The sequence below is a fragment of the Triticum aestivum genome, chromosome 2A (assembly GCF_018294505.1).
Source record: "Triticum aestivum cultivar Chinese Spring chromosome 2A, IWGSC CS RefSeq v2.1, whole genome shotgun sequence".
Taxonomy (NCBI): domain Eukaryota; kingdom Viridiplantae; phylum Streptophyta; class Magnoliopsida; order Poales; family Poaceae; genus Triticum; species Triticum aestivum.
In genome coordinates, this window is record NC_057797.1 from 501780366 (window position 1) to 501924544 (window position 144179).

A 144179-nucleotide genomic window follows, 5' to 3' on the forward strand; every position below is an offset into this window, starting at 1 on the left:
AAATCTAAGACAAGAATTTGGGACGGAGAGAGTACATGTTCTCTGTCTAATACTTTTTACTTGCTCAGTTTGTACATTTTTTCCCTGTAACGTGTTAATTGTTATAGTGCTTTGTAGTTCTGTTTACTGTGTGCTCATGCTGTTTTGTTGGAAATATATTGCTGTTTATATGTGTGCATTGTCTGCCTTCTATAGGAGAAATACCTCCAAAAGCTTAGGAGGTGCTCAAAAATAGCAATCGAGCACAGATGTCACTAGAAGTTGAGAAACCACTGTGCAACGAGATGACCAAACGGCTTGAGCGCCAAGACTCACTTATTGGTGATGCAGAGAAGGTCTCTAATATCAAAGGCCATGGCTCCGAGGTCTGCTTCACACACAACTTGGTTATGATGCAGCAACCATGTTCCTCCAGGTTATAGTTTGACAGTAATGTGCCTTTTGGCTGACACAGGGAAACTGGACACAAGTACTGCATCTTGCATTTCAGAGCATCGGCATCATTTATGGGGATGTTGGGACATCGCCGCTCTATTGTTACTCGAGCACCTTCCCTAACGGCGTCAAAGACAAGGATGATATCTTGGGTGTCCTCTCGCTCATCCTATACACCCTCATCCTTTTACCGATGATCAAGTATGTCTTCATCGTGCTCTATGCAGATGACAACGGAGATGGTAAGCTGATATTTTTGGAATATTGACATGTCAAGCTGGAGTACTTACTATGTCTTCTCTGCACATTGCTATTACAGGTGGCACATTTGCGCTCTACTCACTTATATCGCGGTATTCAAAGATAAGGCTGATCCCAAACCAGCAGGCAGAGGATTCAATGGTGTCGAATTACAACATAGAATCACCAAGCTTATCGCTGAAGAGGGCACAATGGTTGAAGGAGAAGCTTGAGTCCAGCAAGGCAGCCAAGATTGGCCTCTTCACCATCACAATCCTTGGCACATCCATGGTGATGGGTGATGGGACCTTGACACCAGCGATTTCTGGTAGCAAAAGTAACAGAGTCATCCGTAGGTCATATTGTGATTGCTTTTCGGAATACTAATGCATTCCTTTTCACGTGCTTCTGCAGTGCTCTCTGCAGTGAGCGGGATCAAAGAGAAAGTGCCAAGTTTAACTGAAAGTGTGTGAAAACATAGTTTCTATCATCACTAATTAGTCAGTACCCAGATTTGATCACATCTAAAGTGTATGTTGCATTTCTTGTACAGCACAGATAGTCTGGATCTCGGTGCCTATTCTGTTCATGCTCTTTTCAGTCCAGCGTTTTGGGACAGATAAGGTCGGGTACTCCTTTGCTCCGATCATCTCGGTGTGGTTCGTTCTTATTGCTGGCATTTGAATATATAACATCATAGTGTATGAGATCACTATTCTCCGAGCCTTCAATCCTATGCACATACTATATTACTTCGGAAGAAATGGGAAGGAAGCATGGATTTCACTAGGAGGTGCTATCTTGTGTGTTACAGGTAAACCTTTTGATGAAAAATGCATTTTAAAAGAGAACCTGTAGCCTGCAATCTGAATGCACTGCCTTATGGTACAGGTACAGAGGGTATGTATGCGGACCTAGGGCATTTCAATATCACGGCCATTCAGGTAATTGCCGCATTGCTTCTTGCTTCAACATGTTTTTTACTCTAGATCTGTTTTCAACGGTATTGGCAATTTTCGTCGCACAGGTCTCAGAACATAGATATCTTACAACGGTTTCTGTACTTACCTAGATAAGCTTTAGTGGTGTCTTGTTCCCTTCGGTGGCACTATGTTACATGGGGCAAGCAGCATATCTGAGGAAATTCCCAGAGAATGTTGCAGACACCTTCTACAGATCTCTCCCAGGTATAAACAACTTACACTACAGTTTTGCTCCTTATAAGGGATTTAGTTTGTGATTCTCAAAAGAAACGATTGCCTCTCTGTAACAACAATGCAGCACCAATGTTCTGGCCAACCTTCACCGTTGCCATTCTTTCGGCTATAATTGCAAGCCAAGCTATGCTCTCTGGCGCATTCGCTATCCTGTCCAAGGCCCTATCTCTTGGTTGCTTCCCGAGGGTTCGGGTTATCCATACCTCCAAGCATCACCAGGGGCAGGTGTACATTCCTGAAGTGAATTTTCTGATGGGACTGGCTAGTGTTATAATCACGATCACCTTCAGAACTACCACCGAAATCGGGAATGCTTATGGTAAGTTTACGAGGCTTTTAGTAGAACATTAGGCACGTTTACTGATTTGATTATGTTGATGCACAGGGATCTGTGTCGTGACCGTCTTCTCAATCACCACCCATTTGATGACTATCGTGATGTTGCTCGTGTGGAAGAAAAACATCATCTTCATCTTGTTGTTTTACGTTGTGTTTAGTTCCATAGAGTGGATCTACCTGTCTTCAATACTGTCAAAGTTCATCCAGGGCGGGTACCTGCCATTCTGCTTCGCGCTTGTCCTGATGGCCCTAATGGTAACATGGCACTATGTGCATGTCATGAAGTACTGGTACGAGCTTGACCACATCGTCCCCATTGATGAGGTGACGGCACTGCTTGAGAAGCATAATGTGCAGCGGATCCCTGGGGTGGGCATCTTGTACTCGGAGCTGGTGCAAGGTATTCCCCCGGTGTTCCTGCGGTTGGTGGAGAAAATTCCATCTGTGCACTCTATCTTTTTGTTCATGTCGATCAAGCACCTACCCATCCCTCATGTGGCACCTGCGGAGCGGTTCGTCTTCCGGCAGGTTGGTCCAAGGGAGCATCGGATGTTCCGGTGTGTCGCACGGTATGGTTACAGTGATGGGGTAGAGGATTCAGGACAGTTCGCCAGGTTCCTAGCGGAGAGGTTGAAGATGTTCATCGAAGATGAGAATGCATTTGCAGTGGAGAAACCGGAAAAAGAGGATACTGACTCTCCAAGCGGGGTTTCGGAAGGTCAGACGAAGCCTAGGAAGTCCGCACGATCTGTACACAGCGAGGAGGTGATAGAGCCGCCAATGAGCAACCATGTAGGGAGGATTAGTTCCTATTCTCTTCAGAAGATTGAGGAGGAGAAGCAGCTGATTGACGCAGAGATGAAGCGAGGGGTGGTTTATCTGATGGGGTCAGCCAATGTGATAGCAGGACCTGAATCACCCACCTTGAAGGTGGTCGTGGTAGACTATGTGTATTCATTCTTGAGAAGGAACTTGGCAGAGGGTCACAAAGTGTTGTCCATTCCTAAAGATCAGCTGCTCAAAGTTGGGATCACATATGAGATATAGAGATGTTAACAAAAGCATGAGGTGATCAAACTAGTCTAACCTTTTCTGTAGCATTATGTTGATCTTAAAGGGTACAGTGTCGTTGCTCATTTGACCAAATAGCATTGGGGCTTAGAGTTTTGGCAGGTAGAGTATGTTAGTTTTGAACTCAAGGAAGTGTTGTCAGAATATGGGTCATATATTAAGTAGAATGGAAATAGGATTTCGACTAGTGTGTTTATTCATGTTCTTCAAGTTGTCCATGAGCACGCGAAGTCATAATTTCATGTTATCAAGGTGAGCAAAAGAAAAATTGTCCTACTATATGGATTTTAATGATGCAGAGATGATCATTTCCAGAGGATTATTCAAAACTAAAATCCTAGTCCAATCATGTAAACGGATTGTTTTTTTAGCATCATATTGGCATTAAAATTCAAAGTTATTGGTAAAATTACTGCTTGAATCAAAGCTAGCCCTAAAATGGGATAATAATACTCCTGTCTCTAAGTTGATGCCCTGCAAGGGAAATGTCCTCAGGGCATCTCCAAAGCTGAGCTGCAAATTTGCTCCACATCCATCAGCATATAGGGGCCAATCCGCATACATGGGGCCAAACGGCCATCCAACGCTGCCTGCATATATTTTGACAACTATTTGAATTAATCGGATGAAATTTGTGCAAGCACGGCGGATTTCATATAAACTAAATTACATTTTTATATAAACCGGATTAAAACCTACTCTAAACCTAATCTAAATGATCGTCGGCACCCGCCCCCCATGTTCGGCCATGAGCCCCGGGAAGTGAAGATGTCAGCCTCCGTGTCGCCGCCAAGCGGCTAATCGCCCGTCGATGTTCAGCCCACTAAGCTTGGCTTTAATGGGAGGGGAAGAGAGGTGGCCTTCCTGGGACCCGAGCGACGGCAACCTACCATGCACTACTCTTCCTCGCTGCCAGCGGCGTCCCCGAACGTGTCGGCTTGATGATTGTGGAGGCGGGATGGAGCCAGCAATGTCCTCCTCCTCGCCGCTCTTGCCCCACACCTTGTTTGATGCCTCGTCGAACTCCTTGTAGGCGGCCTTGAGTTTCGCCTGATATTGGTGGTAGCGCCAATGGTCGCTGCAGATCTCACGGGCGGAGCGGTATGAGTCGAGCAGTGTCGCCTGCTCCGCCACGTCTATGTCCGGCGTGATCGCCCTGCCGGCGGCTAGCTGCTCCTCCGCCTACTGGTGCTCCTCGATGAGCTAGAGGTTGTAGGCCGCATTGGCTTGCGCCGCCCGGAACTGCTCCTCCCGCACCATGTCCATGTAATGGACACGGACTTCACTGATTTGTCATGCTGCAATGCACCGGCGAGGGTGCCACCGGCGAGGAGGGTGGCGTAGGCTTGTCCTCCATGGTGACATTGTCGGGCTCCGGTGGCCAGCCTGCAGCAATGGCAGCCATCTCCTTCTTCTGCTCCGGCGACAGTCCGTCCCAGAGAGCTTTGGAGCGCGAGGACGCCATGGTGGGGGTGGTGCGGGGAGGAGAAAGGGACCAGAGGAGGATGACTATGGCTGGCCGGGGTTGAAGTTTATATAGTGGGCGAATGGCAATAGTGGGCGGCAGACGGATGAACAGATGGCACCGGAGTATGTTCCTCGATAACTGCATGTCATTAATGTGGGCGGAAGACGGTCGGCCGGCCGTGGTGTCGTTTGAACGCGAAGCAGTCGCGTGCACTGGGAAGCGGCGCTCTCTCAGCCGGCACGCCGCTTCAATGCCAGTGTCAGTGAGAAGTCGCGCCCGCCTCTGGGCAGGCATGAATGCGACATAGAAGCTCTGAAGATCCGCTCACCGTTTCAGGCGGGAAGTGTGCGCGAGCGAGTGAGGGGGTTTGGGTGGGCCAGGGCGGTCAGACGCGGGCGTGGCAACGATCCGTACGCCCGCAAAGCCCCTCCCCCAACCACTTTTTTTCAGAAACCTTCTAGATTCTGCTAAAGGTGGCACGTTCATGAGGATAACGCTTGAAGAAGCCACCAAGCTTCTTGATAATATGACCGCTAATTATTCCCAATGGCACACCGAGCGCGCGTCAAGTGGTGCAAATATCGACACGAAGGAAGGTAATATACATACGATTCCAATTTCCCTTAAAGAATGGTATGTAACATTTTCATAGAAATATGATTAAATCTCCTTACGAAACTATCATGAGAGCTACATATGATTTATCCATAAAAGATGATAAAACTTGATAGATTGCATTATGCCTAGCTAGAGGACATTAAACAATAGCGCTTGTTGAAAGGTAATCCAATATATATCCTTTGCTCTTATTTTTATTGAGTGTGTCAACATGATTATTACTACTGTAGTAATGGTGTATGTATCTTTTACTTTATTTTTGAGCCAAGTTAGACCTTTAGGATGTTGCAAATGCTTGTGTATTAGGTTCTGTGCAAAAATAGTAACTTTTGCGCCAAGTATTTAAATTTTGATTTTTTTACTGGAACGTGATAAAATCCTGAAATGTTTACAAAATACTGAATTACAAATTTTTTGTGACTTCCTAATTTTGTAGAATTTTTGGATTTGTAGAAGTATGATAATTAATCATATATTTACGTACTATTTTTTTTGACAGATTCTGTTTTATTTTCTTTGGTTGCTTGCTTTAAAGTTTCCATCAAATATATTGGGAGATATAAATTATGGAAATGGTAGAATACAGTAGGCATTATTTGAGAATAATTATGAATCTTGTCTTGACAGTACACGAGTGAATGATTTATTTTTATGAATCTTGCTTTGAACCATCTGAGGTTGATGTATGAGGATATTGAACAATCGGTCGCTGACCCAAAATCATCTCCATCGTAGCAGCAAAGACCACTAATAAAAGCTAAATACTAGGGTGGTTCAATCAAATGGCAAATTCCTACAGAGCAGGAGCAAACACATGAAGGAAAAATTCAGAAAAATACATAAGGCGCAAAAGGCACTCTCTAGTGGCTTAGGAAGCCATGTGGCCCTAAGATGCTAGATGGACTTGCTTTTTCTGGTCTAAAGCTGATGAATTTGGCCTTACCTCACGCTAGTGTCTGCTTCAAGGGGGTTGAACCGGGGAGGCCTTGGGATGAATTCAAGATCCATGTGCCACATTAATCTAGGGCAAATTTTGATGGTGTGTCTACATCGGCATTCCACAACGACGAATCTACTCTATTCTAGTTGGGGTATGGAATGCCCATCTAAGCAATATTTGCATGGCCGCCAGTCCAAGATTGATATTGGATGCTTGATGACCGGCTTCAATGACAATGGATTCAACTATGTTGTCAAGGACCAAATACCATCTCCTACTCGACGACATGGTGAAACGGGTATGGAGTGAAATTTTAAACTCTTGGAATAGGCAGGAATGGACGCTTCATCAGAATATAGAGATCAAATTTGGTGCCTTGATGTTGGTGGCCTTCTTTTCACGCCCCTGTCAACCAACGGCGTGACCTAGTTATAATGATAAATCTATCATTTGCACGTAGTGCCATAGGAATATGTGGTGTTCAACAACAAGCCTCCAGGTGCAAACACCATCTGTAATATGATTCATTCTGAAGGGAAACACTGGATAAGAGGAAGGATATGTATGTTAGCCCAAACTTTCCCTAACAAATACATTGCTAATCAAAATTGACTAACTATTTTCTTGCCCATGAGTTGGTCAACATTGATAAAAAAACATAAACAAAAATGACCATTCAGCCATTGGCATGCCAAAAAATAGCAAGCAACCAAAGATAGATCAATTTCGAGCATAATTGGTTTGGTGCCAAAAATTGGCAATGTCAATGTTTGGCACTGTATCAAATATTGGCTACTAATTGATTGGTTAACAGGTTATCTTGCCTATCTCACATAAAGTTATCAATATTTGACAAGTATTGGTATTGCTAATATTTGGCAATGCCAACATTTGGCTACCCAAATATTGGTGGCAAACCAATCATGCTAGGTCACAAAGTTGGTAGGACAAGTTTTGGCTAAACGCACCCCAAACATGTTTAGAGGCCGAGCGGTTGCATGGATGAACACCAGCTAACTAAACTTGTAATAATCGAATTGCTAGGCTAGCGAGGGTGTTATAGCTGATGTGCGGCCTTCTTCTTTTTATGTATAATACATCAACCATGAGGTGTTCAAGAAAAAAACTATTAAAGACCAGAGTATTGTTGTTTATTGTTCAACGAATTAGGGTGTCTCCAATGTGTGAAATATATAGGTCTTAAGCAATGAAATAACCTTAAGACCCTGTTACAAATATTGCAGAGGAAGGTCTTAAGCTAAACTTCAAAAATCAGGTAATAGCACTAAGACCAAGCCATAAGGAATAGAAAAATAATTTTCTTCTCTCTCTCCATCCCCTAGAAAAGAAAGAGTGTGAACATGAGTAAGTAACATGCACATGAGTCTGTCTAAAGACCCAAAACCAATCTTACACACCGTCTGGATGGGGTGCTGGTCCTTCACGAAGTCCTCCATGAGGTCCGTTCCAAACACCTCAAGGCAGTCTTCCTAAAGATAGATTTCCATAAGGCCTATGACACTGTTAGCTGGCCCTTCCTTCGCGAAGTTCTCCTGCGAAAAGGCTTTGATGACCGTTGGGTGACACGGGTTATGCAAATGGTCTCGTGTGGGCACACCACTGTCAACATCAATGGGGAGATCGGTCCCTACTTCCCCACTTTCTGTGGGGTGAGGCAGGGCGACCCATTCTCCCTATTCCTGTTTAATATGGTGGTCGATGCTCTTGCGGCCATTCTGGATAAGGCCAAGGCCGCGGGCCATATTAGGGGTATCACCCCCTAATACCTCTCCGTCGTATCTACTTTTCCAAACACTTTTACCCTTGTTTTGGACTATCTTGTATGATTTGAATGGAACTAACCCGGACTGACGCTATTTTCAGCAAATTACCATGATGTTGTTTTATGTGCAGAAAACAAATATTCTCGGAATGACCTGAAACTCCACGGGAGGTCTTAGAAAAAACAATAAAAAATCACCGCCAAATATGAAAACCAGGGGGCCCACACCCTTTCCACGAGGGTGGGGGGCGCCCCCCCCCCTAGGGCACGCCCCCCTACCTCGTGGGCCCCCTGTTGACCCTCCAATGCCAACTCCAACTCTATATATTTGCTTTCGGAGAGAAAAAAATCAGAGAGAAGAAATCATCACGTTTTATGATACGGAGCCGCCACCAAGCCCTAAAACCTCTCGGGAGGGCTGATCTGGAGTCCGTTCGGGGCTCCGGAGAGGGGGATTCGTCGCTGTCATCATCATCAACCATCCTCCATCACCAATTTCATGATGCTCACCACCATGCGTGAGTAATTGCATCGTAGGCTTGCTGGACGGTGATGGGTTGGATGAGATTTATCATGTAATCGAGTTAGTTTTGTTAGGGTTTGATCCCTAGTGTCCATTATGTTCTGAGATTGATGTTGATATGACTTTGCTATGCTTAATGCTTGTCACTAGGGCCCGAGTGCCATGATTTCAGATCTGAGCCTATTATGTTTTCATCAATATATGAGAGTTCTAGATCCTATCTTGCAAGTCTATAGTCACCTACTATGTGTTATGATCTGGCAACCCCGAAGTGACAATAATCGGGACCACTCCCGGTGATGACCATAGTTTAAGGAGTTCATGTATTCACTATGTGCTAATGCTTTGTTTCGGTTCTCTATTAAAAGGAGGCCTTAATATCCCTTAGTTTCCAATAGGACCCTGCTGCCACGGGAGGGTAGGACAAAAGATGTCATGCAAGTTCTTTTCCATAAGCACGTATGACTATATACGGAATACATGCCTACATTAGATTGACGAACAGGAGCTAGTTCTGTGTCACCCTATGTTATGACTGTTACATGATGAACCACATCCGGCATAATTATCCATCACTGATCCAGTGCCTACGAGTTTTCCATATACTGGTTTACACTTATTTACTTTTCCGTTGCTACTGTTACAATCACTACAAAATACCAAAAACATTACTTTTGCTGTCTTTACTTTTGTTTCCGCTACCACCACTATCATATTACTTTGCTACTAAACACTTTGCTGCAGATACTAAGTTTCCAGGTGTGGTTGAATTGACAACTCAGCTGCTAATACTTGAGAATATTCTTTGGCTCCCCTTGTGTCGAATCAATAAATTTGGGTTGAATACTCTACCCTCGAAAGTTGTTGCGATCCCCTATACTTGTGGGTTATCAAGACTAATTTATGGCGCCCTTGCCGGGGAGCATAGCTCTATTCTTTGAGTCACTTGGGATTTATATTTGCTGGACACTATGAAGAACTTGAGAGATCCAAAAACCAAGATTTATCCCTCAACTACGAGGGGAGGTAAGGAACTGTCGTCTAGCTCTGCACTTGATTCATCTTCTGTTATGAGTAAGTTTGCGACACCTACATCTGCTTCTGTTATTCGTTCTGATATGTCGCATGTTATTGATGATGCCACTTCTGCTATGCATGATACTTATGATGAAACTGCTTCTATGCCTGATATTACTGTGCCACTTAGTGATTTTCTAGAAGAACAAATTGCTAGGGCTAGAGAAAAAGAAATTATTGAATCTGAATACGATGATGATAGTGATGATGAAAATATGCATGTTATTCCTGAGGGTTATTTATTTGATCAAGATGCTTCTTTAGCTATTTTAGCTTGCAGAGATAGATATGAGCTTAAGAGGTTATTAATTAAATGGAACAAACAATCACTTAGAGATAAAATGAAACCCGATCCTGCTTTTGCTACTTCACCTATGTGTTCCTGATAAAGATTATGAATTCTCTGTTGATCCTGATATAATTACTTTGGTTGAATCTGATTTGTTTTATGGCTATGAATCTGAAACTGTTGTGACACATCTTACTAAGTTAAATGATATAGCTGCCATGTTCACTAATAATGAGAGATCACGTTACCTCTATTTACTCAAAATATTTCCGTTCTCATTAAAGGGTGATGCTAAGATATGGTTTAATTCTCTTGATCCTGGTTACGTGTGTAGTCCCCAGGATATGATTTATTACTTCTCTGCTAAATATTTCCCTGCTCATAAGAAACAAGCTGCTTTAAAGGAAATATACAACTTTGTGCAAATTAAAGAAGAGAGTCTCCCACAAGCTTGGGGAGGCTTCTCAAGTTACTTAATGCTTTGCCTGATCATCCTCTTAAGAAACCTGAAATACTTGATATCTTTTATAATGGACTAACCGATGCTTCCAAAGATTACCTGGATAGTTGTGTTGGTTCTCTTTTCAGGGAAAGAACACCGGATGAAGCTGAAATTCTATTGAATAATATGTTGACAAATGAAAATAATTGGGCACCTCCTGAGCCACCTCCTGCTCCAATTACTGAGCCTATTCCTAAACCAACTCCGAAGAAGAGAGGTGTTCTATTTCTCAGTCCTGAAGATATGCAAGAGGCAAAGAAATCTATGAAAGAAAAATGTATTAAAGCTAAAGACGTTAAGAATTTACCTCCTATTGAAGAAATACATGGTCTTAATTCATCGCCTGTTGAAGAAACTTATGATCTCAATCATTTATTTACTGAAGAACCTCCTGATCCCGATATCCCGATACAGGTAATAAAGGTAAATTCTCTCTATAGATATGATAAAGCTGAAGTCCCTCCTACTAAAAATTGCTAGTCAGTGCTTGGATGAGTTTGATAACTTTATGTATAAGCAAGATGTCTTCAATGCTTATTTTGGTAGACAATTAAAAGAAAATGCTTATATGATTAGATGCTTGGGTGATTATATGGCTGATATTAAAGGTGAACTTAAACTTATTAGCAAACATGCTTCTATGGTCACCTCCCAAGTAGAACAAGTACTTAAAGCTCAAAAAGAAGTGCTTAATGAAATGAATAGTAAGAAAAATGATTATGCTGTTAGAGTGGCTACTAGAACTGGTAGAATGACTCAGGAACCTTTGTATCCTAAAGGCCACCCTAAGAGAATCGAGCAAGATTCTCAAAGAAATAATATTGATGTTCCTAGTTCTTCTAAAAAGAAGAAGAAGAAGAAAAATGATAGAACTGTGCAAACTTCTAGTGAACCTATTGCTGAACCACCTGATAATCCAAATGATATTTCTATGTCTGATGCTGAAACACAATCTGCTAATGAACATGAACCTAGTGAAAATATTAATAATGATGTTCATGATGATGCTCAACCTAGTAATGATAATGATGTAGAAATTGAACCTGTTGTTAATCTTGATAACCCACAATCAAAGAATCAACGTTATGATAAAAGAGACTTTGTTGCTAGGAAACATGGTAAAGAAAGGGAACCTTGGGTTCAGAAACCCATGCCTTTTCCTCCGAAACCATCCAAGAAAAAGGATGATGAGGATTTTCAGCGCTTAGCTGAAATGATTAGGCCTATCTTTTTGCGTATGAGATTAACTGATGTGCTCAAAACGAATCCTTATGCTAAATATATGAAAGATATCATTACTAATAAAAGAAAGATACCGGAAGCTGAGTTTTCCACCATGCTTGCTAATTATACTTTAAGGGTGGAATACCAAAGAAACTTGGAAACCCTGGAGTACCTACTATACCTTGCTCCATTAAAAGAAATTATATTAAAACTGATTTATGTGATCTTGGAGCCGGTGCTAGTGTTATGCCTCTCTCTTTATATCGTAGACTTGACTTGAATAAGTTGACACCTACTGAAATATCTTTGCAAATGGCTGATAAATCAACTGCTATACTTGTCGGTATTTGTGAGGATGTGCCTGTTGTGGTTGCAAACATTACTATTTTAACGGACTTTGTTATACTTGATATTCCCGAGGATGATAGTATGTCTATTATTCTTGGAAGACCTTTTCTTAATACCGCAGGGGCTGTTATTGATTGCAACAAAGGCAATGTCACTTTTCATGTTAATGGTAATGAGCATATGGTACACTTTCCGAGGAAACAACCTCAAGTTCATAGTATCAACTCTATTGGAAAAATTCCATCGATTATATTTGGAGGTTTTGAATTTCCTCTTCCTACTATCAAAAAGAAATATGATATTCTTATTATTGGGGATGTGCATATCCCCGTTGAGGTAACTTAGTGTTATTCGAAATTTCTCCAGTTTCATGATTATCGGAATGAGTTTGTTAACAAGACTTGATCAACCTTGTTAGCGGATTCTTTTTGATGAGCATGAGATGGATGAAACTAGAAGCACAAACTTCTATACCCTCTTTATATTTTCTGTTATTTATATTAAATAAAGTAAACATAGTATTTTTCTGTCTGTTTCCTGACTTATCCATGCAATATAAAAATATCCCAAAAATAAAAATCCTTAGAATGTCATGCCAATTTAATATGATTTTTTCGGGAATATTTGAGGATTTACTGTGCAAAAATTACCATGGGAGGAGCTGCCACCTGGTCATAAGGGTGGTGCCCCCCCATAGGGCACGCCCCCCTGCCTCGTGGGCCCACGGTGGCCCTCCTCCACTTATTCCAGCACCCATCTTCTTCCTCTATCTCACACAAGCCCGAAAAACCAACTCAAGCACGAGTTCCAGCCACTTTTGTTATGATTTTCGATCTCCTTGCTCAAAGCGCCTCTCACAAAACTGCTTGGGGAGATTGTTCCTTGGTATGTGAGTCCTCCATTGGTCCAATTAGTTTTTGTTCTAGTGCTTTATTCTTTGCAAATTTGTGCTGCATAGGTGACCATGTTCTTGAGCTTGCATGTCAAATTTATATGGTTCCTAGTAGTTCTAATGCTTGATATAGGCTCTAGGTGTTGGAAATATGCCCTAGAGGCAATAATAAATTAGTTATTATTATATCATATTTCATTGTTCATGATAATCGTTTATTATCCATGCTAGAATTGTATTGATAGGAAACTCAGATACATGTGTGGATACATAGACAACACCACGTCCCTAGTAAGCCTCTAGTTGACTAGCTCGTTGATCAATAGATGGTTACGGTTTCCTAACCATGGACATTGGATGTCGTTGATAACGGGATCACATCATTAGGAGAATGATGTGATGGACAAGACCCAATCCTAAGCCTAGCACAAAGATCGTGTAGTTCGTATGCTAAAGCTTTTCTAATGTCAAGTATCATTTCCCTAGACCATGAGATTGTGCAACTCCCGGATACCGTAGGAGTGCTTTGGGTGTGCCAAACGTCACAACGTAACTGCGTGGCTATAAAGGTACACTACGGGTATCTCCAAAAGTGTCTGTTGGGTTGGCATGAATCGAGACTCGGATATGTCACTCCGTGTAACGGATAGGTATCTCTGGGCCCACTCGGTAGGACATCATGATAATGTGCACAATGTGACCAAGGAGTTGATCACGGGATGATGTGTTACGGAACGAGTAAAGAGACTTGCCGGTAACGAGATTGAACAAAACAAGGTATCGGGATACCGACGATCGAATCTCGAGCAAGTATCATACCGATAGACAAAGGGAATTGTATACGGGATTGATTGAATCCTTGACATCATGGTTCATCCGATGAGATCATCGTGGAGCATGTGGGAGCCAACATGGGTATCCAGATCCCGCTATTGGCTATTGACCAGAGAGTTGTCTCGGCCATGTCTGCATGACTCCCGAACCCGTAGGATCTACACACTTAAGGTTCGATGACGCTAGGGTTATAGGAAAAGTATGTACGCGGTTACTGAATGTTGTTTGGAGTCCCGGATGAGATCCCCGACGTCACGAGGAGTTCCGGAATGGTCCGGAGGTAAAGATTGATATATAGGAAGTATGGTTTTGGCCACCGGAAGTGTTCCGAGCATCACCGGAAAAGTTTCGGCTGCTATCGGTAACGTACCGGGACCACCGGGAGGGTCCGGGGGTCAATCATGTGGGGCCACCAGCCCCGGAGGCCTACATGGGCCAATAGTGGGAAGGGACCAGCCCCTAGGTGGGCTGGGGCGCCTCCCACCAAGGCCCAAGGCGCCTCCAAGAGAGGAAGGGGCAAACCCTAGGGCAGATGGGCCCTAAGGCCCACCCCAGGTGCGCCTCCCCCTCTCCCCCTTGTGGCCGCCACCCTAGATGGGATCTAGGTCTGCCGCACCCCTTGGAGTGGGAACCCTAGAGGGGGTGCAGCCCCCTCCCCTCCCCCTATATATACTTGAGGTATGGGGGCTGCCCAATATACGATTTGATCTCTCTCTTGGCGCAGCCCTACCTCTCTCCCTCCTCGTCTCTCGTAGTGCTTGGTGAAGCCCTGCTGGAGTCCCGCGCTCCTCCACCACCACCATGCCGCCGTGCTGCTGCTGGATGGAGTCTTCCCAACCTCTCCTTCTCCCCTTGCTGGATCAAGGCGTGGGAGACGTCACTGGGCTGCATGTGTGTTGAACGCGGAGGCGCCGTGGTTCGGCGCTTAGATCGGAATCAACCGCGATCTGAATCGCTACGAGTACGACTCCTTCATCCGTGTTCTTGCAACGCTTCCGCTTAGCGATCTACAAGGGTATGTAGATGCACTCTCCTTCCCCTCGTTGCTAGATTACTCCATAGATTAATCTTGGTGATGCGTAGAAAATTTTAAATTTCTGCTACGATCCCCAACAGTGGCATCATGAGCTAGGTCTATGTGTAGTTTCTATGCACGAGTAGAACACAAGTTGTTGTGGGCGTCGATTTTGTCAATTTACTTGCCGTTACTAGTCTTATCTTGATTCGGCAGCATCGTGGGATGAAGCGGCCCGGACCGACCTTACACGTACTCTTACGTGAGACTGGTTCCACCGACTGACATGCACTAGTTGCATAAGGTGGCTAGCGGGTGTCTGTCTCTCCCACTTTAGTCGGATTGGATTCGATGAAAAGGGTCCTTATGAAGGGTAAATAGAAATTGGCATATCACGTTGTGGTTTTGGCGTAGGTAAGAAACGTTCTTGCTAGAAACCTATAGCAGCCACGTAAAAATTTGCAACAACAATTAGAGGACGTCTAACTTGTTTTTGCAACATATGCCTTGTGATGTGATATGGCCAAAAGGATGTGATGAATGATATATGTGATGTATGAGATTGATCATGTTCTTGTAATAGGAATCACGACTTGCATGTCGATGAGTATGACAACCGGCAGGAGCCATAGGAGTTGTCTTAATTTATTTATGACCTGCGTGTCAACATAAACATCATGTAATTACTTTACTTTATTGCTAAAGCATTAGCCATAGTAGTAGAAGTAATAGATGACGAGACAACTTCAAGAAGACACGATGATGGAGATCATGATGATGGAGATCATGGTGTCATGCCTGTGACAACGATGATCATGGAGCCCCAAAGATGGAGATCATAAGCAGCAAAATGATATTGGCCATATCATGTCACTATTTGATTGCATGTGATGTTTATCATGTTTTACATCTTATTTGCTTAGAACGACGGTAGCTTAAATAAGATGATCCCTCGCAATAATTTCAAGAAAGTGTTCCCCCTAACTGTGCACTATTGCGAAGGTTCGTTGTTTCGAAGCACCACGTGATGATCGGGTGTGATAGATTCTAACGTCCGAATACAACGGGTGTAAGCCAGATTTACACACGCAATACACTTAGGTTGACTTGATGAGCCTAGCATGTACAGACATGGCCTCGGAACACGGAAGACCGAAAGGTCGAGCATGAGTCATATAGAAGATACGATCAACATGAAGATATTCACCAATGTTGACTAGTCCGTCTCACGTGATGATCGGACACGGCCTAGTTGACTCGGATCATGTTTCACTTAGATGACTAGAGGGATGTCTATCTGAGTGGGAGTTCATTAAATAATTTGATTAGATGAACTTAATTATCATGAACATAGTCTAAATTGTCTTTGCAAATATGTTGTAGATAAATAGCTCACGTTGTAGCTCCCTGTTTCAATACGTTCCTAGAGAAAGACCAAATTGAAAGATATTGTAAGCAATGATGCGAACTGGGTCCGTAGTCCGAGGAGTGTCCTCACTGCTACACAGAAGGCTTACGTCTTTGATGCACCGCTCGATGTGCAAACCCCTACAACGACGTCTATGGATGTTGTGAACACCTGACAGACACATCCTGATGACTACTTGATAGTTTAGTGCACCATACTTTACGGCTTAGAATCGGGATTCCAATGACGTTTTGAACGCCATAAGACATATGAGATGTTCCAAGAGCTGAAATTGGGATTTCAGGCTCATGCCCATGTTGAGAGGTATGAGACCTCTGACAAGTTCTTTTGCGAACAAGATGGAGGAGAATAGCTCAGCTAGTGAGCATGTGCTCAGAATGTCTAGGTGCTACAATCACTTAAATCAAGTGGGAGTTAAACTTCCAGATAAGATAGTGATTGATAGAGTTCTCTAGCCACTATCACTAAGCTACTAGATCTTCGTGATGAACTATGACATGCAAGGGATGGAGTTGATCCCGGAGCTCTCTGCGGTGCTTAAGACCGCAAAAGGTAGAAATCAAGAAAGGAGCATCAAGTGCTGATGGTTTAACAAGACCACTGGTTTCAAGAAGGGCAAGGGCTAGAAGGGAAACTTCATGGATGGCAAACCAGTTGCCGCTCCAGTGAAGGAACCCAAGGTTGAACTCAAACCCGAGACTAAGTGCTTCTATTGTAAGGGGAACGGTCACTGGTAGCGGAATTACCCCAAATGCATGGTAGATAAGAAGGCTGACAACTTCAACAAAGTATATACGTGTTATTAATGTGTACCTCACTAGTACTCCTGGTAGCACATGGTTATTGGATACCGGTTCAGTTACTATTATTGGTGACTTGAAGCAAAAAGCTACGGACTAAACGGAGACTGGCTAAGGGCGAGGTGACGATGTGTGTTGGAAGTGTTTCCAAAGTTGATGAGATCACCATCGCACGCTCCATCTGCCCTCGGGATTGGTATTGAACCTAGATAAATGTTATCAGGTGTCTACGTTGAGCATGAATATGATTAGATCATGTTCATTGCAATACGGTTATTCATTTAAGTTAGAGAATAATGGTTATTCTGTTTACATGAATAATACCTTTCATGGTCAGGCACCCTATGTGAATGGTTCAGTGAATCTCGGTCGTGGTAATACACATGTTCACGCCAAAAGATGTAGATAGTACCACTTTCTTGTGGCACTGCCGCTTAGGTCATATTGACGTAAGATGCATGAAGAAACTCCGTGTCGATGGATGTTTGGAGTCACTTGATTTTGAATCACTTGACACATGCGAGCTATGCCTCATGGGTAGGATGACTAAGACCCCATTTTCAGGTACAATGAAACGGGCAAGTGACTTGTTGGAAATCATACATGCTGATGCGTGTGATCCAATGAGAGTTGAAGCGTGCGGTGGATATCGCTATTTTCTCATCTTCACTGACGATTTGAGTAGATATAGGTATATTTACTTAATGAAGCACAAGTCTGAAACATTTGAAAAGTTCAAGCGATTTCAGAATCATAACAAGAAGATCAAATTCCTACGATCTGATCGATGAGAATTTCTGAGTTATGAGTTTGGCGATCACTTAAGACATTGTGGAATTGTTTCGCAGTTGAAGCCACCTGGAACACCACAGCGTAATGGTGTGTCTGGACGTCATAATCGAACCTTATGAGATATGGTGCGATCTATGATGTATCTCACCGATCTACCGTTTTCATTTTGAGGTTATGCGTTAGAGACAGCTGCATTCACTTTAGATAGGACACCATCTAAGTCCGTTGAGACGATGTCATATGAACATTGGTTTGGCAAGAAACCAAAGTTGTCGTTTCTTAATGTTTGGGGCTGCGATGCTTAAGGCTTTAGCCGGAGAGACTCGAACCCAAAAGCGGACAAACACATCTTCATAGGATACCCAAAGGTGATAGTTGGGTATACCTTCTATCTCAGATCTGAGGGCAAATTGTTTATCGCTAAGAACAGGTCCTTTCTCGAGAAGGAGTTTCTCTCGAAAGAATTGAGTGGGAGGAAGATAGAACCTGATGAGGTTGTCAAACCTTTACTTCAACCAGAGAGTGATGCAACACAGAAAGATGTTTTATGTGGAGCCTGTGTCTGTTGAATAGGAAGTTAATGATAGTGATCATGAAGCTTCGGGTCAAGTTGCTATCGAACCTCGTAGGTCGACAAGGATATGTACTACTCCTGAGTGGTACGGTAATCCTGTCTTAGATATCATGTTGTTAGACAACAATGAACCTACGAGCTATGGAGAAGCGATGGTGGACTCGTATTCCGACAAATGGTTAGAAGCCATGAAATCCGAGATAGGATCCATGTATCAGAACAAAGTATGGACTTTGGTGGACTTGCCCGATGATCGGCGAGCCATTGAGATAAATGGATCTTTAAGAAGAAGACGGACGTGGGCGGTAATGTTACCGTCTATGAAGCTCGGCTTGTGGTAAAGAGTCTTTTCACAAGTTCAAGGAGTTGACTACGATGAGAATTTCTCACCCGTAGCGATGCTTAAGTCCGTCGGAATCATGTTAGCATTAGTTGTATTTTTCGATTATGAAATCTGACAAATGGATGTCAAAACAAGTTTTCTTACCAGTTTTCTTAAGAAAGAGTTGTATGTGATACAATCAAAGTTTTGTCGATCCTAAGGATGCTAAAAGGTATGCTGGCTCCAGCAATCCTTCTATGGACTAGAGCAAGCATCTCGGAGTCAGAATATATATGCTTTGATGGAGTGATCAAAGCTTTTAGGATTATACAATGTTTGCTAGAAACTTGTATTTACAAGAAAGTGACTGGGAGCACTACAACATTTCTGATAAGTATATGTGGATGACATATTGTTGATCCGAAATAATGTAGAATTTCTGGAAAGCATAAACGGTTGTTTGAAGAGTGATCTTCAAAGGAAGACCTGGATAAAGCTGCTTACATATTGGGCATCAAGATCTATAGAGATAGATCAAGACGCCTGATGATACTTTCAAAGAATGCACACCTTGACATGTTTTTGAAGGAGTTCAAAATAGATCAGTCAAAGAAGGGGTTCTTACCTGAGTTGTAAGGTGTGAAGTTGAGTCAGACTCGAAGATTGACCACGGCAGAAGAAAGAGGAAAGACGAAGGTCGTCCCCTATGCTTTTGTCATAGGCTCTATACGGTATGCCATGCTGAGTACCGCACCATATGTGTGCCTTGCCACATGTCTGGCAAGAGGGTACAAAGGTGATCTAGGAGTGGATCACCAGACAGAGGTCAAAATTATCCTTAGAGGAATAAGGAAATGTTTCTCGGTTATGGAGGTGATAAAGAGTTCGACGTAAAGAGTTACATCGATGCAAGCAATTTGGAATAGCTCCAAGTATAGCTCTGAGTAAAGATACCGGATACGTACAATGGAGCAACAATTTGGAATAGCTCCAAGTGGAACGTGGTAGCAGCATCTACGATATGACATAAAGTTTTGCGAAATACATAGGGATCTGAATATGGTAAGACTCGTTGACTACAACCTCTCTCACAAGCATAACATGATCAAACCCAGAACTCTTTGAGTGTTTATCACATAGTGATGTGAACTAGATTATTGAGTCTAGTAAACTCTTTGGATGTTGGTCACATGGCGATGTGACCTGTGAGTGTTAATCACATGGTGATGTGAACTAGATTATTGACTCTAGTGCAAGTGGGAGACTGTTGGAAATATGCCCTAGAGGCAATAATAAATTAGTTATTATTATATCATATTTCATTGTTCATGATAATCATTTATTATCCATGCTAGAATTGTATTGATAGGAAACCCACATACATGTGTGGATACATAGACAACACCATGTCCCTAGTAAGCCTCTAGTTGACTAGCTCGTTGATCAATAGATGGTTATGGTTTCCTAACCATGGACATTGGATGTCGTTGATAACGGGATCACATCATTAGGAGAATGATGTGATGGACAAGACCCAATCCTAAGCCTAGCACAAAGATCGTGTAGTTCGTATGCTAAAGCTTTTCTAATGTCAAGTATCATTTCCTTAGACCATGAGATTGTGCAACTCCCAGATACCGTAGGAGTGCTTTGGGTGTGCCCAACGTCACAATGTAACTGGGTGGCTATAAAGGTACACTACGGGTATCTCCGAAAGTGTCTGTTGGGTTGGCATGAATCGAGATTGGGATTTGTCACTCCGTGTAACGGAGAGGTATCTCTGGGCCCACTCGGTAGGACATCATCATAATGTGCACAATGTGACCAAGGAGTTGATCACGGGATGATGTGTTACGGAACGAGTAAAGAGACTTGCCGGTAACGAGATTGAACAAGGTATCGGGATACCGACGATCGAATCTCGGGCAAGTATCGTACCGATAGACAAAGGGAATTGTATACGGGATTGATTGAATCCTTGACATCGTGGTTCATCTGATGAGATCATCGTGGAGCATGTGGGAGATAACATGGGTATCCAGATCCTGCTGTTGGTTATTGACCGGAGAGTTGTCTCGGCCATGTCTGCATGACTCCCGAACCCGTAGGATCTACACAATTAAGGTTCAATGACGCTAGGGTTATAGGGAAAGTATGTACGCGGTTACCGAATGTTGTTCGGAGTCCCAGATGAGATCCCGGACGTCATGAGGAGTTCCGGAGTGGTCCGGAGGTAAAGATTGATATATAGGAAGTATGGTTTTGGCCACCGGAAGTGTTCCGGGCATCACCGGAAAAGTTTCGGCTGCTATCGGTAACGTACCGGGACCACCGGGAGTGTAGCGACCCGACCCGAATGGATCAAGTCTCTGTGCTTATGTGTCATCCCTGGATCAGTATGCTGACACACACAGTACTCGAAGGATTTATAACAGAGGTAAATCACATGTATAAAGTAACGTAAATACTATTACCTCAATCCAAATAGCGGAAGCAACAAGGTTGTGGATTCCCATCAACACCAACGGCAAAGTTGAGTGTAGAAATCATAACCCTAACGTATCAGTTACTCGTCGTAAGAAACCTGCAACATAAGACGTTGCAGCCCGAAACGGGTCAGTACATTGAATGTACTGGCAAATTCACACCATGGAGAATGATGAACAATGGCTATCACTATATGCATATTTGGCTGGTGGAAAAGCTCTATGGTTATAAGGTTTTTGCGTAAAGCCAGTTTTTCCCTACTGCAAAGGAATAAATTTATTTAACTATCAAGGTGGTTGTCTAACATTGAGAATGGTTGACAGCATTCTCAATCCTAATTAAAAAAATAATTAAAACCCAACAACATTAATTAGAAGTAACATGTTGAGATTCACATGATATTCAAGTGCTAGATACTCAAGTTGTCCATAACCGGGGACACGGCTAATCATGATTAGTTTGTACACTCTGCAGAGGTTTGCGCACTTTTCCCCACAAGACTCGATCGCCTCTGTTTGGTTTCTCGCACTGCAGGGTGTTTGAGAAACGGATGACCGAGACACAGTCTTTCAGAAGCGCTAGCACCTTACATGTGGGTAGACCGGTACACCTACTTCCCCTACATCTGCTAGTCTACCCGTAAGAGTTCGCACGACTTAATCAACTATGCCAGAGCCCATAATGGCTTGTGGCTGCACACGTAAGTTTCTAGTTTGAAAGATCTTATGATCCCTTTGAGCCTGGGTGGCGGTCCCAAAAAAAACAGGCAAGTCCTGATAGACATCAGGTGCCTCAATCCACCCAGATGTGTGTTTAAGTTGCCACCTTAGATAAACCATTAAAATTATCAACTCACATCTGTCATGGATATCACTCACCCAATCCACGTCTACTAGCATAGCATGGCATATTAAGCAAACGTAGAAGTAACTCCCAAAGGTTTCATAATAATACAGGTAATAGGTACTACCTCATCTACTTCCCATCCCACAATTTAATTAGATCCTAATCATGCAATGTGTGAGGATTGATCTAATGCAATAAAACATGGGTTGTAGAAAAGGTATGATCAAAGTGTGAACTTGCCTGCAATGTAGATGAAGATGATTCGCACTTAAAACTCTTGATAGATCTACTCGTCACACTCCGGTCAATCTATCGTAAGCAAACAATAGTAACCACACAATAAGTACTCATCTAATGCACAAGTAAAACTCGAACAAGCGAACGAACCAGATAGTTCAACTTAAGAACTCCGGTTGCAAAGAAAGAACGAACCGAACAAACGACGGAAAACAAACGGCAGAAGAAAACAACTCGGTTCTAGCAAGTTGAAACTAGGTCAAATTTTACCATAGCAAAAACTTGTTCAAGTTGATTAGACGGAACGGCGGTTTCGAGACGAAACTCCAGGCGCTTGAATCACCTGATTCCGATAAACGGGCGAGAAGATAAACTAGAACGAAGATCGGATCCTGAGATCGCGATCGCGGAATAAATCCGACGAAAAGAAGGAGACGAACGGTTAAATGAACGGGCGTCGTTAACCGGGAATAATCGGTGATCACGTTCGTTGAGACGAACGGTCCGAAAGAAGAACGAAAACCGATCTAGGGTTTTCGGAAAAGAAATCGAAAAAGAAAATGGAAAACTGATCTAGGGTTTTCGGAGAAAACCGAAAAGAAAAACCAATCTAGAAAACCGGAACGGTTTAGAGAAGAACCGGAAAGAAAACGAATCGGAAGAGAAGAAAAGAATCGGAACGGTTTATAAGAAAAACCGAACCAAGGGAAAAGAAAAAGAGAGGCGCGGCTACCTCGACGAGGTTCCGGCGAGACGGCTCCGGCGAACGGCGGCGTTGGGCGGCGGCGGCGATGCACAAGGGCGGCGGCATGGGTGAGGGGCGGCGGCGGCGATGGTGAGGGGTGAGGCGCGGCTTTGGGGAGGAGAGGTGCTTGGGGTTTGATTTGATGTGTTGGAGGGGGGTGTGGGGGTATTTATATTGGGGAGGGGAGGAGAAAACTTGGGGTAGGGGACAAGAAATAGACTAGAAATAGGAAAAAGGAAACGAAGCAGAGGAAAGGGCCGGCCTAGAGTCCAAACCGGACTCGGCCAAGAGGCGAGGCGGCGGCGGCCTGGCACTCCTGCGCCTGGCGCGCAGCGCACGCACGCGCGCAGGGAGCTGGGGAGGCGGTGGCCGGCTAGCTGGGCCTTAGGCCCGGCTGGCCTGGCGGGATTCCTTCTTTTTTTTTAAACTGGTTCCGTGCACAGAAAAAGAACAAAAGGAGAACTAAACGAACTCCGAAAAATCTAAAGTAAATTTTCCCCGACTCCTAAAAATGAGCTGAACAAAATGAACTTTTCTCCGGGCCTAAAATGCAATTTTTTAAAACGCGCATTTTTCCCTATCCAAAAAAAATGCAAATAAACTCCGGCAAACAAAAAATTTGATCTATTTATTAAATCTTCATTTTTCCTCAATTTTGGGAAAGTCATATTATTCCTCTCTTATATTTTTGATATCAGAAAAATTATTGAAGATGAAATAAATAAATCAAATGATCCTCTTTTCAATTCGAGAAAACTCTCAAATATGAAAATAACGAAATCTCCAACTCTCTCCGAAGGTCCTTGAGTTGCGTGAAATTTCTAGGATCGACCAAAATGCAAGAAAATAGCCACAACGTAACTGGGTGGCTATAAAGGTACACTACGAGTATCTCCAAAAGTGTCTGTTGGGTTGGCATGAATCGAGACTGGGATTTGTCACTCCGTGTAACGGATAGGTATCTCTGGGCCCACTCGGTAGGACATCATGATAATGTGCACAATGTGACCAAGGAGTTGATCACGGGATGATGTGTTACGGAACGAGTAAAGAGACTTGCCGGTAACGAGATTGAACAAAACAAGGTATCGGGATACCGACGATCGAATCTCGAGCAAGTATCATACCGATAGACAAAGGGAATTGTATACGGGATTGATTGAATCCATGACATCATGGTTCATCTGATGAGATCATCATGGAGCATGTGGGAGCCAACATGGGTATCCAGATCCCGCTATTGGTTATTGACCAGAGAGTTGTCTCGGCCATGTCTGCATGACTCCCGAACCCGTAGGATCTACACACTTAAGGTTCGATGACGCTAGGGTTATAGGAAAAGTATGTACGCGGTTACTGAATGTTGTTCGGAGTCCCGGATGAGATCCCCAACGTCACGAGGAGTTCCAGAATGGTCCGAAGGTAAAGATTGATATATAGGAAGTATGGTTTTGGCCACCGGAAGTGTTCCGAGCATCACCGGAAAAGTATCGGCTGCTATCGGTAACGTACCGGGACCACCGGGAGGGTCCGGGGGTCCATCATGTGGGGCCACCAGCCCTGGAGGCCTACATGGGCCAATAGTGGGAAGGGACCAGCCCCTAGGTGGGCTGGGGCGCCTCCCACCAAGGCCCAAGGCGCCTCCAAGAGGGGAAGGGGCAAACCCTAGGGCAGATGGGCCCTAAGGCCCACCCCAGGTGCGCCCCCCCCCCTCTCCCCCTTGTGGCCGCCACCCTAGATGGGATCTAGGGCTGCCGCACCCCTTGGGGTGGGAACCCTAGAGGGGGTGCAGCCCCCTCCCCTCCCCCTATATATACTTGAGGTATGGGGGCTGCCCAATATACGATTTGATCTCTCTCTTGGCGCAGCCCTACCTCTCTCCCTCCTCGTCTCTCGTAGTGCTTGGTGAAGCCCTGCTGGAGTCCCGCGCTCCTCCACCACCACCACGCCGTCGTGCTGCTGCTGGATGGAGTCTTCCCAACCTCTCCTTCTCCCCTTGCTGGATCAAGGCGTGGGAGACGTCACTGGGCTGCATGTGTGTTGAACGCGGAGGCGCCGTGGTTCAGCGCTTAGATCGGAATCAACCGCGATCTGAATCGCTACGAGTACGACTCCTTCATCCGTGTTCTTGCAACGCTTCCGCTTAGCGATCTACAAGGGTATGTAGATGCACTCTCCTTCCCCTCGTTGCTAGATTACTCCATAGATTGATCTTGGTGATGCGTAGAAAATTTTAAATTTCTGCTACGATCCCCAACAGTGGCATCATGAGCTAGGTCTATGCGTAGTTTCTATGCACGAGTAGAACACAAGTTGTTGTGGGCGTCGATTTTGTCAATTTACTTGCCGTTACTAGTCTTATATTGATTCGGCAGCATCGTGGGATGAAGCGGCCCGGACCGACCTTACACGTACTCTTACGTGAGACTGGTTCCACCGACTGACATGCACTAGTTGCATAAGGTGGCTAGCGGGTGTCTGTCTCTCCCACTTTAGTCGGATTGGATTCGATGAAAAGGGTCCTTATGAAGGGTAAATAGAAATTGGCATATCACGTTGTGGTTTTGGCGTAGGTAAGAAATGTTCTTGCTAGAAACCTATAGCAGCCACGTAAAAATTTGCAACAACAATTAGAGGACGTCTAACTTGTTTTTGCAGCATATGCCTTGTGATGTGATATGGACAAAAGGATGTGATGAATGATATATGTGATGATGTATGAGATTGATCATGTTCTTGTAATAGGAATCACGACTTGCATGTCGATGAGTATGACAACCGGCAGGAGCCATAGGAGTTGTCTTAATTTATTTATGACCTGCGTGTCAACATAAACATCATGTAATTACTTTACTTTATTGCTAAAGCATTAGCCATAGTAGTAGAAGTAATAGATGACGAGACAACTTCAAGAAGACATGATGATGGAGATCATGGTGTCATGCCTGTGACAACGATGATCATGGAGCCCCAAAGATGGAGATCATAAGCAGCAAAATGATATTGGCCATATCATGTCACTATTTGATTGCATGTGATGTTTATCATGTTTTACATCTTATTTGCTTAGAACGACGGTAGCTTAAATAAGATGATCCCTCGCAATAATTTCAAGAAAGTGTTCCCCCTAACTGTGCACTATTGCGAAGGTTCGTTGTTTCGAAGCACCACGTGATGATCGGGTGTGATAGATTCTAACGTCCGAATACAACGGGTGTAAGCCAGATTTACACACGCAATACACTTAGGTTGACTTGACGATCCTAGCATGTACAGACATGGCCTCGGAACACGGAAGACCGAAAGGTCGAGCATGAGTCGTATAGAAGATACGATCAACATGAAGATGTTCACCGATGTTGACTAGTCCATCTCACGTGATGATCGGACACGGCCTAGTTGACTCGGATCATGTTTCACTTAGATGACTAGAGGGATGTCTATCTGAGTGGGAGTTCATTAAATAATTTGATTAGATGAACTTAATTATCATGAACATAGTCTAAATTGTCTTTGCAAATATGTTGTAGATAAATAGCTCACGTTGTAGCTCCCTGTTTCAATACGTTCCTAGAGAAAGACCAAGTTGAAAGATATTGTAAGCAATGATGCGAACTGGGTCCGTAGTCCGAGGAGTGTCCTCACTGCTACATAGAAGGCTTACGTCTTTGATGCACCGCTCAATGTGCAAACCCCTACAACGACGTCTGTGGATGTTGTGAACACCTGACAGACACATCCTGATGACTACTTGATAGTTTAGTGCACCATACTTTACGGCTTAGAATCGGGATTCCAATGACGTTTTGAATGCCATAAGACATATGAGATGTTCCAAGAGCTGAAATTGGGATTTCAGGCTCATGCCCATGTTGAGAGGTATGAGACCTCTGACAAGTTCTTTTGCCAACAAGATGGAGGAGAATAGCTCAGCTAGTGAGCATGTGCTCAGAATGTCTAGGTGCTACAATCACTTAAATCAAGTGGGAGTTAAACTTCCAGATAAGATAGTGATTGATAGAGTTCTCTAGCCACTATCACTAAGCTACTAGATCTTCGTGATGAACTATGACATGCAAGGGATGGAGTTGATCCCGGAGCTGTCCGCGGTGCTTAAGACCGCAAAAGGTAGAAATCAAGAAAGGAGCATCAAGTGCTGATGGTTTAACAAGACCACTGGTTTCAAGAAGGGCAAGGGCTAGAAGGGAAACTTCATGGATGGCAAACCAGTCGCCGCTCCAGTGAAGGAACCCAAGGTTGAACCCAAACCCGAGACTAAGTGCTTCTATTGTAAGGGGAACGGTCACTGGTAGCGGAATTACCCCAAATGCATGGTAGATAAGAAGGCTGACAACTTCAACAAAGTATATACGTGTTATTAATGTGTACCTCACTAGTACTCCTGGTAGCACATGGTTATTGGATACCGGTTCAGTTACTATTACTGGTGACTTGAAGCAAAAAGCTACGGACTAAACGGAGACTGGCTAAGGGCGAGGTGACGATGTGTGTTGGAAGTGTTTCCAAAGTTGATGAGATCACCATCGCACGCTCCATCTGCCCTCGGGATTGGTATTGAACCTAGATAAATGTTATCAGGTGTCTATGTTGAGCATGAATATGATTAGATCATGTTCATTGCAATACAGTTATTCATTTAAGTTAGAGAACAATGGTTATTCTGTTTACATGAATAATACCTTTCATGGTCAGGCACCCTATGTGAATGGTTCAGTGAATCTCGGTCGTGGTAATACACATGTTCACGCCAAAAGATGTAGATAGTACCACTTTCTTATGGCACTGCCGTTTAGGTCATATTGGCGTAAGATGCATGAAGAAACTCCGTGTCGATGGATGTTTGGAGTCACTTGATTTTGAATCACTTGACACATGCGAGCTATGACTCATGGGCAGGATGACTAAGACCCCATTTTCAGGTACAATGAAACGGGCAAGTGACTTGTTGGAAATCATACATGCTGATGCGTGTGATCCAATGAGAGTTGAAGCGTGCGGTGGATATCGCTATTTTCTCATCTTCACTGACGATTTGAGTAGATATAGGTATATTTACTTAATGAAGCACAAGTCTGAAACATTTGAAAAGTTCAAGCGATTTCAGAATCATAACAAGAAGATCAAATTCCTACGATCTGATCGATGAGAATTTCTGAGTTATGAGTTTGACGATCACTTAAGACATTGTGGAATTGTTTCGCAGTTGAAGCCACCTGGAACACCACAGTGTAATGGTGTGTCTGGACGTCATAATCGAACCTTATGAGATATGGTGCGATCTATGATGTCTCTTACCGATCTACCGTTTTCATTTTGAGTTTATGCGTTAGAGACAGTGCATTCACTTTAGATAGGACACCATCTAAGTCCGTTGAGACGATGTCGTATGAACATTGGTTTCGCAAGAAACCAAAGTTGTCGTTTCTTAATGTTTGGGGCTGCGATGCTTAAGGCTTTAGCCGGAGAGACTCGAACCCAAAAGCGGACAAACACGTCTTCATAGGATACCCAAAGGTGATAGTTGGGTATACCTTCTATCTCAGATCTGAGGGCAAATTGTTTGTCGCTAAGAACGGGTCCTTTCTCGAGAAGGAGTTTCTCTCGAAAGAATTGAGTGGGAGGAAGATAGAACCTGATGAGGTTGTCAAACCTTTACTTCAACCAGAGAGTGATGCAACACAGAAAGATGTTTTATGTGGAGCCTGCGTCTGTTGAATAGGAAGTTAATGATAGTGATCATGAAGCTTCGGGTCAAGTTGCTATCGAACCTCGTAGGTCGACAAGGATATGTACTACTCCTGAGTGGTACGGTGATCCTGTCTTAGATATCATGTTGTTAGACAACAATGAACCTACGAGCTATGGAGAAGCGATGGTGGACCCGTATTCCGACAAATGGTTAGAAGCCATGAAATCCGAGATAGGATCCATGTATCAGAACAAAGTATGGACTTTGGTGGACTTGCCCGATGATCGGCGAGCCATTGAGATAAATGGATCTTTAAGAAGAAGACGGACGTGGGCGGTAATGTTACCGTCTATGAAGCTCGGCTTGTGGGAAAGAGTCTTTTCACAAGTTCAAGGAGTTGACTACGATGAGAATTTCTCACCCGTAGCGATGCTTAAGTCCGTCGGAATCATGTTAGCATTAGCTGTATTTTTCGATTATGAAATCTGACAAATGGATGTCAGAACAAGTTTTCTTACCAGTTTTCGTAAGAAAGAGTTGTATGTGATACAATCAAAGTTTTGTCGATCCTAAGGATGCTAAAAGGTATGCTGGCTCCAGCAATCCTTCTATGGACTAGAGCAAGCATCTCGGAGTCAGAATATATATGCTTTGATGGAGTGATCAAAGCTTTTAGGATTATACAATGTTTGCTAGAAACTTGTATTTACAAGAAAGTGACTGGGAGCACTACAACATTTCTGATAAGTATATGTGGATGACATATTGCTGATCCGAAATAATGTAGAATTTCTGGAAAGCATAAACGGTTATTTGAAGAGTGATCTTCAAAGGAAGACCTGGATAAAGCTGCTTACATATTGGGCATCAAGATCTATAGAGATGGATCAAGACGCCTGATGATACTTTCAAAGAATGCACACCTTGACATCTTTTTGAAGGAGTTCAAAATAGATCAAGAAGGGGTTCTTACCTGAGTTGTAAGGTGTGAAGTTGAGTAAGACTCGAAGATTGACCACGGCAGAAGAAAGAGGAAAGACGAAGGTCGTCCCCTATGCTTTTGTCATAGGCTCTATACGGTATGCCATGCTGAGTACCGCACCAGATGTGTGCCTTGCCACATGTCTGGCAAGAGGGTACAAAGGTGATCTAGGAGTGGATCACCAGATAGAGGTCAAAATTATCCTTAGAGGAATAAGGAAATGTTTCTCGGTTATGGAGGTGATAAAGAGTTCGACGTAAAGAGTTACATCAATGCAAGCAATTTGGAATAGCTCCAAGTATAGCTCTGAGTAGAGATACCGGATACGTATAATGGAGCAACAATTTGGAATAGCTCCAAGTGGAACATGGTAGCAGCATCTACGATATGACATAAAGTTTTGCGAAATACATAGGGATCTGAATATGGCAAGACTCGTTGACTACAACCTCTCTCACAAGCATAACATGATCAAACCCAGAACTCTTTGAGTGTTTATCACATAGTGATGTGAACTAGATTATTGAGTCTAGTAAACTCTTTGGATGTTGGTCACATGGCGATGTGACCTGTGAGTGTTAATCACATGGCGATGTGAACTAGATTATTGACTCTAGTGCAAGTGGGAGACTGTTGGAAATATGCCCTAGAGGCAATAATAAATTAGTTATTATTATATCATATTTCATTGTTCATGATAATCGTTTATTATCCATGCTAGAATTGTATTGATAGGAAACTCAGATACATGTGTGGATACATAGACAACACCATGTCCCTAGTAAGCCTCTAGTTGACTAGCTCATTGATCAACTGATGGTTACGGTTTCCTAACCATGGACATTGGATGTCGTTGATAACGGGATCACATCATTAGGAGAATGATGTGATGGACAAGACCCAATCCTAAGCCTAGCACAAAGATCGTGTAGTTCGTATGCTAAAGCTTTTCTAATGTCAAGTATCATTTCCTTAGACCATGAGATTGTGCAACTCCCAGATACCATAGGAGTGCTTTGGGTGTGCCCAACGTCACAACGTAACTGGGTGGCTATAAAGGTACACTACGGGTATCTCCGAAAGTGTCTGTTGGGTTGGCATGAATCGAGATTGGGATTTGTCACTCCGTGTAACGGAGAGGTATCTCTGGGCCCACTCGGTAGGACATCATCATAATGTGCACAATGTGACCAAGGAGTTGATCACGGGATGATGTGTTGCGGAACGAGTAAAGAGACTTTCCGGTAACGAGATTGAACAAGGTATCGGGATACCGACGAATGAATCTCGGGCAAGTATCGTACCGATAGACAAAGGGAATTGTATACGGGATTGATTGAATCCTTGACATCGTGGTTCATCCGATGAGATCATCGTGGAGCATGTGGGAGCCAACATGGGTATCCAGATCCCGCTGTTGGTTATTGACCGGAGAGTTGTCTCGGCCATGTCTGCATGACTCCCGAACCCGTAGGGTCTACACACTTAAGGTTCGATGACGCTAGGGTTATAGGGAAAGTATGTACACGGTTACCGAATGTTGTTCGGAGTCCCGGATGAGATCCCAGATGTCACGAGGAATTCCGAAATGGTCCGGAGGTAAAGATTGATATATAGGAAGTATGATTTTGGCCACCGGAAGTGTTCCGGGCATCACCAGAAAAGTTTCGGCTGCTATCGGTAACGTACCGGGACCACCGGGAGGGTCCAGGGGTCCATCAGGTGGGGCCACCAGCCCCGGAGGCCTACATGGGCCAATAGTGGGAAGGGACCAGCCCCTAGGTGGGCTGGGGCGCCTCCCACCAAGGCCCAAGGCGCCTCCAAGAGGGGAAGGGGGCAAACCCTAGGGCAGATGGGCCCTAAGGCCCACCCCAGGTGCGCCTCCCCTCTCCCCCTTGTGGCCGCCACCCTAGATGGGATCTAGGGATGCCGCACCCCTTGGTATGGGAACCCTAGAGGGGGCGCAGCCCCCTCCCCTCCCCCTATATATACTTGAGGTATGGGGGCTGCCCAATATACGATTTGATCTCTCTCTTGGCGCAGCCCTACCTCTCTCCCTCCTCGTCTCTCGTAGTGCTTGGCGAAGCCCTGCTGGAGTCCCGCGCTCCTCCACCACCACCACGCCGTCGTGCTACTGCTGGACGAAGTCTTCCCAACCTCTCCTTCTCCCATTGCTGGATCAAGGCATGGGAGACGTCACTGGGCTGCACGTGTGTTGAACGCGGAGGCGCCGTGGTTCGGCGCTTAGATCGGAATCAACCGCGATCTGAATCGCTACGAGTACGAATCCTTCATCCGCGTTCTTGCAACACTTCCTCTTAGCAATCTACAAGGGTATGTAGATGCACTCTCCTTCCCCTCGTTGCTAGATTACTCCATAGATTGATCTTGGTGATGCATAGAAAATTTTAAATTTCTGCTACGATCCCCAACACTAGGCACTTGTAGGAGTAGTTGCTATCAGTTTAATTGAGTTTGGTTTACTTTTATTCTGAAGTTACTAAAAATTTCAGATTGTTTCAGAAAAATGATGAGGAGATTATTGAGGGGCTCATCAAGCCAAAGCTCAAAGGAAAAGGCACCTAAGCCTAAGTATAATTTGCCACGCACCACGAAGATTCGGGCGTGTGAATGGCCTTCTGAAGATTTCTTGAGAGCAGCCGGTATCTATGAAGATTTTCATGAATTGGCCCACAATGCAGGCCTCACCGCTTTCCTCCACGACCAATGCGATCAGTATCTCTTACTCACAAATACCTTTGTGCAAAACTTTTATTTTCATCCTAGGAACTCACCACCTACGGTGAAATTTCATTTATATGATGAGCCTAAGGAGATGTCGCTTTATGATTTCTGTCGGATTTGTTTAGTTCCTTTTGAGGGCAAGACAGAAGAACCACATCATGATGATGTGGCTGGATTTATTGATAATATCATTGTAGGAGAAACCAGGAAGGTTTCCGATGCACGAATCACTAGCATACATTTTCCTGTTTTGCGTTACTTTGCATTATTTGCTAGTCGTTGTTTAATTGGACGCGAAAATTCTGGAAACCTTAGTATCCCTGATTTAATTATTCTACTCCAAGGTTTATATAGTGATAACACTTTTAGTTTGGGCGGTATTATTGCTAAACGGTTAAATATGAACCGTACTAAGGGCCCCATCTTTGGAGGCATCTATGCCACACGCCTAGCCGCACATTTTAACATACCTATTAGGCATGCTGAGAAGGAAGAAAAAGTGCTACCCGTGTTTATCTAGATCATAAAAGTATGGTGGCACATGATTTTATTGTTAAGAATAGGGCAGGGGAGCTTAGATATCAATTGTTCTTTAATAAACATTACCCTGAGACTATTACCCTGCCTGCTCCTTCTTTGTTTGATTTGACTGTAGGCACGTACCTTGTTCCGTTGACATCTATTCACGCCTACCGAAACCCTGCACCAGTCGAGGAGCCAGAACAGGAACCACAAGATGAGCCTCCGCGACAATCTGTTTATTCTTGGGATCCAGAGATGACTGTCAGCCAGTGGCAGTCAGAGTCTTCTTCTTCATCACAGTATGATCCCAACTATTCTTCGTCGCAGTACGACCCCAACAACTATTATTATGGATATCCGCCAGGCCAGCCGTGGGCATAGACCAACTTAGGCCAAAAGCCTAAGCTTGGGGGGGTACGTATTTCTCACCGACATTACATTTATGTTCACACACACTCATTGCTAGATGTCGGTGCTCATGCTTTTTCACTGTAATATCCACGCTAGTTTATTTTCTTTTTCCTGCTTTCTTCTTGTGTGTTTGCTTAACCTTAAGAAAAACTAAAAAAAATTAGTAGTAGTTTATTTTTCTGCTGTAGTAGTAATAATTAAAAAGAAAACCCAAAAATATTTCCCGTTCTTCTTTCGCTTGTTGGGAGATTTCCCGTGTAAATAGTTTTATTTATTTTCCTTTCTTGGGGGTCAGTAGGAGAAGACCATAATTAAATTGTTGAAGTGACTCTTATATGCATTATTGATTGATTTAACCAAGAGCCCATATTGCCTTGTCTTCTCCTGTTTATTGAATGCTCGCAGATTCCAGCTTAGTCCAATGCACGTGCACTCTTATTATTATTCACACCGTTCGGTCGTGCAAGCGAAAGGCAATTATGATGATATATGATGGACTGACTGAGATGAGAAAAGCTTGTATGAACTCGACCTCTTTTGTTTTTGTAAATATGATGAGTTTGTCGTTATTGATTCAGCTTATTATGAATGAACATGTTTGCAATGACAATTAGAGATCATAGTTGCTTGTGCCATGCTTGATTAGCTATGAGTTATAATGATTTACCTTGTATGCCAACATACTATTGAGATGAGTATGATGTGGTATGATGGGGTGGTATCCTCCTTTGAATGATTTAAGTGACTTGACTTGGCACATGTTCACGCATGTAGTTGAAACAAAATCAACATAGCCTTCACAATATTTATGTTCATGGTGGATTATATCCTACTCATGCTTGCATCCAATGTTTATTAATTTTAATGCATGTACATGGCTGTTGTCGCTCTCTAGTTGGTCACTTCCCAGTCTTTTGCTAGCCTTCACCTGTACTAAGTGGGAATACTGCTTGTGCATCCAATCCCTTATACCCCAAAGTTATTCCAGATGAGTCCACCATACCTTCCTATATGCGGTATCTACCTGCCGTTCCAAGTAAATTTGTATGTGCCAAACTCTAAACCTTCAAATGAACATTCTGTTTTGTATGATCGAATAGCTCATGTATCAACAAAGGTTGTCCTTATCTTCCATGTTAGGCAGGTTATTCTCAAGAGGAGTGGACTCCGCTCCTCACTCACGAGAAAATGGCTGGTCACCGGGATGCCCAGTCCCATGCTTTATGCAAACTAAATCAAAATTAATTGCAAACAAAACTCCCCCTGGGACCTGATGTAAGTTGGAGGCACTCGTTGTTTCGAGCAAGCCATGGATTGATGCTTGTTGGTGGAGGGGGGGTATAAACTTTACCATTATGTTTGGGAACCACCTATAATGTGTTTAGCATGGAAGATATCGCCATCTCTTAGTTGTTATGTTGACAATGAAAGTATACCGCTCAAAATACAATTTATCTCTATTTCAAAACCGAGCTTTGGCACCTCTACAAATCCCTGCTTCCCTCTGCGAAGGGCCTATCCATTTACTTTTATGCTGAGTCATCACCCTCTTATTAAAAAGCACTAGTTGGAGAGCACAGCCGTCATTTGCATTCATCACTATTAATTTATGTTGGGTATGACTATGATTTGATCTCTTTTACCATGAATTACAATGTCTAGTCAGTCCTTGATCTTTAAAGGTGCTCTGCATTTATGTTTTGCGGTCTCAAAAAGGGCTAGCGAGTTACCATCTTGTTATATCATATTATGATTGTTTTGAGAAAGTGTTGTCATCCGAGATTTATTATTATTACTTGCTAGTTGATTATGCTATTGATATGAGTAATGATGAGACCTGAGAATTATTGCAAATGTGGTTAGTTATGATTTATGCTGAAAACTTGAATGCTAGCTTGACATAGTTACAACAACAAGAGCAAACAGAGTTTGTAAAAGTTTTTCTTTCTTTCTTTCAGTTTGTCAACTGAATTGCTTGAGGACAAGCAAGGGTTTAAGCTTGGGGGAGTTGATACGTCTCCATCGTATCTACTTTTCCAAACACTTTTGCCCTTGTTTTGGACTCTATCTTGTATGATTTGAATGGAACTAACCCGGACTGATGCTGTTTTCAGCAGAATTACCATGATGTTGTTTTATGTGCAGAAAACAAATATTCTCGGAATGACCTGAAACTCCACGGGAGGTCTTAGAAAAAACAATAAAAAATCCTCGCCAAATATGAAGACCAGGGGGCCCACACCCTTTCCACGAGGATGGGGGGCGCCCCCCCCCCCCTAGGGTGCGCCCCCCTACCTCGTGGGCCCCCTGTTGACCCTCCGACGCCAACTCCAACTCTATATATTTGCTTTTGGAGAGAAAAAAATCAGAGAGAAGAAATCATCACATTTTACGATACAGAGCCGTCGCCAAGCCCTAAAACCTCTCGGGAGGGCTGATCTGGAGTCCGTTCGGGGCTCCGGAGAGGGGGATTCGTCGCCGTCGTCATCATCAACCATCCTCCATCACCAATTTCATGATGCTCACCGCCGTGCGTGGGTAATTGCACCGTAGGCTTGCTGGACGGTGATGGGTTGGATGAGATTTATCATGTAATCGAGTTAGTTTTGTTAGGATTTGATCCCTAGTATCCATTATGTTCTGAGATTGGCGTTGCTATGACTTTGCTATGCTTAATGCTTGTCACTAGGGCCCGAGTGCCATGATTTCAGATCTGAACCTATTATGTTTTCATCAATAAATGAGAGTTCTAGATCCTATCTTGCAAGTCTATAGTCACCTACTATGTGTTATGATCCGGCAACCCCGAAGTGACAATAATCGGGACCACTCCCGGTGATGACCATAGTTTGAGGAGTTCATGTATTCACTATGTGCTAATGCTTTGTTCCGGTTCTCTATTAAAAGGAGGCCTTAATATCCCTTAGTTTTCAATAGGACCCCGCTGCCACGGGGGGGTAGGACAAAAGATGTCATGCAAGTTCTTTTCCATAAGCACGTATGACTATATACGGAATACATGCCTAAATTACATTGACGAACTGGAGCTAGTTCTGTGTCACCCTATGTTATGACTGTTACATGATGAACCGCATCCAACATAATTATCCATCACTGATCCGGTGCCTACGAGTTTTCCATATACTGGTTTACACTTATTTACTTTTCCGTTGCTACTGTTACAATCACTACAAAATACCAAAAACATTACTTTTGTTGTCTTTACTTTTGTTGCCGCTACCACCACTATCATATTACTTTGCTACTAAACACTTTGCTGCAGATACTAAGTTTCTAGGTGTGGTTGAATTGACAACTCGGCTGCTAATACTTGAGAATATTCTTTGGCTCCCCTTGTGCCGAATCAATAAATTTGGGTTGAATACTCTACCCTCGAAAGCTGTTGCGATCCCCTATACTTGTGGGTTATCACCCCCCCCCCACTTGACTAGGGGTGTTGGCATCTCCCTGCTCCAGTACGCTGACGACACCATCATCATGGTCGAAGGCTCGGATACGGACATCGCTAGCCTTAAATTCCTCCTCCTCTGCTTCCAACAAATGTCTGGCCTTAAGATCAACTTCGACAAGAGTGATGTGATGGTGATGGGCTACTCTCCGGCTGAGGCACTTGACATTGCCAACCGCCTCAACTGCCGCCTGGGCTCCTTCCCAACGACCTACCTGGGAATGCCCATTAGTGACTCTCGGCTTACTGTGGCGGACCTTCGTCCTGCGGTGACTAAGTTGCAAACGCGCATTGAGCCTTGGCAAGGTCGGTGGCTCTCGAAGGCAGCCCGGATGATTCTCATCAACTCCTCGCTCTCTAGTCTCCTCCTATACCTTATGAGCTTCTACATCCTCCACGAGACCCCACATCACGAGACGCCAGAATCCAGTCGCGCTTCTATTGGGCTGGGGACATGTAACGCCCCGAGACCGATGTGCCAGGTGTCCTCCAGTTATTCGCTGTTGTTGCCTTGTCATTGCTTGCGTGTGATGCATTGCATATCATGTCATCATGTGCATCGCATTTGCATACATGTTCGTCTCTTGCATCCGAGCTTTTTCCCCGTTGTCCGTTTTGCAATCTGACGCTCCTATGTCACCCAATGTCCCTTTCTACCTCTTTTCGTGTGCGGGTGTTAAATGTTTTCGGATTGGAACGAGACTTGTCATGCGGCCTTGGTTTACTACTGGTAGACCGCCTGTCAAGTTTCGTACCATTTGGACTTCGTTTGATACTCCAATGGTTAACCGAGGGACCGAAAAGGCCTCGTGTGTGTTGCAGCCCAACACCCCTCCAAAGTGGCCCAAAAACCCACCTAAACCCTCTCCATCGTCTCGGTCGTTCGATCACGATCGTGTGGCCAAAAACCGCACCTCATTTGGACTCTCCTAACTCCCTCTACATATATATATATATATATATATATATATATATATATATATATATATATATATGATCCTCTCCAAAAATTCGCGGTACAACCCTACCCTAACCTTCCCCGCCGCCGCCGGACATTTCGTCTCGCGCCGCCGGACATGTCCGCGCCGCCGGCCACCTCACCTCCACTAATCCGGACTCGCCACGTCGCCCTCGCCCGCCGCCGCAGCCAACAGGCACCCGCCATCTGGCGCGCATCGCCTCCCACCACCGCACTGCACTGCGTCCGGCCCGCCGGGGCCCGAATCTGGCCCTCCGGGCCTGTGCCGCCCATCCCGTCGTCGTCGGCTGCCCGCGGCCGCCTCCTGTGCGCAGCGCCCCGCGCCTGGGAGCGCCCCGCGCCTGGGAGCGCCTCGCCGCCCACTCCTTCCTCAACTCCGGTCGGTACCGGCCGGCGCCGCCGCTCCGCCGCCCGACGGCGTCGCTCCGCCTCGCCGCCGCTAGGTCCGGTCGCCGGGGCCCGACCGCGCCTCCACTCCGGCTTCCTCCCCTTCCTCCGGCAAGTCCCGCCTCTCCGGTGAACAGTTTGTCTGGCGAGACCCGGCTGCTACAGTGAACTCCGTCGATCCTCGTAATCCGTGCCGATCTGGATTCAGATCTGAAAATATCTCGGTTGACTTTTATCCCCGAAACCCTAGCATTTTTGCATACTTTGTCGCATCATAACTTTGCAGCCGTAGCTCCGATTCGTGCGTGTAGCATATCAAAATGTTCGTCTCGACGAGTACATCATTTTATTTTATTGCATCATTTTCATTTGAGCTCATCTTGATGCCCGAAATGCTGTTGGAAGAGGGCTATGTGATGAATTTGTCAGATCTGTTTCAGCAAATGGCATTTTGTCATTTTTGCCATGATTAATGTGTGCATGCTATGATCTTGAGCTCTACATATGTTTTGTAGAATGCCATGCCATCTTTACAGGGGTGTATGCCATGTATTTTTGTGATCTATGTGGTGATTAGTATAGGCATGCAAAGTAGCTTACTCAATGATGCTGATTTCAGGGACTTAGAATCTCACTAAGTCCTTGCCCTGTCATTATTTTTATGCCATATGTTCATGTTGTTTCCTAGTGATCCGTGCCTCTTTTGAGGATGATCAATAGAGATGTTCTGTTAATATTATTGTGCTCTATCCATCCATGTCTTTGTTTGCATTTATGGAGCATCCTAACTTGAGTCAATCGAGCTCTACTTTTGCTATAAAATGTTCCTGGCAGATTGTTAACATGTTTAGCGATTTTGCCGAGGTTGTTGCTATTGATCCGTGCATGCTATGTTGTTATTCTTGCCATGTCTAGCTTCTATGCCATGTCTTCTTGATGGGTGTATGCTTAGTTTGTCATGCCAAGTTTTGTAGTGAGTGCATCGAGCTCGTAAACATGCCTACTTGTTAAACTATTTTGCATGTTCCAGTTTTTCACTAAGTCTGAATCTATTTATGTTTTTGATATGTTCACATGCTTGCAATTGTATTTTCTGATCCCTTTTGGTTCATGGTCACTAAGGGACTTTTGTTATGTGCTTTGAGTAGCTTCATGCCATGCCTTGCTTTGCCATGATATGTTCCTGTAGCATGTAGTTTTCATGCTCTAAAGATTGCTTCCTGATGATAAATTCCTGACTTGTGTTATTTTTACTAAGTCTGAAACCTGTTATCATTTGCACTTTTGCCATGCTTGTTTGAACCTGTTAATGAGTGAATTACCGTAGCTCAGTGTTCATCGTTTGTCAAGCATCATGAGTGGATCCCTGCCATGTATTTTGTTGTCATGTTTGAGTGCTGTAGCATATTTATCTTGTTGCATTTAGATGGCTACTTGTTATTTATCGCAGACCGGTGCCATGTTTGTTTTGCTTGCCATTTCCAAACCGTGCATCCGATTCCGGTGATCTTTATATCGATTTCAACCGAAATTAACTCACCGTTCCAATGGCACTCTTGGATTTCCAAGTTGAGGCCAAGTTCAATCATTCCTTTTCAAATCTTGCATATGCATCACATACCGCATCCCGCATATCATGCCATGTTCATGTGTTGGTTGTTTACTATGTTGTGTGTTTCTTTTTGGTGTTGCTTCTTCGGGTTGGTTCCGATAACGTCGTGTCTGTGAGGACCCGCTCGACTACGTCTGTTTGTCTTCTTCATGGACTCGTTCTTCTTCCTTGCGGGATTTCAGGCAAGATGACCATACCCTCGAAATCACTTCTATCTTTGTTTGCTAGTTGCTCGCTCTTTTGTTATGCCTATGCTGCGATACCTACCACTTGCTTATCATGCCTCCCATATTGTTGAGCCAAGCCTCTAACCCACATTGTCCTAGCAAACCGTTATTTGGCTATGTTACCGCTTTGCTCAGCCCCTCTTATAGCGTTGTAGTTGCAGGTGAAGATTGGAGTTTGTTCCTTGTTGGGACATGGATATTTTGTTGGGATATCACAATATCTCTTATTTAATTAATGCATCTATATACTTGGTAAAGGGTGGAAGGCTCGGCCTTATGCCTGGTGTTTTGTTCCACTTGTGCCGCCCTAGTTTCCATCATATCGGTGTTATGTTCCCGGGTTTTGCGTTCCTTACACGGTTGGGTTATAATGGGAACCCTTGACAGTTCGCCTTGAATAAAACTCCTCCAGCAAGGCCTAACATTGGTTTTACCATTCGCCACCTAGCCTTTTCTTTCCCTTGGGTTCTGCAGACTCAAGGGTCATCTTTATTTTAACCCCCCCCCCCCCGGGCCAGTGCTCCTCTGAGTGTTGGTCCAACTGAGCGATGTTCGGGGCTACCAGGGGCAACTCTGGGCTGGCCTACCCGGCGTCTTGCTCATCCGGTGTGCCCTGAGAACGAGATATGTGCAGCTCCTATCGGGATTTGTCGGCACATCTCGGTGGCTTTGCTGGTCTTGTTTTACCATTGTCGAGATGTCTTGTAACCGGGATTCCGAGCCTGATCAGGTCTTCCTGGGAGAAGGAATATCCTTCGTTGACCGTGAGAGCTTGTGATGGGCTAAGTTGGGACACCCCTGCAGGGATTTGAACTTTCGAAAGCCGTGCCCGCGGTTATGGGCAGATGGGAATTTGTTAATGTCCGGTTGTAGAAAACCTGAAGTTGATCTTAATTAAAATACATCCATCGCGTGTGTAACCATGATGGTCTCTTCTCGGCGGAGTCCGGGAAGTGAACACGGTGTTGGAGTTATGTTTGACGTAGGTTGTTCTAGGATCACTTCTTGATCATAGATTCTCGAACGTGCTTTTGCCTTCTCTTCTCGCTCTCATTTGCTTATGTTAGCCACCAAATATGCTAGTCGCTTGCTGCAGCTCCACCTCATACCTTTTACCCTACCTATAAACTTAGTCTTGATCGCGGGGGTGTGAGATTGCTGAGTCCCCGTGACTCACAGATACCTCCAAAACCAGTTTGCAGGTGCCGATGTTACCGAGCAGGTGACGCAACCAAGCTCAAGGAGGAGCTCGATGAAGATCTTGTCCTTTGTGTTGTTCCGTTTCCAGTTGATCGGTAGTGGAGCCCAGTCGGGACGATCGGGGATCTGTGTAGCATTTGGGGTAGTCTTCTTTTATTTTGGTTCCGTAGTCGGACCTTGATTGTATCTGGATGATGTAATGCTTTATTCATGTATTGTGTGAAGTGGCGATTGTAAGCCAACTGTGTATCTCTTTCCCTTATGTATTACATGGGTTGTGTGAAGATTACCTCGCTTGCGACTTTGCTTTCAATGCGGTTATGCCTCTAAGTTGTGCTTCGACACGTGGGCGATATAGCCGCATCGAGGGCGTTACAGGACAATAACAAACAGAAGTATCATATGGTTAGCTGGCCCGACATCTGCAAGCCCCGGAAGCAGGGAGGCCTTGGCATCATGTGCTCTAAGCGCATGAACATTGCCCTCCTCTCCCGCTGGCTCTGGCACATTTCACAAGGGTAGGGAGGTCTGTGGTTAGATATCATCCGGAATAAATACCTGCGTGGCTAGCCTCTGGCCTTCTGCCAACGTTCGGGTGGATCCCAGTTCTGGCAATCAGTCATCCAACTGCTCCCCGTCCTCCGCATTGGGACCTCTATCTCGGTCGGCTCGGGCTCTGCGACCTTGTTCTGGTTTGACCGATGGGCGGGTGACGCTCCCTTCGCAGCCCGCTTCCCTGACCTCTTCTCCATCGCCGTCGTCCCTACAATCTCAGTTCAACAGGCCCTTATTGACTTAGGGCGCCTCGTGTTCCGGAGGCCATTTGGGCATCCGGAAGTGGCCGTGTGGCACGAACTTCTTGATTGTATTGCTCTCCATGAACCGTCGGTTGATGCGGGCCCGGATGAGGTTCGTTGGCGCCTCGAGGCCTCGGGACAATTCTCCACCAAGTCCCTTTACGCGGCTATTGCCCCATCCTCTGCCCCGCCTCCCCTCCAGGCGGTATGGTCCATTCGCCTGCCCCTCAAAATCCGCATCTTCATGTGGCAATGGATCCGTGGCAGGGTGCCGTCTGGAGTTGAGATCCGCAAGCGCAATGGCCCGGGCTCCGGCCTCTGCCCCCTCTGTGTTACCCCCGAAGACTCGAACCACATTTTCTTCTCCTGCGTGTCTGCTCAGTTTGTTTGGAGCTGCTTTAGAGAGGCGGTTGGTGCGGATTGGTGCCACTCCAACTTCCCCGACCTCTTCGCCGAGCTTCAGGCCTCGTCGTCGCCATCTCGCCACATTAGGTGGCTTGAGATTGGGGCCCTCACGTGGACGCTCTGGACTATTCGCAATAAGCTTGTGATTCAGCGCTCCCCTCTTCGACGCTCTACTGACACTCTCTTCAAACTGTCTGGTTACTTGCAGCTCTGGCGGCCGCTTAGGCGCCCTTGGGACCGGGACGCCATCTCCGCCTTCATCGCCGATCTTCGCTCGATGGCCGTCCGCCTGTCGCCGCCCCCTCCGCCGCCTCCGCCTGAGCCTGATTAGTCGTCTGTTTGCTCTCCGGCCTTAGCCCCGGCTGAGCCTATCTTTTATGTCGTGTGTGTTTTGGGCTTGTTGAGTTGTGCCCTCAGCAGTACCTCTGGACTTCTCTGTTGTGCGTCTTGGGTGTGTGTGTCTGAACTAGTCCTTGTATGTGCTCTTGGCGGTTTGCTTTATTTATAAAGCGGGGCGAAAGCCTTTTTCGGTAAGCTAGCTATAGCAAATGTGATAGTGCAACACTGTTCGGTTACATGAGGTTTCAGGGGTGCAGCACAAGCTGTGCTAGCTGATTTTAACCTTTTCTTTCTTCTGAGTAATAAAATCTAGTTCTTTCATTCCTTAAAAAAAGGATAGTTCTTTCATAAACGGGAAAGAACTTAAGTCATGGAGCTTGAAAATTGATATGGTCTCTTGTTTTCGATGAGTGAAAGACGTTATTAATCTTTCTGATCGGACACAATTTTGAGAGAGAGACCATGATTTTGGCCTACTAAGTGCATCTTCAACACGGCTCATCAAATCTTCCCTATATGTCAGGACCAAGTAGTCTATACACTTTTAGGTCTCCAACGCCATTCCTTAATTATCCGAAATTCCCCTAGACTATCCTCAAATCAAGCACAGCTCTAGAGACCAAAGGGGTCTGGACTGTCCACGGACAGCGCTAACGCAGCCTCAAACCCTACTACAAATCCATTCTTTTGCCTCTATCTCTTCTCTCTTCATTGGACAAGGGGCGAATAAATATGAAATTTTGGGTATAAGGTTGGACGGCCGGTGTCCGCTGTCCATGGACACATCCGGACATTTGAGCATGGCCGTTTGGTGAATACTGTTGGAAGACCTGTTGCCTGTTCTTGCCTCAGCCCTGGCTGCAGGCTCGCACACACAAGGAGCCAAAGAGAGCGGGGTGTCACTCGCCGTGCTCTCTCGGGGAAACCGCCCATCAGAAAGCTCCACCACGCAACCAAAATGCTCCCAGCTTTCGGTTCTCTGGAATCATCGCATGCCAAGTTTAAGCATACATTTCCATTCCAACAAGCGCCGAGTTTAAACATACGTTTCCATTCCAACAAGCGCCGGGACAGCACGAATTCCAGAGCTTCTTAACATAGCCACAAAGTAGGAAAAGGAAAGAAAGATACATCTAAAATAGGAAAAGGAAAGGAAAGGAAAGATTTCAAGCACGTTTTTTTAATGAAAATGATATTCTTTTTTCTAACTCAGTTAACACAAATGCAAGTAATTGGCCTTGTAAAACCAACGAAATGTGACTCTGTGGTTTGTGGCCAATCCTAGATGAGCCACACAGCAATACCCCACCCCATAACCATCAATTTTCTTCCTTATTACTGAAACATTGCGCCAGGTAGTTAAGTAAAACCAATCGTATCAGTACACAGGGTTCATACGAAGGACAACGACTAAAAAATGTGGCCAGCGTTTGTCACATCTAGCGGATCTCTCCATTGTCATTACCCTTCCGCCGTCTCATGCCTGCACTTTTAAGCATAATCTACTCTTGATCCTCCATCAGTTCCTTCGTTCGATTGTGACATTGTCTCCAAGATATAATATACATACACGTCACAGAATTCACGTCGACAATGACAGGCTAGTAAGTTTATACCCTCCCAGAGTAAGATGCCTGATGCGCTTGATCCTCTCTTGTCGGTATTTATAATGTGTACAGCTTCTAACCTGTAAAAAAGTCACATGAAAGTTAATATCTTCCTAATGTTAATATGACCCTCCAGTTGTTCCAGTGGCCTCAAAAACTATTAGATCAATCAACGAGATAATAATAATATAAAATAATTGAGGAAACAAAATATGGTTTTGGCTGTTTAATGGCAAATAATGGTGAAGCTTTTCCCGCAAAAGAAAAATGGTGAAGCAACAGTTACCGATGTTGACAGAAAAGAAATTGACCTCTCCTATTCCATTCCCTCATGCTTAAATCAGCGCTCTCCTCTCTTCGAGTACATTCCCAACACCAGAAACTGAGCTACCAAACAATGTCTCAGACATCTGAGGAAGAGTCTCTATTCAACTTCCAGCAGCAACAGAAGCTGGCACTCTGTGAAGCAGCACTGAGCAAAGGCGACCCCATCATCCATGCAGGGAAAAAGAGACGAGGTCATCCTGGCCAACCAGGTAAGGTAACAGTTGTAGCATATATTGTTTCAGTATTTATGAGTTCAACCCATACTTTCAACTACCACAAAGGCAAAAACATGCTGGCACGAAAGATGGATCCAGGCATAATCCAAGTATAAACTTTAACTGTGCCAACATGGAGTGGTTCTCATATAAAGATGATAGAATGCTGTCATGATATCAAGTTGATTAGAAACGTACGTATAAAGACAGATTATGGTATTAGTGAGTCTGAACGATCACTTGTAAACAACCTACTTTCACTGCTGAACTATTGTTTTTACAGTCCAATCCTGTCATGATTCACCCCAGGTCTAGTTAATTTATTTCATGGGTAATAAATAGCTCTAAGCCATGCAGCAATTAATCAAACACATAGCATTCAAACAGTTTGTTGTTGAGTGAAATGACGGATGAAAGTAGGATGCGGACAGGAGCAACAATCTGTTAACATCACCCGTCTGTTCATCTTGTTCATTGTGCAGATCCAGATGCAGAAGTAGTTGCATTCTCACCCAAGACATTATTGGCAACAAACAGATATATATGTGAAGTCTGCCATAAGGGTTTCCAGAGAGACCAAAACCTTCAACTCCACAGGAGGTGTCACAACTTACCATGGAAGCTCAAGCAGACAAGCGGCACCGACGCTAAGAAGAAGGTGTATATTTGCCCTGAAGCCACCTGCCCTCACCATGATGCAACCCGTGCTTTGGGTGATCTAACAGGGATAAAGAAGCACTACTCACGGAAGCATGGCGAGAAGAAATGGAAGTGTGAAAGATGCTCTAAGAAATATGCAGTCCAATCGGACTGGAGAGCACACACGAAGATATGTGGCACCAAGGAGTACCGCTGTGATTGCGGAACAATATTCTCAAGGTATTTTTCTCATCAATCAAGAACTATAATGCACAACAGGCTCTTAAATCCTGGAGTTGTCTGGTATTTCAACAAGTAGATATTTCAGCTAGATTAATTGTTGATTATGACTGCTCCAAATGTGATATTCAATACCCCTGAGGGCCTCTTTGGTTTGCAGTATTCAAAAAGCACCGGAATAGGAAAATCATAGGAATAGGATGTCATGGCATTTCAAATCCTACAGAAATCAAAAGTACAAGGGATTTAGTATTAAGGTTATTTGGTTTCACCATTTGGAAAACACTAATTTTCTAGAGATTTGAGTGGATATCGTAGTTGTCATAGACTCGAAGGAATTTTCCATGCAATCTAACCTCTTGCGAGGAATCCTATGGAATTGTAGTGTACAAAAGCAATCCATAGGAATTTGGGAGGATCCATTCCTTTGAATCAGATGAACCTAAAGGAAAATTTCATCTGGATTAGAATCCTACGAAATTCTTTAAATAATCCTTTGACCTAAAAGAACCGTGTATTCACCGGCTAGAAATTCAATTACAAAAACAAAACAAGCCAGCATCAGTTTCCCACACTTGGTGCAAACATAGGATTGAATCATATAAAGTTTATTTTCTGCCATGCATGCTACCTAGCGTGCATAGATCCACCATCCATTTCACCTGAATATCCTTGCCACATTTTTTTAGTTTTGTCAAAGAATATCTTTGTTTCTAAGTGTTACATGATGTTTTGCCAAGTTGCTCTTGTTTCAGAGTGAATCTCAAACACAATAAGCTGGGAATCCTAGTAGAAAAACATTTCCCTACCTTCTCCAGGCAATCTACAGTCTACACCACATGAGTGAACAATCACAAGTGTAACCATCTGAAGTGCCGATATTTACAAACTGACATTTCTTCCCGTTACAATATTGTTACAGAAAGGACAGCTTCATCACACATCGAGCCTTCTGTGATGCATTAACTGAAGATAACTCCAGAATCAACCAAAGCCTCGCTGCCATGGTGGGAAGTTTGCATGGCCAACAGCAGAACATCTTTCCGCACACGATACCTGGTCCAGACTCTTCCCCAAATGATGCAGCCGGAAACTTCTCTGGTAATGACCATAGTTCAGACGACCATCTGGGGTCTTTATCACCTTATACTTTCATCCGAAGGTCCACTTCATTGTTCTCCAACCAGATGATATTACCACACGATTCTGGCACTCTAGCAGATGGGAGTGAACCAAGCTCTCCTTACATGTCCATGAGCTCTCCATACATGTCAGCCACAGCCCTGCTACAGAAAGCAGCAGAGATGGGAGCAAAGACCAGTGAAGATCCTACGACGCCATTGCTTCTGAAAGGTTTCCCGAACTATTTCACCACCAAAGATCACATTGGGATATCTTCTGGCATCCTAGGGACCCCGATAGCTAATAGTGATAGAAAGAAGACTGCTGAAGACAACAGCTCCTACATGAACTCACCATGGACTGGTAGCTGCATGAGACTTCCTAATGCAGTGCCTTGGATCGGACTACCGCCATTTTCCATGGGGGCAGAAAATAGAAGCTCTAGCATGGTTGATGAGGATCATATGCAGCAAAATGCGCATGAGACCATTTTTGGGGTTAGAGATGTGGGACTAACGCAAGACTTTCTAGGTTTAGGAGGCCATGGTAATGCCGAGATGCACGATGACACCTACAATGGGGAAATGGCATTAAGCTATTCCAATGAGCAGCAGAAATCTGAGCAAGATATCTACTCCTACCATCAGTAGTCTCATGAATCTATAGACCCATTTGGGATTCATAAGCACAATAGTTTACTTACAACAAATAGTTTCAGCTTGAAGTTCCTTCAATAACATGTACTACAATATAAAACCTTTATTATTTAAGTCAAAATATGGCTAGAAGATGATTTCATGAAATTCTGAAAACTGAGCTGACACAAAACTGACACGGACAGTGTGGCTTTACAGAAATCTGGTATTGCATTCAATAAGAATAAAGCTCAGTGCAAAATTATAATTATGGATGCTGGAATAGAGAGTGCAGAACATGTATTTGATTGAACAATAATTAATAACCAGAGTCTGGAATGTTATGACTTCAATGACAAGCAACATGTGAGCAACAAAAAACAGAGTTGCCTCTCAAATGAGAAAGCAACAGAATACATTTTTATCTGCTTCAGTAAAATACATGCCTCAAATGACAATGCTCACAGCATACTGGATCCGGAAGCAACAAAACGCTGCCATCTTCAACAGAGAGGCTCAATGTCACTCACCAAGCTGTTGCGACACAATACAGGCAGACGACAGTTTGTGGGCCAGTACAAGGACTTCAGGCGTCACTACTGGCAGAGCTTAGTGCTCAGGGGTGTCAGGTGTAGCATCATCTGCTGGGGTTGTGATCCCTATTCTTAGGCTTGTACAAAAAAACTTCTATTTCTATCGATGCATCAAGACAAAAGCTTTAGTGTTTCCTTGCAAAAAAATGCATGCCTTTACAAAATGTGGGGAGAAATGGCACCTCTTCAAACATATCTTTTCAGCACAGAAAAGAATAAAGGGCAGCCCCAGTGCATGTAGCTCCCGCTTGCGCAGGGTCTGGGGAAGGGTCCGACCACTTTGGGTCTATTGTACGCAGCCTTTCCCTACATTTCTGCAAGAGGCTGTTTCCAGGACTTGAACCCGTGACCTCATGGTCACAAGGCAGCAGCTTTACCACTGCGCCAAGGCTCCCCTTCTCAGCACAGAAAAGAATAAAAAGGCATAATCCTCTAAAGGTTTTGGTTGATCTTCATGTACCATCACGATGCCGCTGGGACATAAATAAGGCATCTGTTAAAGTATATACTCCCTCTGTCCAAAATAAGTGTCTCAACTTTGTACTAACGTTAGTACAAAGTTATACTAAACTTGAGACACTTATTTTAGGACGGAGGGAGTAGAAAATATTCTCCACAGAAAAATTCACGAAGATACAAAGCATTATTAGACTGTTAAATGTAGGAAGGCGTACAACAGATACCACACTGAAAATTCCACATATGAGGCTTACATAACTGATCATGCTTCATGCCTCCATCCATCACGTGCCCTTGAGCCATTCCCGGAAATAAGCTTGCATTTTATCTCGGTTTGCCGCATTACCAACATTAACAGTGGGAATTACCTTTTGAGGTCTCAGAAACTAACCAGAAAAATATTATCCTATGGTTAGAAAACATCGCAGCAAAGACTAGCAATGTAACAACAGTTTGGGGATTTACCTTCAAAAAGTCCCTAAGCTCGCTGAAACTTGAGTGCTCGCTATAAGGTACACCTACAAGGAGAAGAAATTACTTCAGAACTCATAAAGGGGCGGAAAATGTATGCAAGTTTGGAATTGCTGAACATGACACCTGACACAGATTGGATAAGAATGAGGTTAATCATCATATTACAGTTAAAAATCTGAATTTGAACCACGTATGCTTTTTATACGGTTCAGCTTCTGGTTTAAAAGGATAGTTCATTTTAAAGTTCAACAAAACACATAATCCATGTAGGACGGCCTAATATAGGGCGCATAAGATGTGGTTTAATTTCTGAGAATGAATTTGGTGGTTACCTACCTTCGCATTAATAAAGCAAACACGGACGGAAAATACATGATCAGCTCTAACAAATCCTACCATAGATTGTAACTCTGCCTCTAGAGCTAGGTTTAATTAAGTCAAGCTCCTTTCCAGCTGCCTCAGAAAAAGTCCAACCTGATAAAAGATTAGGAAAGAGAACTAAGAATTATGCAATCACAAATTATGGAATACAGAATTTATCTCCTAGAGATCATTAACCTGTAGGTCGAAAAGCCAGCACAGCTAGAAATCTTTGATCAAGAGTCTCCAAGTACTTCTTCAAGTTCTATTAAAAGCTACTTTCTGGTGAGAGATGTTACTAGATAAAGCCACAAAATTTAATTTAATCAGATATTCATTTCCGACCTCATGTTGCAGTGATGCAAGGGGCAGAACATGAAGTGGTGAACTTTGATTGCATGAACTTATCCTTTTGGACAAGTCCGGCCAGCCAAATGAGTGAAGAATCCGCCTTCGTGATGCATCAGTGTATATAGGGACCTTTAAAGAATATACAAAAATGTCTTACTCCCTCCATTTTTATATACAAGGCCACAATCTCATATTACAGGTACCAGGATAAAATTTAATACATACTTTGCAAGCTAGCTTTTCTTTTCGTTTACTAGGATCATTAATACGCCACATGCATGCAAGAAAACTGAGACTAGCCACAATGGAGAGTAACATACACTAGTAACATACACATATCCCTAGACTATGTTACTACCTTCATAGTGGGTAGTAACATAGGTGTGGTGTCATGCAAAGCTCCATTTATTAGGTTATAGACTCATACTGCATTGGGACATGTGATGTTACAGTAACTAGCTAAGTTACTAGAACTACCTCTCTCTTCATTAACTCATTGCCAGTTTGCCACATAGACAAATTTGCTTAGTTGGACTTGAAGTTACTGCTGAAGTTACTCCCACTGTGGCTAGTCTGAGTGGAGGAAATAGCTGAGTGTCATTACGACTGCATGCAAGTTTTAAACAGGTTACTAGTCCAAGAAAATATCATAAATTTTTGCCTCGATTACTGTTGGTGGCCTTGTATAGATGCAAAATGTATATTGCGTAGTGGCCTTGTATAAGTAAATGGAGGGAGTATCTGAAAACTAAAAGACGCTCATGGCCATTTCAGACAGCACAGCATTAGGAAATACTACTTGGCAAGAAAGACAGCAATAAATAGTGAAATCCCAGCTATATAGTACCTCTAAAGCTTGAGAAATTGCTAGATAGACATTCTCTTTCCCGATGCTATATGCCCCAACAACAATAAGTGTCTTTGGTTGCTTCTTTAGATACCTTTGAGCTGTCCTGACAACAAAATCAATAACATCCTCCTGTGGTGGAAATCTGAAACAGCTATCAGGTTAGCAAAGTAAACATTATAGAGGAAATGCTTAATTTCAAGGTTGTGAGCTGACTTGTATTTTGGATTGCAATATGTTGTATCCAGATAAAGCAAACTTATGCGGCCAGTTTGGAGGAGTGGGTGCAATTGCATGGATTTTGATGCTCTAAAATCCCCAGTGTGGAGATAGGTCTTGCCATCACTAAGACGAAAGTGAATTAGAGCTGCACCAGGGCAATGATTGGCCTCCAAGAAGGTAACCTTCACTCCGTCAATGACATACTCAGTATCAAGCTCCAAGGGACAAACATACCTGCAAACATCAATTTGCCACTCAGTAGTTGGTATCACTGCTGCTGCTGTTGGTGGTAGAGAATTGGAGAGGTCATCATCAAACACTCCGAAAAATGAAGCCTTACGCAGAGTCAATTGATAGTAACATCTTCACCAGGCGTGCAGTGAGTGCAGTACAATAGATAGGACCATGACACCACTTCTTGGTTAACCCACCGTAATGATCATAATGGAAATGGCTGAGAAAATAAGCAGAGCACCCCTCAACTGCTCCATACCGAAATGCGTCCACCGTGAACGGCGTACCTAGATCCAATTTAAAGATACATGAAAAGAACAAATCAGTGACATCAAACATAGCTAGCGTTCAATATGCTACCGTTCTCAGTTAGCGCGGAGCCACATACACAGAGACACGCGGTAGTGAACTAATTAAATCACTACAGCAATTCTTCAATAGACCCTAGTAACGCAATACGCGGCCATAATTCCAACCGTGAGTGCAGGAACAGCCTTTACCGGGAATCTGCTTGTAGAAGGGGCAAGCGACGGGCTTCCTGGACGCCCCGTTCTCGTCCGAGCCTCCCCAGCGCCGCTTCCTACCGGACCCAGCAACAGAAGGAGAAGGGGAAGAGGAGGAAGCCCCAGCCCCAACGGGGACCCCCTGCGCCGCCTCTTCCCGCGGCGGCTTCTGGATTCCCCACGCCTGGAAGAGGTTCTTCTGAACCGGCGGGCCGCAAACTTTCTCCGTCATTCCAGAGGCTGGCTTCTCGATCCCCCACGCCTGGAAGAGGTTCTTCTGAACCAACGGGCCGCAAAATTTCTCCGTTGTTCCATCGGCTGGCCTTCTCCGATGAGAAGGAGGGGCTTGCAGGGAGGACCAGTCGATGCCGCTGCGGTAGAAGTCGTCGGCGAAGCTGCTGGTGGCGGGTGCGGTGGGGGGTGACGCGGGGAAACCGTTGTCGTCGAGGTCGTCCGAAATGGGCAGGGTCAGGTCGGTTTCGGCGTCGCCGGCGATGGCGGCGACCATCGCGGCTGGGGTCGCAAGGAGGGTTTGAAACGAGCGGCGGGAGTGGGGAGGGAAGAAGAGGAACGGGGAGGAGTGGCGTGGCGTGGGAAACGAATAGGGTGTGGTGTGAACGCGCTGCGGGGACTGCCGATCGTCCGATCAGTTTGATCGACGATCCAACGTCGCGTCCTTGGTTCGGTCTTTCGTATAAAAAAAAAGATAACCATCGCATCCTTAGACCAAATGCGGATGCGAACGTTAAATGTTAATTTGGGCGCGGCACTTTCTTTGTTTCCATTTTATTTTGCGTGCTGGTTTAAGAGCAACTCCAGCTGACCCAAACGGTGATTTCGTTTATTTTTTGTTCGTTTGGATCGGCCGTCTGTCCAGCGTCCGCCCTGTTTTTCGTATGGGTCGATAGCGCGCCCAACACGCCGATGTGCAGGCGTGGCCGGTTGGCCGTCCAATTTTACATTGATTTGCATTCAAACATATTGTGAAATGAAATAACAAACAAAATAGTTTAGCCGCCCAAATAAATAGTACTCCCTCCGTTGCTAAATATAGGGTGTATAGTTTTTGGCACAGAAATTAAAGAACGCATGTGGAGGGAAAATTTCACAAGTTTTGGGCGAGACTACACCTGAACAATTGACATGAGAAAATAGAGGAGCTTGCCCTATGTAAGGAAATGTAATCAAATCCCTTTAAAAGTTATCCAAACGAGTGGTGCAAGGTAATACACCTTATATTTCGAAAAATTTCTCAAAAATCTATACACCTTATATCAAGAAACGGAGGGAGTATAGTTTTACAAGCCAAATACAAAAAAAATGTTTCACATAGTTTTGCAAACGAATAAAAGAAGATACATCCATTGGTTGCCAACATGAGTCCACATATGCTTAACCAAATCATTTTGCAGTTGCACGTGAGTTTCCCAATCACGCATGTCTTCATGAAACTGAGTGAACTGCTCAAATGTTGCCGCTACTCCATGCTCAGGCACAACATTCTCACCCTTAAACTGAAAGCCTTGATCATACAGACGTTCCGGACGCTCGTCTTCTACTATCATATTGTGCATGATCACATAAGCAGTCATCACCTCCCATAGTTTCTGCGTGCTCCAAGTATTACCAGGATACCGAACAATGCCCCATCGAGATTGCAAAACACCAAAGGCACGCTCGACATCCTTTCTAGCACTCTCTTGCTCTTGGGCAAATCTTTTCCTTTTCTCTCCGACAGGGTTGGATATTGTCTTGACAATAGTGGTCCACTGAGGATAGATACCGTCACCCAAATAGTACCCTTTGTCGTAGTTGTGGCCGTTGACAGTAAAGTTCACCGGTGGGTTGTTGCCTTCGGCAAGCCTAGCAAACACCGGCGAGCGCTGAAGCACGTTGATATCATTGTGTGATCCAGCCATGCCAAAGAAAGAGTGCCAGATCCAGAGATCTTGAGACGCCACGGCCTCTAGTATGACAGTGCAAGCCCTGACATGTCCCTTATACTACCCTTGCCAAGCAGAAGGGCAGTGCTTCCACTCCCAGTGCATGCAGTCTATGCTGTCAAGCATCCACGGGAAGCCCCTGCTGGCATTCATTGCCAACAAACGGGTTGTATCTTCAACTGTCAGCTCTCAAGTACTCAGGGCCAAACACAGCAATCACAGCCTTGCAGAAACTTATACAGGGACTCTAGGCATGTAGACTCGCTCATACGGACGTACTCGTCAATGAGATCACCGGGCACTCCGTATGCAAGCATTCGGATGGCGGCAGTGCATTTCTGATAAGAGGAGAAACCAATCTTGCCGACGGCATCCTCTTTGCACTCGAAGTAGTCATCATAGCTGACCACTCCCTCTCTAATACGGTTGAAAACATGCCTACCATACGGAACCGGCGGCGGAATTTGTGATGTTTGAACAACGGGTTTGTTGTATCAAAGTAGTCCTTCCAGAGAAGAAAATGCCTGCTCTCTTGGTTACGATTCAACGCCGGAAGGTGGACCAGAATGGAGCCACGGAACAACGGTCGTTGGTTGTTGAGGTGGTGATGAACCAACACGGCAACCAATATCTCCTCCTCCTCGTCGGACGACGAATCGTCGGAGTCGCAAAGGAAATTGTGGAAAAAGAACTCGTCGGCGGAGTCCATTTTCGTACCTTGGCAAACTGTCGAACAACTTGCGGGCGTCGAAGAAGGAGACGACCGACGAGGGGAGACGCGGCGCCCACAGACTAGTTAGCTGCCCTGCCGGCGTCCGACGAGTGTGACGGCGTCCGACGAGCGTGCCGGTCGGATGTGGCGGGGGCGGCGAGGCGTCTTCTTGGTCGCGGGCGGCTGTGCGGTGGGGGAAGCGGCAGCGGGAACCAGTTTGCTCCCCGACGGCAAAACGGCGGCGGCGGGCGACTGGGGGCAGGGCGGCGTGTTGGGCGGATATGGAGGCGGCGGTAGCTGGAAGAGTCGCTGGCAAAAATGGACGGCGGCGTCGATGACGAAGGAGGCGGGGCGAGGGTTGCTCGTCGGCCGGGGGGTGAGAGGGGAGGCCAATGTGCCACAGACCAACGGGCCCAGGGACAGGAGTAGGCGAGCGCGCGCGCGTCCGTCGCGTGTCCGCACTAATGCAAATCAGGCTAAAAAATGGGCCGGGAATGGGTCGCCCGCGGACGTAAAACGGACGCACGTCTGCTGGGTCGGCGCGTTGGGTCGCCTTTACTGTCCGACCGACCCAAACGAACAGTCGCGGACAAAATGGGTTGCCCCATTAGAGTTTCTCTAAGGGTATGTATGTCAGTGTTATTTTAAATTTCTTTTGAGAAACAAACATGTACGCACACCATATCCATATAAACATCTTTGAGAAATTGTCGCAGATCTTTTAATATTAACGAAGTCGCCTTGTACACCTCATATTTAAGGGGCACACTATATTTTTGAAGGAGTAGTGATGGAAAGCGTGCAATAAATCCAGGAAAATACGATCACCTACGCAAGTCTAGGACTTGAATTCGTATGGGCAGATTCAATTACAAGGAAGTTGGTGTTTTGTGTGAAACGTTTCAGAAAGTTAATAAAGTTTGTCATTCTTGTGGTAGGCTAGTTTTAGGAGGTTTAGAGAAGCAAAATTTTACGAGAGTTTTCTCAAAGGCAACCTAACTCTCTCAAATATACTTGACCGACATCACTTCTTAGGATAATTTTTGGCTTGTCCCTGTCCCGTCTAAGGCGCCATCTCTCCTCGCCACCCCCGCCAAACCTTGTCGTCAGCACCATTGTTGCCTTGTATGCCAGGCGGAATGAAACCGGAAGCCGACTTCACGACCCCATTGGCTCAACGTCCCCGGAAACAACACTTCCACCGCTGCGCGTGCCAAGGAAGAGGTTGGGGGACAAACAAACTTACTCCAGACCGTCGCGCCAGCATCAAAGGCCGGTGGCAAGGCCCCAACGGCTGCGGCGATGCACTGGCGCCCTCCCACTGCTCCGATCGATGGCAAGCGAGCGAGGTAGCTGATGGAGGTGATCACCGAGGCAGCATGAAGAAGAAGGTTGCGCCGACGCCCACACCACCTTCTTCTCATTCGGAGGATCGTAGCCCCACTCCGGCCACCCCTACACCTCCTCCGACAATTGGCCGCCGCACCCGCACTCCAGTGCTCGGTGAAATGCCATAGGTAAATAAATTCCTTTTCTTTTTCGGCCGAAACATTGATGATGGTTTGCAGCCATTGGGTTTGAGCTTGTTGTTGTTCATTGTAGTGTGGAGGGAGGGGGTGCAAGTTTCATGTCTCAATTGCATTCGTCACATCCAAGGCCTCGACGATCTCAGTCATGATAGTGCTAGGTATGCTCAAGGAGAACAATAATACTGATGTGGAGGAGGTCGGAGATCCCATGGATACTCGAACAATAATTTTAAATGTGCTCCCTCCGTTCCAAAATAGATGACTCAACTTTGTACTAACTTTAGTACAAAGTTAGTATAAAATTAGGTCATCTGTTTTGGAACGGAGGGAGTATGTGATACAAGGGTTCAACTAGGTCCAAACACCGTTTAACTCATCGGCTAGAGATGCCCCAAGGGTTTTGCAATTATCTACGTGTGGTCAACCAGCACATTATTTCTTGCTTACATGCAATTTGCAGATGGAAAGGATGAAACTACAACATATATCAAAGATGCAGGTTTTATTTTAATTTCAAAGGAGAAAATTTATTTGATTTGCAGATTACCTTATAGCAGGATTACAAAGGTATTCATGCAGAAAAAAAATGGAATAACAGATTGAAGATTGATGATACTCAACTAGGCAAGGCACATCATGCACAGTAAAGTACTCCACCCGTTCCTAAATATAAGTCTTTTTAGAGATTCCACTATGGACTAGATACGGAGCAAAACGAGTGAATCTATATGTCTATATACGTGTAGTTTGTAGTGGAATCTCTAAAAAGACCTATATTTAGGAACAGAGGAAGTAAAACATTTCGTTCCAATGTTTCTTCACATCAGAAATAGTTGCCTTCCAGGCTCTGTTGATAAGTGTACAAATGATAATTATCAATACACCAATAAATGACAAGATACACCACACAATACAAGCTAAAAAAAGCAATTGAATCATCTACAATCCTTTAATAAGAAATAATCCTGGTGATTCAGGCGGCTGTTCATGTGATTTATGCCTGTAACTTCATATGAGAATCAATGACGATAATTTTCTCTTGTTAAGAATGATGAATTCACTGTGATATGAGAACCAGCGTCCTCAAGGAACTTTTGGAATCTGTCTGTCAACTGTCATGTTTAGATCTAATGTACTCTCCTTGGACGCTCTTATCCAATGAATATCTGGTCTGTACTTTCTGAAAAACTGCAGAGCCAGCCTCCAATTTCAGGAATCTTTTCCCTGGCTCTGAGAAGAATCCACCTGCCCCCATAGAGTCTCTGCGTAGATCTTTTCCTCTTCTTTCTCTTCAGGACAACAGTCAGATAGCTCAACCACATGCTCATCATCTTCATCTGGTATATCCTCGTCAGTCTCTTCCGACAAGTCGCTCTGCGGAATACAAGCTTCGGCCATGGCTTGTCGTATAGCCAGCGGTGTCGCGGGCCTATCACTGTACTTGTATTGTGGTGCAGGGATGACAAATGGAAGGGATATGCCATCAATCCCATGCCTCCTTCCATTGCCCTCCTTTGACATGCCTGGCAGCGGGGCAATGAGAATGATGCCCAGCTCATAGTTGCAAATGTGCAGCCTTGACCCAGAAGGAGCTCCTCTGGTGGCATCAGTAGGATTCGCTTTGGACGGAGGGCGCAACGGTTGTCCCCAGGCAGCTGGGCTGAAATTGTGAGATCCACAGTAAGTCCAGCCAAATGAATGGCCACCTAACCGAGACCGGAATCGCCTCTGAGCAACCTGGTATAGAGTATGATGTCAATATTGTAACCATAGTTTTTAAGGCGGTAAGGCGACCTAAGGCGCTGGGGGGGCGCCTTATCGCCTAGGCGACGCCTAAGCGCCTAAGGCGGGCATATTTGTAAGGCGCTGGGGGGGCGCCTTATCGCCTAAGCGTCCAAGGCGGGACGCCTTAAAAACAATGATTGTAACTGGGGTTCATTAGTTAGCAACATCCATATTGGGGATGATGATTAAAGTTAGCCTCTAGTTCTGCTAAGCTGACCACTCCATTGACCTGTTGAGGGTGAGAGAATTTTTTTCATCATTGTGAATTCCTTTCCCTCGTTATCCATTAAATCGCATTGTTATATACTCCCTCCGTCCCATAATATAAGAGCGTTTTTTACACTACACTAGTGTCAAAAACGCTCTTATATTATGGGACGGAGGGAGTAATAATTTTCCTTGAATCATCATCCTCCCTAATATAGATGTCGCCTAAGACCTACATATGCTATCCACCTCAGCATTAACAAGAGAAGGCAATGAATATTTACCCTATGATATTGAGCATACCTTAACATGCATAGGATGCCCTATCCTATCATGTGGATGTGGGATTGCATCATGAAATATGCCGGTAGATCTCAATCTTTGCCACGTTTTCTGTAAAAATGGAGTATATGAGATGGGTAGAAGTAGAACCATAAAATATAACTTATGCCTTCTTTCTTCAACCACCAGACTACAATATTCTGGACAGGATATTATAATGGAAGAAAAACTATTCCCACCGCAATGTATCTGCTATACAAGGAACACCTCTAAGTCATTAATATCCTTATCACTTGCTTCTCTAACTAGAGAAATGTGTGTCGCCTATTTCATTGTGCACAGCTACATAATTCATTGAACTAAAGCATCCCAGATTAATAAGAAACTTCATCCTGAAGGAAGTAGCTAGGCCATGGGAACTTCAAATATGATGTGAATGTGTCATGAGCTCTTTAACAGATAAAATAAGCACATAATCAAGATTTTGGAAAGAGAAATCAACCTCAGGTAGAGAAAGCAAATATCTGGACAACTGAATTCCACAAGCCGCGCTTTTCACCCTCTCAATTGTTGGAAATAACAAACTGATTGATGGCTTCTTTAGCTCATGGCCTGCTGTCCAGCCACCCCACTAGGAAGATTGGGGAACATGGGAAATGAATGTCCATGCATAATGAGTAAAAAGCCAGGAAGTTACTGAGATGGTGTAGTTCATGGGGCAATTAAATATTACCTCTGGATCAGATTCTTCGGAGTCAACATCGTGATTGGATCGTTTACCTGTCGCTGAAGCGAAGTGTGCAATGAACTGTGGATTAATAGAAGTCCCAATGGATGAAGCACCTATAATATAATTCGTAAATAAACGTGTTTAGTTAAAAAATCCCATATTAAGATGATTGGCTTCCAGTAACAAAAGAAAGATGGTTTTACTCACTGTACATAAAATCAGTCTCCAGTGTTTCAGGCCACTTAAAGTGTGATAATACCTGTTGCAGAACAATGCAGATCATAGTTTTAAGACAATGGGTTACTAAACATAGCAGGGGACAAGGGATTAACTTAGACAGTCACTAAGTAACTTAGGAAACTTTAAACACAAGCTGATAAAAAGAGGCATGAAATCCCCGTGAAAAAATACGAGAGGCAAGAAGAATAAACGCTGAATTTACTAGTCAGGCTATTTAAGAACTAACAGAATCATATTGCATAGAGTGCGCGCGCGGAACAGTGGGGACTGGGGAGAAATTGCACTATCGCATCTATCCTGTACTATTTGTAATTCTCACAGGATTCTTCACGGAGTAATTTATCATATATATTGGCAAGTCATATACAAACGATAATTCAACTTACGCCAACGATACTTGAACGAAATAAAATATGTAAGGTCGTATGAAACCGAAGAATGGAAGACTGTTCCCTTTAAATGGTGGCAAAAAATTAATGTGAGCTACGTCAATCACCTGATAGTGCTATGGAGCTACAAATTTCAAGTATCCCAGAGTAAGTATTACCACTAATTTAACAAAAAATATGGAATAGTAAATTATGCTATCAAACTTTAGTTTGGTTTATTACCTCTTCTAACCGCCAAAGCCCAGGGCTTCTTTTCAAGCACGCTACAAGTGAGCACAATGAAGGGAGATGTTCATCCTGAATCAGCCCTGAAATTTGAGAAAACTCTGGACCCTGAATTTCATAGAAAGAGTTTAAGATCAGCATGGGTTTCTCAAAACTACTGCAAAGATATCAAAAGGCATCTTGAGATCTTCCTACAATACCTTTGATACATACATAAGCAACTGCACTTTTGTGTTAGTTGCTCCAAATGCAGCTTCCAGGGCTTCTCTAGGGTAGATAAATCCAGAAAATTTGAAGAAGCCTGTGTCACTAAGGGGAGATACCCATTTCGCAACCTCTCTAGGCAAGAAACCAAGTTGGACAGAATCTGCTTCGGGGCATTGGACATGGTTATTGATTAAAATAACAGAAAGGGAAGCAAATATGTTGATTTGCACATGAATCATGAAACACAAAGCACATCAGGATGCGAGTTAACGTGCAGTAAAAGTTACACATTTTGAGGTTTGCAAGTACCTTCCTCACAAAATTTATCCAGATCAGCAACAAGGACACTCACAGCATTAGCATCTGCAGGTATATTTGTATTTCTTTTCAAGATCACTTCTGTAGTTCCATGCATGTTTTCACGGCATTTTCCAAGAAATACAGACAAGGCTTTCAGTTGTGAACCGGCATCAGATGGTAAGTGAAACCGATGGGATAAACCAACTACAGATGTTTGCACAGAACCAAGGAATATTCTATATGAAGATTTTGTATGTATAATCTGTTTTTCCTGCATAAATAATCGATAGTGTCTGGTCAGGAAATAGGTCAAAACTATTTTAATGAAGAACTAGAAGTTAGGACAAGTGTTTGTACTTGAGAATGTACGCAAATAATAGATAGCATGTTGTTTAGTTGAATATAGTTTATATGTTTAGTTATTCTTCCTAAGGGCTTCACTAAACAAGAAAATATACATCACATATTATATCAGTAATAAGAGTAGACTTACTGAAAGGCAATAATTGGACTCCAAATAACAAGGACTTGGCATATACAACCCTGGTACTGAAGCAACAAGGTACCCACCAGCTCCTTCAAAATCATACTTCGCTATCTCATTTATCCAATATGCTTGGCTAGGGACTTCATTGATAAGGGATCCTATGAATGAAACTAACTGAGCAGCGAAATCAGATTTTGGTCCCTCGAATGCACTAAAAAGATCTGAATAATCGGGGGATGTCCTACGGGGAAAGTCTTGCCACCACACTGTGTTTGTTATGAGATGCCACTGCACAAAGTATAGTTTGCTTTCAGTAAGAGCATAGCAACAGAAATCACCAGGAAAAAAAAAAGAATTCAAGACAAGACATTATGGCATGAATTGTAACACTGACCTGTCTAGGTACCAAGTTAGCTGAAGAAATAATAACACGCATGCTGTCCTCTCTCTGTAACACTATGAGCTTTGGATGGTGGCATGCAACTCCTTGATTCTTCCTATCCTTTCCAAATGCTATCACTTCTGGAAATCGGGGGTATCTTAAAGGCAAAATACACATCAACAAATCAGTATTAATCCTCCAGGAAAGTTATGCTTAACTTGTTTTGGTCTACCATAAAGCTCAGCAAATACTGCAAACTAAGATGCTGTGTCTGACTTGCCTACACCCTATGGATTCAAAATATGAAAGCATGAGATATTAGCTTGCAAGGATTTTTTGGGTAGCCACTTACACTAGAAGTAAATTAGGATGGTTTTCGAAAGGGACTGCAGTTCTATTTTCACTATTCGCACTCCAGCATCTGTCCTTGTTGTGGCATGCTATTGTTACTGGCAGGTACTGGGGAATCTTACAGTAGTCCAGGAACCTGAGAGACGTACATCAATTACGACTTCCATGGGGAATTTAATCATGGATCTCAACATGACAAAGGGGGAAATTCAACAGTGGAGAGAGCACGCACCAGGAAATGTCAGAGGTAAACGTTGCAATAAACACTCGCAACAAGCTGCCAATAGGGTGGAGAAGCTGTGGTAGGGTCACTCCACTGTGTTGCTCCGCTCGCATTTCAGGTCTTACGCCAGTGAGGCGGTTCAGGAAGAATGTGCTCCCGTCTGAGTAGCAACCCTCCGTGTGATGCTGCTCTACATTCCCATTACTGCACCCTTTGAGCTCTACATTGCTGCATCGTTTGCTTCTTTGAGGCACCTGAACAGTATCTTCGTTTGTAACATCAGGTTGGTGTCCCGGTCTGTTTTGATCAGAATTGCATTCTTGTTGCCGCAAATTCTCCTGAGGAAAAGAGTTAATTGGATTGCCCTGACACAATAAATCACCCTCTCCTCTCGCTTTTTTCACTCCGGCATGTGCACGGTGTGGATCCCTCAAGAAAGAAATAGGGTCCTGGCTCTCTGAGATCGCTCTTAGCCGCTTCCGGAGCGACTCTGCCCTCAGCACAAGAACCTCCTCGCAGGACCCCGCTACCTCGTCACCCCTTTCGCAAGCGACAAATTTCTCCGCCACAAATCCGTACCTGGAGCCGAGGAGGAGCAGCGAGACCTCGTCGCCCACGGCCAGATTGACCGGGCCGCCGCCGTCGTCGAGGGGCAGCCCATTGACGCGCACGGCGTCGGGACTGGAAAAGCAGTGGGTGAGGCGGAGGACGCAGCCGGCAGTGCTGAGCAGAAGATCGCGGCGGCGGCAGCGCCTGCGGCGACGCGCAGGGGACGCGATGAGGCGGAGGCGGTAGCCCCGGCGGCGGGAAAAGGAGAGAGAATAGAGGCGGTCGGAGCGGAGCAGGAAGAGCGACGCGGCGGGGCCGAGGAGGCGGAGATGGAAGTAGCCCAGGCCGCCAGAAGTAGATGGGGCGCCGTGGTGGTTGCTTGGTGGCGGCTCCACCGCCATGAGGTGGGAGGAACGGAACTGGAAGGGGTGAAGAGCCGGCGGCGGGAAGGTGAGCCAGGGATTTATATTTTGTACCTGTTCCCGCCATTTATTTTGCACGAGTATGTATACATGAGATTTTTGTTCCGAAATACTCATAAGATGATTATTACAGAACATGCCCTCTCTCCAACACCTAGCGAAGAGAGGGAAAACGGACTTAATTGTAATGAAGATTAAAAACTGCATTACAGTAACTAAGGGAGTCGTGTGCAAGAATGCCAGGCGACTCCTTGGCTCCTTGCAAGGGAAGGAATCCCTCCTTCCGCTGGAAGATTGCCAACAGGTTAAGTCAACATTGCCACGATGCAAACAGGCAAAATGCTGTGAGAGCAGACGACCTTTGAAAATTGCCTCAACCTGCCCAGATACACTTTCCACGAATACATAACATGGGGGAAACTAAAACATGAAACTTCTTTTCTACTCCCTCGGTCCCACAATATAAGACGTTTTTGCAAGCTATGTTAGCTTACAAAAACGAACATAGCTTACAAAAACGTCTTATATTGTAGGGCGGAGGGAGTACTATATAATCAAGCAGCTGTTGTAGTTGTCACATTATAAATGTACATTCTGCATTTCATACATAAAGAGATAGGATGATGCCCTCTATTATTGGCTAGCCAAATGAATGCAGTGACATGGTGCACTCATAACAATTTATTCTATTTTCGAAGTTTAGCACTTGAATAAAGTAAGGTGGCCGTCAGGTTTGTCCCAGAACTCGAACCTAGGCAGGCAGGAGAAGCGCGGCATTAGCGCCTCTTCAGGAATACCCGGTTCCACTCACACATATCGTTATTCATAATAGATAGGTGTAGGTATGCTGCGGTAATCTGGTGTGGTGTACTTCAGTTACCAGGCTAATCTTCTCTTCAGCAGAAATATGGCACGCTGATGCGGCTTGTCGCTGCCTACATGTGCCACACGGCATATCTGTCTCCACATGCCGCCAGCTTCCACTCTGGGTCGCTTGGGCACCAGGGGCCCTCTCCGATCTTCATGCACAACTTATCATCGATTACTGCCGAGTACAGATTTGAGCTTGCCTCCAAAATTTTGACAGCTGAACGACTATGTATGTCTTGGGATTTCCTAATCTCCATCTGGGTACAAAAAATAATATTCAAAGTTTAGGGCAAACAGCTGTCATGGATGTATGCTAGAATAGATTGGTATGAACAGAATACCAGTTTTGCTATTTCATCGTGGAAAGAATCTCCCCAATCAAAGAAATGATCGTAGAACACTGTGGGGATTCCAGGGTGCGTGAGTATATAAGCATATCCCTGAAAGACAATTAGTTTGTGCATGTGTTTAGTAAATGACTAACAGTTATATCTCCGAAGAGAACAGCTCACTTGTTCTAAAGCAAATGATGCGGAAGCGGCTGTTAATACACAATTCACTTCTATACTAGTTCCAGCTGCAGCAGCATGGTCAGTGGTCACATCTTGAAACAGACTAACAGTATATCTAGATCAAGTCAGATACAATATGGGTGAAATCTTTGTCTATTCAAATACAGTATAAACATGTGATCCTTATTGACGATACCTGTCTTGAAATTCTTAATGTGACGAACGACTTTTTGATGCCTACGATCATTATTTAACTGCGTCAGGGTTTTATAAAATCATCATCGTTGTATAAATTGATTGCGTAGAACATGCAATTCACTTCTAACTAAAACCAGTCTATGGATAAGTAATGCAAACAACTGATGCCATACCTCCATGACATGGTCAGATGGAAATGGCCAATGGCCCTGAAATAATATAACTTCCAATTAGATATGCTTAATAGAACCCAATGAACAATTCCAAGCAAATATTAACTTGGAAAAGTTAGCCTTGAGCAAAGAAGGGGGGAAACATGGACCTGAGTTGACCCTGTGTCATGATTTTCAATAAATGTAACTGATCTTGAAGGCCACCACCCCATCACACCAGGCGGCTTTTCTTCAGGGTCGCGCAAACGCCACAACTCTCCTTTCACAGCCTCCTGCTCCAGCAACACCAAACTGCTCAAACAAATCACCAAAGATACTTACTTGCTCCGTAGAACCATGATCATTTCTAACCTGAAGAATACCCTTCGTTGTGAAATCAAACGCAGCGCAAAGTCCTCCAGTGCTATCTATCCAATTGATAATTCTCTGCCTGTGTTTATCTGAAAAAAATGAAAGATGTTGCTTGTATGTCTTTATTTGGTTTCATCAATACGACAAATGCGTGGAGACAATCTGATATAGTTACAGAACTGCCTTGCATTCGTAGTAGTAAATTAAACCTTCCATGTCAAGAACGGTTCAGAGAGATGGGCAGACAAATGAAGAGGAAACCAAGACAGTGGTAACAATCTAACATTGATAAATTTCGATAACATGGGCATAATATGTATATTACCATAATATTCATGGTAGTCAGTCAAGGGATTGGTTAAGAGCGCTTTGGCCAGAAATTACATCATTGTGGCATAGTAATCAGTACAGATGCCATTATGTATCTCTTACCCTGATTGTAGCTCAGACGGTTGTCAGGGGGGGCATATTCACAGCTGTCCCAGTATTCCCCCACTGCAAAAAGAGGCTTTGATTCCTCAATGTATTCTTTCACAAACTTCGAAGCATAACTGCACTAAACAGAAAATGTGGCCAATCAGCACATTAACAATGCAAAAATATGGCAACAGTAGTTAATTTGTTTGTTTAATAATAGTATGTTTCTAGCCAATTGACTATTTACCCTTTTGTGAAATCAAAGCGGAAATCTTGAAAACCAATGGTTTCCCGAAGCCAGATCAGCCATTCAATAATATCCTTCCTTACAAATGGCTGGGTATGATCTATGTTGGGAACCCCATCAAAGTTATCGCCAGTACTTTTGTTCCCCTGATAAACAAGTTGCACCAAAGTTGAGTAATGCTTAATAATAGTGCTTAGCAATCAAGATATGGTGATAAGAAAAAGGCTGCACAAAATAGGAATATCTTGTACAAACCAAGTCATACTTATGCATCACTATAAGAAGTAAAACTCCAGGTCGCTAGTACCCTGGTCATTGTTTTATACGGGGGTTTCTTTTTGTTCTTTGTTTTCTTTATTCTTAGTCTTTGTAAAATGGCTACCTTCCCACCAGAACAAGATGTAACCGCATGTTCGTCCCATGATATTGGGATACCATCATAACGATTATACATCCCATTTGATCCTTTAGTAGTCCCAACTCGATGGTTAATAACTACATCAGCCATAGCCCTTATATTGTGGTCATTCATGTTCTGAATCAACGAATTTAGCTGCTGAAGAGAACCATAACAAGAGTCAAGGCTGTACAGGTTCTGTGGCAGATAGCCTGTGGAGAAACGCATCAGTCAGACTTTCTGCAACTATTCTTTTGATAAGAAAGAGTAATGGTGAACTCATGACTAGCTTACCTTCTGGAGATAACGATTGTGTCGGTGGAGGCAACCATACTGATGTAAACCCAGATTTAGCAATGTCGGCAACTCTGCCCTCTAAATTACTCCACCAATTGTGTTTATGGGATTCCCAGTTAAAAGCCTGACACACAATTGATATCAAGAGATATGTGAGAGACTCGTACTTGTTCATTAAATGAGCTTTTCTGTATTCATGAAAGGCACTAGTCCTGTTGCCATTGTCATACGGGAAATATTCATAGCTTATCTTAAATTGGTGAGTGGGCCATGTCAAGCTAAATGCAAATTACGATGATGCACAAATGCACGCTCACCAAGACATGGGCAACCTTAAGACCACAAGACCAACTACTATAAGCAATAGCTTCTTTCCTATTTGTACTTTGCACAAGGAGCAAAATAACTCAAACTGAACAGAAACTAGATGCTAGATTACCCTGATACGTCATTGAGTTTCCACCCCGATGCCGGTCAGATACATCCGAATAATTATCGGTAAAAAATGAAATTATATCTGGTTTATAGTAATTGAAAGAAAAAAAGTATGTGCTAGCAGATTACAGAACACGCTTATTGGCTGTGTTTTCACAGCAAGTGAGCACATATCCTGATGTCTATCGATTGGAATGAACAATCTCTAAGTCCAGTAGCATTTCTAAGATCCATGTCTCTAGATTTGATACACAGCATGACACTATTGAATTCATGCTCCAGCCAACTCATCCGTAAGTCCGAACTGATGGAGAGAGGCGGGCAATATATTTCAACAAACACGAAATACATGCTTAGACATATTCTCACCTGCAATAGGATTTCCCTCCCGTTCTTAATGATCCCGCCTGGCAAAGAAAATGCAACAAAGCAACCGCATACCAATTACCAATCAGGTGCTCAACCAAATAACCAAAACAACATGCTGCAAGAAGATGTAAGTTTACATCGTGATTACCATTGCGAGCTGCCTGTTCTTGGATGACACCATCGGAAACCTGCACAATTTCGCCATTTCAGGGGCATCGGAACAGGCTCAGTCGTCAGACAAGACGAGCACCCAGCCTTAATAAAATGTTAAAGCATAACAGTGGCGCACTCACCATCTGGCCCATTAGAAGTCTCAGCCTCACAGCAGTGAAGGGCTCTACGATGCCGTCACAATATCATAAACGTAGCGGAGCTCGGCAGGGGGGCGGATCTAACGTAGGGTTTGGGGGTTCTGTTGAACTGTTGAACCCCCAAAATTACTGGAAACCCAACTGCAGTTAGAACTCCACCATGACCATGCTGCAAACGAGACCGCGGCGAAAGGAATGCGTCGATATCAGTCCCGGAAAGAGATATGTGGATTGGACTGCTCACAGCAAATAAAAAAAAATGAACAATCCAAGCAGGTTAGGGGTTCGTCGCCAACAGAAGAAATCGACCAGACCAGGTGGATCTCCTCTCCTCGGCAGTTCGGTAGAGCGGGTTATGTGGATGGCGACGACTATGAGAGAGAAATCCTTCGAGTTGGCGTGCTTCGCCCGCTGGACGGAGGCCTGGAGGCTTGTTCGTGCGGAGGAGTGAGGTTGGGGGAAGAAGAGGAACAGCGCTCCGTCGCTCCCCAATGACGATTGGCGAGAGGTCAATCGGTACTTTTTCTAATTCTCAAAAAACAAAATCAGTATTTTTACAACAACAAAAAAACTCTGTATGGCTTCACAAAAGACGTGCATTAGAACTTTGGTAATTTTATTACAATTGATATGTACAAAATGTTAAGATATGTGACTGGAAACTGTATCACTTTCTCGTGACAAAAAAACACATTTTTTTTCAAACATGTTTTTTTTTGCGGGGAGAAAGGATGTTTTATTCCACAATGAGAGGGTTACAATCACGAGACACCAATTCCTCACACCACGGAGGAATCGAGTTCAACCATACCGCAGTACAAGCTTCAGTACGGCTATAGTGTGCCAATTGATGTGCTACCCTATTTTGATATCTGCTAACTTTTAGAGGAACAAACTTCCTAACTACCAAATGAGCTTTAATTTCAGCAGCTAGATGACCATAGGCCGACCTGAAAAGATTGTCGCTCGAGAGAATGGCCAGAGCATTTGAAGAGTCTGATTGAACAATCACTGGGCATTCCGAATGTTGAATGGCCGGTGCCATACCCTGCATAATAGCATGAATTTCCGCTTCCAGGGCATCATTACAGCGGAAAATGTATCTGTATGCCGCAAAAATTGTAGATCCGTTCTCCCTGCGAAGCACCATGCCAATCGAAGCGCGTCCATACTGGCCTAAGAATAAACCGTCTACCGACAACGCAACCCAGCCCATAGGCGGAGGAGGCCAAGGCGTGGGGGATTATGTAATTTTTACACACTTTGGCCGTTTGTCCTCATACAACGGCATCTTCCCTTTGACGATTTCCTCCATGCTATAGTTCCTTACCAAATTCAGTGACTTATAATAACTGTCAAGATAATCCACAGTTATCTCTACTGGGGTCTCATTCTTCCCGTGTGTTATATCATTTCGGAGTTGCCAAATACGCCAGATCGTCATGATTACCAAGTCCCTGGTCTTGTCCGAACATTTTGAAAGTAGCTGCACTATCCAGTCCTTAACAGAGTCCACTAATAGTGAGTCATCAGGCAAGGGCCAGATTGCACGTAAGCCCTCCCAAACACGTCGGGCGTGCATGCATGAAATCAATGCATGAAAACTGCTTTTAATCTCCGCTCCACAAATAGGACATGATCTCTGTATATGAATACGACGATGCGCTTTGCCTAGATTAGTTGCCAATGCACCTGTCGCCGTCTTCCATGCCATAATACGCATCTTGAGTGGAACATTAGATTTAAATGATGAAATTGTATCAATATTTAAAATGACATATATAATTGCGAATTGAGGGAGATTTTGGTGCTATGATCCTTATGTTGCCTGGAAAACTTAGGACCTATGCGGCAATATTCTAAAATGATGATATGAAAAATGGCTGAAATGGTACGATTTCTTAAATCTCATACAAAACCATGTACGGATTTGCAGGCAATGCTTCACAAAAGTATAGATTCTTTTTAAGATAAATAAGATTCATCGTCCAAGGAGCCAGAGATTCCTTTTTAGTGGTAAATTCATTTCTTTGGTCCAAAAGCTCTCAACTCTCGTAATAAGAAGACAACAATGGGATAAACCTACCCACCTTCATTGGTTGAGTGAGGGGCATTTACCGTCCTTCAAAAATACATACTTCAACCCAGGCGCGACATTAAACATTTCTCATTGTTGCATAGTATAAGTAATTGTTAATGATTTTAACAGTTGCTCTTATGTATACATACATGCTTGGGCACGAAAGGTACGGGTGATTCTCGATCTAACTCCTCCGCTTCCTGGCCGCTAGCTCGCTCCCTCCCCGCTGTCGGATGACGCCGCCGGGCAAAGCCCATATGGCTGACGGTGGCGGCGGGGGTCCAGACGGTTCTATACTTAGTGGTGGCGGTGACATACGACAACGGATTTGAAGTGATGTACATGCAACGGCAACAACACATGGTGCAGCAGCCACGGTCCACACCGGCGACGAGGCATTGTAGCAACAGGGCGGCGATCTAGGCGTGGTGATGACCTCTTGCCCTTTGTTCTGCAGTGTGCCAAGCCTCCATAGTGGAGTGTGTGGGCTGGACATGGAGTTGGTCGTCCGTCAGCAATTCCCGTGGATTCGACGACTTGGTACGAGCACGATGGCGGTTATGCGTGTGGCAGCCGGTTGCATCGCTCGCGCCATTGCATCCTATAAAATTGTTAAGCAGCGATGGCGCAAGCGCTAGATTTGTGTAACACCCCTATGTAATGACGCTACAGTAACCCTTGGGGTTAAGTTCATAATTTTGCTAAACAAGTTTCTGATCATTATTGTCTCATGTTTCTTTCAATTTTCCCTTTGAATGCAAATTCAAATGCTAGGTGAAATTCTAAATTGTTCATCATGTGGCAAATAATCCTTTGTTAATATTGGTGGTGGTCCAACATTTTTTTTCAAAGTGTCTAAATGGCCTAAAATAGCTAAAACAAAAAGGTTAAAAAAGGAAAAGGAAAGAAGAAGGGGTGGGAGAGCCCTCGCCTCCCCTTGGGCCTCGACCCACCTCGGCCAGCCGGACAGCCTAGCTCCCCGCACCGCGCCTCCCTCCTGTTCCACCGACCTGGTGCGCGCCCCTAGCGCGCCCCACTGCACCCGCTCGCCGGCGACGAGGAGGATAAGGCCTCCACGTCCCTGGCGCCTCGGGCCCTTCTCCCACTACCCCCCTCGTCCTCTCTGACTCTCCCTCTCCCTCCCAGATCCACTCCCCTCTCCCCTTTGCTCGCGCTCGCCTTTTTCTCCCCACTGCCCAAGCGCACCCGCTGCCGTCGCTGCGTCGATCGCGCGGCCACCGTCATCGCCCCGCATCTCTGTCATGCCATAGGCGCCCGCCGTCCTCCTCCACGTCGACCGATGCCCGCCGTTGGAGCCGGAAGGCACCACAGCGCCGGATCCACCCCGTCTTCCTCCTCGGGACGCTCGAGCTCGCCACCGTCGATTCGCTCCGCCGAGCCTCCCCGAGCCCATGATTGCACACCTGCAGGCTCCTGGTGAGCATTTGCTTCCTTCCTCCCCTTCCCGCGACACCCCCATTCGCCCGTAGCCATGCTTGCCGCCCTGGGCCGAGCTTAGCTCCGCGGTACGTCTCGCCGTCGTGGCCACGGCCCCTGCCGTGCTCGCCTGAGCACGACATCGAGCTCCTGGTGCTCACAGGAGCCCAACGCGCACGCGCACGTGCCTTCCTGTGCCCCCTAGCACCTAGCTCGACGAGCGCCCGAGAACGTCGTTGCCTCCGCTCGTCGCCAGCATCGATTCCGGCCGTTTCCGACAAAACCACCACCACCAGCTGATGCGCCGCTCACTCCCCGTTCGAACGCGCCTAACCCCAGCCCCGGAGACACCCTGTAGGCAAATTCCGACAAGGGCAAGTGCCCTCCGCCGCATTTTCGTGCTCGCCGGCGTTCGGCCGCCGGCCGGCCAATGTGGCAAGGCCAGGCCCCACCTATGGGTGGCTGACCATGGGCCCTACGGGTCCCAGTTGATTGGGTTGACCTAGTCAACTGTTGACTGGGCTGCCCAGTGAGACTGATGTGCGGGTCCCATCGCTTAATCCTCTAATTAAAAAAATTTAATAATTAAAAGTAATTAGTTTAGTTAATTAGACACTGACAGGTGGGCCCAATAGTTTTACTAACTAAATTTAGATTAGTTTGAACTCTGTTTAACCCACTGTCTATGACAGGTGGGTCCCCCGTGTTAGTTTTGACCAGTCAACCGGACTGTTGACTGCAGACGTCACACATATGACACGCTGATGTCATTTTCCTTTTCTGTTAATTTAAGTAATTCCAGAAAAATGTTTTAAAACTTTGAAAATTAATATAAAATAAACCGTAGCTCGGATCAAAAAACTTTATACATGAAAGTTGCTCAGAACGACGAGACGAACCCGAATACGCTACCCACATACTTGTCAGATGCCTCTAACTATCCGAACATGGAACTTTCCCCCTCTGGTCATCTGTCTGGCACAGGTTTGGAACCGGGAAAACATTCCCGGTTGAATTCCCCCTTCGCCTTTATCGTGTAGCCATACGTTAGGTCACACCCGGCACATCATATTGCCATATTATGCTTAGTGATGCATCTGTTTGCTCTGTTTTACTGTTTCTTCCCCCTCTTCTCTCCAGTAGACCCCGAGCCTGATGCTGCCCCTATGATCGACTACGTCGACGACGACACTTCTTCCTTTTCAGCAGATCTTCCAGGCAAGCCCCCCCCCCTTTGATCATCCTGATATCGCCCATTCCATTCTCTCATGTTTGCATTAGATTTTGCTACTGTTATTGTTTGCTCCTATTCCGATGCATAGCCTGTTTTATTGTAACCTGCTGTTGTTACCTATCTGCTTATCCTAAACTGTTTAGTATAGGCTGGGTAGAGACCCATCAGAGACCCCACTTTGTCCCGACCGCCCCGCTGGATTATTAGAAGACCCGATCAACGGGATCGAAGACCAGGCCCTGGCACCGCACATCACTTTCCCCTTGATGTTAGACTCACGATTACTATGGTTACTATGACTTTGCAACTAGACCATGTTACTAAAGACGGGTCAGCCCCGAGGGGTACCCGCGCGAGCTTAATTGCGAGTGATGTGGAGACGGGTTGACCTAGAGGGTGCCCGTGAGATAATTACGAGGCGTGGCCGGGCATTCTTAGCCCTTGCTGCAAGTCCTCAAGACGGGGCGACGGGGTCACATCTTTCGTGAGTCTCTGCTTGTTACCGCGCTTTCCTAATCCACTACGATTTGGATATTTGATCTGAGGGGCCTCTGGCCCAATAGCACTAACCATCACGTTGACATAGTATAGGCGTTCTATGTCGTATACATCAACCGAAACTTAATAGACGTCAGCGATTGAGCGGCGCACGCCGGGTTGGACTGCATAAGCACCTGCCTTTTTGAAGGAGGTAGCTAGGTCTGCTCACCGGCCGCCCACGCAACATGCAGGGGTTCCCGGGGCAATGGCCCATGACCCCTGGGGGCATAGGTTTAGTCCGGCGTGCTTGACCTCTCTATTAAGCCTAGGTCGGGTTGCGGCGTATTGTTTGGCCGAGGCCGGGCATGACCTAGGAAAGTGTGTCCGGCCGGAGTTAATCGAGTGTGGTGGGTAAGTTGGTGCACCCCTGCAGGGAAGAAAACATCTATCGATAGCCTGTCCTACTGTAACGGACACTTGGAGTTGTATCTCGATCGATACAACTAGGATTGGATACTTGAGATGAGAAATGGTTATGAGAAATGGATAGTATGGCTCTAGGATTGCTTTCTCGCAAGGAGTCGAGAAAGGATCTCTGGCCGAGGTTGATAACACTACTACTACTTTACATTATGTTGATCTGTACTCTTCTATATGCTGCAAGATGCTTGAAGATACTTGAAGATACTTGAAGATGCTAGTCTTCGATAGGCTAGGCTTTCCCCTCTATTCTGGCATTTATGCAGCCCAGTCCACATATACAGCCTTCCTTTGATAATGTTGCATATGTAGTGTAGATCCTTGCCTGCGAGTACTTTGGATGAGTACTCATGGTTGCTTTGCTCCTCCTTTCCCCCTTTCTTTCTTCTTGCTGGTTGCTGCAACCAGATGGTGGAGCCTGGGATCCATACGCCACCTTCGACGACGACTGCTACTACACCGAGGGTGCCTACTACTACGTGAAGAAGCCGACGACCAGGAGTAGTTAGGAGGTTCCCAGGCAGGAGGCCTTGCCTTTTCAATCGTTGTTGCTTTTGTGCTGGCCTTCTTAAGGCAAACTTGTTTTAACTCATGTCGGTACTCAGATATTGTTGCTTCCACTGACTCTTGTGTATTCGAGCTGATGTATTCGATCCCTCGAGGCCCCTGGCTTGTAACATAAAGCTTGTATTATTTTAGTTTGTGTCTAGAGTTGTGTTGTGATATCTTCCCGTGAGTCCTTGATCTTGATCGTACATTTGCGTGTATGATTAGTGTACAATCGAATCGAGGGCGTCAAAAGTTGGTATTAGAGTCGACTGCCTATAGGAACCCCCCTTTCCAACTCCTTGGCTGAAGTTGAGTCTAGTCACTAAAAGAACTTTTACTAACATGGTTGTGTGTCTTACGGGCCCACGTCGCCATTGGGTGGTATTAGGATCTTTTACTCCTCATCTATACTCTGGGACTGTGATCTCTCTTCCATTCGGGTTAAACGAAATTACTAACTCTAACATTAGGATCCCGTGACCACATTCACCCCAAAGTTGGATAAGCCATAGATATTCTAGAATAGTATCCTGAATAGTACACACACTGTCGTGTTGACTACGAAGTGGTATCCATCGTACCTCTTTCGTTATGCATGTTTCATCATGAATGATCCTTGTCTTTGCAAATGCTCAATGCTGAACTACCCCCTGTTACATGTTAGCAGGATGGTTAGACCTGTTGGTCGTGGCCGTGGTGGCAACACTCCACCACTGCCCGAATTCTTTTCCGGAATGATGCAACAATTTGAGCTGAACCGCTAGTTCATGGAAGGAATGATGGCTCAGTTTCCTCGTCCGAACATGAATCAACAGCCAACCCCAATAACTCTGCAGGACTTCTTGCGCCTCAACCCAACTATCTATCGCAGCTCAACTCAACCCCTTGATGCTGATGACTGGCTCTGCGACATCAAGTATGAAATGGAGTCTGCTAGTGTGGCCCTGCTAACTATGTCACCTTTGCATCATTCTTTCTGAAGGGTCTTGCTGCTCAATGGTGGGACAGCCACAGGCGTACCCTACCTGCTGGGACGGTCATCTCTTGGTCGGATTTCCAAGCTGCCTTTCGTGCCCGCTTCATTCCTCAGGGAATCATGGACAGGAAGAAGCGAGATTTCCGCAACCTCACCCAAGGCAACAAGTCTGTAGATGCTTATCAACGGGAATTTCTGGACTTGTCATGTTATGTTGAAGAAGACATTGCAATTGATGCTCATAAGCAAGAGAAGTTTCATGATGGACTTCACCCTGATATCAAGCTAGCACTACTCGTTCATGACTTTGCCGACTTTGCCACATTAGTGAACAAGGCTATTCAGGTTGAGACTGGTCTTCAAGAACACCAGGGATCCCTCAGGCGCAGCCGTGACGCTGGCTCATCTTCGGGCCCATTAGCGCAGAAGCGTCGGATATGGATCCCCCACAGCATGTACCGCCCAACTGCACCTGCACCAAGACAGTCTTATGCTGCACCTCGTCTTCCCCTCCACCGCAGAGGCAGCCCCTTCGGGTTGTACCACCCCAAGCTTCTGCTCCCAATCCCAATGATGGTCTATGCTTCAAGTGTGGCCTTCTAGGTCACTGTTCTAGGAACTGTCCTCAGAATCAGAATCAACTAGCTCTGCCTTCTACTGGCCGTAACAATCAACCCTGCAAGAACAATGCCCGACCTTATGGTCGTGGGCAGGCTAACAACATTGATCTGAATGAAGCTCAAGACCAGCATGCTGCTGTGATGGGTACTCTCCTTGTTAATTCAGTACCAACTTCAGTTTTATTCGATTCAGGGGCATCACATTCATTCATGTCAGAAAATTTTGCATACACACACGACATTCGGTGTGAGCCCATGAACACTCCGATAGTGGTACGCACCCCTGCGGGTCAGTGTCGAACTACCATGATTGGTCGCGACGTCCCCGTTGAAATTGAGGGGTTGGAATTTCATGTTTCTCCCATTATTCTGGAGTCTTCCAACATTGACCTCATTCTGGGAATGGAATGGTTGAAAGCACATACCGCCTCTATCGTTTGCGGCACCAAAGTCGTTCATCTTCTACATCCTTCCGATGAGATAGTAAGCTACCATGCTCAGATTGTTCAAAACGCTGAAGCACGAATTTATGCCTTGAATGCGTTGAACACAACCCCTCTTGAGGGAATTGAAAAGATTCCAGTTGTTCGCGACTTCCTCGATGTCTTTTCAGAAGAACTTCGAGGAATACCCCCTGCCCGGGCTGTCGAGTTCGTCATCAACTTGAAACCAGGCACCGTTCCTATTACGAAATGACCCTACAAGATGCCGCCTCATGAGCTCCTTGAACTTAAGGAGGAAATCGACAAATCTCTTCGCAAGGGTTTCATTCGTCCAAGTTCCTCTGCTTGGGGAGCACCTTCTCTCTTCATCAAGAAGAAGGACAGAATGAACCGTTTGGTCCAAGACTATCGTCAAACTACAATTTAGAACAAATATCCCCTTCCTCGGATCAATGATCTGTATGATCAACTGGCTGGTTCATCGATATTCTCTAAACCCGACTTGAGGTTGGGTTACCACCAGATCCGTGTTCATGAAGAGGATATTCCAAAGACCGCATTCGTCACTCGTTATGGTTCTTACGAGTACACCTTTATGTCTTTCGGCTTAACCAATGCTCCAGCTACATTCTCTCGTCTGATGAACTACATATTCATGGATTACCTCGACAAGTTCGTCGTAGTCTATCTGGATGATCTACTGGTATATTCAAAGAATAAAGAAGAACATGATGAACATCTTCGTCTTGTTCTGGAGAAGCTTTGAGAACATCAACTTTATGCTAAGTATTCCAAGTGTGAATTCTGGTTACCCGAAGTCACCTACCTTGGTCATGTCATCTCCAAGGATGGTATTGCCGTCAACCCAGAGCGTGTTCAGGCTATTCTTGACTGGACCCCTCCAAAGACTGTCAAGCAAGTCAGAAGCTTTCTCGGATTAGCCAGCTATTGTCGCTGATGTCTACTACACAACCTTCTTCTTGTAGACGTTGTTGGGCCTCCAAGTGTAGAGGTTAGTAGGACAGTAGCAAATTTCCCTCAAGTGGATGACCTAAGGTTTATCAATCCGTAGGAGGCGTAGGATGAAGATGGTCTCTCTCAAGCAACCCTGCAACCAAATAACAAAGAGTCTATTGTGTCCCCAACACACCTAATACAATGGTAAATTGTATAGGTGCACTAGTTCGGCGAAGAGATGGTGATACAAGCGGTATATGGATGGTAGATAAAGGTATTTGTAATCTGAAATTATAAAAACAGCAAGGTAGCAAGTGATAAAAGTGAGCATAAACGGTATTGCAATGCTAGGAAATAAGGCCTAGGGTTCATACTTTCGCTAGTGTAAGTTCCCTCAACAATACTAACATAATTGGATCACATAACTATCCCTCAACATGCAACAAAGAGTCACTCCAAAGTCACTAATAGCGGAGAACAAATGAAGAGATTATGGTAGGGTACGGAACCACCTCAAAGTTATTCTTTCCAATCAATCCGTTGGGCTATTCCTATAAGTGTCACAAACAGCCCTAGGGTTCGTACTAGAATAACACCTTAAGACACAAATCAACCAAAACCCTAATGTCACCTAGATACTCCAATGTCACCTCAAGTATCCGTGGGCATGATTATACGATATGCGTCACACAATCTCAGATTCATCTATTCAACCAACACAAAGGACCTCAAAGAGTGCCCCAAAGTTCTACTGGAGAATCACGACGAAAACGTGGGCCAACCCCTATGCATATGTTCCCAATGTCACGAAACCCGCAAGTTGGTCACCAAAACATACATCAAGTGGCACGTGGTATCCCATTGTCACCACAGATATCCACGGCAAGACATACATCAAGTGTTCTCAAGTCTTTAAAGACTCAATCCGATAAGATTACTTCAAAGGGGAAACCCGATTCATTACAAGAGAGTAGAGGGGGGAAGAAACATCATAGGATCCAAATATAATATCAAAGCTTGCGATACATCAAGATCGTATCATCTCAAGAACATGAGAGAGAGAGATCAAACACATAGCTACTGGTACATACCCTCAGCCCCGAGGGAGAACTACTCCCCCCTCATCATGGAGAGCACCGGGATGATGAAGATGGCCACCAGAGAAGGATTTCCCCCTCCGGCAGGGCGCCGGAACGGGTCTAGATTGGTTTTCGGTGGCTACGGAGGCTTCTGGCGGCGGAACTCCCGATCTATTGTGCGTTCTGGAAGTTTTAGGGTATATGGAGTTATATAGGCAGAAGAAGCACGTCAGGGGAGCCACGGGGGCCCCACGAGGCAGGGGGCGCGCCCCCTACCCTCGTGAGCTCCTCCTTCCTTCCTTGACGTGGGGTCCAAGTCTATCGGGTGGCTTTCGTTCCAAAAATAACTTCTCTAGTTGATTTCGTTCCGTTTCGACTCCGTTTGATATTCCTTTTCTTTGAAACACTGAAATAGGCATAAAACAGCAAATCTGGGCTGGGCCTCCGGTTAATAGGTTAGTCCCAAAAATAATATAAAAGTGGATAATAAAGCCCAATATTGCCCAAAACAATAGATAATATAGCATGGAGCAATCAAAAATTATAGATATGTTGGAGACATATCAAGCATCCCCAAGCTTAATTCATGCTCGTCCTCGAGTAGGTAAATGATAAAAAAGATAATTTTTGATGTGGAATGCTAGTTGGCATAATTTCAATGTAATTCTTCTTAATTGTGGCATGAATATTCAGATCCATAAGATTCAAGACAAAAGTTTAATATTGACATAGAAACAATAATACTTCAAACATACTAACTAAGCAATTATGTCTTCTCAAAATAACATGGCCAAAGAGAGCTATCCCTACAAAATCATATAGTCTGGCTATGCTCCATCTTCACCACACAAAATATTTAAATCATGCACAACCCCGATGACAAGCCAAGCAATTGTTTCATACTCTTGATGTTCTCAAACTTTTTCAATCTTCACGCAATACATGAGCATGAGCCATGGACATAGCACTATAGGTGTAATAGAATGGTGGTTGTGGAGAAGACAAAAAGGGAGAATATAGTCTCACATAAACTAGGCGTATCAACGGGCTATGGAGATGCCCATCAATAAATATCAATGTGAGTGAGTAGGGATTGCCATGCAACGGATGCACTAGAGCTATAAGTATATGAAAGGTCAACAAAAGAAACTAGTGGGTGTGCATCCAACTCGCTTGCTCACGAAGACCTAGGGCATTTTGAGGAAGCCCATCATTGGAATATACAAGCCAAGTTCTATAATGAAAGATTCCCACTAGTATATGAAAGTGACAACATAGGAGACTCTCCATCATGAAGATCATGGTGCTACTTTGAAGCACAAGTGTGGTAAAAGGATAGTAGTATTGTCCCTTTTATTTTATTTTTATTTTTTATTTGGCCTTTCTTTTTTTGGGCTTTCTTTTTTTTCTTTTTTCTTTTTTTGGGACAATGCTCTATTGAATGATGATCATCACACTTCTATTTATTTACAACTCAATGATACAACTCGATACTAGAACAAAGATGACTCTATATGAATGCCTCCGGCGGTGTATCGGGATATGCAATGAATCAAGAGTAACAAGTATGAAAGAATCATGAACAGTGGCTTTGCCACAAATACTATGTCAACTACATGATCATGCTAAGCAATATGACAATGATGAATGTGTCATGATGAACTAGATGGTGGAAAGTTGCATGGCAATATATCTCGGAATGGTTACGGAAATGCCATAATAGGTAGGTATGGTGGCTGTTTTTAGGAAGGTATATGGTGGGTTTATGGTACCGGCGAAAGTTGCGCGGTACTAGAGAGGCTAGCAATGGTGGAAGGGTGAGAGTGCGTATGATCCATGGACTCAACATTAGTCATAAAAAACTCACATACTTATTGCAAAAATCTATTAGTTACCGAAACAAAGTACTACGCGCATGCTCCTAGGGGGATAGATTGGTAGGAAAAGACCATCGCTCATCCCCGACCGCCACTCATAAGGAAGACAATCAATAAATAAATCATGCTCTGACTTCATCACATAACGGTTCACCATACGTGCATGCTACGGGAATCACAAACTTCAACACAAGTATTTCTCAAATTCACAACTACTCAACTAGCATGACTCTAATATTACCATCCTCATATCTCAAAACAATCATCAAGTATCAAACTTCTCTTAGTATTCAACACACTCATAAGAGAATTTTATTATTCTTGAATACCTAGCATATTAGGATTTTAAGCAAATTACCATGCTATTTAAGACTCTCAAAATAATCTAAGTGAAGCATGAGAGTTCATCTATTTCTTCAAAATAAAACTACGACCATGCTCTAAAAGATATAAGCGAAGCACTAGAGCAACTGACAAACTACTCCGAAAGATATAAGTGAAGATCAATGAGTAGTCAAATAATTATGCAACTATGTGAAGACTCTCTCTCATTTAATAATTTTAGATCTTGGTATTTTATTCAAACAGCAAGAAAAGCAAAAGAAAATGACATTCTAAGAATAGCAAACATCATGTGAAGAAGCAAAAACTTAGGATCAACCGATACTAACCGATAATTGTTGACGAAGAAAGGTGGGATGCCAACCGGGGCATCCCCAAGCTTAGATGCTTGAGACTTCTTGAAATATTATCTTGGGATGCCTTGGGCATCCCCAAGCTTGAGCTTTTGTGTCTCCTTAATTCCTCTCATATCACGGTCTCCCTAAATCTCAAAAGCTTCATCCACACAAAACTCAACAAGGACTCGTGAGATAAGTTAGTATAAACCATTGCAAAAACCTTATCATACTCTACTGTAGCAAGTCACTAAAATTATTATTCAACATTGCATACTAAATGCCTCTGCATATTTAATGGTCCTATCCTCAAATAGAATCATTAAAGAAGCAAACACATGCAAACAATGCAAACATAACAGCAATCTGCCTAAACAGGAAAGTCTGTAAAGAATGCTGCAACATCCATACTTCCCTAGCTCAAAAAATTATGAAAGAAAATTCCCACTGTAGTAAATTCATCAGAGCTTAATATGCAAAAGGTTTCAACATTTTATCACATTCTGACTTTTCTACGGAATTATTGCAACAGCGGTAAACTTTCTGTTTTCAAACAGCAACATGTATACTTGTAACATAGGCATAGTAAAGGCTATCAATGCCACTTTTATTGAAATAAAAGATGCAAAACATTGTTATAAATAACAGAAAGCAAATCCTAACAAAATAAATTGACGCTCTAAGCAAAACACATATCATGTGGTGAATAAAAATATAGCTCCAAGTAAAGTTACCGATGAACGAAGACGAAAGAGGGGATGCCTTCCGGGGCATCCCCAAGCTTAGGCTCTTGGATATCCTTGAATATTACCTTGGGGTGCCTTGGGCATCCCCAAGCTTAGGCTCTTACCACTCCTTGTTCCATAGTCCATCGAGTCCTTACCCAAAACTTGAAAACTTCACAACACAAAACTTAACAGAAAACTCGTAAGCTCCGTTAGTATAAGAAAATAAATCACCACTTCAAGGTACTGTAATGAACTCATTCTAAATTCATATTGGTGTAATATCTACTGTATTCAAACTTCTCTATGGTTCATACCCTCCGACACTACTCATAGATTCATCAAAATATGCAAACAACACATAGAAAACAGAATCTGTCAAAAACAGAATAGTCTGTAGTAATCTGGATTAAACGTATACTTCTGCAACTCATAAAATTCTCAAATAAATTTCTGGACCTGAGGAATTTATCTATTAATCATCTTCAAAAAGAATTAACTAAATATCACTCTCCAAATAAAAATGGCAGCAATTCTCTTGAGCGCTAAAGTTTCTGTTTTTTACAGCATGATCAACAAGACTTTCCCCAAGTCTTCCCAAAGGTTCTACTTGGCACAAAAACTAATTAAAAGCATAAAACCACATCTAAGCAGAGGCTAGATGAATTATTTATTACTAAACAGGAACAAAAAGCAAGGAACTAAAATAAAATTGGGTTGCCTCCCAACAAGCACTATCGTTTAATGCCCCTAGCTAGGCATGATGATTTCAATGATGCTCACATAAAAGATAAGGATTGAAATATAAAGAGAGCATCATGAAGAATATGACTAGCACATTTAAGTCTAACCCACTTCCTATGCATAGGGGTTTTGTGAGCAAACAACTTGTGGGAACAACAATCAACTTGCATAGGAAGGTAAAACAAGCATAACTTCAAGACTTTAAGCACATAGAGAGGAAACTTGATATTATTGCAATTCCTACAAGCATATATTCCTCCCTCGTAATAATTTTCAGTAGCATCATGAATGAATTCAACAATATAACCAGCACCTAAAGCATTCTTTTCATGATCTATAAGCATAGAAATTTTATTACTCTCCACATAAGCAAATTTCTTCTCGAATAATAGTGGGAGCAAACTTAACAAAATAACCATCATGTGATTGGAAATTAAGATCAAGATGACAAGTTTCATAGTTATCATTATTCTTTAAAGCATACGTGTCACCACAATAATCATCATAGATAGGAGGCATGCTTTCATCATAGTAAATTTGCTCATCAAAACTTGGGGGACAAAAAATATCATCTTCATCAAACATAGCATCCCCAAGCTTGTGGCTTTGCATATCATTAGAATCATAGATATTCAAGGAATTCATACTAACAACATTGCAATCATGCTCATCATTCAAATATTAAGTGCCAAACATTTTATAGATTTCTTCTTCTAGCACTTGAGCACAATTATCCTTTCCATCATACTCACGAAAGATATTAAAAAGGTGAAGCGTATGAGACAAACTCAATTCCATTTTTTATAGTTTTCTTTTATAGACTAAACTAGTGATAAAACAAGAAACTAAAAGGCTCGATTGCAAGATCTAAAGATATACCTTCAAGCACTCACCTCCCCGGCAACGGCGCCAGAAAAGAGCTTGATGTCTACTACACAACCTTCTTCTTGTAGACGTTGTTGGGCCTCCAAGTGCAGAGGTTTGTAGGACAATAGCAAATTTCCCTCAAGTGGATGACCTAAGGTTTATCAATCCGTAGGAGGCATAGGATGAAGATGGTCTCTCTTAAGCAACCCTGCAACCAAATAACAAAGAGTCTCTTGTGTCCCCAACACACCCAATACAATGGTAAATTGTATAGGTTCACTAGTTCGGCAAAGAGATTGTGACACAAGCGGTATATGGATGGTAGATAAAGGTATTTGTAATCTGAAATTATAAAAACAGCAAGGTAGCAAGTGATAAAAGTGAGCGTAAATGGTATTGCAATGCTAGGAAACAAGGCCTAGGGTTCATACTTCTGCTAGTGTAAGTTCCCTCAACAATACTAACATAATTGGATCACATAACTATCCCTCAACATGCAACAAAGAGTCACTCCAAAGTCACTAATAGCGGAGAACGAACGAAGAAATTATGGTAGGGTACAGAACCACCTCAAAGTTATTCTTTCCAATCAATCCGTTGGGCTATTCCTATAAGTGTCACAAACAGCCCTAGAGTTCGTACTAGAATAACACCTTAAGACACAAATCAACCAAAACCCTAATGTCACCTAAAGTATCCGTGGGCATGATTATACGATATGCGTCACACAATCTCAGATTCATCTATTCAACCAACACAAAGGACCTCAAAGAGTGCCCCAAAGTTCTACCAGAGAATCACGACGAAAACGTGTGCCAACCCCTATGCATAGGTTCCCAATATCACGAAACCCGCAAGTTGGTCACCAAAACATACATCAAGTGGCACGTGGTATCCCATTGTCACCACAGATATCCATGTCAAGACATACATCAAGTGTTCTCAAGTCTTTAAAGACTCAACCCGATAAGATTACTTCAAAGGGGAAACCCGATTCATTACAAGAGAGTAGAGGGGGGAAGAAACATCATAGGATCCAAATATAATAGCAAAGCTCGCGATACATCAAGATCGTATCATATCAAGAACACGAGAGAGAGAGATCAAACACATAGCTACTGGTACATACCCTCAGCCCCGAGGGAGAACTACTCCCTCCTCGTCATGGAGAGCACCGGGATGATGAAGATGGCCACCGGAGAAGGATTGCCCCCTCCGGCAGGGTGCCGGAACGGGTCTAGATTGGTTTTCGGTGGCTACGAAGGCTTCAGACGGCGGAACTCCCGATCTATTGTGCGTTCTGGAAGTTTTAGGGTATATGGAGTTATATAGGCAGAAGAAGCACGTCAGGGGAGCCACAGGGGCCCCACGAGGCAGGGGGCGCGCCCTAGGGGGTGGGCGCGCCCCTACCCTCGTGAGCTCCTCCTTCCTTCCTTGACGTGGGGTCCAAGTCTATCGGGTGGCTTTCGTTCCAAAAATAACTTCTCCAGTTGATTTCGTTCCGTTTCGACTCCATTTGATATTCCTTTTCTTCGAAACACTAAAAGAGGCATAAAACAGCAAATCTGGGCTGGGCCTCCGGTTAATAGGTTAGTCCCAAAAATAATATAAAAGTGGATAATAAAGCCCAATATTGCCCAAAACAGTAGATAATATAGCATGGAGCAATCAAAAATTATAGATACGTTGGAGACGTATCAGTCGCGGCTTTGTCGAGGACTTCTCGAAGATTGCCAAGCCACTGACCAATCTGCTTCACAAGGGTGTTAAGTTTGATTGGACTGAAAAGTGTCAGGAAAGTCTCCAGGCACTCAAGGACAAGCTGACTTCTGCCCTAGTGCTTGCTCCCCCTGATTCTCGCAAGGACTTCGTCATCTATTGCGACGCTTCACGACAAGGATTAGGCTGTGTCCTAATGCAAGAGCGCAGAGTGATTTCTTATGCCTCCCGTCAAGTGCGTCCTCGCGAAGAGAACTACCCAGTTCATGACCTCGAGCTTGTTGTGGTTATCTTTACACTGAAGCTATGGCGACAGTACCTCTCGGTAATCATTGTGAGATCTTCACTGATCATCAGAGTCTGAAGTACCTGTTTACTCAGCCAGATCTGAACCTCCATCAGCAGCAATGGATGGAAGCTATTACTGACTACAACTATGATATATCCTATACCCCTTGTAAGGCTAATGTAATGGCCGATGCCCTGAGCCGTAAGTCTTATTGCAATAATCACCAGGTCTACAAAGCTCAACCCCGCCTTTATGAAGAGCTATGCAAGCTAAACCTTCAACTAGTTCCACAGGGTTCTCTAAATAACCTTGTCCTGGAACCAACTCTTCTCAAAGCTATTAAGTCTGCACAAGCCAAAGATGCTCATGTGGATTTGATGAAAAGGGATCTTGCCTTAGAGAAATCCAGAGATTTCTCACTTGGTGAAGATGGAACCTTATACTTCAGAGATCGCATTGTAGTGCTCCGGTTCGAGCTTATTACAGAGAAGGTGATGAAAGAAGCGCATGACACCCCTCTCTCTATTCATCCGGGAAGTACCAAGATGTATCTAGACATCCGTCAGAAGTACTGGTGGTCTAAAATGAAGCAAGACATTGCTCAATATATCGAAGAATGTGACGTTTGTTGTCGCGTCAAAGCGGAACATCAGAAACCGACTGGACTTCTACAACCGCTTCCGATTCCTGAATTGAAGTGGGATAAGATCCAAATGGACTTCGTCACTGGCCTCCCCAAGTCTCAGAAAGGTAACAATGCTATCTTTGTCGTCATCGACCAATTCTCGAAGGTTGCTCACTTTCTGCCAGTCAAGGAGACTATCACTGCTAGTCAATTAGCAAACTTGTATATCTCCAGAATTGTGTCACTCCACGGCATTCCGAAGGAGATTAGTTCAGACCGCGGCAGTATTTTCACTTCCAAGTTCTGGGATAGTTTCCAAGAGGCAATGGGAACTCATATTACCTGGAGCACTGCTTATCATCCCCAATCCCAAGGCCAAGTCAAGCGAGTCAATCAAATTCTTGAAGACATGCTTTGAGCTTGTGTTATTTCTTTCGACAAGAAGTGGGAAGAATCTCTCCCTTATGCGGAGTTCTCTTATAACAATAGCTATCAAGCCAGCTTGAAGATGGCACCCTTTGAAGTGCTCTATGGACGTAAGTGCCGAACCCCTCTGAATTGGTCAGAAACTGGGGAACGGACGCTCATTAGTCCAGACATTATTCAACAAGCTGAAGAGCAGGTTCGCATTGTCCGGGATAATCTCAAGGCGGCCCAGTCCCGCCAGAAGAGCAACTATGACCGGAAACACTGGGGTTCAACTTATCAACCTGGTGAACAAGCTTATCTGTGTGTCACTCCTTTGAGAGGCACTCATCGGTTCGGAGTCAAGGGCAAGCTAGCTCCGCGCTACATTGGTCCCTTTCGCATCCTCGCTCGTCGTGGACTGGTGGCTTATCAATTGGAGTTGCCACCTTAGTTCTCTCACGTCCATGATGTCTTCCATGTGTCGCAACTTCGTCGATGTTTCAAGGATCCGGAACATGAAGTGGATCCGGAATTGATTGAAATTTAAGATGATCTCACATACAAAGAGCATCCGATCCGCATTCTTGAAGAAGCTGAACATCGAACCCGCCGGAAGGTTACCAAGTTCCTTAAGGTACAATGGTCGAATCATACTAAAGAGGAAGCCACTTGGGAACGCGAAGATAACCTCTGGGATGAATACCCCGACCTGTTCCCTTCTACCTCTTAATTCTCGGGATAAGAATTTCTTTTAGAGGAGGAGAGTTGTAACACCCCTGTGTAATGACACTACAGTAACCCTTGGGGTTAAGTTCATAATTTTGCTAAACAAGTTTCTGATCATTATTGTCTCATGTTTCTTTCAATTTTCCCTTTGAATGCAAATTCAAATGCTAAGTGAAATTCTAAATTGCTTAAACATGAAAACTAAAATGTTCATCATGTGGCAAATAATCCTTTGTTAATATTGGTGGTGGTCCAACATTTTTTTCAAAGTGTCTAAATGGCCTAAAATAGCTAAAACAGAAAGTTTAAAAAAGGGAAAAGGAAAGAAGAAGGGGTGGGAGAGCTCTGGCCTCCACTTGGGCCTCAGCCCACCTCGGCCAGCCGGACGGCCTAGCTCCCTGCACAGCGCCTCCCTCCTATTCCACCGACCTGCTGCGCGCCCCTAGCGCGCCCCACCGGACCCGCTCGTCGGCGACGAGGAGGATAAGGCCTCCACGCCCCCGGCGCCTCAGGCCCTTCTCCCACTCCCCCCTGTCCTCTCTGACTCTTCCTCTCCCTCCTAGATCCACTCTCCTCTCCCATTTGCTCGCACTCGCCCTTTTCTACCCACTGCCTGAGCGCGCCCGCCGACGCCGCGTCGACCCCGCGGCCACCGTCATCGCCCCGCATCTCCGTCATGCCATAGGTGTCCGCCGTCCTCCTCCATGTCGATCGGTGCCCGTCGTTGGAGCCGGAAGGCACCACAGCACCGGACCCACCCCATCTTCCTCCTCGGGACGCTCGAGCTCGCCGCCGTCGATTCGCTCCGCCGAGCCTCCCTCGAGCCCACGATTGCACACCTGCAGGCTTCCGGTGAGCCTCTGCTTCCTTCCTCCCCTTCCTGCGACACCCCTATTCGCCTGTAGCCATGCTCGCCGCCCTGGGCCGAGCTCAGCTCCGCGGTACGCCTCGCCGCCGTGGCCACGGCCCCTGTCATGCTCGCTTGAGCACGACATCGAGCTCCTAGTGCTCACAAGAGCCCAACGCGCATGCGCACACGCCTTCCCATGCCCCTAGCACCTAGCTCGACGAGCGCCCGAGAACGTCGCTGCCTCCGCTCGTCGCCAGCGCTGATTCCGGCCGTTTCCGGCAAAACCACCACCACCAGCTGCTGCGCCGCTCACTCCCCGTTTGAACGCGTCTAACCCCAGCCCCGGAGACACCCTATAGGCAAATTCCGACGAGGGCGAGTGCCCTCCGTCATGTTTTCGTGCTCGCCGATGTTCAGCCGCCGGCCGGCCAACGTGGCAAGGCCAGGCCCCACCTATGGGTGGCTGACCGTGGGCCCCACGAGTCCGAGTTGATTAGGTTGACCCAGTCAACTGCTGACTGGGCTGCCTAGTGAGACTGATGTGCGGGTCCCACCGCTTAATCCTCTAATTAAAAAAATTTAATAATTAAAAGTAATTAGTTTAGTTAATTAGACACTGACAGGTGGGCCCAATAGTTTTACTAACTAAATTTAGATTAGTTTGAACTCTGTTTAACCCACTGCCTATGACAGGTGGGTCCCCCGTGTTAGTTTTGACCAGTCAACCGGACTGTTGACTGCAGACGTCACACATATGACATGCTGACTTCATTTTCCTTTTCTATTAATTTAAGTAATTCCAGAAAAATGTTTTAAAACTTTGAAAATTAATATAAAATAAATTGTAGCTCGGATCAAAAAACTTTATACATGAAAGTTGTTCAGAACGACGAGACGAACCCGAATACGCTACCCACATACTTGTCAGATGCCTCTAACTATCTGAACATGGAACTTTCCCCCTCTAGTCATCTGTATGACACAGGTCCGAAACTGGGAAAACATTCCTGGTTGAATTCCCCCTTTGCCTTTATCGTGTAGCCATACGTTAGGTCACACCCGGCACATCATATTGCCATATTATGCTTAGTGATGCATCTGTTTGCTCTGTATTTACTGTTTCTTCCCCCTCTTCTCTCCAGTAGACCCCGAGACTGATGTTGCCCCTATGATCGACTACGTCAACGATGACACTTCTTCCTTTTCAGCAGAGCTTCCAGGCAAGCCCCCCCTTTGATCATCCCGATATCGCCCATTCCATTCTCTCATGCTTGCATTAGATTTTGCTACTGTTAGTGTTTGCTCCTATTCTGATGCATAGCTTGTTTATTGTAACCTACTGTTGTTACCTACCTGCTTATCCTAAACTGTTTAGTATAGGCTGCGTAGAGACCCATCAGAGATCCCCACTTTGTCCCGACCGCCCCACTGGATTATTAGAAGACCCGATCAACGGGATCGAAGACCAGGCCCCGGCACTGCACAACACTTTCCCCTTGATGTTAGACTCACAGTTACTATGGTTACTATGACTTTACAACTGGACCGTGTTACTAAAGATGGGTCGGCCCTGAGGGGTACCCGCGCGAGCTTAATTATGAGTGATGTGGAGACGGGTTGACCTGGAGGGTGCCCGCGAGATAATTACGAGGCGTGGCCGGGCATTCTTAGCCCTTGCCGCAAGTCCTCGAGACGGGGCGATGGGGTCACATCTTTCTTGAGTCTCTGCTTGTTACCCTGCGTTCCTAATCCACTATGATTTATAGCACTAACCATCACGTGGGCATAGTATGGGTGTTCTACGTCGTATACATCAACCGAAACTTAATAGACGTCAGCGACTGAGCGGCGCACGCTGGGTTGGACTGCATAAGCACCTGCCTTTTTGAAGAAGGTAGCTATGTCTGCTCACCGGCCGCCCATGCAACATGCAGGAGTTCCCGGGGCGATGGCCCATGACCCCTGGGGGCATAGGTTTAGTCTGGCATGCTTGACCTCTCTATTAAGCCTAGGTCGGGTTGCGGCGTATTGTTTGGTCAAGACCGGGCATGACCCAGGAAAGTGTGTCCGGTCGGAGTTAATCGAGCGTGGTGGGTAAGTTGGTGCACCCCTGCATGGAAGAAAACATCTATTGATAGCCTGTCCTACGGTAATGGACACTTGGAGTTGTATCCCGATCGATACAACTAGAATTGGATACTTGAGATGAGAAATGGTTATGAGAAATGGATAGTATGGCTCTAGGATTGCTTTCTCGCAGGGAGTCGAGAAAGGATCTCTGGCCGAGGTTGATAACACTACTACTACTTTACATTATGTTGATCTGTACTCTTCTATATGCTGCAAGATGCTTGAAGATACTTGAAGATGCTAGTCTTTGATAGGCTAGGCTTTCCCCTCTATTCTGGCATTTCTGCAGGCCAGTCCACTTATACAACCTTCCTTTGATAATGTTGCATATGTAGTGTAGATCCTTACTTGCGAGTACTTTGGATGAGTACTCATGGTTGCTTTGCTCCTCCTTTTCCCCCTTTCTTTCTTCTTGCTGGTTGTTGCAACCATATGGTGGAACCCAGGATCTAGACGCCACCTTCGATGATGACTGCTACTACACCGAGGGTGGCTACTACTACGTGAAGACCGCCGACGACCAGGAGTAGTTAGGAGGCTCCCAGGCAGGAGGCCTTGCCTTTTCGATCGTTGTTGCTTTTGTGCTGGCCTTCTTAAGGCAAACTTGTTTAACTCATGTCGGTACTCTGATATTGTTGCTTCCGCTGACTGTTGTGTATTCGAGCTGATGTATTCGAGCCCTCGAGGCCCCTGGCTTATAACATAAAGATTTTAATTTGTGTCTAGAGTTGTGTTGTGATATCTTCCTGTGAGTCCTTGGTCTTGATCGTACACATTTGCATGTATGATTAGTGTATGGTTGAATCGAGGGTGTCACAATCTGGCCGGCCGTGCGGACTAGTCCATCAGTGGATCTCCCCAGTGACGGCTTCTCATGAGGATTGGATCTGGTGACCTGAACATGGCGGCACCGACCGGCCCTCGGGCGTGGACGCCGAAAACTCTCCAGATCTGGTGGTTATTGTTGGTGGCTTGTACTCGCTATGTTATGAGATGCTGACGGAAGGCTCTTTATGAGTTTTGGCGGCTCCCACTTCGGCATGATTGCCTTCAATAGCGAGATGCAACCTATGAACAATGGCTTGACATGGAGGAATGGTTGTGCAGCGGTAGCAATGGGATTATTAACACAGCACATGTAGCTGTTGGGATTGCGGGAAGTGGTGGTGACAACACATGCTTGACTTCGATTTGTTGGTGCTTCTCGAGTACCCGGTCTGGAGCTTCGAGGTGAAAACCCGGTATGAACCGAGTTGGTTTTACCTGGCAATTACGATGTTTTTGTGTCGTGACCTTGCTGAAGGCATTGCTCGGGTATGCTTAGACTTGTTCTTTAGGGTGGAAACTTAGAATCTGGCCTTTGGTGGTTGGATCTGGTAATGGCGTCGCTTGAGCATCACTCCCTCCCCGAAGGCATTATTGTCGAAGAATCTTTCTTATTGTCCTTGTGGTGTCAGGAAATGATTGATGCGGATTTAGTCGTTTCTGTAGCTCGTCGATCGCTGCATTGATTGCTTCTGTCTTTTATTTTTCCTCACTTAGGCAGAACTTTGGTCTAATATGACTTTGTTATTTGCCAGCGTGTTTATTTGTGTGCATTGGTGTTGGCTGTGTGCGTCCTAACTATGCAGAGGTCGGGTGTGTACTCATTGTCTTTGTTGTTGGAAATACACCCTATAGGCAATAATAAATTGGTTGTTATCATATTTCCTTGTTCATGATAAATGTTTATTGTTCATGCTAGAATTATATTGACCGAAAACTTAGATACATGTGTGAATACATAAACAACATTGTATCCCTAGTAAGCCTCTACCAGACTAGCTCGTTGATTAAAGATGGTTAAGGTTTCCTAACCACTGATAACCCACAAGTATAGGGGATCGCAACAGTTTTTGAGGGTAGAGTATCCAACCCAAATTTATTGATTTGACATAAGGGGAGTCAAAGAATATTCTCAAGTATTAACAGCTGAGTTGTCAATTCAACCACACCTGAAAGACTTAATATCTATAGCAAAGTATTTAGTAGCAAAGTAGTATGGAAGTAATGGTAACGGTGGCAAAACTATTAGCAGTTTTGTAGCAATTGTAACAGTGGCAACGACAAAGTAACGTAGCAAATATCAATATGTGAAAAGCTCATAGGCAATGGATCAATGATGGATAATTATGTCGGATGGCATTCATTATGCAACAGTTATAACCTAGGGTGACACGGAACTAGCTCCAATTCATCAATATATTATAGGCATGTATTCCGAATATAGTCATTCGTGCTTATGAAAAACAACTTGCATGACATCTTTTGCCCTACCCCCCGGTGGCAGTGGGGTCCTAATGGAAGCTGAGGGATATTAAGGCCTCCTTTTAATAGAGAACCGGACCAAAGCATTAGCACTTAGTGAATACATGAACTCCTCATACTAAGGTAATCACTGAAAAGAATCCCAATTATTGTCACCATGGGGTATGCGGATCATAACTCATAATAGGTGTCTACAACTTGCAAGATAGGATCGAGAACACAAATATATTCATGAAAACATAATAGGTTTAGATCTGAAATCATGACACTCGGGCCCTACTGAGAAGCATTAAGCATAGCAAAGTCATAGCAACATCAATCTCAGAACATAGTGGATACTAGGGATCAAACCCTAACAAAACTAACTCAATTACATGATAAATCTCATCCAACCCATCATCGTCCAGCAAACCTACGATGGAATTACTCACACACGGCAGTGAACATCATGAAATTGGTGATGGAGGAAGGTTGGTGATGATGATGGCGATGAATCCCCCTCTCGGGAGCCCCGAACGGACTCCAGATCTGCCCTCCCGATGAAGAACAAGAGGTGGCGGTGGCTTCATATCGTAAAACGTGATGAATCCTTCTCCCTGGTTTTTTCTCCCCGAACGTGAATATATAGAGTTGGAGTCAAGGTCGGTGGAGGTCCAGGGGACCCACAAGGCAGGGGGCGCACCCTCCACCCTTGTGGACAGCAGGTGGGTCACCTCCGATTGATTCTTTCGCCATTATTTTTTATACATCCCAAAAATATTCTTCGTAAATTTTCAGGTCATTCCGAGAACTTTTATTTCTACACAAAAATAACACCAAGGCAATTCTGCTGAAAACAGCGTCGGTCTGGGTTAGTTCCATTCAATTCATGCAAATTAGAGTCCAAAACAAGGGCAAAAGAGTTTGGAAAAGTAGATACGATGGAGACATATCAACTCCCCCAAGCTTAACCCATTGCTTGTCCTCAAGCAATTCAGTTGATAAACTGAAAGTGATAAAGAAAAACTTATACAAACTCCATTTGATCTTGTTCGTTGCAAATATGTAAAGCTAGCATTCAAGTTTTCAGCAAAGATTATGAACTAACCATATTCACAATAACATTTAGGTCTCACATTTACTCATATCATTGGCATAATCAACTAGCGAGCAATAATAATGAATCTCGGATGACAACACTTTTTGAAAACAATCATGATATGATATAACAAAATGGTATCTCGCTAGCCCTTTCTGAGACCGCAAAACATAAATGCAGAGCACCCCTGAAGATTAAGGACTGACTAGACATTGTAATTCATGATAAAAGAGATCCAGTCATACTCAATATCAATTAATAACAACACATACAAATGACAATGGTGCTCTCTAACTGGTGCTTTTTATAAGAGGATGATGACTCAACAATAGAAGTAAATAGATAGGCCCTTCGTAGAGGGAAGCAGGGATTTGTAGAGGTGCCAGAGCTTGAGCTTTTTGAAACAGAGATGAAAATAATTTTGAGCGGTATGCTTTTATTGTCAACATAACAACCAAGAGATCTCGGTATCTTCCATGCTAGATACATTATAGGCGGTTCCCAAACAGAATGGTAAAGTTTTTGAAGGAAATATGCCCTAGAGGCAATAATAAAGTTATTATTTATTTCCTTATTTCATGATAAATGTTTATTATTCATGCTAGAATTGTATTAACCGGAAACTTAGTACATGTGTGAATACATAGACAAAACACAGTGTCCCTAGTATGCCTCTACTTGACTAGTTCGTTTATCAAAGATGGTTATGTTTCCTAACCATAGACATGTGTTGTCATTTGATGAACGGGATCACATCATTGGGAGAATGATGTGATGGACAAGACCCATTCGTTAGCTCAGCATTATGATCGTTACAGTTTCATTGCTACTACTTTCTTCATGACTTATACATGTTCCTCAAACTATGAGATTATGCAACTCCCGAATACCGGAGGAACACCTTGTGTGCTATCAAACGTCACAACGTAACTGGCTGCAGCATGGAGGCGAGCGACCTCCACCTCTCTCTCATACTCATTTGCCTCCTCTTTGGTTATAAAATATCTCCCTTTTACCTGAAAGTTAAAAATGGCAGGAGCAGGAAGGGTAATATGGACATCATGATGCCTGTCAAAGATTAGTCGGTACAGGAGGGACTGTTCATTCCTCACAAGAAACTGGTAGCGTACCAAAGCATTATAATCAAGGAAAGCAGGGGTTAACTCAAATTCATTCCCCCTTATGGGTACCCCGAGATAATTAGCTAAACGGGTGGCATAAATCCCACCAAAGAAATCTCCATCTTTAGCATTAGGATGTAACCTCCTCGCAATAATAGCCCCCAAGTTATATAGTTTATCACCCATTACTGCGCACTTGAGGACACTAAAATCCAATGCACAAAGGTGGCTATGGTCATGTTTACCTTTAACGCATCTACCTATAAAGAGAGCAAAATAATGTATGGCAGGAAAGTGAATGCTCCCCATGGTAGCTTGTGTAATATTTCTAGTTTCTCCCATAGTGATGCTAGCAAGGAAATCATTGTATTCGGTTTTGCGAGGCTCACTATGAATGCCCCATTGTGGGATTTTGCGTGCATCATTAAAATCTTCTAGGTCCATGGTATAAGATTTATCGTAAAGATCAAATAAAACGGTATGAGTATTGCGCTGGGATGTAAACTCAAATCTTCGCACGAATGAATCGTTGAGATGGTAGTACCGCCGGCACTTATCTGACACGAAGTCCTTAAGGCCAACATTTTGTATGTACGCATCAAATTCCTCCTTGAAACCGACATGAACCATGAATTGATCCAACGGCCATTCGCAAGGCCGTACTTGAGCTTCCCTTGGTGGTTCAAGATCCGGCTCACGTATCGCGAGCCTTGGGGCTTGCTTTCTCGAGGAACCACCTTGGTATATTCTCCTAAACATTTTTCTTCCTCTGAAAAATTTCTAAAATTTTTAGTGACTCAAAATAAAAGTGAACCAAACTCAACAAAATTGATAGCAACTACTCCTACAAGTGTCAAGAGGCTATATCATGCATCAAAACTACTTTGGACCATATAAATTTTACATGCAAGCTCAAGAACAAGGTCACCACCACAACAACAAAAATCAATATATAAAGCACTAGAACAAAAACTAATTGGACCATTGGAGGAGTCACATACCGAAGAACAATCCCCCCCAAATAGTTTGGCAAATGGAGCTTTGCACAAGGAGATCAAAAATGACAGCAAGATGAGCTAGAACACGGGTTTGAGCAACGGGGTGATTTTTTCTGGAGGAAGATGAAGTGGATGGGTGCTGGAATAAGTAAGGGGGATCCACAAGGCAGGGGGCATGCCCAGGGGGTAGGGCGCGCCCTCCACCCTTGTGGTCCACTGGTGCAGCCCCCTGGTGTGTTCTCAATGCCAAAAATTCTCAAATATTATATAAAAAATCGTACTAAATTTTCAGGGCATTTGGAGAACTTTTATTTTCAGGACATTTTTTATTGCACGGATAATTTAGAAAACAGACAAATAATGGTGTTTTTGCTTTATTTATTCTAAATAACAGAAAGTAAAAGGTGGGGACAGAAAGTTGTGCTTTCTAAATTCATCCATCTCATGCTCATCAAAAGGAACCCATTAACAAGGTTGATCAAGTCTTATTAACAAACTTCTTTCGAATAACATGAAACTAGAGAATTTTGAAATAACACTAGGTTACCTCAACGGGGATATGCATGTCCCCAACAATAAGAATGTCATATTTCTTTTTGACAGTAGGGAGAGGGAATTCAAAACCTCCAAAAGTAATAGTTCAAATTTTTCTAATAGAATTGATACTATGAACTTGAGGTTGTTTCTTCAGAAAGTGTACCGTATGCTCATTACCATTAACATGAAAAGTGACATTGCCTCTGTTGCAATCAATAATAGCCCCTGCAGTATTCAAAAAAGGTCTACCAAGGATGATCGACATACTGTCGTCCTCGGGAATATCAAGAATAAGAAAGTTCATTAAGATAGAAATGTTTGCAACCACAACAAGCACATCCTCACAAACACCGATGGGTATAACAGTTGATTTATCGGCCATTTGTAAAGAGATTTCAGTAGGTGTCAACTTATTCAAATCAAGTCTACAATATAAAGAGAAAGGCACAACACTAACACCGTCTCCAAGATCACACAAAGAAGTTTTAACATTGTTTCTTTTAATGGAGCATGGTATAGTTGGTATTCTTGGATCTCCTAATTTCTTTAGTATTCCACCTTTAAAAGTACAATTAGCAAGCATGGTGGAAATTTTAGCTTCTGGTATCTTTCTTTTATTTGTAACAATATCTTTCATATACTTAGCATAAGGAGACATTTTCAGAATATCAGTCAAACGCATACGCAAAAAGACAGGTCTAAGCATTTCAACAAAGTGCTCAAAATCCGAATCATCCTTTTTCTTGGATGGTTTAGGAAGAAAGGGCATGGGTTTCTGAACCCATGGTTCTCTTTCTTTACCATGTTTCCTAGCAATGAAATCTCTCTTATCATAATGTTGATTCTTAGATTATGGGTTATCAAGATCAACAACAGGTTCTACCTCCACATCATTATCATTACTAGGTTGAGCATCAACATGAACATCATCATTAACATTATCACTAGGTTCATGTTCATCACCGAATTGTGTCTCGGCATCAGAAATAGATATATCATTTGGATTCTCAGGTGTGTCTATATCAGGTTCACTAGAAGCATGCAAAGTCCTATCAGTTTTATTTTTCCTTTTATTACTAGGACTAGGTGCATCAGTATTAATTCTCTGAGAATCTTGCTCAATTCTCTTAGGAGGACCTTCAGGATACAAAGGTTCCTGCATCATTTTACCACCTCTAGTCATAACTCTAACATCATTATCATTGTTCTTACTATTCAACTCACTGAGCAAATCATCATGTGCCTTAAGTACTTGTTCTACTTGAGTTTTAACCACAGAAGCATGCTTACTAATAATCTTAAGATCAGTAACAGTTCTACTCATGTAATCACCCAAGCAGTCAAGCATGTAAGCATTACATTTCAATTGTCTACTAACATAAGCATTGAAATTTTCTTGTTTAACAATAAAATTATCAAACTCATCCAAGCATTGACTAGCAGACTTATTATGAGATACCACCTTCATCAAATATATAGAGAGACCTCTACTACCTGTGTCGGGTTATGAAGACCATGTATTTCTTCAATAGGTGGTAAATTCTTAACATCTTCAGCGTTGATACCTTTTTCTTTTATAGATTTCTTTGCCTCTTGCATATCTTCAGGATTGATAAATAGAATACCTCTTTTCTTCGGAGTTGGCTTGGGAATTGGTTCGAAGTGTCCAATCATTATCATTACTCAATATATTATTCAATAGCAATTCAGCTTGCTCAACAGTTCGTTCCCTGAAAACACAACCAACACAACTATCTAGGTGGTCCCTAGAAGCATCGGTTAGTCCATTATAAAAGATATCAAGTATTTCATTTTTCTTGAGAGGATGGTTAGGCAAAGCATTAAGTAATTGGAGAAGCCTCCCCCAAGCTTGTGGGGGACTATCTTCTTCAATTTGCACAAAGTTAAATATTTCCTTTAAAGCCACTTGTTTCTTATGAGCATGGAAATATTTTCCAGAGAAGTAGTAAATCATATCCTGGGGACTACGCACACAACCAGGAGCAAGAGAGTTAAACCATAACTTAGCATCACCCTTTAATGAGAAAGGAAACAATTTAAGAATATTGTAATAGCGATTTTTTTCCTCATGAGCAAATAGGGTGGCTATATCATTGAATTTAGTAGATGTGCCACAACAGTTTCAGATTCATAACCATGGAAAGGATCAGATTCAACCAAAGTAATTAACTCAACATCGACAGAGAATTTATAATCCTTATCAGTAACAAAGGTAGGTGAAGTAGCAAACTTAGGATCATATTGCATTCTAGCATTCAAAGATTTTTCTTTCCACTTGCATAATAATTTCTTAAGATCATCTCTATCCTTACAAGAAAGAAAGTCCCTAGCTACCTCCCCATCCATAATAACCCTCAGGCATAATAGGAAGTTCATATCTAGGAGAGCTAGTCTTATTAGGTGTTTCAAAGTTTTCAGTTTCAATAATTTCATCAGTTTTAGAAATATCATCATCTTCAGCATAATCAATAGTTTTAACTCTAGCAAGATGTTCATCAAGTAATTCACCCAGTGGCGCTGTTTTATCAAGCAAAGTAGTAGCATTATAAGCATCATTCATAGTAGAAGTAGCATCATCAATAACATGCGACATATCAGAATCAATAGCAGGCATAGGTGTCACAAGCTTACTCAAAACAGAAGGTGAATCAAGTGCAGAGCTAGATGGCAGTTCCTTACCTCCCCTCGTAGTAGAGGGAAAAATCTTGGTTCTAGTATCTTTAAAATTCCTCATAGTGATGAACAAACATAAATCCAAGTGACTCGGAGAATAGAGCTATGCTCCCCGGCAACGACACCAGAAAAAGGTCTTCATAACCCACAAGTATAGGGGGTCGCAACCAGTTTCGATGGTAGAGTATTCAACCCAAATTTATTGATTCGACACAAGGGGAGCCAAAGAATATTCCCAAGTATTAGTAAGTGAGTTGTTAATTCAACCACACCTGAAAGACTTAATATCTGCAGCAAAGTATTTAGTAGCAAAGTAGTATGGAAGTAACGGTCATAGTGGAAAAAGTAATAGTAGCAGTTTTGTAGCAATTGTAACAGTGGCAACGCCAAAGTAACGTAGCAAAGATCAATATGTGAAAAGCTCGTAGGAAATGGATCCGTGATGGATAATTATGTCAGATGTCATTCGTCATGCAACAGTAATAACCTAGCGTAACATAGAACTAGCTCCAATTCATCAATGTAATGTAGGCATGTATTCTGAATATATTCTGAATATAACATAACCCTCAGGCAAAACAGGAAGTTCATATCTAGGAGAGCTAGTTTTATCAGATGTTTCAAAGTTTTCAGTTTCAATAATTTCATCAGTTTCAGAAATATCATCATCTTCAGCATAATCAATAGTTCTAGCTCTAGCAAGATGTTCATCAAGTAATCCACCCAGTGGCACAGTTTTATGAAGCAAAGTAGTATCATCACAAGTATCATTCATATTTGAATTAGCATCATCAATAACATGCGACATATCATAATCAATAGCAGGTGTAGGTGTCGCAAGCTTACTCAAAACAGAAGGTGAATCAAGTGCAAAGCTAGATGGCAGTTCGTTACCTCCCCTCGTAGTAGAGGGAAAAATCTTGACTCTAGTATCTTTCAAATTCCTCATTGTGACTCCCCCAATTCAATCGTACACTAATCATACATGCAAACGTGTACGATCAAGATCAGGGACTCACGGGAAGATACCACAACACAACTCTAAAAATAAAATAAGTCATACAAGCATCATAATACAAGCTAGGGGCCTCGAGGGCTCGAATACAAGTGCTCAATCATAGATGAGTCAGTGGAAGAAACAATATCTGAGTACAGACATAAGTTAAACAAGTTTGCCTTAAGAAGGCTAGCACAAACTGTGATACAGATCAAAAGAGGCGCATGCCTTCTGCCTGAGATCCTCCTAAACTACTCCTGGTCGTCGCCGGCGGACCGGACGTAGTAGTAGGCACCTCCGGTGTAGTAGGAGTCATTGTGGGTGGCGTGTGGCTCCTGGGCTCCAAAATCTGGTCGCAACAACCATGTATAGAAAGGGGAAAAGGGGGGAGCAAAGCAACCGTGAGTACTCATCAAAAGTACTCGCAAGCAAGGATCTACACTACATATGCATTGGTATCAATGAAATGGGTAGTATCTATGGACTGAACTGCAGAATGCCAGAATAAGAGGGGGACAACTAGTCCAATCGAAGACTACGCTTCTGGCAGCCTCCATCTTGAAGCATATAGAAGAGAGTAGATGGTAAGTTCACCATGTATCATCATATAGCATAATCCTACCCGGCGATCCTCCCCTCGTCGCCCTGTGAGAGAGTGATCATCGGGTTGTATCTGGCACTTGAAAGGGCGTGTTTTATTAAGTATCCAGTTCTAGTTGTCATAAGGTTGAGGTACAACTCCGGGTCGTCCTTTTACCGAGGGACACAACTATTCTAATAGATAAACTTTCCTGTAGGGGTGCACCACATTACCCAACACGCTCGATCCCTCTGGCCGTGCACACTATCCTGGGTCATGTCCGGCCTCGAAAGATCAAAACGTCACAGCCCTACCTAGGCCTAACTGAGAGGTCAGCACGCCGGTCTAAATCCTATGCGCGCAAGGGTCTGGGCCCATCGCTCGTTGCACACTTGCACGTTGCGTACGTGGCCGGTGAGCAGACCTAGCAACCTCCATTACAAAGGAAGTTGTGTTAGGCGGTCCAACCTGGCGCGCGCCGCTTAGTCGCTGATGTCTAGGAGGCTTTGACTGATACCACGACGTCGAGTGCCCATAACTATTCCCGCATAGTTGGTTAGTGCGTATAGGCTCATAGCCAGACTCAGATCAAATACCAAGATCTCATTAAGCGTGTTAATTGATGTAATCACGGACGCCACCAGGGCCAGGCCCACCTCTCTCCTAGGTGGTCTCAGCCTGCCCTGTCGCTCCACCACAAAGATCCACTCAGAGGGCCGTCGGGACAAATGTCCTTTTAGCCCCCAATCCGTGAATCACTCGCGGGTACTCTACGAGCCGACCCGACTTTAGTCCCCACATGTAACATGTATAATATGTATGTAAGTATATACCCATGATCACTTTCGAAGTGATCACGACCCGATAGTATAGCATGGCAGACGGACAAGAATGTAGGGCCACTAATGATAAACTAGCATCCTACACTAAGCATTTAGGATTGCAGGTAAAGGTAACAACAGTAGTAGAAAAGACAGGCTATGTAGCAGAATAGGATTAACCGAAAGCAGTAACATGCTACACTACTCTAATGCAAGCATTAGAGAGAAGAAATAGGCGATACTGTGTTGATCAAGGGGGTGCTTGCTTGGAAGCTCAGTCGGGAAGGAGGGGTCGTCAACACCGCAATCGTACTGGGTAGCAGCGGCATCGGTCTCGGTGTCTAACGAGAGAAGAGGGGGGGAAACAATAAATATAATACAAACATATGCATGATGATGCATGACATGACAATGAGTGGTGCTAGGTGTGCCCTAATGTGGTAGTAGGTGATACCGGCAAAGGGGGGAAACATCCGGGAAAGTATTCCTGGTGTTTCACGTTTTCGGACAGATGAACTAGAGGTGGATTGTTGCATGTTCGCCGTGCTAGGGATGTGTGGTGAATGAACAGACCGTGTATTCAGATTCGTCTCCTCATTTTGAGCAACTTTCATGTACAAAGTATTTTCATCCGAGCTACGGATTATTTTATATTAATTTAAAATATTTAATCCATTTTTATAATTTATCTTAATTCGAAAATAAAAGACAAAATGCTAAGTGTACCCACAAAGTGTACCCAGCAGGGTACACTGTGGCTGACATGTGGGCCAGGGGACCCAGTTGACCAGTCAAAGTTTGAATGGTCAACAGGGGGTGGGGCCCCCTATCATACACTATTTTAACTAAGTAATTAGTTTACTTAATCAAATTTTGTTAAGTTGATTACTTATTTAATTAACCAATTTAACTAATTAATTAATTTAATTTAATTCTTTAATCCCTATGTTTATATTTCATTTTCGTTCTCTGTTCTACACAGGGGTGGGGCGGGCGATAGCGGGCGCGGCTAATGGGTGCGGGTGCCCACTACCGGGCGGAGGCCTTAGCCCGACGCGGGGCAGCGGGAGCAGCACGGGTTGCGGCGCGCGAGGCCAGGTGCGGCGCGGTCGGGACATGCTCGGGCGAAAGACAGAGGCGGGGCACGACAGCGGTGACAACCGTAGCACATGAGCAGCAGTAGCAGGCCAGCCCCTCCTAGCGAGGCACGGCAGCGTGGGCGACGTAGCGAACAAAGAGCGGCAATGCGAGGCGGGCTGTGTTCAGGGCGCGACTCGGTGCTGCGGGGTGCGCGGGCGCAAGGCCACGCGCAATGGCAGCGGAGCAACAACAGATGGTGGCGACAACGGAGCCTAGGGAGGCAGGCACACGGGGAAACAATGGCGGCGAGGGGCGCGTAGGTCCTGCGGAACGGATGGTGCGAGACGACTGTGGTGGGATGGTGAGCGCGCGTGCGGGCGGTGGACGGCGCCGGTGACAGAGAGAGGGGGGAAACGGGTATCAAGGGCGCACTCACCCCCATTACAGGGGAACACCGGTGAGGCGCGGGGGAGTCCGTCGGGATAGGGGGTCGAGGAGGCGGGCGGCGGGTCAGAGACGGGCGGCGTCGGGAGGCCGATGGATGCACTGACGACGACAATGACACGATGGTGTCCAGCGCGGGGATCGCGGGGTGCGGGCCACCTGCGGGCACTCGGGGTGGAGGTGGTGGCTGTGTGAGACGGCAGCACAGGTGGGCACACGGAGCATGCCGACGGCCACCAGTGTAGCGATGGGGGCGACGGGCGGCGACGTCAGGGCGGGTTACCCCCGATCCTGATCGGGGGTAGAGGGGGGAGTGGACCGAGGGGGGAGTGGTGATCATGGAATGGGGTTAGGTCATGGTGAGGGTTAGTAAGAGGGGAGCTGGGCCTGCCTGGTGGGCGGTGGGCTGGGCCAGGGCCCAGCTGACTGGCCAGCGGGGTTCCCCCAAGTTTTATTTATCTTTTTTGATTGTTTTGTTTTCTGTTTTTCTTTTTATATAAATTTCCTTTACTGTTTGATTTTACTTTAGTGTTATGAAATACAAAAGTTAAACCTAAAATAATATTATTGACTATATCTCTATCATAAATAATTTGGCACTTTAAATAGTATTTTGTATTTGTTTATGACTTATAGAGCATTTAAGTATTTGTTGTATCGTTGTTATAATTAATTTAGTACAGCTAAATTATTTTATAAAAAGATGATTTCTCCACCACAATTACCTATGATTTATTTGTCACATTTCGAACACTTTTGTTTTAACGTTTGAAATCTTTTACTGTTTGAAATCTTTTACCGTTTGACTTGATTTCCAACTTTGAGTTCTAACGGGATTTGAATCAGAGTGAGTTTAGTAACAGTATCCGAGGTGATGTGGCATCATTAGCGGAGGTTCATTGTAGCTTAATTATCCGTGCGTCACAATTCTCCTCTACTACAAGAAATATCGTCCCGAGATTTTAAGAGATGAAGTAAGGGGGAAAGATCTAGTTACGAAATTCTAACGAATATTCTCGGTCTTGGTTGCTCTTCTTGAAGAGGTCTATTCATTACGTTGATGTCTTCATTTCTCTGCTTCAGGTCATCATGATGAAGTCGGCATCCTTTCTTCGAGAACTCCATCGTACTTACGAAATAATAAAGGATGGGTATTCCAGGAGAACAGACCTCTGCAAGGTTGACTATCTGGTCGATAACATCGCGGAAGGTGGCAGAAGTAACTCCCAAATTGAAACTTAAGAAAATATGGAGAGCAAAGTAAGGAGGTAGCATGGGAAGTGTCGAGCGGGCAAGCAATCATTTGATGCCTGTAACAAAGTGTGAAAGGGATCCAGAGCAACGAGAATAAGTATTATGTCTGATACCAGAATTGATGATCTCTCGGAAGGTGGATCGTGAATTACATACGAGGCCACGCACAAGGAACGACCTTGGGAACAGGGGGTGTATAGGAGAGTCAGGTTCCGATCCTGTGGAACTGTGGGTTATGGGAAACCTTGTGGGTTAAAAGTAGGAAGGGCGGTGACATCTTGCATGATCATATAAGCAAGGCATGTTAGAGGATAGCCTGTCAGTTATGTCGGCAGCAACATCGGTACCAAGGGTGAGGGACTAAGAGAACCATTTTCCCGCTTGTTAAACGAGGCGGACCAATAGGCCAAGTTCTCGTCCATCGGTGGTTACCGGAATGTCATCAACAATAGTAACAGGGTCTTACTGACAGAGTGGTACAATAAGGTGCTTACCTAAGCAGGGAATTATTACTGCTCAATTAAGTCAGATTACAAGAAAGGTTAAACAAAATAATGGAAAGGAAAATGTGTTTAAACACATATTTCAGGGGTATATCCTTCCCAAGGACAAACAGAGCATGATAACCATGACAGGATATAAAGTAGAAAACCCTTTTAAGGTGAGGGGAGAGAAATCTCATGACATTGCCCATTCAATGGTGTTTGGATAATTGATAAGGAAATTTTAGCATTGTACTTCAAATGTTCTTATTGAAAATCTGAGTACCACAGACATGCTTCGAGATAGCATTGACATGGTCTTCAAGTAAAGGCCAGACTTGGTTACTCAAAGGATTCATCAGGAACAACTTATAGAATACATCTTACAATTTCCTCATGGAAGAATGGTTAATTGCTAAAAAGTAAGAACTATAACAATAGGTCCTCCAGCTAGGTGTGCTAGGCATGACATCACCTTACCGGGTTACATAACGACCAATGCCATAATTCTTGGAAATATGTTTCCAACCATCATATCTAACCGAGATGTAGATCTGAGTGGTGTCAGGATATCTCGGACTCAGGATGTCTGAGAAGAAAAGGTGTAACACCAATTGACGAGATGACATTGTAAGATTCTCGGGAATGAACTATGGAAGCGATTTCGAAACAAGATTTCATCATTAAACCAAGGAGAGGATGAGGAGGTGGCTGATGGTCTCAACGACAATTCATCAAGATTTCCAAAAGGATGGATTTCCACAGTTATGTGAACAAGGAGATAACATTAGTCAGATCAAATGATATAATGACGTATGTTCGACGAAAACATACACGATTGAGCAATGATAGAAAGGTGCGCCCGAAAATCTGGACTAGGTAGCACGATCAATGTTCGAATGATGATTCAATAAGCAATAGACTTAGAATGAAGCTATCAACCATTAGCGTCAAAGCAATAGGGTTGCTAGAAGTTTTGAATTTACACATCACATACCATTTGTCGGTATTCCGGTTAGAAACAACATGAGGACTAAGAAAAGAATGGTGATGGTAATAAGTATCACTTGTATCAAGAATTCTTAAGGGGTGGTGAAATTCTTGCGACATTCTTGACATAAAAGATGGTGGTGCCCAAAGGTAGAACATAACATAAGCTGGATTGCAAGGAGCTCCATAACATAAACAAGTATGTGTTGGAGGGAAGGCAATAATGTTGTTGATGATAACACAATTCATTGAGGGGCAAGGATAGTATTTCACATCATGAATTCGATTGATATCCTGGAAGAGCTCAGAGTGTTGATGATGATCACGAAACAATTGTCGAGAGGTTTCAAGAAGGTGTAATCAATCGGTGATGACATCAAGTCAAAGGAATGATGAAGCAAAAGGTTATTAGAACCAAGGGTACATCACAAACTCGAAATCAAGTTTGTTGTTCAGGAGAAATGATATGACAAGGAAGGTCGATGTAAGATTAGCTCACCGTTGAAATTTGTGCTCCGAGAAGAAGGACCAGGTAGTACAGTTAAAATTAGCATGATAATGATGTAGCCGTTCAGGCTAGGAAAGACATGATGGAGTATTAAACTTGTAAGCAATGAAGATCTCTAATCCTCGTTGAATCACAATGCGGACTCGATTCAGTTGTTAGTGTCTTTGGGTGTTTAATAACTCAGAGCCCGTGAAAAAATGGAATCAGTGAGAATGTAGTACTTCATGAAAAACTCATAAGTTATGTAGTTCCGTGATGATCTCGAGATACCGGGGGTAATACTCATCGACAGATCAAAGTAGAGGTTGGATTGGGGTATTGCTCTACAGAAGACAAGTGCTTAAACTTGCACGAGAAATGGTATTTAAAGGAGAACATGCCCGGAACCACGATTGAAAAAGGCCAGATCCCATATATAAGATGAACTTATACCAAGGAAATAATTAATTGAAGAGAAGCTTTAATGATAAGGTCTACATCGTGTCCATGGGCATGAACACAAAGTTCAAGGTCGACTCCCACTTTTGCAATGCATATACTCCCATTCACTACTCTATTAAAAATGATTTGAGTGTGAAGACCTACCTCGTGAATTACCAGAGGAGTATGAACCTTGGAAAACTTTCAGGTCCACACAGATTAAGGAAGGCATAGGCTCAACCCATCAAGGCATCTTAGAAACATATGCCACAAGCTTCGAGAGTAATTATCACCAGCTCGAAAAGCAGAGCATGGTTAGCCAAATCAGAGAATAGGATTTACCAATGGCATTATGTATCAGGGAAAGAACTTCTTGAGGGTTTTGTATATGAAGGACATTGTCAGATGATAATTCAACAAAGGATCTGACGATCCATAACGAGGCTGATGTGAGCATCTACACACGATCAGAGGACGAAACAAAGCAACATATTTGGATTATATAAACAACTGACTAATTCAAAGCTCAGAGGCAAAGGAATTAAGATTCCCAAATCAAGGGATCAGGAGCAAGGGCTCTGATTAAGGATGGGTAAGTCGAGTAGGCTTAGGGGAATAATCGATGGCAATTTGATTGGTCGAGATCCAGCTAATGTTTAAAATGTCGTCTAAGCTGGAAGGATGAATTCTAGAATCTGATTGAGGATGGCGAGCATTCACAACATATTGAATCAATGGACTCAAAATGATAATGACAAAGGATGCCAATTAGATTAACAGACTTATGGGATTAATCATAATGCAAGCAAGCAAGAATTTCAAGAGGAATAGGTTGTTGAGGATTTTCGGAAGATCGAATGGTATTTTGAAGACTTTTGTGAAATACACGAATCAACTGGGATGAACGGATACTCGATAAGTGCGAGGAATTATCCATAGGGGTATTTCTGCGAGAAGGAACTACAAGGCAGTGGCACACAGGATTCTTAAAAGTCAGAGAAAAATTTGATGTATCTTGTAATAACAAGAGCAACTGGGAGTAATTGTATGAACAACAAGTGTATGTCGTTATCCATATGGATATATTGGTAGTAGGGAATCGAAAAGGCAGAGGGCACAAGGGTCTCAGGAATCATCGAAGAGTATCTTCAAAATTTTCTGGTGCACCAAGCAATCATCTGCAGTGAGGGGCTCTCCGGGAGAAAGTATTTACGAGAACCTAGAGTAAGAGTTAGCAAAATCATTTAACCCGAATAGAACAGAGATCAGAATCCCAGAGTAAAGACGAGGAATAAAAGATCCTAATACCAACCAATGGCGACGTGGGCCCGAAAGACACACAACCATGTTAGTAAAAGTTTTGCAATGCCTAGACTCAACTTAGGCCAGGGAGCGTGGAAGGGGAATTGCTACAGGTAGTCGGCTCTGATACCAACTGGTGAAGCCCTCGATTCAATCGTACACTAATCATACATGCAAACATGTACGATCAAGATCAGGGACTCACGAGAAGATGTCACAACACAACTCTAAAAATAAAATAAGTCATACAAGCATCATAATACAAGCCAGGGGCCTCGAGAGCTCGAATACAAGTGCTCGATCATAGATGAGTTAGCGGAAGCAACAATATCTGGGTACAGACATAAGTTAAACAAGTTTGCCTTAAGAAGGCTAGCACAAACTGGGATCAGATCGAAAGAGGCGCAGTCCTCCTGCCTGGGATCGTCCTAAACTACTCCTGGTTGTTGGTGGCGGCCTGCATGTAGTAGTAGGCACCTCCGGTGTAGTAGGAGTCATCGTTGGTGGCGTCTGGCTCCTGGGCTCCAAAATTTGGTCGCAACAACCAGGTATAGAAAGGGGAAAAGGGGGGGAGCAAACCAACCGTAAGTATGCGGGGGAATGTAGCATGCAATTTAAAAAATCCTACGCTCACGGAAGATATATCTAGGAGATGCATATCAACGAGAAGGGGAGAGTGTGTTCACGTACCCTCGTAGACCGAAAGCGGAAGTGTTTGACAACGTGGTTGATGTAGTCAAACTTCTTCTCGTTCCGACCGATCAAGTACCGAACGTACGACACCTCCGAGTTCTGCACGCGTTCAGCTCGATGACGTCACTCGAACTCTTGATCCAGCAAAGTGTCGAAGGAGAGTTCCATCAGCACAACGACGTGGTAACAGTGATGGTGAAGTGATCTGCGCAGGGCTTCGCCTAAGCACTATGAAGATATGACCGGAGGCGTAAACTATGGAGGGGGCGCCGCACACGGCTAACAATTGTTGGTGTGTGTTCTAGCAGTGCCCCCCCTTCATATATATAGGTTGGAGGGGAGGAGAGGCAGACAAGGGGGTGCCCCAAGTAGGAGGAATCCTACTTGGGGTCCTCCCAATTCGGCCTCCCCCCTTTCCTATTCCTATTCGGAGTAGGAAGGGAAGAGGGGGAAGGGGGAATCCTATTCCCCTTTTCCTTTCCTTCTTACCCTTTTCTACTCCAATTTGGCCAACCCATATGGGAGGGGCGCACCAGCCCCTTAGGAGCTGGTCTTTCCCCTCTTGGCCCATTAAGGCCCATGTAGTTGCCAGGGGGATGCCCGAAACCCCTTCCGGTGACCTAATATGCACCTGGTACCCCCGGAACACTTCCGGTGTCTGAATATCATCATACAATATATGGCTCTTTACCTCTCGACCATTTCAAGACTCCTCTTCATGTCCATGATCTCATCCGGGACTCCGAACAACATTCGGTCACCAAATCACATAACTCATATAATACAAAATCGTCATTAAACGTTAAGCGTGCGGACCCTACGGGTTCGAGAACTATGTAGACATGACCGAGACACCTCTCAGATCAATAACCAACAGCGGAACCTGGATGCTCATATTGGTTCCCACATATTCTACGAAGATCTTTATCGGTCGTACCATAATGGCAACATACATTATTCCCTTTGTCATCGGTATGTTACTTGCCCGAGATTCGATTGTCGGTATCTCCACACCTAGTTCAATCTTGTTACCGGCAAGTCTCTTTACTCGTTTCGTAATGCATCATCCCACAACTAAATCATTAGTCACATTGCTTGCAAGGCTTATTATGATGTGCATTACCGAGAGGGCCCAGAGATACCTCTCCGATACTTGGAGTGACAAATCCTAATCTCGATCTATGCCAGCCCAAGAAACACCTTCGGAGATACCTGTAGAGCATCTTTATAATCACCCAGTTACGTTGTGACATTTGATAGCACACACGGTATTCCTCTGGTATCCGGGAGTTGCATAATCTCATAGTCAAAGGAATATGTATATGACATGAAGAAAGCAATAGCAATAAAACTTAACGATCATTATGCTAAGCTAACGGATGAGTCTTCTCCATCACATCATTCTCCTAATGATGTGAACCCGTTCATCAAATGACAACGCATGTTTATGGTTAGGAAACTTAACCATCTTTGATTAACGAGCTAGTCTAGTAGAGGCTTACTAGGCACACGGTGTTTTGTCTATGTATCCACACATGTATCACGTTTCCGGTTAATACAATTCTATCATGAATAATAAACATTTATGATGATATAAGGAAATCTAAAATAACAACTTTATTATTGCCTCTAGGGCATATTTCCTTCAGAGTACTCATCCAAAGTACTCACAAGCAAGGATCTACACTACATATGCATTGGTATCAATGAAATGGGTAGTATCTGTGGACTGAACTGCATAATGCCAGAATAAGAGGGGGATAGCTAGTCCTATTGAAGACTACGCTTCTGGCAACCTCCATCTTGAAGCATATAGAAGCGAGTAGATGGCAAGTTCACCATGTATCATCGTATATCATAATCCTACCTGGCGATCCTCCCCTCGTCGCCCTGTGAGAGAGCGATCACCGGGTTGTATCTGGCACTTGAAAGAGTGTGTTTTATTAAGTATCCGGTTCTAGTTATCATAAGGTCGAGGTACAACTCCGAGTCATCCTTTTACCGAGGAACGTGGCTATTCGAATAGATAAACTTCCCTTCAGGGGTGCACCACATTAACCAACACGCTCGATCCCTATGGCCGGGCATAGTTTCGTGGGTCATGTCCGGCCTCGAAATATCAACACGTCGCAGCCCTACCTAGGCCTAACAGAGAGGTCAGCACGCCGGTCTAAATCCTATGCGCGCAGGGGTCTGGGCCCATCGCCCGTTGCACACATTCACGTTCCGTATGCGGCCGTTGAGCAGACCTAGCAACCTCCATTACAAAGGAAGTTGTGTTATGCAGTCCAACCCGGTGCGCGCCGCTCAGTCGCTGACGTCTAGGAGGCTTCGGCTGATACCACGACGTCGAGTGCCCATAACTGTTCCCGCGTAGTTGGTTAGTGCGTATAGACTCGTAGCCAGACTCAGATCAAATACCAAGATCTCGTTAAGCGTGTTAATTGATGTAACCGCGGACGCCGACCAAGGCCAGGCCCACTTCTCTCCTAGGTGGTCTCAACCTGCCCTATCGCTTCGCCACAAAGATCCACTCAGAGGGCCATCGGGACAAATGTCCTTTCAGCCCCCAATTCGTGAATCACTCGCCGGTACTCTATGAGCCGACCCGACTTTAGTCCCCACATGTAACATGTATAATATGTATGTAAGTATATACCCACAATCACCTCCGAAGTGATCACGGCCCGATAGTATAGCATGGCAGACGGACAAGAATGTAGGGCCACTGATGATAAACTAGCATCCTATACTAAGCATTTAGGATTGTAGGTAAAGGTAACAATAGTAGTAGCAAAGACAGGCTATGCAGCAATATAGGATTAACCAAAAGCAGTAACATGCTACACTACTCTAATGCAAGCAGTAGAGAGAAGAAATAGGCAATATCAGGTTGATCAAGGGGGGGGGGGGCTTGCCTGGAAGCTCAGTCGAGAAGGAGGGGTCGTCAACACCGTAGTCGTACTGGGTAGCAGCGGCATCGATCTCGGTGTCTAACAAGAGAAGACAGGGAAGAAACAATAAATATAATGCAAACATATGCATGACATGACAATGAGCGATGCTAGGTGTGCCCTAACGTGGTAGTATGTGATACCGACAAAGGGGAGAAACATCCAGGAAAGTATTCCTGGTGTTTCGCATTTTCGGGCAGATGAGCCGGAGATGGATTGTTGCACGTTTGCTATGCTAGGGGTGTGTGGTGAACGAATGAACAACGTATTCAGACTCATCTCGTTGTTCTGAGCAACTTTCATGTACAAAGTATTTTCATCCGAACTACGAATTATTTTATATTAATTTAAAAGAATTAATCCATTTTTATAATTTATCTTAATTCGAGAATAAAAGACAAAATGCTAAGTTTACCCACAAAGTGTATCCAGCAGGGTACACTCTGGCTGACATGTGGGCCAGGGGGACCCAGTTGACCAGTCAAAGTTTGACTGGTCAACACGGGTGGGCCCCCTTGTTATACACTATTTTAACTAACTAAGTAATTAGTTTACTTAATCAAAATTTGTTAAGTTGATTACTTATTTAATTAACGAATTCAACTAATTAGTTTACTTAATTTAATTCTTTAATCCCTTTTTATATTTCATTTTTGTTCTCTGTTCTACACAGGGGTGGGGCGGGCGGTAGCGGGCGCGGCTAATGGGTGCGGGTGCCCTCTACCGGGCGGAGGCCTTAGCCCGGCGCACGGCAGCGACAAGCGGCGCCGGCAGCGGGAGCAGCACGAGCTGCGGCGGGCGAGGCCAGGTGCGGCGCGGTCGGGGCATGCTCGAGCAAAGGACAAAGGTGGGGGCGCGGTAGTGGTGACGATCGTAGCACATGAGCAACAGTAGCAGGCCGGCCCTTGCTAGCGAGGCGCGGTAGCGTGGGTAGCGTAGCGAACAGAGAGCGGCAGCGTGAGGCGGGGGCATGGCTCGGCACTGCGGGGCGCGTGGGCGCGAGGCCACGCGCGACGGCCGCAGAGCAGCAGCAGATGGTGGCGACAGCGGAGCCGTGCGGAGGCACGCGTGCAGGGAAATAGTGGCAGCAAGGGGCGCGTAGGTCCTGCGGGAATGGACGGTGCGCGACGACGACGGTGGGGTGGTGAGCGCGCCGGCGACAGGGAGAGGGGGGAAACGGGGATCGAGGGCACGCTCACCCCCGTTGCAGGGGAGCACCGGCGAGGCACGGGGGAGTCCGTCGGGGTAGGGGGTCGAGGAGGCGGGCGATGGATCGGAGACGGGCGGCGTCGGGAGGTCGATGGATGCATTGACGACGAGGATGAGGCGGCGGTGTCCAGCATGGGGTTCGCGGGGTGTGGGCAACCTACGGGCGCTCGGGATGGAGGTGGTGGCTGTGTGAGACGGCAATAAAGGTAGGCGCGCGGAGCATGCCGGCTGTCGGCGGCATGGCGATGGGGGCGACGGGTGGCGGTGTCGGGGCCGGTTACCCCTGATCCAGATCGGGGGGAGAGGGAGGAGTGGACCGAGGGGGGAGTGGGGATCGTGGGATGGGGGTTAGGTCATGGTGGAGGGTTAGTAGGAGGGGAGGTGGGCTGGCCTGGTGGGCGGTTGGCTAGGCCATGGCCTAGCTGACGGGCCAGCGGGGTTCCCCCAAGTTTTATCTATCTTTTTATATAAAAATCTCAAAAAATCTATCTTTTTTGATTGTTTGGTTTTTTGTTTTTCTTTTTATATAAATTTCCTTTACTATTTGATTTTACTTTAGTGTTATGAAATAAAAAAGTTAAACCTAAATAATATTATTAACTATATCTTTATCATAAATAATTTGGCACTTTGAATAGTATTTTGTATTTGTTTATGACTTATAGAGCATTTAATTATTTGTTGTACCATTGTTATAATTAATTTAGTGCACCTAAATTATTTTATAAAAAGATGATTTCTCCACCACAATTACCTATGATTTATTTGCCACATTTCGAACACTTTTGTTTTAACGTTTGAAATCTTTCTCCGTTTGACTTGATTTCGAACTTTGAATTCAAACGGGATTTGAATCAGAGTGAGTTTAGTAACAGGAACTGAGGTGACGTGACATCATTAGCAGAGGTTCACTATAGCTTAATTATCCGGGCATCACACTTATAGTGATCAATAGATATAAATCCTAAGTGACTCAGAGAATAGAGCTATGCTCCCCGGCAACGGCACCAGAAAAAGGTCTTGATGCGGCTTGAAGTTACGTCGGTATTTCCCCAAAGAGGAAGGGATGATGCAGCACAGCGACGGTAGGTATTTCCCTCGGTGATGAAACCAAGGTTATCAGATCAGTAGGAGGACCCAGCAACACTACGTAAACAACACATGCACACAAATAACAAATACTCGCAACCCGACATAGGGTGACACAGAACTAGCTCCAATTCATCAATGTAATGTAGGCATGTATTCCGTATATAGTCATACGTGCTTATGGAAAAGAACTTGCATGACATCTTTTGTCCTACCCTCCCGTGGCAGCGGGGTCCTACTGGAAACTAAGGGATATCAAGGCCTCCTTTTAATAGAGAACCGGAACAAAGCATTAGCACATAGTGAATACATGAACTCCTCAAACTATGGTCATCACTGGGAGTGGTCCCGATTATTGTCACTTCGGGGTTGCCGGATCATAACACATAGTAGGTGACTATAGACTTGCAAGATAGGATCAAGAACTCACATATATTCATGAAAACATAATAGGTTCAGATTTGAAATCATGGCACTCGGGCCCTAGTGACAAGCATTAAGCATAGCAAAGTCATAGCAACATCAATCTCAGAACATAATGGATGCTAGGGATCAAACCCTAACAAAACTAACTCGATTACATGATAAATCTCATCCAACCCATCACCGTCCAGCAAGCCTACGATTCAATTACTCACGCACGGCGGTGAGCATCATGAAATTGGTGATGGAGGATGGTTGATGATGACGACAGCGACGAATCCCCCTCTCCAGAGCCCCGAACGGACTCCAGATCAGCCCTCCCGAGAGGTTTTAGGGCTTGGCGGCGGCTCCATATCGTAAAACACGATGATTTCTTCTCTCTGATTTTTTTCTCTCCGAAAGCAAATATATAGAGTTGGAGTTGGCGTCGGAGGGTCTCCAGGGGGCCCACTAGGTAGGGGGGCGCGCCCTATGGGGGGCGCCCCCCACCCTCGTGAGAAGGGTGTGGGCCCCCTGGTCTTCATATTTGGCGATGATTTTTTATTATTTTTTCTAGGACCTCCCGTGGAGTTTCAGATCATTCCGAGAATATTTGTTTTCTGCACATAAAACAACATCATGGTAATTCTGCTGAAAACAGCGTCAGTCCGGGTTAGTTCCATTCAAATCATACAAGTTAGAGTCCAAAACAAGGGCAAAAGTGTTTGGAAAAGTAGATACGACGGAGACATATCAACTCCCCCAAGCTTAAACCCTTGCTTGTCCTCAAGCAATTCAGTTGACAAACTGAAAGAAAGAAAAACTTTTACAAACTCTGTTTGCTCTTGTTGTTGTAACTATGTCAAGCCAACATTCAAGTTTTCAGCATAGATCATAACTAACCACATTTGCAATAATTCTCAGGTCTCATGATTACTCATATCAATAGCATAATCAACTAGCAAGTCATAATAATAAATCTCAGATGACAACCCTTTCTCAAAACAATCATAATATGATATAACAAGATGGTATATCGCTAGCCCTTTCTGAGACCGCAAAACATAAATGCATAGCACCTTTAAAGATCAAGGACTGACTAGACATTGTAATTCATGGTAAAATAGATCCAATCATAGTCATACCCAATATAAATTAATAGTGATGAATGCAAATGACGGCTGTGCTCTCCAGCTAGTGCTTTTTAATAAGAGGGTGATGACTCAACATAAAAGTAAATGGATAGGCCCTTCGCAGAGGGAAGCAGGGATTTGTAGAGGTGCCAGAGCTCGGTTTTGAAATAGAGATAAATTGTATTTTGAGCGGTATACTTTCATTGTCAACGTAACAACTAAGAGATGGCGATATCTTCCATGCTAAACACATTATAAGCGGTTGCCAAACATAACGGTAAAGTTTATACTCCCCTCCACTAACAAGCATCAATCCATGGCTTGCTCGAAACAACGAGTGCCTCCAACATACATCAGGTCCTAGGGGGAGTTTTGTTTGCAATTAATTTTGATTTAGTTTGCATAAAGCATGGGACTGGGCATCCCGGTGACCAGCCATTTTCTCGTGAGTGAGGAGCTGAGTCCACTCCTCTTGAGAATAACCCGCCTAACACGGAAGATAAGGACAACCTTTGTTGATACATGAGCTATTCGAGCATACAAAACAGAATGTTCATTTGAAGGTTTAGAGTTTGGCACATACAAATTTACTTGGAACGGCAGGTAGATACCACATATAGGAAGGTATGGTGGACTCATCTGGAATAACTTTGGGGTTTAAGGGATTGGATGCACAAGCAGTATTCCCACTTAGTACAAGTGAAGGCTAGCAAAAGACTGGGAAGCGACCAACTAGAGAGCGACAACAGCCATGTACATGCATTAAAATTAATAAACATTGGATGCAAGCATGAGTAGGATATAATCCACCATGAACATAAATATCGTGAAGGCTATGTTGATTTTGTTTCAACTACATGTGTGAACATGTGCCAAGTCAAGTCACTTAAATCATTCAAAAGAGGATACCACCCCATCATGCCGCATCATAATCATCTCAATAGCATGTTGGCATAGAAGGTAAATCATTATAACTCATAGCTAATCAAGCATGGCACAAGCAACTATGATCTCTAATTGTTATTGCAAACATGTTTATTCATAATAAGCTGAATCAAGAACGACAGACTCATCATATTTACAAAAACAAAAGAGGTCGAAATCATACCAGCTTTTCTCATCTCAGTCAGTCCATCATATATCATCATAATTGCCTTTCACTTGCACGATCGAACGGTGTGAATAATAATAAGAGTGCATGTGCATTGGACTAAGCTGGAATCTATGAGCATTCAATAAACAGGAGAAGACAAGGCAATATGGGCTCTTGGTTAAATCAACGATAATGCATATAAGAGCCACTTCAACAATTTAATTATGCTCTTCTCCTACTGACCCCCAAAGAAAAGAAAAGAAATAAAACTATTTACACGGGAAAGCTCCCAACAAGCAAAAGAAGAACGGGAAATATTTTTGGGTTTTCTTTTTAATTATTACTCCTACAGCAGAAAAATAAATTACTACTAATTTTTTTTGGTTTTTCTTAAGGTTTAACAAACACACAAGAAGAAAGCAGGAAAAAGAAAATAAACTAGCATGGATATTACAGTGAAAAAGTATGAGCACCGACATCTAGCAATGAGTGTGTGTGAGCATAAATGTAATGTCGGTGAGAAATACGTACTCCCCCAAGCTTAGGCTTTTGGCCTAAGTTGGTCTATCACCACAGCTGGCCTGGTGGATATCCATAATAATAGTCGTTGGGGTCGTACTGTGATGAGGAAGGATAGTTGGGATCATACTGTGATGAAGAAGAAGACTCTGACTGCCACTGGCTGACAGTCATCTCTGGATCCCAAGAATAATCAGATTGTCATGGAGGCTCATCTCGTGGTTCATGTTCTGGCTCCTCTGGTGCAGGGTTCCGGTAGGCGTGAATAGCCGTCAACGGAACAAGGTACGTGCCTGCAGTCAAATCAAACAAAGAAGGAGCAGGCAAGGTAATAGTCTCAGGATGATGTTTATTAAAGAACAATTGATACTTAAGCTCTCCTGCCCTATTCTTAACAATAAAATCATGTGCCACCATACTTTTATGATCTAGATAAACACGGGGCAGCACCTTTTCTTCCTTCTCAGCATGCCTAATAGGTATGTTAAAATATGTGGCTAGGCGTGTGGCATAGATGCCTCCAAAGATGGGGCCCTTAGTACGGTTCATATTTAACCGTCTAGCAATAATACCGCCCAAACTAAAAGTGTTATCACTGTATAAACCTTGGAGCAGAATAATTAAATCAGGGATACTCAGGTTTCCAGAATTTCCGCGTCCAATTAAACAACGACTAGCAAATAATGCAAAGTAACGCAAAACAGGAAAATGTATGCTAGTGATTCGTGCATCGAAAACCTTCCTGGTTTCTCCTATAGTGATATTATCAATAAACGCAGCCACATCATCATGATGTGGTTCTTCTGTCTTGCCCTCAAAAGGACTAAACAAATCCGACAGAAATCATAAAGTGACATCTCCTTATGCTCATCATATAAATGAAACTCCACCGTATGTGGTGAGTTCCTAGAATGAAAATGAAAGTTTTGCACAAAGGTATTTGTGAGTAAGAAAAACTGATCGCATTGGTCGTGGAGGAAAGCGGTGAGGCCTGCATTATGAGCCAATTCATGAAAACCTTCATAGATACCGGCTGCTCTCAAGAAATCATTAGAAGGCCATTCACACGCCCGAATCTCCGCGGTGCATGGCAAATTATACTTAGGCTTCAGTGCCTTTTCCTTCGAGCTTTGGCTCGATGAGCCCCTCAATAATCTCCTCATCATTTTCTGAAAAATTCTGAAATTTTTAGTAACTTCAAACAAAAATGAACCAAACTCAATAAAACTGATAGCAACTACTCCTAAGAGTGCCTAGAGCCTAAATCAAGCATTAGATCTACTTGGAACCATATAAATTTGACATGCAAGCTCAAGAACATGGTCACCTATGCAGCACAAATTTGCAAAGAATAAATCACTAGAACAAAAACTAATTGGACCAATGGAGGAGCCACATACCAAGTAACAATCTCCCCAAGCAGTTTTGCGAGAGGTGCTTTGAGCAAGGAGATCGAAAATCGCAACAAAAGTGGCTGGAACTCATGCTTGAGTTGGTTTTTCGGGTTTGTGTGAGATAGAGGAAGAAGATGGGTGCTGGGATAAGTGGAGGAGGGCCACCATGGGCCCACGAGGCAGGGGGGCGCGCCCTATAGGGGGGGGGGCCCACCACCCTCGTGGCCAGGTGGCAGCTCCTCCCGCGGTAATTTTTGCACAATAAATCCTCAAATATTCCCAAAAAAAATCATATTAAATTGGCATGGCATTCTGAGGACTTTTATTTTCGGGATATTTTTATATTGCACAGATAAGTCAGGAAACAGATAGAAAAATACTTTTTTTACTTTATTTAATATAAATAACAGAAAATATAGAAAGGGTACAGAAGATTTTGTGCTTCTAGTTTCATCCATCTCATGCTCATAAAAAAGAATCCACTAACAAGGTTGATCAACTCTTGTTAACAAACTCATTCCGATAATCATGAAATCGGAGAAATTTCGAATAACACTAAGTTACCTCAACGGGGATATGCACATCCCCAATAATAAGAATATCATATTTCTTCTTGACAGTAGGAAGAGGAAATTCAAAACCTCCAAATATAATCGATGGAATTTTTCCAATAGAGTTGATACTATGAACTTGAGGTTGTTTCCTCGGAAAGTGTACCATATGCTCATTACCATTAACATGAAAAGTGACATTGCCTTTGTTGCAATCAATAACAGCCCCTGCAGTATTAAGAAATGGTCTTCCAAGAATAATAGACATAATACATCCTCAGGAATATCAAGAATAACAAAGTCCGTTAAAATAGTAACCTTTGCAACCACAACAGGCACATCCTCACAAATACCAACATGTATAGCAGTTAATTTAACTGCCATTTGCAAAGATATTTCAGTAGGTGTCAACTTATTCAAGTCAAGTCTATGATATAAAGAGAGAGGCATAACACTAACACCGGCTCCAAGATCACATAAAGCAGTTTTAATATAATTTCTTTTAATGGAGCAAGGTATAGTAAGTACTTCGGGGTCTCCAAGTTTCTTTGGTATTCCACCCTTAAAAGTGTAATTAGCAAGCATGGTGGAAATTTCAGCTTCCGGTATCTTTCTTTTATTAGTAATGATATCCTTCATATATTTAGCATAAGGATTTGTTTTAAGCACATCAGTTAATCTCATACGCAAAAAGATAGGCCTAATCATTTCAGTAAAGCGCTCAAAATCCTCATCATCCTTTTTCTTGGATGGTTTCGGAGGAAAAGGCATGGATTTCTGAACCCAAGGTTCCCTTTCTTTACCATGTTTCCTAGCAACAAAGTCTCTTTTATCATAACGTTGATTCTTTGATTGTGGGTTATCAAGATCAACAGCAGGTTCAACCTCCACATCATTATCATTACTAGGTTGAGCATCATCATGAACATCATCATTTATATTTTTACTAGGTTCATGTTCATTACCAGATTGTGTTTCAGCATCAGACATAGATATATCATTTGGATTATCAGGTGGTTCAGCAATAGGTTAACTAGAAGCTTGCACAGTTCTATCATTCTTCTTCTTCTTCTTCTTCTTCTTCTTCTTCTTTTTAGAAGAACTAGGAACATCAATATTATTTCTTTAAGAATCTTGCTCGATTCTCTTAGGGTGGCCTTCAGGATACAAAGGTTCCTGAGTCATTCTACCAGTTCTAGTAGCCACTCTAACAGCATAATCATTTTTCTTACTATTCATTTCATTAAGCACTTCTTTTTGAGCCTTAAGTACTTGTTCTACTTGAGTGGTAACCATAGAAGCATGTTTGCTAACAAGTTTAAGTTCACCTTTAATATTAGCCATATAATCACCCAAGCGTCTAATCATATAAGCATTTTATTTTAATTATCTACCAAAATAAGCATTGAAGTCGTCTTGCTTATACATAAAGTTATCAAACTCATCCAAGCACTAACTAGCAATTTTAGTAGGAGGAATTTCAGCTTTATCATATCTATAGAGAGAATTTACCTTTACTACCTGTGTCGGGATATCGGGATCAGGAGGTTCTTCAGTAAATAAATAATTAAGATCATATGTTTCTTCAACAGGCGGTATATTAAGACCATGTATTTCTTCAATAGGAGGTAAATTCTTAACATCTTCAGCTTTAATACCTTTTTCTTTCATAGATTTCTTTGCCTCTTGCATATCTTTGGGACTAAGAAATAAAACACCTCTCTTCTTCGGAGTTGGTTTAGGAATAGGCTCAGTAATTGGACCAGGATTGGCTCAGGAGCTGGATCAGGAGGTGCCCAATTATTTTCATTTGTCAACATATTATTCAATAGAATTTCAGCTTCATCCGGTGTTCTTTCCCTGAAAAGAGAACCAACACAACTATCCAGGTATTCTCTGGAAGCATCGGTTAGTCCATTATAAAAGATATCAAGTATTTCAGGTTTCTTAAGAGGATGATCAGGCAAAGCATTAAGTAACTTGAGAAGCCTCCCCCAAGCTTGTGGGAGACTCTCTTCTTTAATTTGCACAAAGTTGTATATTTCCCTCAAAGCAGCTTGTTTCTTATGAGCAGGGAAGTATTTAGCAGAGAAGTAATAAATCATATCCTGGGGACTACGCACACAACCAGGATCAAGAGAATTAAACCATATCTTAGCATCACCCTTTAATGAGAACGGAAATATTTTGAGTATATAAAGGTAACGCGATCTCTCATCATTAGTAAGTAGGGCAGCTATATCATTTAACTTAGTAAGATGTGCCACAATAGTTTCAGATTCATAGCCATAAAACGATCAGATTCAACCAAAGTAATTATATGAGGATCAACAGAGAATTCATAATCCTTATCAGGAACACATATAGGTGAAGTAGCAAAAGTAGGGCCGGGTCTCATTTTATCTCTAAGTGATTCTTTGTTCCATTTAATTAATAACCTCTTAAGCTCATATCTATCTTTGCAAGCAAAAATAGCGGCAGAAGATTCCCTATCAAAGGATAACCTTCAGGAATAACATGCATATTTTCATCATCACTATCATCATCGTATTCAGATTCAATAATTTCTTTTTCTCTAGCCCTAGCAATTTGTTCATCAAGAAATTCACTAAGGGGCACAATAGTATCAGGCATAGAAGCAGTTTCATCATAAGTATCATGCATAGCAGAAGTGGCATCATCGATAACATGCGACATATCAGAACGAATAGCAGAAGCAGATGTAGGTGTCGCAAACTTACTCATAACAGAAGGTGAATCAAGTGCAGATCTAGATGGCAGTTCCTTACCTCCCCTCATAGTTGAGGGATAGATCTTGGTTTTTGGATCTCTCAAGTTCTTCATAGTGATAAGCAGATATAAATCCCAAGTGACTCAAAGAATAGAGCTATGCTCCCCGGCAACGGTGCCAGAAATTAGTCTTGATAACCCACAAGTATAGGGGGTCACAACAACTTTTGAGGGTAGAGTATTCAACCCAAATTTATTGATTCGACACAAGGGGAGCCGAAGAATATTCTCAAGTATTAGCAGCTGAGTTGTCAATTCAACCACACCTGGAAACTTAGTATCTGTAGCAAAGTGTTTAGTAGCAAAGTAATATGATAGTGGTGGTAGCAGCAACAAAAGTAAGGACAACAAAAGTAATGTTTTTGGTATTTTGTAGTGATTGTAACAGTAGCAGCAGAAAAGTAAATAAGCGAGAACCAGTATATGGAAAACTCGTAGGCACCGGATCAGTGATGGATAATTATGCCGGATGCGGTTCATCATGTAACAGTCATAACATAGGGTGACACAGAACTAGCTCCAATTCATTAATGTAATGTAGGCATGTATTCTGTATATAGTCATACGTGCTTATGGAAAAGAAGTTACATGACATCTTTTGTCCCACCCTTCCGTGGCAGCGGGGTCCTATTGGAAACTAAGGGATATTAAGGCCTCCTTTTAATAGAGAACCGGAACAAAGCATTAGCACATAGTGAATACATGAACTCCTCAAACTATGGTCATCACCGGGAGTGGTCCCGATTATTGTCACTTCGGGGTTGCCGGATCATAACACATAGTAGGTGATTATAGACTTGCAAGATATGATCAAGAACTCAGATATATTCATGAAAACATAATAGGTTCATATCTGAAATCATGGCACTCGGGCCCTAGTGACAAGCATTAAGCATAGCAAAGTCATAGCAACATCAATCTCAGAACATAATGGATACTAGGGATCAAACCCTAACAGAACTAACTCGATTACATGATAAATCTCATCCAACCCATCACCGTCCAGCAAGACTATGATGCAATTACTCATGCACGGCGGTGAGCATCATGAAATTGGTGATGGAGGATGGTTGATGATGATGACGGTGACTGTCGGTGTCAAAACCGGCGGATCTCGGGTAGGGGGTCCCGAACTGTGCGTCTAGGCGGATGGTAACAGGAGGCAGGGGACACAATGTTTTACCCAGGTTCGGGCCCTCTTGATGGAGGTAAAACCCTACGTCCTGCTTGATTAATATTGATGATATGGGTAGTACAAGAGTAGATCTACCGCGAGATCAGAGAGGCTAAACCCTAGAAGCTAGCCTATGGTATGATTGTTGTTCGTCCTACAGACTAAAACCCTCCGGTTTATATAGACACCGGAGAGGGCTAGGGTTACACAAAGTCGGTTACAATGGTAGGAGATCTACATATCCGTACCGCCAAGCTTGCCTTCCACGCCAAGGAAAGTCCCTTCCGGACACGGGACGAAGTCTTCAATCTTGTATCTTCATAGTCCAGGAGTCCGGCCGAAGGTATAGTCCGGCTATCCGGACACCCCCTAATCCAGGACTCCCTCAGTAGCCCCTGAACCAGGCTTCAATGACGACGAGTCCGGTGCGCAGATTGTCTTCGGCATTGCAAGGCGGGTTCCTCCTCCAAGTACTTCATAGAAGATTTTGAACACAAAGGTAGTGTCCGGCTCTGCAAAATAAGTTTCCACATATTTCCATAGAGAGAATAATATTTACACAAATCTAATCTGCTGACGTATTCCGTAGCGTGACATCACACCACGGCCAAGTCTTTATTCGAATCGTTTTACTGTCCCACCTCAGCGTGTTTAGCGAGATGGTTTCCTTGGCACGTCTTGTCAAAGCAGAGATCGTGTCCCCTTATTCCGGGATTCTCATCAATACGGGCGTGGGTAACCCAACCGTACCCGTTGGTATGTTTTCTCGATCAAAGGCGAGTCCCAAACGGTCACGGGGAGGGCCCTTGGTATTCAATCTCTTATAAAGAGACCAAGGCCTTACTCCTTTCTTTCAATCTCAAACGAGTTCGCCCTTCGCCTCGAGTTCCAACACCCAAGGCTCCAGATTTCAGGCGCTTCGGACCTTCGAAAATGTCCGGTTCCGACCTTCGAGGCCGATGGATGCCCTCCTCCGTCACGGAGGAGGACGTGCTGAAGTTGAGAGAGGCCAGGTTCTTAACCGGTGAAATCTCGCATAGGCTGCCTGCTCAAGGGCAGGTCATTCCCACTCCCAAGCCTGGTGAGAGTGTGGTGTTCATGTCTCACTTTCTTAGGGGGCTAGGCTTCCCGACGGATCCCTTCGTGAGGGGGCTCATGTTTTATTATGGGCTGCAATTTCACGACTTAGCTCTGGAGTCCATCCTCCATATTTCCTCATTCATCGTCGTGTGTGAAGCCTTCCTCCGTATTACTCCTCACTTCGAACTATGGCTCAAGACCTTCAAAGTAGAGCCGAAGATGATCGAGGGACGGCATGCAGAGTGCGGAGGTGCTTTTATAAGCAAGAATGCTGGTGCTCCATGGCCCGAGGGCTCTTTTCAAGGGGAGTCCAGCTTATGGCAACGAGAGTGGTTTTATATCACAGCTCCCAGGAGCACCAAGTGGGTGGCGCTGCCTGCTTTCCGCTCGGGTCCCCTGCCACGACTGGCGTCATGGGTCAATAAGGGTCTGGAATGGGGGTCGGCAAAGGACGTGCCCCTGTTGCAGGGCCGCACCCGAGATCTCCTAGAAAGAGACATCGGTCTGGTCATGGTGATGCAGGTTATGTTAATTCGCCGAGTTCTGCCCTGCAAACGTCGCCCCCTCCGCCTGTGGGAGTTCAACCTGGGGGGACCACGAGTTCTCCAACATTTTCTTGGCATGACGCCCATAGAGATGTACAAATTGTTCTTCGAACCACAAGTAGTGTGTCCGGATTCTACAGAGGACGCAGGTCTGAGCTGCAATCGTATGGATACTCAAGTAAGTAGCCTTGTGCCCGGACTCGCTATCCGTATATTTATCATAAAATTGCCCCTAAAAGAGTTATCCTTTAAACAGGAGTGGATAGCGAAAGCAAAGCTAATCAGGTGTCCGGCCCCCCTCCCCGAGACCACGCCGGGTCCCGTGCTAGTCAGGATGTTGGAGGTTGTGCCTTCAAAGGAAAGCGAGGGAGGGGACAAGGAAGCTATAGCCTCCTCGAAGGAGGTTGTCCGGAAGGGAGGAATCAAAAATTCCTCTCCTCGGGGGAAGAAGAGGACCGCCTCTGAAAACCCGGAGACCATGGCCTCAAAGCGGGGGAAGAAATCTTCGCCAGAGGGTCCTGTGCTGGGGGATACTTCGGCCAAATTATGCCCTCAAGGGGATCATCCCTCTTGTAGCTCGGACCTTAGCCCTTCTCAGCAGAGCTCGTCTTCGGGGGATCTTCTTCCGGAGATGATTGAGAGCGGAACGCCTCCCCCTGCCGTACCGCCTTGCGAGGAGGGCGACCCTGAGGTATCGTCGCAGAGGGTTTCTTCGAATCCGGCAGGGCCGGAAGGTAGTCATATGCCCCCCAAAGCCCTCCGCGTCCGGCCTTCAAAAAGGGCCATCGGACGAGTCCGGCGCCGCCTGGTGCGCGGTCGGAGGAGCTGAAGGATCTGCTAGGGCGAGCATCTATCTCAGAGGAGCACCGTGCATTGATGGGTACGGTGATTGAGAGGATTTCATCCGTGGAGAGCGGATTGCACGAGGCCGTCAGGAGTTTGCTGACAGGTTTTGAGGTACGCGAAATAATGTACCCTTTTTGGACAGTTGCGCATAAATAAGATGCGCCCTGTGTAGATAGTAGCCCCTGAGACTCTGTGCATTGTCAAAAGTGACGGCGCGCAGAGGATCATAATCCCAGGTCTAATATGCCCCCTTCATACATAGGTGGCGAAGTGTCCGGTGGCAAGCCGGACTGACGAATTTGCCGAGCTAAAGCGGCAAGTTGACGTGGCCGATGCCGACATCGCGCTTGTCAACAAGCGGCTTGACGAGGCACAATGTATGTAATTCCTCCGACGGCACCTGGTAAGAGGAGCTTTATGCCAGTATCTTACAATGTGTGCACTTGATGCAGATGGTGCTGCTGCCATGGAGAATCTTCGGGCGGAACTTGTCCGAGCCAAGGAGCAATCCAGGAAAAGTGATGCGGCTGCCGGAAAGGCAATTGAAGAGCTAAAAGCCGAACAGGCTGCTCACTGCCGAAGCAAGAAGGAAATGGCCGAGATGGCCGTGAAGCTGAAGAACGCTGCTGACCGTTGCAAGCTTCTTGAAAAAGAAGATCGGGCGGAACAGACGGACCTGGAGAAGGCCGTTTCTGATGCCAAGGATGCTCGCTCTGCAATAAGAGCTATGAAGGAGGAGCTATGTCAGGCCGGAGAGATCGTGGCTGGAAAGCCCTTTATGTTGCGGAGGAAGTTCTGTGATCCTAAACATGCTCCGTTAGACCGGATGTGGAGTACGGCGGACACCTATCTGGATTTGGCAGCGAGTGCCGCAGATGCGGCCGAACACTTCCGAGATCAAGAAGATCGCGAAGTGGAAAAGCTCTTTTGGTCGCAGTTCCACAATCCGGAGCGTCCATTGTCATTAGCCAATCATTTGGCCGAATGGGCCGAGCTAAATAGGTTGTCCGGACTCGCCATGAAGTATGTCATGAGTCATCTGTGGCCAGAGAGGTCGGAGCCGAAAAGTTATTTCAACTTAGTGCAGCAGTTCCTTGGTGCGGAGCCGCATATCGATGCGATGAAGAGGTCAGCGTGCATAGAGGGTGCGCGGATGGCTCTTGCCCGTGTGAATACATACTGGGCGGAAATGGAGGCCACCGCTATTGCATCCCCAGACTCGGATGGAAGCCGAGTACCTGCCGAGCACTATTTTCAGGAAGTTCTGCAAGGTGCTCGTTTAATAGAGACGCAGTGCTCGAAGGATACTATATTCGAATAGCATATATTATTGTAAAACAATATTTTGATAAATTGTAGAAGCTTTTTATACTTGTGCCTACAAGTATTATAATACCTCCTGTGCGGCCGTTTAACATATATGTATATATAATCTGAAAGATGGCAGTCGTCTGCTTCAGCCCCCACGCACATAATGTGGGGGTGTTCGCAGAAGGCGCATTTTCACACTTGATCCAACGTCTTGGTCCTACAAAGGAGGTGATAGCGCAGCGAACTAGGCAATCGGACTATGATGCTTTATCACTTTCACTTAGCCATAGGAGTTTGACAGTGAGGCTACTTATATAGCCCCTAGTGGCGCCTGCGCTCGCCCGAACTCGAGGCGCGTATGTGCCTGGTCAGGAAGCGGCCCTTTGTTAATGCAGAGGAATTCTAAAGATTCCGGTAAGTCATCGAGTGGTTGACCAGTCTCACGCTATATCATGACAGTCAGTTTTCGGCTTTCTCTACTGAGGTGCTCGCCTGGCCGAACCGGGGCACAATCGCAGTAGTTCTCCTGGTGCCGCCTTAGCCGATAGAGCGGAACGTAAGGTAGAAAAACACAGGAGCCAGGCAAACCCAACATTTGACCAAAGACATGATTCAGAGATGATGCATATAAGGCCAAACTTGCGACGCCAAACACTCCCTAAGGTATTCGGTCTTTATGAGGGCGGGCGGGATAACGCCCTTAGTAATAAGCCCCTAGTGCCCAGGTACGCGCAAAACTCTGACATGGCCACATGCCAAAACGCCAGCCTCCTCCTTGGTTATACCAAGAAACCAGGGGATGTGTATCAACAAGAGACAGTAAAAAAAGTTTACGCAGGGTCTTAATTTGAAAAGAATCCTTGGAACGGGTCCCTGCTGCACGTCTGCGCCTGTGTCTCTGTTGTGCCGTATCCTGGACGGGCGTAGCACGGTGTTCATCTGTAAAAGAGAGGAACTTAGTTTAGGAAAGATTGTGCCGAACATGAGTTATACTAAATAAACGAAGTATAAATCGAAATGGGTAAAACTGAGCTTTATTGTCTCTTGTTTTATATGCGTGGAGCCCCTAATACAGGGGTATACGGCTATTAAGCCTTTATGAATTGTATGTTTATGCCAGACTCGTCTAGCCGTGTCCGTGGTCTTGATGACCTGTTTAGGTGCTTTGGCTGGTGAAGCCGCTTTATTGTGGGGTTGTCAAGGCAGCCGCACTGTCTTCCGCGCGGGGGGAACAATCAATGTTTTCCCTTTAATGAGATGATACCTCGTGGACCGGGCATCTTAAGCATGAGAGATGCATAATGCGGTATTGCGTTAAAGCGGGCGAAAGCTTCGCGTCCCAGCAGTGCTTGATAGCTACTTGATAATGGGGCGATGTGGAAAGTTAGCTGCTCGCGACGGAAGTTATCGGGGGAGCCGAACATAACTTCTAGCCGGAGAGAACCCATGCAACGGGCATCCGGGCCTGGCGTTACCCCTTGAAAGGAGGTTTTGCTATGGTGAATTTTTGTTGGGTCTATCCCCATGTTGCGGATTGTGTCCTGGTATAACAGGTTTAGACCACTGCCGCCGTCCATCAGGACATTTGTAAAGTGGAGTCCGCCGATTATTGGATCTAATACCAAGGCAGTCCAGCCTGCGTTCCGGATACTTCTAGAGTAATCCTGATGGTCGAAGGTGATCGGTTTTAACAACCATTGGCGAGACTCCTTTGGGATAGTCCGTATGGCGCGTATCTCTGTTGGCGTCATTCTGTTCGTCACATGAAGTAAGTTTACTGTTTTGAATTCTTGTGGGAAATCCTTTTGTTTCCTGGTGCTCTGCTTGTGGGGTTCGTCGTCGTCCTCACTTGGTGTGTCGAGCCCCTTGTGTTCGGCGTTGAGTTTGCCGGATTGCTTGAAAACCCAACAATCTCTGTGGGTATGGTTCACAGGATTCCCGGGAGTATTGTGTATTTGACATATCTTGTCCAAGATTTTGTTTAAGTTGGATAGCTCGTCCCTGTTATCCTTGAGGGGCAGCTTTCTCTGATTTTGCCGCGAGCTTTTGAATTCGGCGTTGACCGCCGTGCTCTTTGGGCTGTTTCTCTTATTCCGGCGCTGGTCCTTGTTGCGTCGGGGTTTTCCGTTTCCATCCCTAACTTCGGATGTACTTGGGTCGCTGGTGCTACATCTTGCCAACCAGTTGTCCTCTCTTGCGCAAAAGCGGGTCATGAGGCTTGTTAATGCGGCCATTGTTCTTGGCTTTTCTTGGCCGAGGTGTCTGGCGAGCCATTCGTCTCGAACGTTATGCTTAAAAGCTGCTAGGGCTTCGGCGTCCGGACAGTCGACTATCTGATTCTTTTTAGTAAGAAATCTGTTTCGGAATTTCCGGGCTGACTCTCCGGGCTATTGAGTTATGTGACTGAGATCGTCTGCATCCGGAGGGCGGACATAGGTCCCTTGAAAATTTGCCCGGAAAGCATCCTCAAGCTCTTCCCAACTTCCAATGGTGTTTTCGGGAAGGCTTTTGAGCCAATGCCGGGCTGGCCCTTTAAGCTTGAGGGGTAAGTATTTTATGGCGTGGAGGTCATCTCCTCTGGCCATGTGTATGTGGAGGATATAATCCTCGATCCAGACCCCAGGGTCTGTTGTTCCGTCGTACGCCTCTATGTTTACGGGCTTGAATCCCGCTGGAAATTCATGGTCCAGCACCTCATCGGTGAAACATAGGGGGTGTGCGGCACCCCTGTATTTGGGTGTGCCATGATGTTCGGATATTTGTTGTGTTGCATTGCTTACTAGAGCTTGCTTTCTTGGCCCGTAGATAGATCTGGCTGGGCCATCTTTTTGATGCGGATCCTTTGGTGGATTGCGTGCCGGCTTGTGTGCGTCGCCGCTTGCCGCTCCATGCTGGCCATGCGGTCGTCTATCCGACCGGGTGGCTTTCCTATTTTTTGACTGCGGGGGCTCTAAGGCCTCCTCGTCAAATTCAGGCAGTAGCTTTCGCTTTGGATAGCTTTTTGTGCGGCGACTGCCGCCATATTTGTTTGCGGTGTTGCGTACTTTGCTCCATCTGATTTTGAGTGCATCTTCCGCAGTTTTGAGCTTCCGCTTCTGCTTTTTCAGGCTACGTGCAGTAGCGATGAGCCCTTCGTGGAGGTTCTTCTGCTCCATGAGCCTATCCGGCGTAAGGGCGTCCGGACTGTTGTTTTCGCCGGGGACGGGGTGTTCGGTTTGTTTATCCAAGTTGCCATGTTCGGACGGTTGCTCGAAGGCATGTTCGTTGTCCGCCGGCTCATCCTGCTCTATGGCTGGGTCTGTATGGCTGCTGTCTCTGTCGAGGCGGGGCTTGGAGCGGCACTTACGTCGCTGCTTTGATTGCTTTTCGAGTGAACGATCCCTTGTTGCATCCCTGTGTTCCTCGTCGTCGCTTCCTTTGGGTGTGTCCACCATGTATACATCATGAGATGAGGTGGCTTTCCAGTGCCTTATAGGCGTTGGTTCATGTTCATCTCCTACATCATCGTCCATACCGTCGATGTCTTCGGAGTCGAAGTCGAGCACGTCGTTTAAATTATCGATAGTGGCTATGAAGTGGGTGGTGGGTGGGCTTTGAATTTCTTCATCATCCGCATACCAACCTTGTTGACCATAGTCCGGCCAGGGCTCTCCTGATAAAGAGAGAGACTTTAGTGAATTCAGAATATCGCCGAAGGGCGAGTGCTGAAAGATGTCCACGGCGGTGAACTCCATGATCGGCGCCCAATCGGGTTCGATCGGTAGGGGCGCGGAGGGCTCGGAGTCTGGAGAGGAGTCCGGCTCCTTGGAGTCATGGGCTTCGCAGAGAATAGGGCTGGTGTTCGGCTCGATTGCCGTAGAGATTGCAGCCCCCGAGGCGGTGTCCAACCACCCATCCTCGATTGGCGCAGTTGGCTCCGAATTAAGGGTCGGAGCTGATGCGGGTGCGGCCTCCAGGGCACTGTTCGGCGGCAGAGCTAGATCATGCCCATCGTGATAGTGCGGCATGCTCGGCTGCGGCTCGAATCCGTCGAAGATCAAGTCTCCGCGGAGGTCCGCTGTGTAGTTTAAACTTCCAAATCTGACTTGACGGCCAGGGGCGTAGCTTTCAATCTGCTCCAGATGGCCAAGCGAATTGGCCCGCAGTGCAAAGCCGCCAAATACGAAGATCTGTCCGGGGAGAAAAGTCTCACCCTAGATCGCATCGTCGTTGATGATCGGAGGAGCCATCGGGCCTAAAAGTGACGACATAGAGGAACTCTCAATGAAAGCACCAATGTCGGTGTCAAAACCGGCGGATCTCGGGTAGGGGGTCCCGAACTGTGCGTCTAGGATCGATGGTAATAGGAGGCAGGGAACACGATGTTTTACCCAGGTTCGGGCCCTCTTGATGGAGGTAAACCCTACATCTTGCTTGATTTATTCTTGATGATATGAGTATTACAAGAGTTGATCTACCACGAGATCGGAGAGGCTAAACCCTAGAAGCTAGCCTATGGTATGATTGTTGTTCGTCCTACGGACTAAAACCCTCCGGTTTATATAGACACTGGAGAGGGCTAGGGTTACACAGAGTCAGTTACAATGGCAGGAGATCTACATATCCGTATCACCAAGCTTGCCTTCCACGCCAAGGAAAGTCCCTTCCGGACACGGGACGAAGTCTTCAATCTTGTATCTTCATAGTCCAGGAGTCCGGCCGAAGGTATAGTCCGGCTATTCGGACACCCCCTAATCCAGGACTCCCTCATTGACGAATCCCCCTCTTCGGAGCCCCGAACGGACTCCAGATCAGCCCTCCCGAGAGGGTTTAGGGCTTGGCGGCGGCTCCGTATCGTAAAACGCGATGATTTCTTCTCTCTGATTTTTCTCTCTCCGAAAGCAAATATATAGAGTTGGAGTTGGTGTCGAAGGGTCTCTAGGGGGACCATGAGGTAGGGGGCGCGCCCTAGGGGGGGGGGGCGCCCCCACCCTCGTGAGAAGGGTGTGGGCCCCCTGGTCTTCATATTTGCCGAGGATTTTTATTATTTTTTCTAAGACCTCCCGTGGAGTTTCAGGTCATTCCGAGAATATTTGTTTTCTGCACATAAAAACAACATCATGGTAATTCTGCTGAAAACGGCGTCAGTTCGGGTTAGTTCCATTCAAATCATACAAGTTAGAGTCCAAAATAAGGGCAAAAGTGTTTGGAAAAGTAGATACGACGGAGATGTATCAGGGGCACACGAGGTGGGCACAACCCACCAGGGCGCTCCTGGGCCTCCAAGCGTGCCCTGGTGGGTTGTGCTCCCCTCGGAGCAGCCCCAGGTGCTTCTTCGGCCCATTGGTTGTCTTCTGGTCCAAAAAAAGTTTCGCTGCATTTGGATTCTGTTTAGTATTGATTACATGCGATGTAAAAAGGGAACATGCAAAAACAACAATTGGCACTATGTCAATAGGTTAGTACCAAAAAATGATATAAAATGATTATAAAACATCCAAGATGATAATATAACAGCATGGAACAATCAAAAATTATAGATATGTTGGAGACGTATCAGCATCCCCAAGCTTAATTTCTGCTCGTCCTCGAGTAGGTAAATGATAAAAATAGAATTTTTTATGTGTAATGCCGCCTAACATGTCATATCATATTGTTTTCTTTATAGCATGGACATTTGGACTTTTATATTGTTCAAAGCAATAGTCTAGTTTTGACATGATAACTTAAATACTCAAGCATATCAACAAGCAACCAAGTCTTTCAAAATATCAATGCTAAAATAAGTTATCCCTAGCCCATCATGCTCAATCATTGATCCATTCATGAAACACACTCGCATATTAGCTACACCGAATGCTCAAGTACGATCATAGTGCCCCCTAGCTGGTGCTTTATTAGAGAAGATGGAGACTCAAATTCAAAAATAAAAATTGCATAAAGTAATAGAAAGGCCCTTCACAGAGGGAAGTAGGGATTTGTAGAGGTGCCAGAGTTCAAAGCAAAAATTGAGAGATAAAAACATTTTGAGAGGCATACTTTTCCCACCAACAAAAACGACTTAGAGTTCCCAACACTTTCCATGCTAGATATATTATAGGCGGTTCCCAAACATAAATTAAAGTTTATTCATTTTTCCACCATAATTTCACTTTCCATGGCTAACCGTATCCACGGGTTCCTTCCATACCAACACTTTCCAAGGAATTTATTATTTGACAACATAAAGTAAATTCGTTTTTCATTTCGGGACTGGGCATCCCTAATACCTTTGCCTTACTCTCATGAAATGACAAGTGAATAAACACTCATCGTGAGAATAAAACATCTAGCATGGAAAATATTAGCCACCCATTACCGCCTCACGAGTGGTACGAGCACACAAAAGAGAAATTTATTTTGAATATTAGAGATGGCACACACAAATTTGCTTAGAACGACAAAAGAATACCGCATATAGGTAGGTATAGTGGACCCATGTGGCCAAACTGGTTTAAATGGTTTTGGATGCACAAGTAGTGATCATACTTAGTGCAAAATGGAGGCTAGCAAAAGATTGAGAAGCGGCCAACCAAGAAACGAATTATCTCATAAGCGAGCATTAAGCATAATTAACACCGAATAATTCACCACAAGTAGGATATAATTTCATCGCATAATTATTGACTTTCGTGCTTGCATAGGGAATCACAAACCTTAACACCAATATTCTTACTAAAGCATAATTACTCATCAAGATGACTCACATATCACATCATAATATCTCAAAACTATTACTAAGAATCAAGTTTATTTTGTCCAATGATCTTCATGAAAGTTTTATTATATCCTTCTTGGATATCTATCATTTGGAACTAATTTTCATGTGTTGCTTTTGACAAGCTCAAACAAATATAAGCGAAGATCATGAGCAAAAAATTTCTTTCTCTCAAATTAATTTAAGTGAAGCAAGAGAGAATGTCTTGAAAATTTTACTAACTCTCAAATAAATCTAGGTGAAGCAAGAGAGCATTTCTTCAAAAATACTAAAGCACACCGTGCTCAAAAATATATAAGTGAAGCACTAGAGCAAATCCATAGCTCATAAAAATTTAAGTGAAGCATAGAGAGCAATTCTAACAAGTCATGGCATAATTTTTGCTCTCTCAAATAGGTGTGTCCAGCAAGGAAACAAGACTTAAAACACAAAATAAAACAAGCAAAGACTCATATCATACAAGACGCTCCAAGCAAAACACATAGTATGTGACGAATAAAAATATAGCTTCGAGTAAAATACCGATGGTCGTTAGAAGAAGGAGGGGATGCCACTCGGGGCATCCCCAAGCTTAGTTGCTTGCTCTGGTTGGATAATAGCTTGGGATGCTGGGGCATCCTCAATATTAGGCTCTTCTTACTCCTTATTCCTTCATCCATCGTAAGATAACCCAAAACTTGAAAACTTCAATCACGCAAAACTCAACAAAACCTTCGTGAGATCTGTTAGTATAAGAAAACAAATGACTACTATAAGTACTGTAGCAAACCAATTCATATTTTATTCTTGCATTATATCTACTGTATTCCAACTTTTCTATGGCAAAAACTTATCAAAGAAAACCATAGAATCATCAAAACAAGCACACAACACAAAGAAAATAGAATCTGTCAAAAACAGAACAGTCTGTAGTAATCTAGATATTTCGAATACTTTCGTAACTCGAAAAACTCTGAAAAATTAGGACGACCTGGGAAATTTGTATATTAGTCCTCTTCAGAAAGAATTGGTATTTTATCATTCTTTGGTTATAAATGAGAATTATTTTCATTATCGCGAAAGTTTCTGTGTTTTAGGAAGATCAAACAATTATCACCCAAGAAGATCCTAAAGGCTTTGCTTGGCACAAACACTAATTAAAACATAAAAACACAATCATAACAGTAGCATAATTGTGCTAACACTCAATAACAGAAAGCAAAAAGCAAAAAGAAATTTTATTCATTGGGTTGCCTCCCAACAAGCGATACTGTTTTACGCCCTTAGCTAGGCATAAAGCAAGCATCTAAGTTTTGTCATCTTTGTTTCGAGATCCATAAGATGCCCTCATGATTGATTCATATGGTGGCCTAATTATTGTTCTATAGAAGTGTTTCATGCCCTTCCTTAGTGGGAATTGAAACTTAATATTGCCTTCTTTCATATCAATCACGGCACCGATAGTGCGTAAAAATGGTCTACCAAGAATAATTGGACAAGACGGATTGCAATCAATATCAAGAATAATAAAATCTATGGGCACATAATTCCTATTTGCAAGAATAAGAACATCATTAATTCTTCCCATAGGGTTTTTAATAGTAAAATCCGCTAAGTGCAAATTCAAAGAACACTCTTCAATACCGGTAAGACCAAGCACATCACATAAAGATTTTAGGATTGTAGAAACACTAGCACCCAACTCACACAAAGTAAAACACTCATAATTTTAATCTTGAATTTGATAGTAGGTTCCATTCATCATGCAATTTTCTAGGAATTGAAACTTTTAATTCCAACTTTTCTTCTAAAGCTTTCATCATAGCATCAATAATATGTTTAGTAAAAGCTTTATTTTGTTCATAAGCATGGGGTGAATTTATCATGGATTGCAACAAAGAAATACAATCAAGCAAAGAGCAACTATCAGAATTAAAGTCTTTGTAATCCAAAAGAGTGGGCATATCACTAGTTAGTTTTGACCTCTTCAAACCCACTTTTATCAATTTTGTCAACAATATTTTCACCCTCCGAATATCGGGACGCCTTCTAACTAAAGTTGACTCTTCTCTAGTCCCTTTTTCATCAATCTTAACTTTACTAAACAAGGAATTAATAGAATAAACACCAATCATTTTAAGATCTTCAACACTTTTACGGAAGTAATCACTAGAAAACATTTTTTTCTAGAAATTCTCTTCCAGCTCTAAGCATAGTGGTTCTTTTCTTACTTTCATCCATAGAAACATAAAGAGCTTTAATTAATTCCTTAACTTTAGGGACAAAAATTTCCATCTTGAGATTTTGTACATCATGAGAAATTCCATCAACACTTCTAGACAAATCATCAATCTTATTCAACTTTTCTTGTATGGTAGTGTTGAAAACTTTTTATGTGTTGATAAATTATCTAATATTATTCTCAAGATCAGAGGTGTTCCTATTATTATAAGAAGGATTTCCATAGGAATTACCATAATTATTAGAGGAATTACTAGGAAAAGGCCTAGCATTAAAATTACCTCTATAAGCATTGTTATTGAAATTATTTCAGGAGATAAAATTCACATTTACGCCATCACTATTTTGCTCAATCAAAGTAGACAAAGGCATGCCATTGAAATCAATAGGATCACTTTTACTAGCAACCAATTTCATAAGAGCATCAACTTTTTTCACTCAAAGAAGAAATTTCTTCAACCGAATTAACTTTTTTACTAGTAGGAGCTCTTTCGGTATGCCATTTTGAAAAATTTGCCATAATATTATCAAGCAATTTGGTGGCTTCACCCAAAGTAATTTTCATAAAACCTGCGGCGGAATCTAAAAGATTACAAGAAACAAAATTCAACCCCGCATAAAAATTGTGTACGATCATCCAAATATTTAACCGATGAGTTGGGCAATTCCTTCGCATCATTTTCATCCTTTCCCAAGATTATGCAACATGCTCATGTTCAAGTTGCTTGAAATTCATGATCTGGGTTCTAAGGGAAATATTTTTTGCGGGCGGAAAATACTTAGTGATAACAGTGTCTTTGCACTTATTCCAAGAATCGATACTATTACGAGGCAAAGAAGAAAACCAAACTATTGTAGAATCACGCAAAGAAAACCGAAATAATTTCATCTTCAAAATATCATTGTCCACATTTTTTTTCTTTTGCATATCGCATAATTCCACGAAGGTATTAAGATGGGATGCGACATCCTCATTAGGAGTACCGGAAAATTGATCTTTCATAACAAGATTCAGCAAAGCAATATTAATATCACAAGATTCCACACTAGTGCCAGGAGAAATCGGGAGTGCCAATAAAATCATTGTTGTTGGTATTTGAGAAATCACACAACTTGGTGTTCTCTTGAGCCATGATGACTACGCAACAATATTGCACTATAAAACAGATCCGGCAAGAAAACAGCAAACGAAAAAAGGGCGAATAAAACGACAATTTTCTATGAAGTGGGGGAGAGGAAAACGAGAGGCAAATGGAAAATAATGTAAATTGTGAGGAGATGAGATTTGTGATTAGGAACCTGGTAGATGTAGATGATCTTCCCCGGCAACGGCGCCAGAATTCCTTTTGATGCGGCTTGAAGCTACGTCGGTATTTCCCAAAGAGGAAGGGATGATGCAGTACAGCGACGGTAGGTATTTCCCTCAGTGATGAAACCAAGGTTATCGAACCAGTAGGAGGAACAAGAAACACTGCGTAAACAACACCTACGCATAAATAAAATACTCGCAACTCGACGTGTAAAAGGGGTTGTCAATCCCTTTCTGGTAATGGCGCCAGAAATTGGCAAACGGACGTGAGAGAGTTGTGAATGTCGATAGATTGAAATCCAAATAAAATAAATTGCAGCAAGGTATTTTTGTATTTTTGGTTTAATGGATCTGAAAATAAAAGGCAAATAAAATAGATCATAAAGGCAAATAATATGAAAAAGAGACCCGGGGGGCGTAGGTTTCACTAGTGCCTTCTCTCGAGAAAAATAACAAATGGTGGGTAAACGAATTATTGTTGGGAAATTGATAGAACTTCAAATAATCATGACGATATCCATGCAATGATCATTATATAGGCATCACATCCAAGATTAGTAGACCGACTCCTGCCTGCATCTACTACTATTACTCCACACATCGACCGCTATCTAGCATGCATCTAGTGTATGAAGTTCATGGAGAAACGGAGTAATGCAATAAGAACGATGACATGATGTAGACAAGATCTATTTATGTAGAAATAGACCCCACCGTTTTATCCTTAGTAGCAATGATACATACGTGTCGGTTCCCCTTCTGTCACTGGGATCAAGCACCGTAAGATCGAACCCACTACAAAGCACCTCTTCCCATTGCAAGATAAATAGATCAAGTTGGCCTAACAAAACCCTAATATCGGAGAAGAAATATGAGACTATAAGCAATCATGCATATAAGAGATCAAAGAAACTCAAATAAGTTTCATGGATAAAAAGAGATAGATCCAATCATAAACTCAAAGTTCATCGGATCCCAACAAACACACCGCAAAAGAGTTACATCATATGGATCTCCAAGAGACCATTGTATTGAGAATCAAACGAGAGAGAGAAAGCCATCTAGCTACTAACTACGGACCCAAAGGTCTACAAAGAACTACTCACGCATCATTGGAGAGGCACCAATGGAAGTGTTGAACCCCTCTGTGATGGTCTCTAGATTGGATCCTGTGGTTCTGGACTCTGCGGTGGATGGAATTGATTTTTGTCGACTCCCCTAGGGTTTTTGGAATATTGGGGGTATTTATAGAGTAAAGAGGCGGTCCGGGGGCACCCGAGGTGGGCACAACCCACTAGGGCGCGCCTGGGCCTCCAGGCGCACTCTGCTAGGTTGTACTCCCCTTAAAGCAGCCCCCAGGTGCTTCTTCGGCCCATTGGTTATCTTCTTGTCCAAAAAAACCCACAAAAAGTTCCGCTGTGTTTGGAATCTGTTTGGACCAGTTGCTGTTTTTTGCATGTTTTTACATCGCAGGTAATCAATACCTAGAAAATAAACAAGTTTGATTTGCTAGGGAGAGAGATTGGGCAAGAATGAGCATTTGAATGGCAATGGAGCTTGAGAGGAAGAGGTCAACCTTAGGAAGAAGAAGACCCCCTTTATATAGAGAGACAAAAATCCAACTGTTTTCTACCTTGTCCCCGCAGCCAGGTGGTACTACCGCTCCTAGGAGCGGTACTAGCGCTTAGGCGGTACTACCCCGAACATGCCTAAAATACACTGGTTGTACCAACGGTAGTGCCACCGGAGCAGTACTACCGCTCCCCGTAGTGGTACTACTGCTTAGAGATTTTAGACCTGGAGAGGTAGCAGTAGTAGAGGGTGCGAGGGCGGTAGTGCCGCTCTACTACTGCTTAGCGCAAAGTGGGAACAGAAGCTTGCACAGAGGAAAACCCCACAAGCGGCAGTGGCGGCGGTAGTACGGGTTGTAGTACCACCAGAGCAGTACTACCATGCTACTACCGCCCTACTACCATTAAATGTTGTCTGGCAACAGAATGTTGCACGCTCGGGGAAACCCTAAATGGTAGTGCCACGAAAGTACCCAACGGTACTACCGTGGGCACTAGCGGTACTACCGCTTGCAAGTCACTGAGAAACCGTAGAAAACATACACTACAAAAAAAATACACTTCCGTGATGATACGTGTTTGTCACAGTAGGTCACGTTTTTTGTCATGCATGTACATCCATGACAAATTTATGACAAAATCAAGATAGTCATACCTATGCTGTCGTAGAAGTGTTCCATGACATTACCAAAATTATCATCACGGAAGTGTCCACTTCCATGACGATAAATCGCGCGTCACAGAAGTGCTTTTGTCAAGGGTGACTGACACGTGGCATCCACCGTAATGGAACGCCATTAAGCTATCGGGTCGGGTTTTGGATCCGATAACCCATTAACAACACCGACCAATGGGGATTTTCCACATGTAAAATCATCATTGGCTAGAGGAAACACGTTTTGGCTTATCGTTGGGACACATGTCATCCACTCATTGGACAGGAGGCACCTATGATAGGTCGACACGTGGCACGACCCAATAGTGGGCCATTCCGGTGAAAAAGGCCGGCCCAGTAAAAATTAGCAGGCCGGCCCATATAAGGCCTACTTGTGTCAGGTCCATTTAAGCCCAGGGCCCATACGAGATGTGCCAATTCGGCCTGTTAAAGATTTGACACCATTGCAGCCCATCGTCAGTTCGAGCCCGTTAACAGCCCGCTATATATTTGGGCTCAATATCGGCCCGATGAGATTTCAGCCTGTTAACGGCCCATTTAATGGATGTGCCAATTTTCAGGATGTACATCTTTCGGCCTTTTAGCGACCCATCTAAATGTTGGGCTATTTTCCGGCCTGGTGTGTCTTTCAGCCTGTTGACGGCCCATAAATCTGATGGGCCATTTGTAGTCGGACCTGACTTTTGGCCTTTTAGCGGCCCATTTAAGTGTTGGGCCCATTTCTGGCCAGGTGTCACTTTCAGCCTGTTGACGGCCCATAAATCAGTTGGGCCAATTATAGTCGGACCTGAGTTTTGGCCTTTTAGCGACCCATTTAAGTGTTGGTCCAATTCCCGGCCCTGTGTGCCTTTCGGCCTGTTAACGGACCATAAATGAGTTGGGCCATTTGTAGTCGGACCTTAGTTTCGGCCTCTTAACGGCCCATGCCCTTCATGGTCCAATACCATCCCCGTTTCTCTTTCGGCCTGCTAAAGGCCCACAACATAGTTGGGTTGTTTACAATACGACCTGACTTTCGGCCTCTTAGCGGCCCATGCTCTTCATGGTCCAATACAAGCCCGCTATCTCTTTCGCCCTGCTAAAGGCCTACAGTATAGTTGGGCCATATGTAGCCCAAACTTAGTAACGGCATGTTAACGGCCCGTGAAATAAATTTGGGCCACCTGTTGCCCGCTTCGATGTCGGCCTGTTAACGACCCAGGAGGTAAGAGGGTCGACCATTAACTTTCGGCCTAGTAACGGCCCATTAACTTAATGGGCCCACTAAAGTTCGTTCATGTCTTTAGGCCAAATTAGATAATTTGAGCCCATTATGACGAGCAAAGGTACGGCATACATGGAATAATGTTACACATCCAGAATATATTACAGGAAATTACATCCACTGGGCAATCAAAGATTGATGCCAGTGCAAATAAATGAGCAGAACCTAACCATCTACAACGTCACAATCTGCAACCTCAGCACAGATGACGCCCATAAGCATGTGTGCAAGTTCTTGCTGCTTTGCCACACTGTCTCGGAAAACATTGATCAGTTGTTGTGTCGCACGATTCTGCACCTCTGATTCATCCACCATTTCCATCATTGCTTCAGCCATTAATTGGTTCACAAACATACATTTATTCCGTCGCATTCGAGACAGAGGATACTGAACAGATTCAGATGACGATTTTGGCAGGCTTGTATTATTGATAGTGGAGAGTGTCTTGACCACTGCATCATAACATAAATTAGGACGGGAACCAAACCGATTAATCATGAGTTATTGCCATATTACCTGGCCTAGATTTACTGGAAAGAAACAATGGGGTTGCCTTGCTGTTTTCAGAGTTTGTCTTCTTATCTTCAGCAGCCTGCACAAAATTAACACACTAGCATTGCTATCATTGGCCAAGTCAGATAATAGGAAAGCAACATTGACACAACAAACGTTTGGGCAACTAGCCTACACCAAATTAACATAATATGGCACAGCTATCATCAGCCAGGTAAGGTAATACGAAAGCAACATTGACACAATGAATGAATGGGCAACCAGAGAAGCACTACAATTCAGTAATGTGCGTGATATGAGATAGCACATTCATGCAGCTCAGTACGCAAAACTACCAGGCAGTTTTCCTTACAAAAATCAACATTGGCGCCTTTAACGTTTTGTTGCAACTAATTTTAGATCAAATAAAGGTTAGATTCAGGCCGATTAACAAAATACATGCTGATGTAAAAATATAGTGATATACAATAGGTACTTACATCAGCACTGGAGCACAGAGAATTCCCACAAGATATTTTCCTCGAATACGATCCCAATGGAGGAAGTCTTGTATCGTTTAACCTTATTTTCTAAAAGAGAGACGGGTAAGAAACATGTAGAAAATATGATCAGAATGCTATAAAATTTCATGATGCGAGGATACACACATGCTTCTTAGAATGGAGTTGACATTCTTTTGCTGGATTGGAGCGGACTAGTTCTTTGGCCACTGGAATCTGCTTATTATCAATGGGAGTTGGGTTTCTCTGTGCTGGAGCAGTATCTATGAAAAATGGAGTTGGTTTATTATCTCCTGGCGTTTGGATCTTTTGCAAAGGCTTGGTTTGTAACCCTTCAGATTCTAACATAGCCATCTTCCCCTTGCATGCCTTATATAGAAGATTGGTGATTCAGTTATAAAACATGCTACAGTAGAGATGGAATAGGTACTGAAGAATAGAAAGGCATGACATATTGACATGTATTCACTCCATCCGGAAATAAATGGATGGGTCTAGGCGTATTTCAATTCTAGATACATCCAGTTTTATCCATTTCTGCGACATTTAATCCGGACGGAGGGAGTATGATGTAAGAGCTAGGGATACGACAGGACAACACAGTAAAAAAACACTGAAAAACCCACTACAGAACCAAAGTATTCAAACCCACTGATATGAGATAGTACACTCATGCAGCTCAGGATGCAAAACTACCAGGCAGTTTTCCTTGCAAAAATCAACATTGTGGCCTTTAATCATACATTTTGCCACAACTAAATTTAGATCAGATAAAGGTTGGATTCACGCTGATTAACAAAATACATGCTGATGTAAAAATATAGTGATATACAACAGGTACTTACATCTACATTGGAGCACAAAGAATTCTTGCAAGAATCTTTCCTCATAAACAATACCATTGCAGAAAATCTTCTATGTGTTAAGCTTATTTTCTAAAAGAGAGATGGGTAAGAAACATGTAGAAAATATGATCAGCATGCTATAAAATTTCATGATGCAAGGATACGCACATGCTTCTTAGAATTGAGTTGACATATTTTTGCTGGACTGGAGCGGACTAGTTCTTTGGCCACTGGAATCTGCTTATTATCAGTAGGAGTTGGGTTTCTCTGTGCTGGAGCAGTATCTATAAAAACTGGAGTTGGTTTATTATCTCCTGGCGTTTGGATCTTTTTGCAAAGGCCTTGTTTGTAACCCTTCAGATTCTAACATAGTCGTCTTCCCCTTGCATGCCTTATATAGAAGAATGGTGCTTTAATTTAAAACATGCGGCAGCAGAGAGATGGAATAGGTACTGAAGAATAGGAAGGCATGACATATTAACATGTATTCCCTCCATCCGGAAAAAAATGGATGGGTCTAGGCGTATTTCAGTTCTAGATACATCCTTTTTTATCCATTTCGGCAACATGTAATCCGGACGGAGGGAGTATGGTGTAAGAGCTAGGGATACGACCGGACAACACAGCAAAAAAAACACTAGTTGAATGTAAAACTGTATGCTAGCGGAATACGTACGGAAATAACTAAGGCAACATACACGTGTATGATTGGGAAAATAAGATGGCATTGCAACAGAGCACTAGAACAACACTTCAATGTAAAAAAACATGGGATGGTAGACAGATGAAGTACATACTAATGAATAACAATGCATAAGATATTTAGAAGCATGATGTCCAAATTAAGCAGATGGCATTGAGATAGAGTAGAATGACAGTACTTGAATTTGAAAACATGTTATCATGAATGGAATAGGTACTGAAAAACAGGAAGGCATGACATATTTACATGCATGATCAGCATGCTAAGCACATGGCATTGCAACAGAGTAGATACACTCCAGGACATTATATGCATGTTGTACCCGTATCACAGGCCAAGTTAGAGCAAGGACCTTGTGGGGTGAAGAGGATTCATCATCTTTCTGCAAGTCTTCTGAAGAACTACCTTTACATGTTCCATCATATTGGGTATCATTGACATCAAGTTTATTGTCCTTTACATTGCTCCGTGAGGTTCTTGTGGATATATCAGTGTGTGCAACTATATCGGACATGCATGGAAGACAACTAGTAGTTAGAGTTATGTAATGAGTGCCTGTAGGAGACGACATAAATAGTAGGACTGGGGTTAACTAGTAGCAACATGTCTCATAAACTAAAGGGAGAACACAGATGAAAGCTACAGAATATGCATCGTTTGTACTCGAGATTAACTAGATGGCACACAAAAGTATTAAAGAACAACATAGGAAATACTAGAAGTGGTATAATACTATAATCACCAGCCAATGGGATAGCATTGGTTGATGGATGATAACTATGGAACAGTGTTACCTAAAGAACAAGTATCTTAGTTGAACTATGGAACATCGTTAACTCCTGAACAAGAACCGTAAGAGATCAACATGAATATACAGTGAAATGTGATGATATATTTTCCATGCTTAGATGAATAACAAAGCCATAAATGTTGCACACAAGTAAGATGAGGGTACAACCTATCTGGCTGCCATAGATAGGAGTGAGCATCATGTGCTGACTTGTCGATGGCCCTGCAGTTGTTGTGGCTGTGCATGCCGGGCACGCGCATTCGATGCAGGGAACTGTTGAGTGGGGACTATAGCTACCTTCTGGTGTATGCTTCCCTTGTTGGAGCAGCTGCGGTGAGTCGGAAGACGGTGTGTCTGAAGATGCAGATAACGCATAAGGTTAAGAATGACATATCTCTTTGATCTGAAGAAATACACTAAGAGATCAACAGCAAGGTACGAGAGTGGTCACACGTTTGTTGACTGAAGACTAAATTGGGGTCACACGATTTTATTTTATTTTGGTACTGTCCGATCTATGCCGGATGGCTGGCCGTCTTGTGCCTCCCGGCTAACACTGTTCGGAATCTTCCCCAAAGAGCCAGCGACCAACGGCAGAGCAGCCTGCCTCCGCCGTCCATGGCCCCGGCCAAAATCCTGCTCCCCGCCCCACCGCACTGCCGTGGTTGCGCCGCACCCGGACCAATCCACAAAGACTCCCCGTCATCCAGATCCGGTGGCGGCAGTACCTTCAACCCACGCAACTCTAAAATATAGCCATCTAAGCGTTGCTTCCGTGGTGAACTTTACGGCCCCGCACCCTTACGTTAGACACCAGCCAACCGCCAGCCTAGGAGCTCCGCCGCCTCGAGGGATGCTGCTTCCCATTGCAAATCGATTGGCCCAGAATAAAAATTCAGACAACTGACGCCTAAATAAAGTGATTTGAGATGAGGGTGCGACCTATCTGGCAGCATGGTGAAGTAGGTAGGTCTAGCTGCCGAGTCAGTGAGGCCGGCGCGGTTGCGGTGGCGACCGGCGGCAGGGAAAGAGAGATGTCGCAACGGTCGACGGCTACGCCGAAGCAGCGCTAGGACTCTGGACGGATCCGAAGTTGGAGCCGCTCCGGCGCCATGAACAACGGCGGGGGTGAATCGGCTCTAGTACGGTTTACGCGGCCGTCGTCGAGGCAGCACCAGCAGCACGGAGTAAGAGGCACACGACCCAGTGCATGACGGCAAATGGACAGCGTCTCCGGCATTAGGGAGGAGGGCGGATGTGAAATTGGTGCGGTGGGGGCACCATGGAGGTGGGGCTGAGGTTTCGCGTCTCGGGAGAAGGGAGCTTCCCGGGGAGAAGGTGATTTGGTGCCCACGAGGTATGAATGGGGGCGGGTGGGGGAAATTGGGAGGGGAGTGGAACCATGTCTTACAGACGCATTTGTCTGAAATGTGAGGGGGAGTTACAGTTATACCCTTGCCTATAGGCTTCTCGGCTTGGGTCTG

The 144179-nt window shown here is 44.2% G+C and overlaps 4 protein-coding genes and 1 pseudogene across 7 annotated transcripts; 2 read left to right on the forward strand and 3 right to left on the reverse strand.

The window, feature by feature from the left end:
* LOC123189108 (potassium transporter 19-like) overlaps positions 1–3549 on the forward strand; it is a 6062-nt pseudogene extending 2513 nt beyond the window's left edge.
* Positions 3550–44145: 40596 nt separating this feature from the next.
* On the reverse strand, positions 44146–52223 carry LOC123189110 (DNA cross-link repair protein SNM1). Of its 3 annotated transcripts, none has more exons than XM_044601444.1 (10): positions 51658–52223; positions 51264–51444; positions 50918–51157; positions 50702–50846; positions 49849–49983; positions 49702–49768; positions 49540–49617; positions 49135–49187; positions 48929–49055; positions 44146–44519 (listed from the first exon to the last, which is right to left on the reverse strand). In XM_044601444.1, exons 1-9 carry the CDS (start codon positions 52166–52168, stop codon positions 48954–48956), a joined length of 1512 nt encoding a protein of 503 aa, XP_044457379.1. In that variant the 5' UTR covers positions 52169–52223; the 3' UTR covers positions 44146–44519; positions 48929–48953. The 3 variants fall into 3 exon arrangements, with proteins under 3 accessions (XP_044457379.1, XP_044457380.1, XP_044457378.1); XM_044601445.1 differs by having other exon boundaries at positions 48924–49055; XM_044601443.1 differs by lacking the exon at positions 44146–44519 and having other exon boundaries at positions 48835–49055.
* Positions 44837–47632, forward strand: LOC123189111 (protein indeterminate-domain 12). Its single transcript, XM_044601446.1, has 3 exons — positions 44837–44975; positions 45464–45860; positions 46783–47632. Exons 1-3 carry the CDS (start codon positions 44837–44839, stop codon positions 47630–47632), a joined length of 1386 nt encoding a protein of 461 aa, XP_044457381.1.
* A 4432-nt stretch (positions 52224–56655) lies between the features above and the next one.
* Positions 56656–62783, reverse strand: LOC123189112 (uncharacterized). Its single transcript, XM_044601447.1, has 12 exons — positions 61662–62783; positions 61431–61565; positions 61091–61235; positions 60703–60984; positions 60219–60480; positions 59903–60069; positions 59700–59810; positions 59056–59107; positions 58852–58961; positions 58621–58749; positions 58140–58229; positions 56656–57581 (listed from the first exon to the last, which is right to left on the reverse strand). The coding sequence occupies exons 1-12, from the start codon at positions 62759–62761 to the stop codon at positions 57054–57056; spliced, it is 3111 nt and encodes a 1036-aa protein (XP_044457382.1). The 5' UTR covers positions 62762–62783; the 3' UTR covers positions 56656–57053.
* Positions 62784–63174: 391 nt separating this feature from the next.
* Positions 63175–67721, reverse strand: LOC123189113 (probable alpha-amylase 2). Of its 2 annotated transcripts, XM_044601450.1 has the most exons (14): positions 67515–67721; positions 67183–67369; positions 67038–67077; positions 66890–66927; positions 66083–66209; positions 65774–66000; positions 65392–65537; positions 65160–65278; positions 64728–64816; positions 64526–64648; positions 64377–64412; positions 64202–64259; positions 63835–63933; positions 63175–63750 (listed from the first exon to the last, which is right to left on the reverse strand). In XM_044601450.1, the coding sequence occupies exons 2-13, from the start codon at positions 67192–67194 to the stop codon at positions 63872–63874; spliced, it is 1077 nt and encodes a 358-aa protein (XP_044457385.1). In that variant the 5' UTR covers positions 67195–67369; positions 67515–67721; the 3' UTR covers positions 63175–63750; positions 63835–63871. The 2 variants fall into 2 exon arrangements, with proteins under 2 accessions (XP_044457385.1, XP_044457383.1); XM_044601448.1 differs by lacking the exon at positions 64202–64259.
* Between the last annotated feature and the right edge of the window lie 76458 nt (positions 67722–144179).

Coding starts and splice junctions, on each gene's coding strand:
- LOC123189110 (XM_044601444.1), bottom strand. CDS start 52,168: ATGGTCGCCGCCATCGCCGGCGACGCCGAAACCGACCTGACCCTGCCC. Junction 51,445..51,657: donor CTTCTACAAGCAGATTCCCG/GTAAAGGCTGTT, acceptor AATTGGATCTAG/GTACGCCGTTCACGGTGGAC. Junction 50,847..50,917: donor TATTGCAATCCAAAATACAA/GTCAGCTCACAA, acceptor TAGCTGTTTCAG/ATTTCCACCACAGGAGGATG.
- LOC123189111 (XM_044601446.1), top strand. CDS start 44,837: ATGTCTCAGACATCTGAGGAAGAGTCTCTATTCAACTTCCAGCAGCAA. Junction 44,976..45,463: donor AGGTCATCCTGGCCAACCAG/GTAAGGTAACAG, acceptor TTCATTGTGCAG/ATCCAGATGCAGAAGTAGTT. Junction 45,861..46,782: donor TGCGGAACAATATTCTCAAG/GTATTTTTCTCA, acceptor ATATTGTTACAG/AAAGGACAGCTTCATCACAC.
- LOC123189112 (XM_044601447.1), bottom strand. CDS start 62,761: ATGTTCTGTAATAATCATCTTATGAGTATTTCGGAACAAAAATCTCAT. Junction 61,236..61,430: donor CATCCTAATTTACTTCTAGT/GTAAGTGGCTAC, acceptor TTTGCCTTTAAG/ATACCCCCGATTTCCAGAAG. Junction 60,985..61,090: donor CTAACTTGGTACCTAGACAG/GTCAGTGTTACA, acceptor TACTTTGTGCAG/TGGCATCTCATAACAAACAC.
- LOC123189113 (XM_044601448.1), bottom strand. Junction 66,001..66,082: donor ACAATCGTTATCTCCAGAAG/GTAAGCTAGTCA, acceptor GTTTCTCCACAG/GCTATCTGCCACAGAACCTG. Junction 65,538..65,773: donor CATCTTGTTCTGGTGGGAAG/GTAGCCATTTTA, acceptor CTTGTTTATCAG/GGGAACAAAAGTACTGGCGA.